A 144,179-nucleotide genomic window follows, 5' to 3' on the forward strand; every position below is an offset into this window, starting at 1 on the left:
GGCCAATAATTGGCTTCTAAAATTGTTTTTTAAAGCAGTGGGTAACATTCGACATAGCCCACAACCTCTGTGCATTCGTTCATGCCCGATAGGATAAGTAAACATAGCACCAGGTGACATACAATTTCCCTGGGCTCCCCGGCACTTGCGAGTGAGTCATTCTCTCTGATCTAGTTGATGCCGTCTCCAGGGCCAGGACTGGTCTGGAGTGATGATTGGACCTGAGGAAGCAGCCTGATGTATCTTGCACTCCCACTGCGTTACATCGGGGGTCCAGTCCAGTCCCCTGAACACTCCTGGGGAGTGGGTGTTACTCCCTGTATTTTACTGGATCACAAGTGCCCATCTTCAGGGTCCTAGTTCCTTCAGAGAGAAGATCCCCTTTTCCTTCAATATTCGGTGGAGCTGTATTTGACCTCCAGCTCAGTTATGGTGGGTGTTGTGGATACTGTTAGCTGTCAACGCAACTCTGGAAAAAAGAAAGAAGAAGGAAGGAAAGAAAGAAAGGAGAGAGAGGGAGAGAGGGAGTGAGCAACTTGTTTGGAGCGGCAACATGCCAGCCCCTAGTGATGGATCATGGCCGCTTGTATTTTTCATACTGCGCTTACAACCCTGTAGTGGGTCATGAAACTAAGTTAGTAGATGATGTGACTAGTATTTAAAAAAATAGAAGAGAAAATAGTGTACAGCATACATAGTAAATGTAAGTTGTGTTTTATGAAACTTTCATTTGCATTGTTTATATTTCAGTTATGTATATTAGGCTGCAATATAAAATGTGTTTCTCACCATGGGCCATGGCTAAAAGAGTTTGAAAGCTACCGTCTAAGTCAATTTTGACAATCTTTTTCATGGCTTTTCCAGCTTCCTTTGAAGCTAGAAATGGCCATATGACCCACTTCTGGGCAAAGACAGGGAAAAGTGTGCTGGGGGAGCAAGGATTTGAAGGAGGGTGAAGACAGCTTTTGCTTTCCTGATAGAAGGAAGAGATACCCCTTTTCTCTGCCTTCCTATCTCAAATATGGATATAATGTGTAATGTCTGGAGCATTGGCAGCTATTTTGAGGTCATGATACAACATGTCTACATGCTAAGGCTGGTGGAGCGTAAAGATAAAAGGAATCTGGGTCTTTATTAACATCATGGAGCTAATGTACCTTGCTTGCATTTCCTAGTCAAGACTTCTTGCCATGGAGAAAAATAAACACATATGTTTTTAAGCCAGAAGTTGGTAAGCCTTTTCTGTAAAGGATCAGATAGTAAGTATTTTAGGCTTTGTGGGCTAAATGGTCTTTGTTGCAACTACTTAACTCTGCCAGTGTAGTTTGAAAGCAGCCATAGAGAATATGTAAACCAAAGGGCATGGCTGCAGTCCCGGTAAAACTATTTACAAAAACAGGTGGCCGGCCATGTGTGACTCATGGGCTATAGCTTGCTAACTCTTTCCCTAGATGATCTTGCCTCCTCTGTTGCCTCTTTAATCTCATCTCCTCGTACTTCCCCTCTTTCTCTTTGCTCTGGTCATACTCTACTTCCCACATACCAGGACCACTCCTGCCTTAGGGTCTTTGTATCTGCTGTTCCCTCCGCCTGGAAGGCTCTTCCTCCAAAATTCTGCAGGACTCATTCCTTCAGCTCCTTCAGGTCTTTTCTCACATATTTCTTTCTTTTTGAGGTCTTCCCTGGCCCCCTATCTAAAATGACCCTCCCTGGCCCACAAGTCCTACTCTCTGGCATGCTATATATTTCACTTCTTATTATGAGCTCCTTTAGGCAGGTAGACTGTGTCTGTTTCCTTAGATATTGATTCTACCTGGAGTGTCATGGTGTTTAGTCAATATCTGGTATATGGTTGATTTTTTTCCCTTTCTGCCAGATTCAGGTAAGAAAACAGATTTGGGGAGGCTCATTCCCCCATTCAAGGGGACAGAGTGAGTAAAGTGGTAGAATCTGGGTTTGCCTCCGGTGTCCCTGGGGGCTCGTGTCTGTGCCACCAGGGAGTGAGGGCAGAACAGCATCTACCTTATTGGAAGATCAGGCCTCAGGGAAGCTGAGGCCACACAGTAGTTTCTGTAAGACTCCTAGCCCTAGGGCATCGCCCCAGTAAAGGAGGCCTCTGGGAGCCCATTCAGGGAACAGGGCATTATCCTGTTCACCGTGGGCCGTCTCACTTTTTATAGCATTCCTGCATCAGAAAGTCTTTAGAAAACTCATTGTTTTGCGAACAATCCAGACTAACTTGTAAGATCTATACAAAACCAAATGGAAACACTCGTGATCCAACATTTTTAGTCAAGAAAGAGCCACAAAGAATGACTGTATTTGACTTGCACATGGGGAAACTTAAGGGAGCCTGAGTCTGACAAAACGCATGTGACTTCCCGCGTCAGGTGAAGCTGCCGTTGGGCAGGGTGCTCTGCTTGGCTTTGGCTCAAGGCTTCTTGGCACCAGGGCTCTGCTCCAAGAAGGCCGAGAAATTACCTTCTGCCCTCTTTGAGAGGCAGGTCGTGAAAATGCCTGCGGAGGATCACATCTCGTTGAGGAACAGTTTAAATTTCTTTGAGTCTTAAAAAATAAGTTTCTATATTTTAACGTAAATGATATTAATAATTAGGACCATTTTCAAAGCCATTCCTTTACAACGGTAAATGGGAGTTTGAATTAAAATTGCTGGTTAATTGCCTAAAGCCTTTTATGGATGACGTATGATTTTTTTCCCTTCATTTTCTCCGACATATGATTCAGAACAAATGACTTTTTAAAGCAATTTTTCAGAAAGTCTGCGTGATGCCAAATGTATATTCTTTAGAAAACAGTTGGATGATTGCCCTTGATTGAGATCCAGAAGATCCAGTTGGAACTAAGCAGCTTTTCTTTGCCTGCAGTGGGCCCAGTTTTATTACACCCGCCAGCAGGAAGAGGCCTGTGGAGGAGGCTTCTCGAACCATTGGCTTCCGCCACATCTTGAGTAGTGAGGTCATCCCACTGTGTGATCTTAGCATACGGAAGGATTTGCCATCAGTTTTCAGATGATTTCTTAAATAATCTGCAAATCGTCTACCCTTCTTTCCTTTGTGAAATGGTTTTCATTAACTCCATCTGTTAGCATATAAATAGTAACTTCAGGTTAATAGATGGAACTTTTCAACCCATACCAGAGGCAGGCTGGAAATGAGAATTTATTCTCCAAATGGACAAAAATGTCAATGATATGTGCCACATAAGTGCCTTCTCATGAAACACACATACACTTTACATATGATTTTTCTTTTATGGTTATGCTTCGGGAAAGCGTTTGGATCCCACCCTACAGAACTAGTAAATGCCTAGGCACATGGTTTCCTAGGAGGGGGAGAGCTTGCTTTGAAAGTGATATAGCTAAAAATTGCTGCTGAAACTTCTTTTTGGGGAAAAATAAGTGCTTAGCTCAAGCCCTTTCTCCACTTGGTCTTGAGAAAAGATATGACTGTCCCCAAGTCTACTCCAAAAACCTATGTGAGAACAATGATGGCTTGACCACCTATAGGCAGAGAGCATAAACAGGTCTGATTTGTTGATGACAAGGGTCTTTCTCTTCCCTCTCTCCTCCCTATCTTCCTGACACTAGAAATAGATAATTTGGTGGGGGGGGGGGTTCACCCATCACAAGACGAGGGAAGGGACGTCTCTCCACCACCTTAGGCTTTCTCTGTCTTCCAGGTCTCCCCCAGACCTGGCTCCCTCCCCACCCAGCCACACTTCATACATCCTTCCACCTTCTGCTTGGGCTGTGCTCCTGGGTGCTAACAGTGTGGGACTGCCAGAGGTTGACTATTATTAGTGGACATTGTAAAGGCCATGAGTGATAACATCTTAAAGATAAGATGAAAATAATTATGGAAATGCAAGACACCAGAGCAAACTGTGTTTTCAATATAATTTTAATAATACCAGAAAATGACTTTATGTTGTTCAATATTTTGATTCATTTAACAAATAGCAAGACTGTTTGCTGGACACAGGGAGCTAGGCATGAAACAGTACGAGGCAGGAGGATTTACAGAAGGACAACACTTCTCAAAGTATAACGTCTTAAGTAAGGATTTACCTCCACAAACAGTCTAGTGTTGCTTGAGTGCCAGAATTCCTATGAATAGCAAGATACTGACTGAGATTCGAGGCTGAGAACCAGGAAGTGATTAGGACATTCTTTCGAGCCAGGATATTAAACAGCCAAAGAAAGTGGTGACCTTCCAGATGGAAAAGAAAGGAACCTTGAGAGAGCACAGAGCATTTGCACAAACAAGGACCGCTTGTCCTGTCCCTGGGCTGTGTGTTTCAAAACAGATCACGCTCAGGGCCCTCTGGGGAGACTCACCAGCTAGAGAATGTGGCTGCTGCTGTGTCCTGGAGGGAAGAGCAGCTCCTCTGCCTCGCCTTCCAAGGAGGGGGCTTCCCCAGGAATGTGAAACACCCCTAACGAGGAAGGGGCGAGCTGACCAGACTTGACCTGCTAACCCCGTGTTTAAAAAGATGTTTCAGCTGAGTTGACCTCCCTCTGGAACCTGCCATCAAAGCCACCACTGTTTAGCCTCTGGTGTAACAGGGTCTGCCCTTCCCAACCTTTGTAACTGTGGACTGAGGACCTAATGTTTAAGAAAGGATGGCTCCATATAACTGCTAAACTTCTTAAATTCTGTGTCCATTTGGGAGTCACCTCTCGCTTTTTCACTTTGAAAACTCTTTCTCAGTGTAACAGATAAGATGTGGACCTGACAGCTGGGACAGAATTAGAAGACCAGTGGATTAGTTAGGGTTTTCAAGAGAAACAGAATAATAGGAGATATGTACATCTCTAATCAGATAGACAGATAGAGATGAGAGCAAGAGAGAGCAAAAGAGAGAGGGAGAGAGAGATTTATTTTAAGGGATTGGCTCATGTGATTGCGAGGGCTGACAGGCCCAAAATCTTTCAGGCAGGCCAGCAGGCTGGAGATTCAGGTAAGAGCTGATGTTGCAGTCTTGAGTCTGAAAGCTGAGGCCAGCAAGCTGGAAACTCAGGCAGGGTTTCGACTGCAGTCTTCAGGCAGAACTGCTGCTTCTTGGGAAACATCAATCTTTTCTCTTAAGGCCTTCAACTGATTAGACGAGGCCTACCCACATTATGGAGGGTCATCTGCTTTACTAAGAGACTAGTGATTTAAATGTTAGTCTCATCTAAAAAATACCTTCACAGAAACATCTAGACTAGTGTTTGACCAAACAACTGGGCACCATGGTTTAAGTAAGTGGACACCTAAATTAAGTATCACAACCAGTCAGTTTGACCAACAGCTTGCACCATCTCATGTCCCACTTAGGACAACTCCATGGCAGAGTGTGGCCTGATACTCGGTGTTCTGAGACTCTTCAGGATGTATCAGTGCCTCTTTTTCCAGGGATTTCATGTTTTAATGTACCTGTATAATCTGTGTCAATTTTTGAGGAACTTTTGCTTCTCTATCAGCCTAATGGGTCTAAATTAGGGGTTGGTCAGAGAGTAAATATTTCCATATTTGTAGACCATACCATCTCTCTTGACAGTACTCAAGCAAAAACAGCCATAGACAATCTGTAAGTGAATGATGTGGCTATGTTCCAATAAAACTTCATTTACAAAAATAGGCTGAGAGCCTAAATTGGTCCATGGGTAAAGAAAGAGTTTGTAGTGATATCAGACCTTTTCTCCCTGCCAAACCTGGCAAAGGGGGTGGGTAAACTACATTCTAGTTTGGGATGCTTTTAGCTAAGAGGAATAAAAAACCCAAACAAAGGGAACTTTATTATCTCTCATAATAAAAAGCCCCAGAAGTGAGTAGTTTCAGGGTTGGTTAAGTAAATGTCTCAAAGCCGTCTTCAAGGACCCAGGTTCTTTCCGTCTTTGCACTCTGTCCTCTTCAGCATCTTGGTTGAGTTCCCGCTGTTTGCAAATGGTTCCTATATTTCCTGGTGGACGTGACCACATTCAGTAGAAGAAGAGGAAGGGTATGTTTCAGTGAGGCTCATTTTAGTAGCAAGAAAACCTTTCTCAGAAGATACCAGGCCATCTCCTCCACTTCTCATTGACAGGACTAGGGTGTGGGCAGGCTGCTGAGGATGGACCTACTGCGACCTGCTGGGGAAAGAGCATGGCCGGCCAAGGGGAGGAAGGTACATTAGCCATGAAAATTCAGGTTCGACCAGCAAGCTGGGGCTCCCCGGTGCCCCTGGGAAGAAGTCCAGCAGTGCCTGCTCTGACTGCAGAGTCCTAGCAGACAAGGTGGGTCCATTCCCAGGGGCAAAGTCACCACCTGGTGATGAGTGAGCAGCATCTGAAGGGGGAGAAGAGGGGAAACAGGCTGGAGAGAAGCTGAGGAGAGCAGCTTCCCCTGTCCAGCGCCATGTAGGAGGGGAGGAGGCTCTGAGTAGCTGGGAGAGGATGCTGGCTAGAGAAAAGTAGCCTGGCCACGAGCACAGGGAGCTACCCTATCAGGAGAAACAGGCACTGAAAAAGCCCATGGAGAATTGAAGAGCGGCTGCCAGGACCGAGGCCAGAAGGGCCTCCACCAGCCACTGGGGGCCCTTAGCCAGTGAGCTCTGGGGTCAGGGGAGCAAGAGGCCTTGGGGAGGCTGTGCTGGCTGGTCTGTCTGCTAACCTTCTTTGTAAGCCCTAGGAAATGGAGCTGGCAAGCAGGAGCAGCAGGGGATCTGGGCCTCTGGAAGGAAACCAGAGTGGGTGCCCAGGTGTTTTAGCTGTGTTCCTAAGTGTCAGTGACGTTTACTCGGCCACATCTTATCTGCCTGGGGCAGGGAAGACCTTGCTGAGGCTGGGACTTTTGTCCTGGGCTTAGAGGAGGGTGTACAGGAGGCCTTGGCACAGCTCCCAGGCTCTGCCCAGGGCCATCAGCTGCCCAGGGGCAATCCAAGAGGCGCCAGGCCTCCGGCAGTGTGAGTAGCGCAATGCTGATGATCGATCACGCTGGAATCGGGAGAGCCACCAGGCACAGCTCCAGCTCTGAGTGTTGGGGTGGGGGTGCTTAGCACTCAGTTTGGAAACAGTCCCTGAGCATGCGAGAGCACAAGAGTGAAAAATGAGGTAGATGTGGTCACAACTAAAGTGAGGAGCTGGTCTTCTAGGAGCGCCACCTAAGCTTACTCTCCCCACTCTCTTGCTTGCTTTATCTCTCCCTGTCCCCTCCTCCTCTCCATCCACCCCCAAGAAAAGGAGTCTCAGGTGACTCAGTTGGAAGGAACCTTAGGGTCACCTGGTCAACACGCTTCTCCATCAAAAGATGAGGGGAGAGAGGCCCAGAGGGAGGAGGAGGGTGTGGCCCAGGCTGTGGTCTGGGGAGGTCTGTGGCCAGTCTCAGGCTTTGTTCTGATGGCATTAAGAATCCTGGCTCCGGAGCCTCAAATGAATACTGGCTCTACTGCTTTTTAGCTGTGTACCAGTGTGCAAGTTACTAAATTCTCCAGGCTGTGGTTTCCCATCTGTGAATGTGATCATAACAAATTCTGTCTCATAGGCTGTGAGGATTAGAGGAGACGGAACCTGCAAAGCACTGAATGCCCGGCACACTCAGCTCTCAATTCTGTCAGTTGTTATTATCATTGTTGTTGATATGGCTCTTTGCTTCTACTCTTTCCACAAAAATCTTCTTTGTTATGTATGGAAAACATATCTGCTGACTTCAGACTGATGGACTTGGCCGTGCTTTCCTGGTCCAAGAATAGACAATTATGTGCCTAATAATATTCTAGTCCTACTTTTGAAACCAACACAAATCTACCCTCCTAGATTTCCTTTTGAATTCACTCTCATGGCACATTGTTTGCGATTTCACTGTAATGCTTATATCTGTCTCATATCAGTCACACTTATGGTCCATCTATGGGGTCAGATTTGACTCACCCCTCCAGCCAGCACCTGGTATGGTGCCTACGCCACCAGTAGGTGCTTGATCAATATTTATGGAGTTACATTGGCTCTCATCCCTAGCAACCTGTTCTCTAAGTTTATAGTGGTGCTGCTGGTTTAAAAGAAAGGAACGTGTTCCACTCTGGAAAGAGGAACCCAAGACTTGGGGTCTGCAAACATCATACTGAGTTTCCTGGAAACTGGAAACTGAAGCAATAGTGGGCTGGTGGCACCCTCACCCCACTCTGGGCCATGTGCAGCCTCAGACAGAAGCAGGTGTCTAGGGACAAACAAATCATCACAGGTGTCACCCATTTACTTTATTTGTTATCTACTCTTTAAAGGGGAATTCGATTTGAGACTCATGGAGGCTTTCGATATCCATTAGGTGGTAAACATTTCATTGGCTTGGCTCTTGCACCTGCCCCAGTATATTCCCAGTATGCCTCTCTGGTTCTAATGCTCCCGGCTTTCCCGGATCACTGTTCTAAGATACTATGCAAATTTCTCAGAAGCTCAAGCTGTAAAAACCATCGCACAACCTAACTTTAGACCCAGTACTGGATTTTCCTTGGGCCTGCTCTGAAGTCTGGGCAAATGCTCCCTGTTAATGTGCATAGCGGGGCATCCCTGAGGCTCAGAGCTGGCAGGACCTTTAGAGATGACCTAATTCCGTTTAGTTATGTAGAAGGAATGACTCAAGGCCCCAGATTTCAGCAAAGCCAAGTGGGACCATACTCCTGTTCTCCTGGAAGCTTCCTTCTAGGAAGATGTTTTCACTGTTGTCATAGTGTGAAGCTAGGAGCATAATGTTCCACTTAAATGAAACTTGGCTTCTCTGAATGTCACATCTCTTCTGTGCAAAGGCCTTGACTTACCAGTTCTTCCTTCTTCTCAGGACAATGATAAGATAACCAGTCAGGCAGATCCCATGGGAGCAGCCCCTATACAGCCAGTGGGGACAGTCCCTCTTTGTCTCCCAGGAGCATTATGTTTTCTCCCGTCTCCAGGAGGTCAAACAGCTGCTATCCACCTGCAGGCCAGCAGCTCTGGACTCCAGCTGAGCCCAGGGCTTTGAGGGGAAGATTTAGGCTGGATGACTGATCAGTTTACAGAGAGACCTTGAAATTTTGTGCAGGTGGGGGATGGGGCAAGAGGTTTTCCCACTTGGACATCCCAAAGTATGTTTCCTTTGAGAGATTAGTGAGGTGTGGGGTGGCATAAGAGGCTCCAGTTTGTTCCTAGGACAAACATGCAAAATATTGGTTACAGGCTAAGCTAAAAGGAGCAGGTGAGACTTGGCAAGAGGAACGTGCAGCCTGCAGAGAGAGGTGAATCCCAGCAGAGCTGACCAAGGAGGGACAAAAGATGCCAGAGCGGCTGTAGGCACCCATGCCCCAGGCAAGGAGCACTCAAGGACCAGGAGTACCAGGGGGCTGGTGTGTCCTGAGTCCCTGCCAGCTGCTGTACTTCACACATAGCATCAACTTTAACCCTCAGTCAATTCTTGGAAGTACCTACTATTATTATCCTCACTTTACAAATGGAGAAGTTGGGGCTCAGAGGGGTTACATGAGCTCAGGCCATACAGCTGGTGCAGAACAGATCTAGGGCTCAAGCCTAGGCTTTGTGCACTTCATGGTCAAAATTCTCATTGGCGTGCTCCATTTCTTGATGGTCATGACAAAAAAAAAATTAGGAACAAGACTTCTGGACTGGCAGTGCAAGGAGCTTGAGGGACCCTCTCCCCAACAAAACAGCTATTTAAGTGGAGAAAATTGTAAATATCAATTATTTAAAACCTCTGGAAATTGTCCTAAGAGCATATAACAAATGGAGAAACATTCGTTCAAGAAAATCTACTAAATTGTGGTAGGAATAGTGAGGTCTATGGCATTTGAACCACTACACATTCCCTTATTCCTTCTCAGCTCCATCTCTTGGGAATCACCTTACTCTGGGCAAGTATGGCCAATAACACAGGGGCTCCCTCTCCCTTCAGATTCCAGTTTTTTACCCTGAGAGGGGCAAGATGCTAGTATTTCTCACCCCTCATGGCCCTGTGTTGCAGAAGTTCTATTCTAGGGGGGGCATATCCAAGATGACTGAGGCCCGCTTCTCCCACTGAGCCCTCACTCATACAGCAGAAGCTCTGCTCCAGGTGCAGCAGGCTGAGAATTCTGGGGCCTCAATTGCCCCATCTCAGCTGACTTTTAGGATAGAGGTTCTATGCTGGAAGTGGTGAGCTGAGAATACCAGGGCCTGTCCCCCGATCCCACTACCTACTTGTAGAGCAGGGATGTCACTCCAGGGAAGCAGATATCTGTCCCCATCTCTGGCTCCTGTGCAGTGCTGCAGAGGTTCTGCCCAGGGAGAAAGCAGATAGAAGGATGAAGAGCTCATAGTTCTGCCTGAGAGGACTGACTTTACTTAGAACAGAATGTGGAGAATTCCATTTATCAGCAAGTTATTGAGAACAATGGAGGTCTTGGTGGCGAGCAATTAAAAGAGTGTTCACAACTCCATGGCTCTGGTGGCAACAAGCAAAAGGGCAGAACAACCAGAAGTTTACTAGAAAACTGGGTAAAGAGATGGCCAAGAAGAGCCCTCCTGGGATCACAGTCAACTCTGGGGGTTGGGAAGGCTGGGTGCAAGTGCTAGGCTGTAATCACTCAAGAGGAATCGTCAGGATGTGGGGAAGACTTGAAAAGATCCCCCAAGCCCACACAGAGATCCACAGACAGAGGGTGATGCCTCACTGGCACAAGGGGCTTATGCACACTCTCTGACCAAATACTGGGCCAGGGGCAATTCCTAGAAAGTCAGGATTTCAAATAGAGTCACATACATCCCTGACAGTCTGGCAAACAGTTTTGTGTGCCCAAGTGTGTGCCCTCTCAGGAGTGAACAGAGAAGAAACATCTAAGCTACTAGTCCCCAACAGACTTTAGGAAAAAAATGTAAATTCCTCAAACTATGATAGAAGTTTTCAGGTGACACACAGACACACACACACAATGGTAAAGAGGAAGTGTCTAACTAGTCAAAGGCCCTTAATCATAACTTTTGACCAATAAGTGGCTTATGCTGATCCAGAGGAAACTCTTAGAGAACCAGGCTAAAAGATTAAACACAAAGAAAAAAAATATGAGCAGGACATAAGAGGCCGACACTGGGGAAAAACTGATTAACTTCATAGAATTAGTCCAGCCAAGTCAGTAAAAAAATAAATGAATAAACAAACAACAACAAGAGACCTAGGCAGGGATGGGAGGAGGACCACTATCCAGAGTAGCTACCATATATTATCTCAAATGTCCAGCTGTTATAAAAAATTTTTGAGATATACAAAGAAAGAACATGTGATACATAGGGGAAAAAGCAGGCAATAGACACAGTGTTTGAGAGAGCCCAGAAGTAGGACTTAGCTGACAAAGACTTTAAGGAAGCTACTATAAATATGTTCAAAGAAGTAAAGGAAACCATGTTCAAAAAATTAAAGGAAAGTATGACAACGTGTTACCAAATAGGGAATAAAAATAAATATGCAAATAAATAAATAAAACAAGTAAAGAGAGAGAAATTATTAAAAAAATAAATGAATGAAAATTCTCTAGCTGAAAAGTACAATTAAGTAAAATGGAAATTTCACTACACTCCACAGTAGATTTGAGACAGCAGAGAAAACAATCAGCAAACTTAAAGATACATTGACAGAGATTATGCAATCTGAAGAATGGAGAAGAAAAAGAGAGAAAAAAAATGAACAGCGCCTCAGACTGATGTGGGACACCAGTAAACATAATGGGAGGAGAGAGAAAAGGGGCAGAATAAATATTCTAAGAAATAATGTCTGAAAAATTCACAAGTTTGATGAAAAACGTTAATGTACACACCCAGGAAGCTCAATGAATTCTAAGTAGGATAAACTCAGAGACTTACATTCAGGGAGATCATGGTCAAAATGTTGAAAGCCAAAGAGAAAATCTGGAAAGCAGTAAGAGAAAATGATTCATCAGGTACAAGATAAGCATAATAAGTATGACAGCTGACTTCCTGCCCGAGACCATGGAGGTCAGAAGGCAATGTGGAGACATATTCAAAGTGCTGAAAGTTAACCCAAAAAACAAAAGACAAAACTGTCAAGCAAGAATCCTATACCAAGAAAAACTATCTTTCCAAAACTAAGACAAAATAAAGATATTCCCAGACAGACAGAATCTGAGAGAATTTGTTGCCAGCAGATCTGCCTAACAAGAAATACTAAAGGAAGTTCTTCAGGCAATGATGATAACAGCACAAAGGAGGCAGGTGGAAACAAAACTGTGTTGCAGTAAGGAAATGACACGGGATGGTAATTTGAACTCAAATGAGCAAATGAAGAGAACCAGAAATGGTAAATAAGAAGGTTCATATAACAAATGATAAATATATACTTGCTCTCCTTTCTTCTCTCAGCTTCTTTAAGACTTAGATCGTAAAAAGTAATAGTTACAACAATGTATTACTGGGTTTGTAATATTTATAGACCCAGTTTACATAACAATAATCCACGAAAACGTCAGGACAGGATGATGGAGCAATATAGAAGTAAAATTTCTATATTTCAATGGAATTAAGTCAGTATGAATCTGAACTAAATTTTGATATGTTAAAATCGATATTGTAATCCCCAGAACAACCACTAAGAAAATAATTGAAAAATATAATTTAAGAAATCATTAAAGGGGGGCTGGCCTGGTGGTGCAGTGGTTAAGTTCATGCGCTCTGCTTTGGTGGCCCAGGGTTCACTGGTTTGGATCCTGGGTGTAGACCTATGCACTGCTCATCAGGCCATGCTGTAGCAGGTGTCCCACATATAAAGTGGAGGAAGATGGGCACAGATGTTAGCTCAGGGCAATCCTCCTCAGCAAAAAGAGGAGGATTGGCAGTGGATGTTAGCTCAGGGCTAATCTTCCTCACCAAAAAAAGAAAAAAAATCATTAAAGGAATTAAATTTTTACACTAGAAAATATATACTCAATAAAAAGAAGGTGGAGAGAAAAATACATGAGACATATAGAAAGCAAAAAGCAAAATGGAATATATAAATCCTACTACATCAATAACATTAAATGTAAATGAATTCAACAATAAAATCAAAAGGCAGAGGTTAACAGATTGAATGAGAAAACAAGATTTAACTGTATCCTGTAAATAAGAAAAATACTTTAATTTCAAAGACACAAATAGGTTGAAAGTAAAAGATAAAAAATTTATACCAGGCAAATAGCAATCATGAGAGCTAAAGTGGATACAATAATATCAGACAAAATCCACTTAAAACAAAAATGCTACTAAGGGTAAAGAGAGACATTTCATAATGATGAAGAGTCAATGCCTCAAGGATATATACTATTATAAACATACGTATCTAACATCAGAGCCTCAAACACATGGAGCAAAAATGGATAGAATTGAACCACACTTCAAATAATGGACAGAACAACTATCCAATGATCAACAAGGATTTAGAAGACATCAATAACACTACAAACCACTTATACCTCCATGGAACACCCCATCCAACAATGGGAAAATTACACACTCTTCCTAAGAGCATGGGAAACATTCTCCAAGGTAGACCACAGTAGATGATAGACTATAGGACAAGCTCAATATATTTAAAAGGTTTGAAATCATACCAAGGGTGTTCTCCAACCACAATGGAATTGAATTAGAACATGCGTAAATTAAATCACACACTCCTAAATGGCCAATGAGTCAAAGAAGAAATTACAAACAAAACTAGAAAATACTTTTCAGATAAATGAAAACAAAAACTCAACATGCCAAATTATATGGGAGGCAGCTAGACTAGTTCTCAGAAATTTATAGATGTAAGTGTACACATTAAAAAATATCTCATATCAGAAACCTAAACATTCGCCTGAAGAAACTAGGGAAAGAAGAGTAAACTAAATGCAAAGTAAGCATAAGGAAGGAAAGAATAAAAATTAGAGCAGAAATAAATGAAATAGAGAATATAAAAACAGTAAAGAGAAATCAATGAAACCATAAGTTGATTCTTTGAAAAGATCAATGAAATTGACAATCCCTTAGCTAGATTAACCAAGACAAAAAGAGAGGAGACTCAAATTACTAAAACTGAGAATAAAAAGAGTGGCTATCACTATTGATCTCACAGAAATAAAAGGGACTCTAAGGTGATATTATGAACAACAGTATGCTAACAAATTAGATAACTTAGATGAAATGGACAAATTCCTAGAAAGACACAGACTACTGAAACTGATTCAAGAAGAAATTTTTTGAAAATCTAAAAAGTAAAGAGTTTGAATTAGGCCTAGGCCTAAATGGCTTCACTAGTGAATTCTACAAAAGTGTAAAGAAGAATTGACATCAGTCCTTCACAAACTCTTTCAAAAATAGAAGAGCAGGGAACACTTCCTAACTCATTCTATGAGGTCAGTATTACTCCATTACCAAAACAAGACAAAGACATCACAAGAATAGAAAACTACTGATAAATAGCCCTAGGAATATAGACACAAAAATCCTCAACAAAATACAGCAATTATAAGACATAATCCAGCAACATATAAAAAGGATTGTATACTATGAGCAATTGGGATTTATCCCATGAATACAAGGTTGGTTGAACATTTTAAAATCAATGAATGGAATAAACTGTATCAATAGAATAAAGAACAAAAGACAAATGATCATATCAAAAGATGCAGAAAAAGCATTTAATGAAATCCAATAAACTTTCATTATGAAATCACTCAAAAAACTGGAAATAGAAGGGAACGTCCTTAACCTCATAACAGACATCTACGAAAAATCTTGCCAACATCATACTCAATGGTGAAAGACTGAATGCTTTCCCTGAGGATCAGGGGCAAGAAAAGTTGTTTGCTCTTGTTTTGTTCAATGTTGTACTGGTGGTTCTAGCCAGGGAAATTAGGCAAGAAAGAGAAATATAAGGCTTTCAGGTCAGAGAGGAAGAAGTAAAACTATCTCTATTTGCAGATGACATGATATTATGTGTAGATATTGATAAAGAATCCATTCAAAAACTATTGTAACATAAAGTAGTTCAGAAGCACCACATTTCCTGACTTCAAACTATATTTCAAAGCTATAGAAATCAAAACATATGATATTGGCATAAAAACAGACATATAGATCAATGGAACAGAATAGAGAGCCCAGAAATAAACCCAGGCATATATGGTCAACTAATTTATGACAAAGAAGCCAAGAATATACAATGGGGAAAGGACAGTCTCTTCAATAAATGATGCCGGGAAAACTGGATGTTCACACGCAAACGAACAAACCTGGAGCCCTATCTTAAACCATATGCAAATATCAACTCAAAATGGATTAAAGACCTGAACACAGGACCTGAAACCAGGAAACTCTTAAAAGAAAACATAGCGGGTAAGCTCCTTGACAGTGGTCTTGGCAGTGATTTTTTTGGATTTGACACCAAAGCAAAGGCAATAAACGCAAAAATAAACAAGCAGGACTACATCAAACTAAAAAGCTTCTGCACAGCAAAGGAAACTATCAGCAAAATGAAAAGGCAGCCTACTGAACTGAATAAGATATTTGCAAATCATATATCTGATAGGGTTTAATATACAAAATATATAAAGAACTCATACAATTCAATAGAGAAACAAGTACAATTAAAAAATGGGCAGAGGAATTGAATAAGCATTTTTCCAAAGAAAACATACAAATGGCAGACAGGTACATGAAAAGGTGCTCAACATCACTAATCATCAGGGAAATGCAAATCAAAATCACAAGGAGATATTATCTCACACCTGTTAGAATGGTTATCTTCAAATAGACAAGAGATAGTCTTATTACAAGGAAAAAAATTTTCTTTTTTTTGTCTCTATATCAGATCATGGATGTCAGCTAAACTTATTGTAGTAATCAATTCACAATATATGTAAAGTCAAGTCATTATGCAGTATACCTTAAATTTACACAGTGCTGTATGTCAATTACATCTCAATAAAATTGGAAGAATAAAAAGACAAGAGAGAAGTGTTGGCGAGAATGTGGAGAGAAGGGAATCCTTGTGCACTTTGGTGGGAATGTAAATTGGTGCAGCCACTGTGGAAAACAGTATGGAGTTCCTCAACAAATTAAAGGAAATGAAAGGGATTTTGAGGAGATATCTACATCCCCACATTCATTGCAGCAGTATTCACAGTAGGAAAGACATGAAAACAACTTAAGTGTCCATCGACAGAGGAATGAAAAAAGATGTGCTGTGTGTATGTATGTATGTATATATATATATATATATACACAATGGAATCTTATTCAGCCATGAGGAAGAAGGAAACCGTGCCATTTGTGACAACATGGATGGGCCCTGAGGGCATTATGTTAAGTGAAATAAGTCAGACAGAGGAAGACAAATACTGCATGGTATCACTTATATGTGGAAACTAAAGAAAAAAGATCAAACTATTAAAAACAGAGCAAAAAGTAATTGCCAGTGGCTGAAGGGTGGGAGAAATAGGGAGAGGTTGGTAAAGGGTACAAACTTTCAGTTATGAAATGAATAATTTCTGAGAATAAAATGTAAAACATAGTGACTATAGTTGATAAACTGCATTATATAATTGAAATTTAAAAAATAAGTAAATTATTCAGTAAGTTTGCAAGATATAAGATCAATACACAAAAACCAATCGTATTCTGTCTACTAGCATCTGAAAATGAAATTTAAAAAAGGTAACTATGGGGACTGGCCCGGTGGTGCAGCGGTTAAGTGCGCATGGCCTGCTTTGGCGGCCCAGGGTTCAACGGTTTGGATCCCAGGTGTGGACATGGCACCGCTTGGCAAGCCATGCTGTGATAGGTGTCCCACATATAAAGTAGAGGAAGATGGGCATGGATGTTAGCTGAGGGCCAGTCTTCCTCAGCAAAAAGAGGAGGATTGGCAGCAGATGTTAGCTCAGGGCTAACCTTCCTCAAAAAAATAAAAAGAAAGGTAACTATGTGAGGTGGTGGATAAGTTAATCAACTTGACTGTGGAAATCATTTCACAATGTATATGTATATCAAATCATCACATTGTACACTTAAACATATGCAATTTTATTTGTCAATTATACTTAATAAAGCCCTGAAAATAGGAAAATAATTCCATTTACAAAAGTCATGAAAAAGAATAAAATACTTATGAATAATTTTAACAAAAGAAGTGTAAGACTTGCACATTGGAAACTACAAAACATTACTGAAAGAAATTACAGCACATCTAAATAAATGGAAAGACACCCCACATTCATGGATTGGAAGACTTCATACTGTGAGGATGGGGATACTCCCAAATTGATCTACAGAGTGAATGAAATCCCTATCAGAATCCCAGCTTGCTTTTTTGCAGAAATTGATAAGATCCTAAGATTCATATGGAAGTAGGAGGGACCTTGAATAACCAAGACAATCCTGAAAAAGAACAAAGTTGGGGGCTCATATTTCCAGGTTTTGAAACATACTTAATACAAAGCTACAGTAATCAAAACAGTGTTGTAATGTTACAACGATAGACATACAAATATATGAAAGAGAGTTGCAATTCCAGAAATAAATGCTTAGATTTATGATTTATAAAGTTTGATAAACGTGCCAAGAAAATTCAATTCAGCACATGGTGCTGGAACAACTGAATATCTGCATGGAAGGGAATTAATTTAGAGTCTATCTCACACCATACGCAAAAACTACTTCAAAACTGATCATATTTCTAAATTTAAGAGCTAAAACTATAAAACCCTTAGAAGAAAATACAGGAATGAATCTTCGTGACCTTTGGTTAGGCAATGGTTTCTTAGATTTGACCCCCAAAAATTAAGCAAGAAAAGAAAAAAACAGATAAATTGGACTTCACCAAATTAAATCTTTTGTGTTTCAAAGGACAGTTCAAGAAAGTGTAAAGACAACCCACAGAATTGGAGAAAATATTTGAAAATCATATATCTAGTATCCAGACTATATAAAGAACTTTTGCAACTCAAAATAAAAAGACAAATAACCCACGCAAAAAAAAAAAAAACAAGCAAAGCGTTCACATAGATATTTCTCAATGAAGATAGGTAAATGGTCAATAATTACACGAAAAGATGCTCAAAACTACTAGCCACTAGGGAAATGCATACCAAAACCATAATGGATGGAGGACTATAATAAAAAAGACAGACAATAGCAAATGTTGGCAAGAATGTGGAGAAATCAGAACCCTCATACACTACTGGTGGGAATGTAAAATGGTGCAGCTCCTTTGGAAAACAGTTTGGCAGTTTCTCAAGAAGTTAAACATTGAGTTACCATTTGACCTAGCAATTCTACCCCTAGGTATATAGCTAAGAGAAATGAATACATATGTCCACCCCAAAACTTGTACATGAATGTTCATAGCAGCATTATTCATAACAGACACAAAGTGGAAACAATTCAAATGTCCATCAACAAAAGAACAGATAAACACAAGTAGTATAACCATATATTGGAATACTATTCAGCCACAAAAAAGAATGAAATAAAGACACATGTTTCAAGGATGAACCTTGAAAAATTGTGCTAAGTGAACAAAGCAAGTCGTGACAGACCACATTTTATATGATTCCATTTATATGAAATGTATAGAAAAGGAAAATCTAAAAAGACAGAGAATAGACTAGCGGTTGCTTAGTGTGGGTGTGGGATGGAGTGGGGAGTGATTGCTAATGGGTTTTTTGGGGGGTTGATGAAAAATAATGTGAACTTTGTGGTGAACTTGATTATGAATACACTAAAAACCGTTTAAATTGTTCAATTTTATATTTGAGCTATATCTCAATAAAGACATTTTAAAAACTAAAATAAAAAATCCCTTAGGATTGGTGGGAGAGAGATTGGACACCCTGGGTGACCTCCAGGGCATGGCTCCTCATGATTGGGGTCCACTACGGCTCTCTCTCTAAGCTGGAGGGTGGTGGCTGCACCCTTCCCACTGGAATCTGGAGTTGAGAAAGGAGCTCTTGGACCAACATTGGCTTTGCCCCACAGACAAGTCTTGGTAGCGTTTCCTCAGTGCTTCCTTGCTTTGGGGCGTCCTCACCATGAGACCCCCATGGTCATAGGAACATTCAGTCACAATGATGTGGGTGATTTGTAATCTGAAGAGCACTTTCCCCATCTCTCTTGGTTGAGGTCATTGTACCAGTCCTGAGAGAAGTGCTGTTATTCGCACTTACTAGGGGAACCTGAGACCAGAGAGGTGAAAGGGTTTCCCCAAGATCACTCAACATGTTAGTGGCACGTTTAATGATTCGTCTTTCTACTTCCAATCGCTTTTTTCTACATCTGCAAAGTATCTGCTCTGCTTTCTGCTGAGAAAGGGAGGCGGGCCACAACGGGTCAGCCCTTCTGGCTTTTGTTTCTTGGCAAGAATGAGGGCTCTTACAGCTTCTTTGCAGGGACAGCAGTGGATAAGGATGCAGCTATAGAGTGTCTCGGGCTACGAATCACGTGGAGACGCATGGTGTTCATCTGCTTAATGGGAGGTGCCTCTTTTTGCCTGGTCCACTGTCAGAGGTGAGGGTTCTGGTCTAGTCAACGATCTCATCCCAGTTGTTTTTGGGGTAAGGGGCAGCAATAAGAGTGTTTGAGGGCTTTCCTTTGCTAAGCTAGGTAAGATCGTAATTGTCTGAGCCTCTGACGCTGCATACATAACCAGCAGGTGCCCTGAACTTAGTTCAGGCACCAGGAAGCCCAGATGTCTCAGGATCACATGCACTTCATATCACCTGGAGCTCCCAATGCCCACCTCACCTCTAAGATGCATCCAAGACGATGCTCTAACAGTTGGGTTTACAGAAGTGTGTATTAAATGGGATCTGACAGCTTTGACGTTACACTTTTGGGTTTGCTTCTTGCGATCTGGTCATCCAACCAGCTCTGCTGGCTTGGGCTCTGAGAGCAGAGCCGCAGTGTCGGGTTCCCCAGAGGCCTGCCTCACCTGTGCCATGAGGGTGTCTGTGCCCATCACATTCCCCTCCCACTCATGACAGGTACAGGACCCCTGGCTCCTCCCCACTTGGGCTCCTGTGTGCAGGGGGCCTGCCTGGGCACCTGGCCCATAAGGAATTGGACGCGATCAGCGCCTACCCATACCCACTTTCTGTATTATTCACTCTCCCTCGACTGTGACTCTCAGATCCTGAAGTCCCTCCTTGGTGGCAGCTAAAGAAACAGTTCTATTGCTTCCACCATGGAGGGCTTATGGGAATGCATTCATTTGTCTTTTCTCACTTGGTTTCAGAGAAGAACTAGGTTATTTCAGGAAGAAGTCTGTTTATTTGGGACACCTGCTGCATTTAGCCACCAAACTGATACTAGCTTCGGGTTGGCTGTTATTTTCATACCTTTGCAAAATAACTGGTAGGGGATGTTGAAAAGTGTGCAAGACGAACGCACATTTCTTATCTAGACCTTAAATCATGTCTTTTCAGCCTTGCTCTACAGAACCCAGGGGTTTGCTCACACACACGAGCTGGGGAGCAACATAACTGTTTCTTCAGACTGCTCAGTAATTAAGATTGCCTATGAAAAATGATGTGTCTGATCTTCCGTGCAACAATCCTGTGGAACAAAGGACACTTTTTAGAAATAAAAACCATATTGTAAATTTTTTAGCTAAGAACTATATGATTCATATTTCTTTGTTTATTCTAGGTTAACTGTCACTTCCATAGCCCTGTGGGAGAAAGCTAGCCTGCCTGCCCATTTTCCTCCAATCCTCCCTCTTTTTCTCCTCTTCCCTCCCTCCCACTCATTTTGAACAAACATGTATTTATCACTCATTCTGCTACCAGGCACCAAAGTGTGGCAGAGCCACTTCTCTGTGCTGTGTGTCTCAGGGCACCGCCTCCATGGTTCCTGCACACAGCAGGCACTGTGTGCTGTGCCATGGCATTCACTGCTGAAGATTGTCATCGGCTTTCAGGATCTTTTAGTTTACATCGTCTACTTGGAATCTTAGAAAAGTCCATGTGGTGGGGTTCAGGGAGCCCTCAGCAATGCTTCTGGAATGAGCATCACTCATTTGGCCCGGCTTTCCTGAAGTGAGCACAGAGCAGCATTGTTTCCCTGAGCGACTCTGTAACTCCTGCTGCTCAGCGCCAGCCCCAGAGCATGCAAAGAATGCAGCCTGCTGCTCGCTCACTGGGCGCTGCTCCACCCTGAGGGCTTCAGCTTTGCCTTTCCTCCCTATCCTGGGCAATCTCGCTTGGGGGTTGGGACCCCGCGCCACTGTTGACACCTGCCTTTGAGATGCTTAAGTTACCAACGCATCCCTTCAGAGCTGGAATGTTGCATCAGAGATGGGCTGGCCATGAGTCCTTGCTGAGTGCTGGACCCTGTGTCAGGAGCCAGAGGCCTGATGGCTCCTCCTGGGGGTGAGGCAGCCTTGTGTGAAATGGGAGTGATGGCCTCTTTTGGAGAAAGCACAAGGATTTCACCACTCTTTGTCCAGGAAGGAGGAAGCTGTACTGGCTTGAGGCAGCATGAGCTTCATTTGTGTCTCCCTGAAGGCCTCTGCAGGACCTGTCATGCTGCTCAATGGCCCAGAGGTCCAGCCGCCATGGGGATGTCTGGTCATTTCTTAAAGAGCTGACCTGTGAAGACCCTGAGCTCCCTGGAGGGCACTTGGATCTCAGGAAACTCCAGGCAGGATCATCAGTCTATGCAGACCCCTCTCTGAGCATCCCCCAGGCTTGAACTTGAGCTCAGAATAAGTCAGTGCCCGTGAGAGAAGGCAGGAAGAGTGGGGCCTGGGGGGGAGGGATGATGGGGGTGGTGTCAGAGGTGGTCTCCTCTGGCTCGCTGTCCCCATCATCCAGGCCTTCAGCAAGGGACGGGATGATTCTGACCACACTGTCTTCAAAGTGTACCTGCTTTTTCTTGGCCAGCAAGTCAGCTGGCTCCAGAGTCAGCTCCGTCAGGGTGTCTGGGCGCTGGAAGGTGTTGGGCTTCTCGGTCCGCTTCAGGATGCTCTTCATGTGGATGAAGAGGGAGCCAGGCCCCTCTTTGAGGGCCCCGTGGAAGGTATAGGTTTGTTCGGTGTCCCCAGAGCCAGTGGTGCTCGTGGCACTGCTGGAGGGGTCTGTGTACTGCTCTGGGGAGGCCAGCACCTTGGGGGCAGCTTTGCTCTTCTTCCTCTTGCTCAGCAGGAAGTAGGCCAGACCAGTGATGATGAGCATGGAGCCTGGAAGAGATCTGGGAGGTCAGGATGCTGGACGTGTCCTGGAGAAAAGCCAGAGGCTGTCTAAGCCCACGGTTCCAAAGGGCCACTGCAGCATGCCTATGCGGCCACACTTAGGCCCCTGTGCTCCAGCCCTCACCCCTGACTTGTCCTCATACACCCACATCAGACTCAGGGGGCAGGCCTGACATCCAGCCAAGGGATATCAGTAGGGCTGGTGCCATGTTAGGGCCATCACCCTGACTGCTAGTGAGGGGACCCTGTGCCTGAGGCCCTTTTTCTGTTGACAGCCGACCCTGGTGCTGCCCGCCCAGCCTCCCATCTCCATGCTCAGCCTCCCTCTCGGGATGGCTTCTTGGGGCTGGAGCTGAAACTCCTCCCATGGGCCTGGACTCTGTTTTGGATATCGGGCCCTCCGTGCTAAACTGGGCTGCCTTCTGTTCCCAGAAGTAGAGAGGTCCCCCGTCACTTCAGCCTCCCAATAAACACAGAGGAAAGTGCAGTTTGGGTGGGGCTAGCATAGCACTGGTGCCCCTCCTGGCCCCTCACCCAGCCTCCAGGCCAGAGGCCCCTCGGTCCCAGGCTGAGACCTGCTGCTCTGCCTTGTCTGTCAGGATTCCACCCCGTCCAGAGGAAATGGGAAAGGTGGCTGTCCTGCCTGCCAGGACCCGAGCCTCCTGAGTGTCTCTCACTCTCCAAGGAGTGGGAGGTTGTGGCTGGCTCTGGCCTCGGCAGTGCTGAGTCCAGCTCAGGAGTCCACTGGAGGCCATGTAGAGTGGTCTTGAGAGGCTGTGACAGGCACGTTAAGAGAACCTGCGGGAAGGAATAGGTGGCTCTGCCTTTCCACCTCGTCTCCCTGGCGGCTGGTGGCCCCGGCATTGTAGACGAGTCACAAGGAGGGGCACAGTTTTACAGCTAGGGAGGAAAGAGGAAGAGGGCACTAGCAGAAAAGGCCAGGGACAAACACAGGAGGTGGGAGCACTGAGTCCTGGCTTCTGCGATCAGAAACCAGGCTGACCAGTAGGGTCTATGAGGTAGAGTGGGAGAAGACAATGAGGCTGTGAGGGTCTTTTGGGGTCCCATCTTGGCACGACTTCTGAACCAGACCGAGGAGCTTAGACCTGAATTGGTAGCTGCTGGGGAGACACAGAAGGGTTTGGGCAGAGAAGTGACCATCTTGTGCTCTCTGAAAGCTCCAACCACACACAGGCATCAGAGGAAAGGCCAGGTCCCTTTTGTGAGTGCAGCCTTTGGATACCTACATGAAGGATGCACTTCTCGGGACATCCTTGCCACTTAATCAGCATGGAGGACGTCTGACAGCTCCTCATCCCCACAACCTAGGCCAGAGAGGGCAGTGGGGCCGCCAGTGGAGGCCCTGCAGCCAGCATCACTGCAGGCCTCTGTAAGGGGCATTCAGCCCCTTCTGCTCAGAGCCCGTCTGCAGTGGGGGCTGCGTGCCTCTACTACCTCCCGGAGCTCCTACCTGGGATGGTCACATGCCAGACCAGAACAGGGTGGAGAAAGCAGGCCACGGACAGCAGTATGTAGGCCAGGAACTTCTGGAAGCAGCCCAGCCAGCAGGCCTTCTCCCTTGCTCTGTAGGCCAGGGACCCTGGCTGACACCTGGCGGGAGCGAGTTCAGGGTTAGCAGGAAGCAGGACACAACCCGGGAAAGTCCCAGCAACACACAAGGCTGTTGGAGGCTGGAATAAGGTCCTGCTGTGGTCATGTTGTCTGCAGTGGCCTCTGGCTGAACCTCCCAGGGGCTGGAGTTCTCACTATGGGATCCACAGTTAGAGGTCTTGCCCATGCCCCTCCAGAGGACCCACAATTTATTTGAAAGGTTGCCCAGCCCTGCCTTTCTGCTCAAGGAGGAAGGAAGGTTAATGCTCTCAGGATGCTGCAAAGGCAGTGGGAAGGAGAGTAGGGGACTCAGGGGCCTGCTTGGAAGCCCACAGTGGAATGGAGAAGGCGAGCAGCACAGGAGACACCTGGCTGGGATGGTTGTGTGGATTGTGTACTGCACAAGGGGCCCGGCCATGGGGGTGAGTGGGCTGGAATCCAGCTGCACCCTGCTCACGGAGCCTTGCCTAGGCATGGGATGGCATCAGCCCAAAGGGGCTTCTCTCTTAACTGGCACGCAGGGACCACACATGGGCCTGGCAGCAGCCTGATACCCAGCAGGTTTCCTCAGGGGTGCTGCCTTTCTCCAAGTTTCAAATGAGGAAAACGCTTGCCTTAGGTGCATCTTCTTATCCTCTGAACTGGTCTGGAGCTGGGCCCTGTACAGCTGCATCCTGCCCAGGCTAACTTTGGGAAGTGATTGGGGCTGGCAGAAGGTGTGTTGGCCTAGAGCAAGGCTCGCCTCCCACACCCAGCTGCCATGGCTCTTTGGTGCCCTCTGGTGGTCATTATTTTGTGACCAGATCCTGGCTGGGCGTGGAGAGGTCCAGGGCAGGTAAAACACCCAGGGGTCCTCCATCCCCTGATGCTGGAGAAGTTGCAAGCACCCCTTGTCAGTGGAATTCAGCAGAAAGGGGGGATGCATGCTGCCTCAGAGCTGGTAACCTTGGGAAGCAGCTGGTTGTCTTGCAAGGTAGCAGGACAGCTGGGTTTGAGACTTGGCTCTTAAACTGACCACCTAGAGACCCAACTGTCTAGGTCCTGAGAGCCGTGGTCCAGAGACAGCCCTTGGCCACGCTGATGACAGCTTCCACGAACTGGGCACTGCTGGACAGCAGGTATGGGCCTCCGTGGCCACATGGCTTCCCAAGATCCTGCAAGGTCTGTGCTCCTGTTCCGGCAATCAGGCGTGGAGGCTTGTGACCCCTGGCTTGTCCCTGGGTCCTGGCAGGAGGCAGAGCCAGTTCTCAAACTCAGCTCTGCTCACTCCATGCTGAGCCTTCTGCAGGGTTCTCACCCTGCAATGGACGGCTCAGACGGTAAGGTGCAGAGACTGGCTCTTCCTGGAGGTCAGAGATGGACTCTGCAGGGGGATTCTGGGTGGGAGCAGGCCCTGAATGAATGTGTTAGTCCACTCCCCTGTCAGGATCAGGGAAAAGGGGATGATTGAGCTCTTCAGGCCTGAGCCCATGGCCAGGCCAGGGCTCACTGCACTGTGGGGAGGGAACCTGTCCATGGCTGCTTCGAGAATAAATATCGCCTAGGCTGTGTTCTTACAGCTGGAGGTGTCTGGGGGTGTCTAGGCCTTGGGAGTAGTGGAGGGGCGACTCTGGAAGCTACTTACTGGAAGCAGATGGCCAGCAGCTGAGCCACAAAGTAGGCCCCTTCGCACACGGAGATGGCAGCTCCTATCGACCTGTGGTGGAGACAGAAGAGTGAGGCTGGGCACCCTCTGATTCCCCCTTTGCTTTCCTACAGGCTGTCATCACACAGCACCTGGCCCTCCTGGGCACCTACAGCTGACCAACTGGCCAGGAACTTCTTGACCTAATCCTGTCACCCAGCCAACATCTACCAGGAGTGGCCTCGATGCCAGGGCCTGTGCTGGGCCCAGGGCCCAGAGACAAGTGAGGAAGGAGCTGCAGGCCAGCAGGGGAGACCACCTTGACCCCAGCATCCTGTGTGGACACTGACAGGCATGTCCTTCTACCTACTGTCACCAGGATGGACACCCACTGCTTGACTGTGCAAGCCTTAAATTTGGATCCATTCCTGACCCCTTTCCCTCTTTCTCTTCTGCAATCATCCAGTCACCAGGAGTGGTCCTTTGCGTTCCTCAAATAGCCTTAGAATCGCGCCCATTCTCTCTGGCCTCACCTGTATCGCCTGAGTTTGGGCACTGCCCACTGAGCCCCTTGTGCCAGCTTCCCCCTTTTGGTCTCGCTGACTCCCTGGCGCTTACCTCCCTGCCTCCTGCTCCTCTGCTTTCTCACCGCCAGGCTGCCCTGATGGCTCCTTCTGACACCTGGATCTGACCACATTCCTCTCAGTGCAGAACGATTCAGAGGCTCCTCAGGCTCCAAGTGTGGTCCAGGGACCCTCCAACAGAATCTTCTGGGGAATATGTAAAACCATAGATTCCTGGGCCAGCCCCAGACTTTATATATCAGTCTTTGAGGTGGAACTTACATTTTTATTGGAGGGTCTCACTGTCCTATAGAACTGAAATTTCTTAGCATTCCTTTTAAAGCCCTATATGAACTTTCATATTCCTCTAACTACACAGGAAGCTATCAGGTGCCACAGGGCCTTTAAACAGTCTAGTCCCTCTTAGAAGGACTCTGCCTTCCTCCTCTTGTCTATCTGGTCACCTCTTGCTTCTCTATATTGTATTGTGTGGCTATAGCCACCAGTCTGAACTCCCTGTTGGAGCTCCCTCTCTAATTCTGCCACACAGTCCAGGCTACTGGGAAAGGTCTATTGTGAAGTGCTCCATGGACATGCATTGGAGCGAACAAGTGAGAGGAGATGCTACCTTGCAGGGGAAAGTGGGTCAGGGCCAGGGTTCCTCAGGGCCCTGGGCCTTGCCCCTGCTATTGATCAGTTGACTTCTCCATGCCTCAGTTTCCTCATCTGTAAACTGAGAGTAATTATAGTGCTTCAACAATGAAATTGTTATAAGGACTAAATGAGTTAATATTTGTAAAGCCCTTCGGATGTCCTTGGCACACAGAGCTTATTATGTAAATGTTAGTTATCATCAATTCTCTCTCTCTCTCTGTGACCATTTAGTGCTTAATCTCCATTTTCTCCCGCTTTCTTTATGCCTCCTAGGGTCTCCCCAACTCCTACTGCTCAGCTTTTAAATGGAAATAGCTAATATTTATGTAAGGATGACTATGCGCCAAACATGTTCTAAGGGCTTTACAAATATCAATTCATTTAGTCCTTGTAACAATTTCATTGTTGAAGCACTATAATTACCCTCAGTTTAAAGATGAGGAAACTGAGGCACAGAGAGGTCAAGTCCCTTGCTATGGTCACACAGCCAATCAGTATGATGGGCAAGATTCGAACCCAGCACTCAGACTCCAAAGCCTGTGTGCCTAACAAGTACACCAAAGCACGTGCTTCGCAAAACAAGTAGCATTGACTTTTCCTACATCCTGGGACAGAGGGAAACTGAGCCTTGGGGAATAAAGTGACTTATTCAGACTTGCCATCTGGTGCTTCAGAGGCTGTGCCTTTTGAGTCCAGGGAAGCCTGGTCACTCAGGCAGGGCAGGAATCCAAGCCAAGAGCCCTGCCATGGCAGCAAAACCCTACACTCCAACATCTCTGCCCAGGGCTCCACGTGGGCCACATGGGTCCTTCGGCCACCATTGGTGGGTGAGGAAGGCAGTGAGGGCCTCACAGAAGGAGGAAGACAGGAGAGGAAGCACATGTGGAGAGGAGAAGTGGAAAAAAACGAGGAGACAGCCAGTGACAGCTCAGTTCCTACTGATGCTTGCTCTCAGCCACAACCCCTGCTGGGTCCTGGGGACACAGAGAGGGAGTGATGTCCTACGGGGGATCTGTTACCCTTGGTGACCGCTCAGAGATGAGGGAACACACTTAGGAGTCCGCGATCTGCAGGGGAGACCGCACGTGTGTGCAGGCGCAGGGGCAGCGGGTGCCACAAAGAGCAGGGTACGGGTGGAGAACGTAGACTCGTTCACAGTGAGGGGCAGGGGCACCCGAGGCTGGAAGTGACAGTTCCTAGGACTGGACCACAGAGTGACCAGATGGGCAGTGTGTCCCCTCAAGACAGGTAAAGAGCAGTCAGGAAGAGGCAGTGTCCTGGGGAGAAAGCAGTCTGCATGAGCCAGCCTCGGCCCTGACCTGTTACAGTTGGATCATAACCTCTACCTCTTTCCCAAAGTGATGTTTGTGGGTGAAATGGGCAACCATGGGGAGAAGGGAAGATGGTGCACGCGGCCAAGAACAGGCTCAGTAAGACGTGGAGGGAATTCCGAGTGAGGAGAAGTCACTTCCAGCCAGCGGGCTCCAGGCTCGGGGCAGGCTTCCCAGGGCAGAAAGCCAGGGAGAATGTAGGGCTTTAGGAATGCTGAAGTGGGTGGAAAGGGCCCCAGGGGTGCTCAATGGGATGAGCAATAGCTTAGAGGTGAGGTGATGCTGGTGAGTTTGAGAAAGAGTCAGAAGCTCCCGGGATATAAATTGGGTGGCAAGAAATAAGGTGGAGGACAGAAGATAGAAAGCGAGTGTGGACTGGAGGCTGTGGCAGCTCTTGAAGGTTGTCAGAGTGACCTGTGTGTCTAGGTGGCTAATTTTGTGGCGGTGTGGAAATGGCCTGGAAGGGTAGAACATGATTGGGAGATAGTGGATGCAATTCATCCAGCAAACCAAAGAGCCTGCCCTGAGACAGGAGGGCTCCTTAGGATGCAGACCAGGCCACCGTGATGAGGGTGGATGTGGAGGGTGGAGGATGGAAAGCACAGGCTCCCAATGTCCTTCAAATGTGGCTGCTGAGAAACTGGGCGGTCAGAGCCAGCAGGGACCCCAGGCTCTCCTCCCTCTCTGGGACACAGTCATCTCCTTCCTGCCAGGGAGTGTTTGCAGAGACAGCTGGCAGAGAGGAAAGGACAGAGGTTGGGAAACTAAGTGGACCTGGGCCTGAGTCTGTGCCCTAATGCTCATGAGCTTGGTGATGTGGGCTGAGCTGCTTACTCCCTGAGTTTTCTCATCTGCAAAACTAGGACAATATGCACTCCTATGGTGCTGTCAGAGTTAAAGGACATAATGTAAATAAAACATTTAACTGTGCTCGGCATGTAGAAGGGCTCATATATATAGTCCTTTGAGCTGATTCCCCTCTCTTTAAAACAAGAGCTCGTTAATGTTTGCTGAATAAAGAAAAGACTCAAGATGGATGGGTGGATAGACGGCTGGGTGTGTGGATGGATAGATGGATGGATGAGTGGATGGGTGGATGGGTGGGTAGATGGATGGGTGGATAAGTGGGTGGATGGATAGATGGATGGATGGATGGGTGGATGGGTGGGTGAGTGGATGGAAGGATAATTGGTTGATACGTGGTATGGTCTGACCAAAGCCCTGCCCAAACCGGGGAATATCTTGGAAGCCCCCTTGACTCCTTCCATCTCTGGGATAGGGTAGAGTTAGCACAGGAAAGGGAGGGCTGCTCTAGGTTAGTCTGATCAGATAGACTAAAGTGAACTTGAGGAGAACATGCAGGCAGGGAGGGGCACATGCACACATACTCACAGTAGATAGAAAGCCAGGCTTTTGAATTGCCCCTGGATGAAGGTCTCAGTGCCCACGCCGATCAACACTATGGGGGGAAGAGGAGAGAGGAGAGTAGGCCCAGGTGATTTGTGCCACAGCACTGACCAGTGGAAGGCTCCTGGGCCATGCATTGACCCTTCTTCCTGGAGATGGGGAGCCAGGGTAGGCTCTTCTCTACGTGCACAGGGAGCTGTGTCTGGGAAGATACAAGACAGCAAGGAGCCTTCTGGACTGGTCTCTGGAAACCAGGAGGATTTCAGGTAGAAGCCCAGATGTCTTTTAGTCCAGCCTCGCCAGAGCACCAATGCTGGCCTTTCTTTCCCCAGATTGGTCATGCACCCAGAGACAGCCCACATTGATGGGCCACCAACACCCCTGCTTCACAGCTGTCTTGCACATGTCATGGCTTCAAGGGCCCTCACCTCCTGGATGCCCCCACCAGAGTATGCTGTATGTCTGGGTTCAGTGCTTGGCTGTGGGACCTGCCCCACCCTCCTTCCCTTGCCTGGATCTCTGTTCTTACTGTTTCTGTGACCTCATTTTCACTTGCTGTTTTGGCAGCTGCATCACACACTCTTGGCTCATGGCTTTGGACCCAGAGCTGGCTAAGCCCCTGGGGTTTTGCTCTGACATGAGATGCTACTCAGCCTCGTCTCTCCTGCTCTTTCTTGGCAGTGGTCTATGCTTAAAAACCTCACCTTCCATTTGTCCAGAGTGAATTTTATCTTGGCCTCACCATTCCAGACTTGCTGGCTCCCAGTCATCTACTTAGGGAGATTCCCTCCCTCTTCTGGTTTTACTCAACCAGCCGTGGCTCTGACCCCAACCACTCACTGATGGAACATTCTAGACAGCACTGAGGTGCCCAAGATCTTCCTCCAGGACCATGTCGGCCCACTAATCAGACTTCTTTCTGGCCTTAGTTGATTATATCCCATGCACCCTGCATTTCTCTCTCTGGACTCTGATGACACACCCAGATATTTGCTGAATTGCGGCTTCACCTTGTCTCACTCCCAGAAAGTCAAAGATGGCAGGGCTGAGCTGTGGTACTGGCTGCCCATGTGTGTCCTTTGTCTCTGCCGCTCAGGGGGCTGCTTCCCTGGGCCCAGTGCCTCCTATCTTCCCTGGCAGACACGCTGTGTAAGCTTCCATCCTCGGGCATCCCTAGCCCTTTGTCCACTGCAGAAATGCTGCCTCCTGAAACACGGGACAGAGCCCCTCACTGAGGCTACCAATATCTCCACCCACTTCTAGAGGGCATTGTGGGAGTACTTCATGGAGAAGGGGACAGAGAACTTCCATCTAGGAAGGGAAGGGGGATGTGGCTGTGTTTTCTTTGTGATGGAGGGTTGCAGTGCTCCCCTGTGTTTCAGCTCCAGAGCGGAGGATGACACAGTGCCTCCACCCTCTCCAGCTGCTAGCTGCTCACTGGCTCCTCCCAGGTGAGGGGCCGGGGATGGTAGTCAGCCACACACCCCTCTGCAGGCTCAGCATAACTTGCAAAGCTTAAGAGTTTATATGCAATGGTCACACACAGGTCCTGGCTCCTCATAGCAGCCTTGTGACACAGGGGAGCTCTATTGTCTCCATTTTACTGGGAGGAAAAAGAGGCTCAGTGACCTTGTGTAGTTCTCTCAAGGACACATGCCAGAAAGTAAGGGACTGACAGACTAAACTTGAGACTTCTGGCTCCAGGTTGTGGGCATTTTCCTGGTTTCTACTGTCTGCCAGTGTGTGTGTATGTGTGTGTGTGTGTGCGCGCGCGAGTTGTGCAAGCAAATGTCTATTTATTTAGTTTTCACATTTAGGTTTCACTGTGTATCCTGTCCTGTTCTCAGCACTTAGCCTTTATTAACCTATTTAAGCATCACAACAGTCCAAGGTGAAAGTCATATGTTATGCTCATTTTACAGAAGAGGAAATTGAGGCACAGAGAATGTAAGCAAAACAAACGAAAAAACAACCATGGGTGCCTGGGTCAGATCCTGCATTTCAGACTCACGTTTGCCGGTTGATAGCTGAGTCACGCAGTCTCTCTGATCCTCAGTTTCCTCATTATGCCTCCTGCACATAATGGTTATGAGGATTCAATAAGCCAACTGATAGCAAGAACATCAAAGTCCATGAAATCACTTGTTAATTTTTGGTGCAAGGATCCAGCCTGGGGAAGGGTCTTTCCACCGAAGTGGGGACGGGCCCTCAGCTCAAGGCTGATGCTTATTACTGTGCACTTCCCTGGCAAGCAGGGGGCTACATTCACGTCCCTGGTCTCTGTGGATCTGCATGGTCTTGTGGTGGACGACCAGCAGGTGGCAGGAAAGGGTCTTGGGAACTCAGCCCCTTTCTCTGACCTGACATACGGAGAGCTATTTTGATGCCTTTTGACTGAAACAAAGGGTCAGTAGTCAAAAGGGCATGCAAGGAATGCTCTAGAGGTAGCACTGGTTTGCAGTTAAAAAACAAATCAAACTAACAACAGAGGAAAGAGAGAGCTGGGGTGGAATCCCAGTTCTGTGTGTTATTATTGGAGTGATAGTGAGAAAGTACTGAACGCCTCTGAGTTGGGTCTTCCCATCTGTGGAACGGGAAGTGTTATTGCTTGGATTGGAGAAAATAAAGAGTCTGAAATGCGTGGCTCTGCCTGGTAGATATCATGTGGCCAGTATGCATGAGCTCCTTCCTCCCCCTGCCTCTGGCATTTCCTAGCCTGAGTTAGCTTTCCCAGCCTCCATCTATCCTATTTGCACTAAGGAGTTACCCTCCCAAAAGTTCTCAACCAACCATTGCCCTGCTGGATTCTGCAAGCCTGGGGATGGAGGGATGCCCTTTGGCTGGAGGAGGAGAGCAGAGGGATGGAGTCAGGAGTGTGGGTCCTCAGGCCAGGAGATTCATAAAGGGATCCAGTGGGATTCTCATGGGAGGCCTAAGGCCTTTTGACACTGGGGCCAAGGGGTCACCACTTTCTGCTTGATCCTTTTAGTTCTGGGGCTCACATTCTAGGAGGCAGACCATGTGAGGTTGAGACAATGCTGACAACATGAATTCCTTCCTTCTGTCCCTCATGTCTGTCTTTTGGCCTGTGACTTCGACCCACGGGCCTGCTTCTGCCTGGGAGCTGCCCGCCCATGCTCCTTGGTGTCTCCTGGCAGCTCTTCCTAGACTATGCTTCCATCTCATCTTCTGTGGTTTCCTCTTGGGGAGATTTGGGATCAGGCCCAACACTGGGCTCGAGTCAGGCATCGGGCTCATCTCTGGGGCATGCTTGGTCCAGGAGGAGTGATATGTATTGAGAAATGTACAGCGACTCAGGCTGTAAGAGAGGCTCGTGGAAGTGCTCTGGGGCCAGAAGAGGGAAGGGCCATTCATGGGGACTATCAGGAAAGACTTTATGAAGAGGTTTCAACCAAGGGGGACTGGAAGTGGCAGGAAATGGACAAGTGCAAATGGAGGGGTGTGGCACTGCAGGAAGACCCCCTCCTCCCCACCACAGCAGCAAGGAGCAGAGGCACAGAAGGGGGCAATGGGCCGTACATGTGGACCGAGGCTGGACTGTGGGTCTTTAAATATCAGACTGCACAGGTTGGGCGGGGGGACTTGAGTGTTTTGGAGCAGCTGAGTGACATGTTCATATTGGCATTTCAGCCGATGGGGTCAGGGGCTTTTCTGATATTTGGCCGAGACTGCCCGTCAGATGTGAGGCGGTGGCAAGGGACAGGGCCGTGTTCTGGGTGTTTGGCCTCTTGCTCTCCTAGGACACTGGTAGCTGCTAGTTACTTTGGTGGCTTGGCTTGAAGCAAAGTTCTGGTTGTGGCTTCTCATGGTGTGGCCAGGTGACCCTGTTCACTTGCCTGCAGGGCAGTGTGCTTGGCATAGGGGCCTGGTTCTGTCTGGGGGCCCCGTCAAGGAGGCTTCCCAGGCACAGAGAAGGGCATGCCCTGCTGTGGCAGCTGGTCTTTTGGCTTTTTTGGGCAGTGGAAGGCAGAGGCGTGGCATGGTTACGGGTGACCAGAAGGTATCTGGGTTTGGAAGTTCCCTGGGAGTGCCAGCCCCACTGCCTCTCAAGGAGGTCCTACTATGGTGTGGGGATGCATCTCATTTAATCGGCACAACATCCCCTGAGGAGGGGGTTGTCAACCCCATGCTAGGTATGGAGAGATCCAAACAAGTTTCCTAGAGGTGCAGCACCTTGCCCAAGGCATGCTGATAGACAAAGGCAGAGGGAGCCAGGAGCAGCTTGATTCCCACTGCTCCCCAGGCCCTGGGCAGGGGTCGAGGAAGGACTCTGGGAGAGCAGTGCAGCGGGGGAGGACATTTCCTGCGGGCCTTCAAGAGCATAGGGGGTTGCCACATGGATGAGACTTATGTTGTTATGGGCAGTGGACCACTGTGTCCCCCAGGCCCAGCTGTGAATGGATTTTTGTAATGTCCGCATCAGAATGAGGCAGGAAACTACCCCTTTACTACTTTAATGACTAGCCTGGTGCCCAAGTTGTGGGTCAGTGTGGTGACTGCCCATTGGTCCCTCACCCCAGGTATCTGGCATGAGCGCCTCAGCCTGGGCAGAGCTCTCTTCTGAGTGTCAGAAGCAGTTGCAGCCTGAATCTTCCCACCCAGGGCAGTTCCATCCAGCAACCCAAGAGTTACCCTAGTCAGTCAGGGTCCAAAGTTCCCAGTGGTCAGCCTGCACCCCCATTCATGGCATGTCCTCTGTGACAGGTCTGGTAAAGCACAGTGGTGCAAAGGAAATGTGCATTGGAGCCCAGGCAGATGGTCCCAGACCCAGGAAACAGAGAGATGTTGAGGTTGGGAACTGGCACAGCACTCTGGGAACAGGACTGTGCAGACTCCATTCTGCCTGGGAACCCAGGACAGCTCCGCAAAGAGGGAAGGCAAGGTGATGCCAGGAGGATGGAGCAGTGTGAGCGAAAGTCTGGAACTGCCACAGCTGTTCCACGTACCAATAATGGACAGGACCTTGTCTCTGGGTGCTTCTCTGTGCAGCTTCCAGGGCTGGGCAAGGCCACAGGGCCACACTAGGGCAGTGACAGTTGGCTTCCTAGGCCCACATCCTCAAGTCCTTCTACACTTTGCGACTTCCTCCCATCCCACCAAGAGAGCCAGGCCCACTGAGAAAGCTGTGCCCTATGGTCCTAGGAAAATCCCTCCCTCCACAGTCCGAGTGCAGCCAGGTTGCCTGGGGACCAGCTCTGCTGCTGCAAGGACTTACTCTAGTCCCTAACACCTATCTTGCCAAAGGTCTCCCAGGCTCTCAAGGTCGTGCTAGTTGCCATCTCTAGGTGAGTGAGCCAGGAATTGTCTTGTGAAGACGTTCCTGCAGATCCCTGGGGTGGCAACACTCCCAGTGAACTTGTGAGGTGATTGTAGGGCTCTGTGGCAGAAAATGGAGATTGAGCCCCATGTGCTTTAGACTGTTAGGTGAGAGACAGAGTCACACAGAGTGTGACCCTAGTCACAGCAATGCAATTTGGTGTTTCTTTATTGCAGCATGTGTTAGATTGAAGCTGGCCACAAATTCTTTTCAATTCTTCTCATTGAGAGAGGGAGTCTAATTTGTTTTCTCTTGAATGTGGGCTGTCCTCAGGACTCACTTCTCCAATAGAATGATGTAGACGTAATGTTTGAGGACTTGCATGGCTAATTCACAAAGAGCATCCACCCAGCCCTCTTAAAATGCTTGATCTGGGGGAAGCCACCCACTGTGTAAGAAGTCTGATGCTCCTGAGATTGCCATGTATGAGGAAGCCCAAGCTTATTATGTAGAGAGATTCCTAGAGAAAGAGAAAGAGAGAGAGAGGTTCAGCCCCCTCAGCCAGGCAAAGGACAGGTGAGTGAAGAAATTATCTTGGACATCCTGGCCCCAGAAGGTACCAAGTGGAGAAGAACTGATGAACCAAGCCAAAAGTCAGAATCAAAGCTGCAGACATATGGCTCTCGAGCCATTCCAGCCACCCCACCTGAGCCCATCATCACGGAGCAGAGAAGAGCCGGCTCCACTGCGCCCTGCCTGGATTCATGAGCCACAACATTTTGAGCATAATAAAGTGGTTGCAATCTTAGCCACTAGGTTTTGGAGTGGTTTTATTATGCACCCACAGATAATTAGAAAAGTGGTTTGTCCTATCCTCTAACTACCTGAGATCTTTGGCTGAGAAGTCCTTGTCCTGGTGTGGTCTATATTCTGACTCTTGCAGCAGTGGGCATCCTTCAAGGCCCCATGGGCCTGTGGCGTGTCTCACTGGGTCCTCAGCTTGGTTGTCAGAAAGCCAACTCCCAGGCTCCTGCAGCTCCTGTCCCCCTCCCCAAGTGTGAGCAGCCTTGGAGATGGAGTCTGCTAGGAGTAGGAGTGGTATCTGGGGACTTCTTTTGCGCCATAAAATCCTACTGGTGATTTTATATCTTAGGATTTCATGGAGGATCTGTGAGCCCTGCCTCATCCAAAGCAGGTTTCTCCTATGGCTTCATGTTGCAAAGATTCCCAGTGGAAAAAGCGAGGAAAACAGAAATTGAGATCCCCCTCCTGCAGGAGAATTCTGTGAACTGTATCCAACATTCACACCAGGCAGCCACATTGGCCGGTGCATGGAAGCCCCTCGCCTGTGTGCTGCATGAGCTGGGCCGGGAACAAGCTATCTTTGGAAGGCACCATAGTTCCACGTGACATAGATATAAGACTCATGTTTTGACTGAGCGCCTGGAGTTTCCTAAATTTTTTCAGGGAACCAGTCTCCAGAACTGGGCATTTCAGAAGCCAGGAAGCGTGGCCTTAAATTGGAAGGTGGGGCGTTGTGTGGAGAACGAGATTGGTGTGAGAATGAGTTTGGCCATCCTGTCTCCTGACTGTCTCCTCAAGACTGCATAGGTGGCCACCTGCTCTCTCAAAGGCCTCCCACCAACCCTGTGGATGAGGACGGGTGTAGTCACTGCTGTGTGGAATTGGACTGAGGAACTCTGCCAGGTTTCCAAATTTAGGCAGGTGGTCTGTAAAACACAGAAGTTAGGGCATCCAACAAAGCCAGGACTAGGAGGGGCGGGCAAGGCCCCTGGGCACAAAATTTAAAGAGGTGCTCACTAGAAATTTAAGGAAGCATTCGCTCCCAGGGCTGTGCAGCAGCAGCGATGGCCCTTGTGTGACCCTGAGAGTGGTGCCTCTAGCCCTGATGTCCAGAGATGTACATGACCCAGGGTTGAGGGCTTCTAGCTCCTCCGGAACTTGGCCTGCACTTGTGGTCCTCTTTCCTCCTCAGGTGGCAGCCTGGCTGGCATCTCTGAAACTCTGCCTTCACAGGGCTCTAGTTCAGTGCAAAATGGGCAACCTGCATCAGCAATTCACCCCAGCAAATGACCCTAAGCTGAGCATGGGGACAGAGGAACTGTCAGTTTGACAATGGAAACAGAGGGATAAATGCCATTCATGTCCCCAGAATCAGGACTTCATTGTAACAAATTCAGTACAAGAAAGAATTGCCCCCAAGAGCAGCCTTGACCCCAGCTGCATTGTTCTTCACGCTGCCAGTGGGAGGGGTGCTGTGGCAGAACCACTCTGTTAAGTGGCCTGTTAACTCCTTCCATCCTTCCCCAATATCTGTCCCTCAGGATCCTGTTACCCCTTGTCCCAGCCCAACAGAACCACGTTACAAGCCCACCTCACTGCAGTACCCCCACCCATCCGTCTCTCTTCCCCACACGGTCTCCAGGGAGGTATCTTGCATGGTGCCAGTTAGAGCCAGCTCTTCTTCCTCAAGCATCTGTGGACAAGCCTGGTCTCCTCATCTTGTCCCCTTCCTTCTAGTCTCTGTCCCTCCTGTCTGGGCTGAGTCCCCTTCCTTCTAGTCTCTGTCCCTCCTGTCTGGGCTGAGTCTAACCCAAGTACAGTATTTTCTTCTTCCAGAGGCCAGGGCTTTCTTCCGAGGTGCCTTCCCAAGCTGTTTATTGTAGATCAGGCTTAGCGGGGATCAGAGATTCTGGACCAAGAGCCTGTCGTTCAGGCCTGGGCTAGGCAGCTACCTTCAGAGCATCTTTCAGGGCATCCTGAAGCTCTGGTCTCAGAGCATGGATGGATGAAATCTCTGAGGGTGCTGTGCTGTAGCAAAGAGAACATGAGGCTTGATCAGAAAAGCCGAGTCCTGGCTCCTCAAGCAAATCATAACTCTCTTGTCTGCTTCCTCTTCTGTAAAATGAGAATAATAGAAATTTGCATAACTCACTATAAGCCTTCAGTCTTAGGAAATTATAAAGTATTGAGCAAATGTAGTTGATGGGTAATGGAATTATTAGGAGAGGCCGGTTGTTCCCATCAGTACTCTCAAGGGGGTGGTGAGGGTTTATTCTCATCCTTTCCTTCCATTAATACACATTTTTATGTGGCTAAAGAGCTCTTCTCCATGCGCTGATGTTGCTCATTGATTTTTCTGTCTTGGGTTTCTTCTACAGGCCCCACTATAGGTCCCAAGCCCCAGCCACCTCAACATCTCTTGTATAACATCCTCTGTGCAATCTGCTAGGGACCTGAAGGGCTCAGGGCCAGTGTGCTCCTGAGGATGGGGCCTGTCTATGGTGCTGACCACTGAGGGGCCATCCCCACCCCAACAGCTTCCATCCTTGTGTTCATTTTGCCTCAGGACGAACCTCATGGTTGGCTGTAGGTTGTCCATTCTGACTCCATCGCTGGGTTGAGTCTTGACACCTCTCTTACATTCAGTGCAGGGCCCGGGTGGCAACATAGGACACTTCACAGAGGCCACCCTAAGTGGCTTTTCATGCCAGGCTGTGATTTTGGCCCTGGATGCCTGGGGAGCCCGATGAGAATGTCATATTCACTGCTGCTGAGGGCAGCCTCACAGCTCACCATGTTGTATTTATCACTCCTCTTCATCCTCAAGTATGGTGCATCTCCTACTGGTCGTAGGGTCTGTAAGGAAATCTTAGGTAAGGACATACTGGTTGATGACAAATGGGGATGGTTTACATTCTGAAGGGGTCACAGCTGGTTGTAGAGATGAAAGCTAGATTTGCAACATTTCTAAGAACATGAAGATGTTGGAACCATCTTCTCGCTAAGAATCCACTGAGACAATAAGGTTGTAGCTGCAGGCTTCTTAACTCAGGAGAAGTTGTGGCAGATTCTAAGCATGGCAGGGAGGTTTACCTGTGCATTGAGAGCCATTCAGCTGACACCTATGAGCCAGGATTCAGAGACACTGTGAGAAAAGGCCAAGATTTCATAGAAGAAGATTCTAGATACTCAGACGTGATTTTAGAGTATAGCATGGCAGTCAGTACACTTCAACACCTCTCACAAGCCTGTTTGGGCAGAATTTCCTGAAGGCGAGAGCATCCACTCATTCTCTACTAGATTCTCTAAATATGAGTCATAGAATAAAACTCCCCAGCCAAGAGGCCTATTTTGTTTGACCTTGTAGGGTCCCTATGGTAGATTACAATGATGCCCCCAAATGTTCCCCACTCAGTATCCGTGCCTTCGTTATGTGACTTTGCAGTCCCTCATGCTGAAGAGAAGTCTGTTTCCCCATCCTGTGAATCTGGGCCCAGTAATGTGACCTGCTTTAGGCAAGAAGATATTATCAGGCACTATGCAAACAGATATGCAATGGGCTCATGAACTGGGCCTGCCCTCTTGTGCCCCTGCCATTATCATGAGCACGTGCCCGGGCCAGCCTGCTGGAGCATGAGGGATGCAGAGAGCTGAGTGGCCCTTATCATCCCAGTCAAGGCCCGTCTTGACAGACCAATGGCCATCTGAGCTGTTGCTCAGGTAGCATACCCAGCCAATGTCAGGAGGACTTCCTGGCCTACTCACCCAGATGTGTGAACAGCAAAAACTTACTGCTGGATGCCACTAAGGTTTTGCAGCTGTTATACAGCATGACTTGGCAATAGAGAGCTGACACATCTACTTTTAAAAAGAGCTTTATTGAGGTATAATTGACATCCAACAAATTGCCCATATGTAAAGTGCGCAATTTGCTAAGTATCGACATATGTACCCACCCAGGAAACCATCACTACAATCAAGATAATGAACATATTTATCACCTCAAAAGTTTCCTCGTACCCTTGTAATCCTACCCTCCTACCTTTTCATCCACCCCCAGGCAACCACTGATCTGCTTTCTGTCACTAGAGATTAGTCCACACTTTCTAGAAGTTGATACAAATAGAATCATACAGCGTGTACATTTTTTTTTGCTATCTACTTTCATTCAGTGTACTTATTTTGAGATTCATCCATGTTGCAGCACGTACAGATGGTTCATGTCTTTCTATTGATGAGGAGTGTGGATGTGCCTCAGTTAGTTTATCACTCATATGTTGATGGGCACTTGGGTTGTTTCTAGTTTTGGTCATTACAAATAAAGATGCTATGAACATTCATGTATAATCTTTATATGGCCATAGGCTTCTTTTCTCTTGGGTAAATACCTAGGAGTGGAACAGCAGGACCATATGGTAAGTGTGTGTTTAATTTTTTAAGAAACTGCCAAACCATTTCCAAAGTAAGTATACTATTTTATATCTTCATCAGTTGTGTATGAGTTCCACGTCTTTGCCAACACTCCAATGTGTGGTATGGTGAGTCTTTTTAATTTCAGCCATTCTAATGGGTGTGCAGTAGAATCTCACTGTGGTTTAATTTGCATTTCCCTAAGGACGATTGATGTGGAACATCTCTTGTGTTTTTCTGCCATCTTATCTCTTTGTTGACTTGTTTTTCATTCTTTTAACGTATTTTGAAGAGGGAAATTTTTAATTTTGATGGTGTGCAGTTTAGCAATTTGTTCTTCTATGTGTTGAACTTTTGGTATTGTATCTAAGAAATCTCTGTCTAACACATTACTAAAGTTTTATACTATTGTCTAGAAGTTTTATAGTTTTAGCTTTCACATTTAGGTCTAGAATCCATTTTGAGTCACTATTTTTTTGTATATGGTACAAAGTATAGATAAAGTTTATTTTTTGGTAAATGGATATTTAATTGTTCAGTACGATTTGTATAAAAAGTTATCCTTTCTACACTAAATTCTCTTTGTACTTTTGTCAAAACCCTGTTGTTCATGTATGTCCAGGTCTATTTCTGGACTCTTCTGTTCCATTAGTCTCTTTGTCTTTCTTTGTGTTAATACTGTACTGTCGATTTCTGTAGCTTTATAATAAGTCTTAAAATCAGTGTTAATCTTCTAATTTTTCTCTTTGTTTACAAAGTTATTTTGGTTAAATTAGGACCTTTGAATTTTCAGATGAATTTTAGAAATGGTCTGTCAATTTTTAGACAAAAAATCCTTCTGATTTTGACTGGGGTTGCATTCAAACTGTAGAGTAATTTTTTTTTTTTTTAAATTTTAGTTTTTTCCTTTTTCTCCCCATAAACCCCCCGGTACATAGTTGTAGGTCCTTCTAGTTGTGGCATGTGGGATGCCGCCTCAGGGTGGTTTGATGAGCAGTGCCATGTCTGCGCCCAGGATTCAAAATGACGAAACACTGGGCTGCCTGCAGCAGAGTGTGTGAACTTAACCACTTGGCTACGGGGCCAGCCCCTGTAGAGTAATTTTGGAGACAAATGACATCTTAACAATATTGAGTCTTCTGACCCACAAATAAAATACAACTATTTATTTAGGTGTTCTTTACTATGCCTCAGCAATATTTTTTAGTTTCCAGTGTACAGGGTTTTTTTTTTTTACATTTTTTGTTAGATTTATCTGTAATTATTTCAAATTTTTGATGTTATGATGAATTGTATTTTGAAAAATTTATTTTCTAATTGTTTGTTGCTAGTATATAGAAATAGAATTGTTTGTTGTATAGTGATCTTATTTGTAGGTGTCTTGCAACCTTGCTAAACCCTTTATTAATTCTGATAGCCTTTCTGGTAGATTCCATCAGATTTTCCACAATCATGCATCTGTTAGTAACAAGTCTTCTTCTTCCTTGTCAACCTGCATGCATTTTCTTTCTTTTTCTTGCCTTATTGCACTGGCTCGAAACTCTAGTGCAATGTTGACTAAAAGTGACGAGAGTGGACATCCTTTTCTTGTTACCAACCTTAGGAGAAAAGCATTCAGTCTTTTACTTTTAAGTAGCTGTATGTTTTTTGTAGATGCTCTTTTTAGGCTGAGAAAGTTTCCCTCTATTACTAGTTTGATAATGGTTTTTATCATGACAAAATGTTGATTTTGTCAAATGCTTTCTCTGTATTTAATTAGATAATAATATAGCTTTTCTTTTTTAGTTTAATATGGTCAGTTACATTCATTGATTTTCAAATATTAAAGTAACCTTAGATCTCTGAGATAAACTTAACTTGCTTATTATGTATTATCCTTTTTATATATTTTTATTGATTTGCTAGAACTTCATTCAGAATTTTTACATCTATGTTGATGAGGGATATTAGTGTATAGTTTTCTTTTCATGTGATATCTTTGTCTAGTTTTGGTATCAGAGTAACGTTAACTTCATAGATTGAGTTAAGAAATATTCCCTCCTTTTCAAATTTCTGGAATGGTTGTGTAGCATAGTATTAATTCTTCCCTCAATGTTGTAGAATTCACCTGTGAAGCCATCAGGGCCAATACACCACTTTTTGGTGATGACATCATGTACACGGAAGGACTCTACAGACCTGCAGTCTTCACTGATACTATTAAGGACATTGCCTCTGATGCAGAATCGAATCCTCCTCATAAGGAATCACAGAGAAAATTTCTTCTAGGTCTTGATTTCAGGTCAAGGTATTTGGCCAAAGTGTTTCTTTCTTATTCTTTCTCACATTCAAAGAGAATGTATGGACTCATTCTTCCACAAGGCAGCTTTCCTGGTGCCAGAAAACAATGACCATGCTTCTAAGTGTTCTATATCCATGCCACACATGCCACATTTCTTCATCTGACCTTTATTTGGCCTATGGCAAGCTAGGAAGGCTCAGAGGGAAGACAGGAGGGCTTCCTTTCCCCAACACAAGCCACTTGTATCTGACTACATTCCTTTTTGATAAGAGCCCTCTTAGATGGTTGTACAGAGCTAAGGAAAAATCTTAAAACAAGAGTCAGCCCATGAAAAATAAAATGAGGCTACCATCTTCCTTCTGGTTTGATCACTATGTGTGGTGTAGAATGACCAAATTCCTGTGGGCCAATTTTAATGACCCAAGCTCAGAATGTGAAGGAAAATGTTACTCAGTGTAAGACCTTTCACAGTCTAGCCCCTTCATCTCGTTCTAGCCTCTAGGGTCATATATTGCCTTGTTCCTTTCCTCTGATCTCTCTTCTTTATCCAACATGCGGGAAGAGCCCATCACTTACGCTGTGCGGTCCCTTTGTCCTGCACTTTCCTGTAAAATTACCCAGTACTGAGTGAGAATCTGGGTGCCAGGCAGTTTTCTGCTTTAGTCATTGTTTCCCTGAATGCTCACAACACCAGAGGGTAGATACACTTGTTATCCCCATTTTATAGGTGAGAAGACTGACGTTTAAGGTGATTAGGTGACATGCCTGAGGTCACACACGTTGTAAGTGGTAGAGAAGGACAAAAGTTCACCCTCCCTAACACTAAACTTCAATGCTTGGTGCTGAGATGTGTATTTACTAGCTTGTATCCCTTGTCAGACCATGCGCTTCTCTAGGGCAGAGGTCATACCACCCTAATCCATATGTCTACACTGAACAAAGTGAGAACTCAGCAAATATTTTCCAAATAAATGACTCCTGAGTGGAGTTCCAGATATCTTGTTCTAAATCTAAGAAGGAGGATACAGGCATAAAGAAGTAAAGAAATAAATGCTTCAACAAAATCATATTATCTTTTAGTGGTACGAAGATGGAACAGAGGTAGGAATATTTCATTTACTCATTGGGACAATCGGATCGGAAAAGGAAAACAGTCAACATCAACTGAGAGATGCTGAAAACAATGTGATCCTGATTGGGTAATAAATCCACCTGTGGACATGTTGGAGCGCATGAAGTGTCCTTAGACGGCAGGAAGTGGTCATGGGGATATACATTTAAGATGGGTGGAAATTAGCATGGAGGGCCAAAGATGACTGCCTCAGAAGCATTAGTTTGTTTTTATTTTGAAGGCTTTGATGGGGCTAAGGTCAAATTATGCATTTACTGTGCTCTTTAAAAAATAATGAGAACATCTGGGTTTAAATGCTTCTTTTCTCTTAGGCTACATTAATAAGCCAGTCTCCATTTTGAATGGAGTGTGGCAAGGAATGAGGCTGTTGGGAGTGGGGCTCTGTCTTTTCTGTAGAGAAGAGGTTAATGGGTCAAAAGCCTCGATCAAACAAAACCCCTAAGTGATCCCAGGTTGATCCAATGTAGTTGATTTGTGAGAAAGAGTACGTTAGCCTGATAAGCAAGCCTTGCTCAAAATGACCTTGTCTCAGTCCCAGGGCATTTCCTTGTTGGCTGTATAGTGCCCTTCTCTTTGGAGGTTTGTGCTGACCGCCCCCAGACATCCCACTGCATCCCTGCCCTGTGAATGGGCAGACTAGAGATCCAGCACCAGTCCTCCTGTCTCCTGGCTGTGTGACCTCTGCCAGGTTACCTAAACATTCTGAGCCTCAGTTTCCTCATTCATAAAATGGGACTAAGCTCTGCATTTGGCCCTCAAAGACACTGGGTGTCTCTGGGGGGGCTTCAGCAAGATAATGATTTTATAGCATGTTGTCAGTAGTGAACCTCTGGACCCATAAATGGAAGGTCCTACTGTGATAGTTCCCTCTGGAAATGTGTGCAGATTTGTCTGTCCCCACATGAGGTCCAGGACTGGGTTTGGCTGGATGGTCGTGGTAGTGCCAGTCAAATTATGCATAGCAATCATTCAGAGACAGAGAATGAGCATCTGGATCAAACAGCAGTGTCTTTAGATTTAGGAAGTGTTTGGTCATCCTTACTATGCTTCAATGTAACTATGCCCATTCTCACCAGGACCCTACCTGCCTGAGCCTGTGCATGGGCAGAACTGACTGATAGCGGGGCCACTAGGGTAGACTGATGGAATGACCTCAATTAGACCTCTTTGGTACACTCTGCGTGTTTTGCGTCCTACATCCTGGGGTCACCAAGACATGCCCTTCAGCCTGGTTAAGGTGGAGAGCACGTTGATTAAGAGTAGGGCCTCAGGAGTCGACTGTCATCAGTCAGAATCTTGCCTCTTTTCTTCCTAGTTGTGAGATGTTGAGCAAAGTGCTTCACCCCCAGGCCTCAGTTTCCCTTGCTTACAATGGTGAGGAGGGTGAGCATGATGGTGCTTCAAAGGGTAGTTATGAGGACGAAATGAAATACTGCATTTAAAACAGGTAGCACAGAGCTTGACTCACAGTAAATGCTCAAATAAGAATGTTCGTTATCCAGCTATTGACCCCAGAGCAGAGGCTGGGAGAGTGAAGAAGAGCCCTTGAGTGTTGGCAGTGAGAAGCCTCAAGCTTGGGCCCCTTTGCTCTGAGGAGAGTTGGGAGGCCTAACCAAAGGGCCCAGAGACATTTCCTCTTTTGGGGAGGCCCATGCCCTTCCGTGTGCAAGGACATAGCTGTGAGGAGACGGCTTTCCCTCCAGCACTCGGGGCCTGGGGAAGCGAGGCTCCCCTCTTCCCTTCACACCCCTACCTGAGTCTGGAGGGCCTTTAAGGTGCATCATCTATCCCAACACAGGGGCCTATTCCCATTCTCCTGCCCCCAGGCTTGGGGCAGGGGCTGATGAGTGGTGAGGAAGTCCCTGGAGATCCACCCTCAGGGATAGAGAGGATGCTGAAGTTTAAAGGGAAGCCAATCCTGCCTTCTAAGAACAGGGATGGGACCAAGCCTGTCAGACAGGTCCTTTTCTTATTTTATAGAGAAGCACCCTGGGCCTCTGTGCTCCCATCTCAGTTAAAACCCATTTTCCCAGCCCCCGTCTTCTGAAAGTTAGTTGGTAGTGAGAACAAATCACAGGGGTGAGCCTCCCCTGGGGCCTGAGCCTCTAACTCAGGATATCATGGCCCTGCCTTCAGGTGGACACAGTGAGAAGCTGCTTTGAGAGATGGACAGGTAGGTGTCAAGGAGAGGCAGGGTGCTCATGACCTTTGTGTGGTCCCCCAGTTGTGCCTGCTTCTTTGGGTGGCTCCTTGGGCCACATCTCAGTAACAGAGGCACTCAGAGGTCACACATGCAGGTGTGCTTGCATGCGCGCGCACACACAAACACACACACACACACACACACACACACACACACACACACACTGCCTTCCTGGGCCAGGGAGGTAATGCAAATGAGTGAAGTTAGCCAAGAGTAAGACAAATGGGGCAGAGTGGGTCTGTAATAGCCTGGAAACCTTATGATTTGTTCTAAGGGAGAGAATTTTCTAATTTTAGAAATACTTCCACTGGGTGCAGTCTTCCCATGCCCTGTCAATCCTGTTTTGGCTTTGGTGGTGGCAATGCCCTGTCTGTGCCAACTCATGGTGTGGGATGGAATGTGGGGGTGGGGCAACAATGGCCCTTGGGATCACTGGATATCCTAATGAAACTTCATCCAAAGGGGCTGGGTGGAGAGGAAGAGATGAACTCAGCCACCCAGCATCTGCACAGGGCATGCTGCAGCCATAGCCACTGGGCCCTACCGTCCTGGTGGAGTCCCCCAGAGCCTTGTGCCTGTGAAACCTCTGACAGCCCCAGATCCTGTCTGCAGAGGGGAAGGGGGTCTAGGGAGGAGGCCGCTGGGTCGGGAGCCACCTGGTCCTTGCAGGTGAAGCTTCAGGCAACCTTGGATCACATGGTTTTCCTAGCTTCTGGAGAACACAAACTCCTTCCCATAGGGGGACCAGGGGCCCCCTTAGGCCTCCTGGGGTTTCTGCAAAGTGATAGCCTCTGTCTCAAGTCTTATTTCCTCTCTAGCAGCAACGCCCCCATGAATGAGGCCTGGACTTCTCAACAGAGATTTCAACAAAAAAGAGGCTTAAAGGAATAAGGAATTTGCAAATCTTACATGCTGGAAACAGGCCAGGAGTTCAGTGACGCTGCAGGAAACTTGAGATTTTCCTAAGAGCACCAAAGCCCCTCTCTCTAGCTTCCTGCTTGCCCCCAGCACTCTAGAAAGCTCAAATAAGATTATTGGAAAGCCTGGCCGTTAGAAGGCAACTCATGGTCTATTTTTAGCCTGGATCCTGTATCAAAACCAAGTGACAAGCATATCCTTAGCATTAACAGCAGCCCTTTGCTCAGAGATAAGGGCTGTGGTTAAGAGTAGTATGCGTGTGCATGTACGTGTGTGTGTGTGTGTGTGTCTGTGGCTGCAGACCCTTCCACTGGCTGAGACTTTTAAACTGTCTTTTGCTAATCTATCAGAAGGATGGACACATCTTTAGAAAGCTTCCCAAGAGGAATAGGCCTCAGCTTTGGGCAGAATGTGGCAGAGGGAAGCATCCCTGTGCTGACAGCTAGAAGGGGTACATTTTACATATTTGGAAACCAAGGCCTAGAGGACGGCAGAGTGGACTCAAGACAACAATGTCAGATCAGGACTTGAACCCCACACATGAAAACCCTATTTAATGTTACCTTCCCCTCCCCAGGACGGATGGTTGGGGGCCTTGGTGGTCATTCCCTTTCATGTAGGTGACAAGGTGGTTCTCAGGGAACCGGCTACCCCCAGCGCATTTACTCAAGGCCCTCAGCAGAGCGATTCCAGACCCTTCCTGCTGTTTTCTGGGGAGAGCTTCCTACCCTGGGAAGCAGGGAGCTCTTTAGCCAGAGTCCTGGCCTTTTCAAAAGTCAAGGGACACAGGCTCCAAGCTGGCTGTCCCTCTGACCTGCAGCGTGACCTTGGAGAAGGTCACTGCCCCTGTTGAGCTCAGGTGCTCCGTCTCATCATGTGAGGGGTGGGATTAGACCTCCAGCAGCCCTTCCCGTGTTCACTCAGGGCCTCGATGGCAGAAGAGCCCACTAGCCCAGCACCCTGGGAATGACACAGGCCCCCACTGGGCTCTGAACTATGTCACGGGGGCTTCTCTCAAGAGATCTATGTCCTCAGTTCCACCTAGCTATGCTCAGTTTGTGCATCCTTGATCCTCCAAAACACCCGGCCAGTATGTCCAGTTATCTCCACTTACAGATCAGAAAGTGGCATCCCAGAGGGGCCAGGTGGCTCTCCCAAGGTCACACATCAGCAAGTGACAGGGCTAGGACTGGAACCAGCACTGTTCAAGTCTGAGCTGGGGGACATTTCCCACTTTCCAAGACCCATGCATAAAACTTGCGGAATTCTATCCCCAGGAAATGGGGCTGTGGTTTGAGTAAAACAAGAGGGGCTCCATTGACCATTTTCATAACTATACAGTGAGACATCCAATTCTCACATTTGCCTGGCACTTTACAACTTCAGCCCCCACCTCCACTTCACAACAGTCCTTGAGGAGGTAGAGCAGACCCCCTCAATTCATGTCACACATGAGGATGCGGAGGGCTCCCCAGGTCACAGGTGGTGGGTGGCCAAGGAGAGATTCATCACCGGGCCCCCTTGCCCCAGCCCCAGGCTCACCCAGGTACACTGCTGCTGCCCTGCAGAGCAGTGCTTCTTGAGGGACTGAGAAGGAAAGCGAGGGGCAGATGTTGACAGATGTGCCCACCTGTCCCTGGCTGGCTTGCTCCCACCCCTTGGGTAGCCCTGTATGCTGTGCCCAGTGTGCAGGGGATTACAGCCAGGAGGTGGGGTCTTACCAGCAGCAGTGGCGATGCCTAGGAGCCGGCAGGTATATTCCAGCCCGGTCCAGAACACCTGCAGTTTCATGGTGCCCAGGTCAAGGAGAGGGTCCCAGCAGGGTGGGCAGTAGAGGCTCTGGCCCGAGATGCTCCTGGAAGCCTATGTGCAGGGGGAGGCTGTGGCTGCCAGCTCCAGGCCCCCGTGCCTGGGGGCCCTGCCTTCCCAAACAGTCCGGGCCACCACAGCCTGGCCGAGGTGTGAATAGGGCTCACCTTCCTTGCTTGGGCGACCGTGCCCTTGCCAGGCGCTCAGCTTAATCATTACCTTGGAAGAATTCCCCTACTGCTCTGCACAGCCCTGGCCTGGCCTGGAGCCGCTGTGGCTCCAGCGCAGCCGCCTGAGATCAGGCCGATTAGGGCTGGGCTGGAGGCAGCCTGGGGCTGGCAATTAACCATTTCCAGCGGGGAGGAGACAGACGCACGCGGACCCAGCCCAGTCCCTTCCTTCCTGGGCAGCTCTGAAAAAGTCACACCTGGACCTCAGGCCTGCGGGGGCGGGGAGAGTATGTCTGGAGGTGATGATGTGCATGCAGGTTCATGTGTGTGCCCCTGTGAGAGAGGGGGATGTGTCTTTAAATCACCAGCAGAAACAACTTTTGAAATGAGTTCCAGGCTTCTATTCTTCCGCATATAGGTGGATTAGAAAGCTTTCCAGTCTGTGGTGGATTTGAACTCTGACCAGACATACTTAGCTCAGGCCCACGCCACACATGGACCTTCCTTTATCCCCAACATGCATCCCAGACATGTGATGTAGGAAATTATCATGATTCTTTGGGAGGAGAGTTGCCACGTCAATAATTAACTGGGTGACTTTGGTGAAACTCAAAGATATCTGGGAGCCTTAGTAACTTCTGCAGAAAATGAATGAGAGGGTTTGGCTGGATGGGTGGTTCTCAAGCTGTGTTCTGAGAGCTCCGCCAAGAAGCCTAGCCTCTAAAATTTGACAATCGTGGGCCTTTATTAATTCTTAATTTACTGACTGATAGAACGCATTGAATGATATCAAGTTTTAATTTTCCTCCCAGGCATTTTTCTGAAATCTTTGACCTGTTTGCTTGTATGGGATAGACAACAAAACAACCAAAAACATTCAGGGGAAAAAGTCCCCCAAACCAAATTACAATAATAATGGGGAACTCAGGCATAGTCTGTCTTGCTTTTTTCTTTGGTGAAGATGAATAGACCCTCATATAATGAATAGATATTTTTTGCTATTAAAATTATTCTAATTTGATTAATTTGATCAAGACTTCATAGCATCCATAAAGACTACCATTTTCTCATCTTGCTTTCTGAATGAGTTTAAGAACCTCTGTGTTCGTGTGATCATCAAGACCAACTTTAAAAATGTTTGATTTGACATACTTATTTCTTGAGTTAGCTGACTGTATTTAATAGCAGACTGTTTATCAACTGCAGACTCCCCAATTTTCCACAGGTCTTGATACCTGTGTACCCCGCCCCCAGATGCTGGCTCCTGGATCTCTGTGGTACACACCGACCTGCACAGATGTTGCTGCTGGGGCCTGGGCATCAGAGCCCCATGACTGGATGCCCTTTAGGAGCCTGTTCTCTCTGAGCTCCTTGGGAAGCTCTGCTGGCCCCACAGCATCCTTGCTTCTTCCTTGAAGTTCTCCATCTCCCCCAAGCTGAGCCTAGTGCACAGGAAAGTGCTTCCTGACGAAAAGGCTGTGGAGAGAACTCAGTTCAGGCACTACCCACCATATCAGGCAAAGTGCTTTTAGCTGTCAGGAGGTTAGGGGTGTTCTTCCATCCCTGAAGGTGTCCCTGCTTCACTGGAGCTGCCTCCTAAGAGGGGTGGAAGAGTTGGGTGTTGGGCTGATGGTGGAAGGAGTGTAGGGCTTGTGGCAAAAGCAAAATGTGGAGGGACCCAAGAGAGAGCCCCTTTTGAAGAAACTGCAAAGAAGCATCCCACAGAGTTTCTGAGTCCTCTTACTACCATTCAGCCATCTATGGAGCTTCATGGGGAAAGGAGAAATCTGGCTGGGCAAGCGAGTCCCTTTGACCTCTCAGAATTCAGAGAAAAGACTGCCAGGAACTAGGGGCCAGAGACTCTAATATGGAAGAGGGCAAAGAAGGTGGTGAAGCTCTCAGACATTCAAGTCTGACTTTGCAGTCACTAATTGCCCAGAGGAAGAAGAGAAGGGACATTTCCCAGAGAACTCAGTGGACCGCCTAGGGAGCTCGTGGAAGGCTGAGAAGGGGGCAGGATAGAGGGAAGGACAAGGAACTGTGGAAGGCTGTGAGGAACCTGCAGAGGGTGGTAAAGTGCTCTGAGCAACAAAAAGGGAGTCTCAGATTACAGCAGCACAGGAAGCAGAGTTCCAGGGACCCTGCTGCTCTGGACAATGGTAGAGAAAGCCCAATTTCAACCTCTATTGCGTCCTAAGGAGTCCAAACTTGCATTAGGGGGTGGAAACTATGGGCGAAGCTTTTAGCTCAGATAGGGGAAGGTGCTCTGACAGTCAATCATCCCCCGACTGCTGAGATGGCTGAGGTCATGAGTTCCCCGGAGCCCACATGAATACTGGGGGGATGCGGAAGGGGTTGGAGCGACGCTGTGTGCAGTTCTCAAGCACTGATTGAGCAATTATGTCCCAGGACTCTGGTTCTGGATGGCTAGGATTCCTGGAAGAATCCAGACAAGCGCTCGGAGGAGTGCAGGGATGCCACCTAGAACACAAAGGAAGAGAGCCGGGGTCTCTTACCTTGTCTGGTTCCTCTTCTGCCCATCTGCCCACCATCTCTGGATGCCCGGCAGGGGCAGAGAGCAGAGTGGGGAGAGAAAAGAAGAGGTGCCAAGCTCAGCTCTGCAGTTACCAGCTGTGCAGCCTAGGGAGTTCCTTACCCCCTCTCAGTCCTAACCTCCTTACCTGTAAAATGGGTCTACAAGGGGTCTTACTGGGTTAGTTGTACTGTGTCAAAAGTACCTATGTAGAGCAGATGCCAGGAGATGGGAGCCAATATGAGTGAACAAAGAAAACTTGACTGTACTGTGGCCAACCCAAGGTATGTTTTATTAACGCAGGATTCCAGCCATTGAATCAACAAGACCCCAAACTGAGGGCACAACCTGGCCCTGACCTCATGTAGAACCAGGGTAAGGGGAGTACCTGATCTTTGGGATGACAGGGCTCGTCCAGAGATTTCTTTACTATGTTGTTTCGTTTCCTTGTATACCAACCAGAGTCCCTGTGTGCTGCAGCCATAGAAAGGCAGGTTGACTCAATTACTTAAATAATCCAAGTCCCTTGGTGATAGAATGTCCTGCCTCCACGGCTATGAAAACTAGTGCTGACATCAGCAACGATTCTAGCAGCTGGTGTTGGCTCAACAGTAACTGCATTCCAGGAGCTGTGCTCACTGCCTTACATGCATGTCTATTCTTCTTCTTATTTACATTTTACAGACGAAGAAGCACAGTCACATTTGGTTAAGTGCATTTGCTCACGCTCACACAAAACAGACATGAAGGGATGATGAGTCCAGTGCTCTCAGCTCGGCCCCTCTGCTGCCCATTGTGGTTTTACAGGTGCCTCTGTCATAAAGTGGCCCAGCCAGAGGAGTCCATCCCAGGAGCCCTGGGGCAGATCATTCAGGTGAGTTTCAGGTGGAAACTGGTGTTGACTTGTTCACTGCTCCTAGAGCTGAGGAGGCAGTGGTGGACTAGCGGAAGCTCTCCAACGTGTTCTCCTGATGGTGGTCCATGGGAATGAATGCCTCCAGCAGTCAGGCTGCAGCTCTCCCCCCACCTTGTCTAGAGCTTCCGTGTGTTGCTATAAATGGATGCTTCACAGATACTCCTCACCCTACTCCTCAACATATGGGATGGCCATAAATTGTGCATCATTAAAAAGAGTACAAAAATTCTGCATGCCCACGATGGCTCTGGGGAATGCGAGAAGTCAGGAAAAGATGAAATGTGAATATGTGCTAATCTTCATCTGTTGAGGATGAGGAAGCTTCCACAAAATAGTAGGAAGCTCATGGGCATAGCTCAAAGCAAATACCTGGCCCTGGAGAAAAATCCCTGGAGGCAGTCTAAGCCTTTGATCTCTTCAGATCCTTTTGTCACCTCACCTCTCCTCTCAGTGTCTGCAGAAGAAAATAGAAACCCTCAGGCCTGCACCCTCCAAACTCCTTGCGTTCCTCCTAATTGCACCCTCTCCCTCACCTGTTCTTTACTTCCAGTGGAGGAAGAGGGGTTAATCCTTGTACTTGTGCTTTCAATTGCTATCCTTGTGTGTCTTCTGGGACCTGGGACCCATGTCTTCCAACTTTTCCCTCCACCTGTCCCCTCTATTCATCTATAGCTAAGAGCAAAGCTTTCCTGCAAGACACTGCTTTCCCCTGCCCACCACATGTGGTCTCTCTTCCCTTCATCACCTAGGTTTTTGAAAGTGGTCTAAATTTACCACTGTCTCCTATGTCTTTGTTTTCCATTCCCTTGTCTATCTACTGAAATGTAGTTTCTACTTGCTTCCACGTCACTATGACCACACTGGCCTGACATCTGACCACCAGATCCAGTGGCCTAATTTCTGTGCTCATTAAGCTCCACCTCTTGGGATTTTTAGCATTTGAAACTGTTAACTGTTTCTTCCTTCTGGAAAAGCTCCCTGTCACATTATCCATGGTAATCATCCATGTGAACTACGTGCATTAGGGCTTGCATTCTTTCTACTTTCTCTGTGTCCTTTAATGAGTCCTTTTTCTTTGCTGTTTTCCTAGTGATGATCTGTGGTGAGCAGCCTCCAGATGGTCTCAATGATCCCCTCTCCTGGTATTCACACTTTGTATGATCTCCTCCCGCATTGTACTAGGGTTGGTCTGTGTGACAGAACACGACAGAAGAGGTAGCATGTCAATCCCAATGTTAGGTTATAAAAGACACTACCTTGGTCACTTTCTCTCTTTTAGGGGAAGCCAGTTGCCAGGTCCTGAGGAACCCTGCCTAGAAGCCTGCATGGCGAGGAAATGACATCTCCTGCCAACAGCAGCCATGTGAGTGTGCTTCAAAGCAAGTGCCCAGCCCCAGTCCAACCTTCAGGTGAGTGCAGCCCCGGCTGCCAGCGTGACTGAACTCTCAGGAGAAACTCTGAGCCAGACCCACACAGTTGTTTGTTCTTTCAAGTTGCTAAGCTTTAGGGTAATCTGTTACTCAGCAAGAGTGAAGTAATATATCATTTGGAAACCTCTTTTCTCTCATCCACTCTCTGCTTGTCCTGATTATTTTCTAATTCCATGGTTCGAGTGTTGTCAGGATAAGGATAATTCCCAGTGAAGGCCTCTGCCCCAGGCCCTCTTCTTAGCTGCAGAGCTAAATTTCCTCCTGTTTATTGGTCATCTCTGTATCAAACTCAGTATGTCCTGAATTGAATCTAATGTTTCCACTCAGTTATTTTCCTTTTTTCTGAGTTTTACACCTTGGCTACTAGCCTCATTATTATTCTAGTTACCAAAGCCAGAAATACACAAATCGGTTTTGACAACTCTTCTTTTTCCCCAGTTCTGCCAATTCTACCTTATAATTACTTTTCATCTGCCTCCCCTTGTCTGCTGCTCTTAGCCCTCTTTGAGCTTAGCCCTCATTATTTCCGTCTTAGTTCACTGACACAGCAGGGTCTTCCCGCCTCCAGTGTCACCGTCTCCAGTCAACCCTCCACCCTGCGCCTGAGTTGTCTGTGGAGACTGCAGCTCTTCACAAGTTACGTCCCTGCTCAATGCTTTCAAAGACTTTCCATTGCCTAAAGAATGACGTCTGAATTCCTTAGTTCAGAACCCAAGCCTTCTGCAAGCTGCCCCACGCCGTCTTTCCGCCTGTCCAGTCTCCATCTCCTCCCTTCTTCTCCAGACCATCTAGGCTGTCACCTCAGCCCCGCCAGACACACGCTTTCACGCTGCCCTTCCCCATGCTGTTCTCTTGCAGTGTCTTGCCTCCTTCTTATGCAATATTCTCTCCTCCTCATCACCACCACACTCACCATTCAAAGTCCAGGCGAATGGCACCTCCTTGAGGAGCTGTTTCCATCTCCTGCAGTCAGAGTTAATTACCTCTCCTCCCAACCCCCCAGCCCCCATCACAATGTATTCAAGTTTCCTAAGTTAATGTTGGCGTCTCCCACCCACTGGGGAGATTTGTGGACTCAGGGATAACAGATGCTTGAATGAATGAAGGCGTCTTGTTCAAGGTGACACTTTATTTACGTTTTTGTTCTTTAGGATCAGTTTAGCTAAAGCAGAGGAAGTAGGCAAAGCCACATGTCTAACAGTGTAACAAGGTGCAATGAATATATTTTCAGGCAAATTCACCTTTGCCCCTCACCTCTCCTTCCTTCTCTGTGTTCCGTGAAATCCACATTTACTCCCTCACAGTGCAGTGGGCACCCAGAATCTGTGCAGGGCCTGTGTTACTGTATAAGGCTGTGTTAATGATTGCCCTGCGAATTTTAGCTCACGGGAGGCAGAGCTGCCCAGGGTCCCTCAGGCGTTGCTCTGTGCAGGGCGGAGTGAGCTACCTGCTCTGGAATGGGGTGGGGAGGGGCTTCTGAGCTGCAGCTCACATAAGGGCCTTGGAAGCTCTTGTTTTGCCATCTCGGTTCCGGCAGAGGGGATGGTGCAGCGGTCTTCCGGCCAGGTTACCTGGGGTGATTTCCACCATGACTCTAAAGGTCAGTGTAAGCTTGAATAAATCATACCTCTTGGGCACCGATTTATCTGTATTTATAATGAGGCAGGTGGACCCTTCAGGTCCTCTGAGTCACTGAGGCTGAGGTCTTTATAGCCTTGAACTCCATTTCTTAAAAGAGAAGACTGACGGGGTGAGGGATTGTCACATCATGTGGGGGTCTGCCACGGGGACCACCTGCTTTGCTGAGCAGACCTCATCAGACACGGTCAGATGGCCTTGCCGGTACAGCCCAGGCTCCTGGGATGAGCTGTCGAGACACAGATTTAAGGTGTGGGGCCATGAGAGGTTTTAAACATTCCTCGGGCTTAGCCCTCTTGATGACCACAGATTTCTGGAAATTAGTCTCTGACATCAGTCCTCCCAGGAGACGCAGGGAGACTAAATACCTGTCTAGGTTTGTAGCATTTAGGAGGTTAAAGCCCCGCACTCCCAGGAGTGGACTCCAACATGTGGAGGAAGCAGTATTTTAGTCAAAGTCGCCGAATTGCCCTGGACAGGATCCGCCTCTGCTGTTGCTGTGAGGAAGGGGTTTCCTCATCAATCAGAGCCTCAAGGGAGGCTCAGGAGAAAGAACACAGACTCCTTCATGAGGGTCCTGGCTGTGCTCTCCCAGAAAGTCACACCGACCCTGGAATGTACGGCTGGAGTGAAATTAGGCAGGGGAAGCTAAAATTTCCCATTCCGTGTCAGTGCTTTTAATGATAGTGTCTCTGAACATTTTGATTTTTTTTGTCTAAATTAATTCTCAAAAGATGTTTAAGTCTTTGTCAGGAAAAATGGGAATTCTGTAGGTGAATTTTGTTTAGAAGTTGTCCAAAGTCATTTGTAACTTCCTTAAGTGCTAAAATTGTGTTTTATTCATTTGGTTCTGTTCGTTCACTCACCATGACCAAATTGCTAATCTACACACCCAAAAATATATATTTTCTGATATAACTGAAAAAAAAGTCTGTTTTTGAAAACACAAGGGCTTTCAGATGAATGTGGCTATTTAGCAATAAGCATTTGGCTCCTCCTACAAAAATGGAGCATGAGAATTTAAAAATAGTTCACTCCAAGCACACAAGATAAGCACAGACAGGAGTTCAAGTGAAGGGGCTGGAGGAGTGGTGACGGACTTTACAGAACATGGGGAGACCTGACTACTTGCCTGCAGTGGGTCTTTCCTGTGAGCAGTGAGAGCTTTACTCCGGAAACTCCTGAGGGGCTTAGCACTCAGGGACACCAAGAACCAAGGAGCAGAGGTCAGACTTGGAGCTAAAAATGAGGGTGGGATAGCTGAAAGTCTGTTAATAGAGCAGTTGGACCCTCAGGTCCTCCCCCTCCCCCATTCCATCTGGGGGCGCCCATCCCCGCTCTCCACCCGGCCCTTCTCTTACTCCCCCATCCAGTGTAGTCCGGAGGTTTACTCTCCAGATGAACTGAGTGGTGATGTGTCAGGACCTGGGAGCCTAGGCAAAGCAGAGGACAGAAGATAGGGACTAAAGTCAGACTTGTGCTGACCTGTGGGCTCTTCAGCCCCTCCCCCGCCCTGTCTCTAGAACAGCAGAGGCTGACCGGTGTCACCAGGCGGGCAGCTGGAGGACTCTTCCTGGAGAGTGTGGCTAGCTCCAGAGAAGACCTGGCTACTAACCTGTGGGGGACCAAAAAGTCTGGTGAACCTCTGGTGAAACCCACAGGTTCTTGAAATCTCCATCAACATTCACACATAACACTTCAAATCAGTTTTTCGGTATCTCATCCTGAGTATAAGGACAGCCCAGGCTCACCAGGTATTTGAGGAAAGGCTCCCTCATGACAGAAAGAGCCCAAAACAAACAGAAAAGGAGGATCCAGGGAGGTGGTATGGACGATGTAGGACATATAGAAAACACAAAATAATAAACCCCATAATTACTACCTCGAAACACATATGAGAAGATGTTACATCTATAAGACAAGGACAGAATAGAATGAATAAATAACCAGAGCAGAAGAATCTCAAAATGAAAAACAAACAAAACCCAAACAAAATAAAGCAAACAAAAACAACAGAACAGTTGGAAGCTAAAGTCAAGTAGAACAAAAGATGAAGAAAGGGAAATAGAACAGAAAGGCCAAGTCCATCTACTGACCTCCAGGAGTGCTAGAAAGACAGACAGAGAGGGAAAAACCGTCAAAGATGTAACACAAGGAAATTTTCCAGATCGAAGAAAACAAGTCTCCAGAATGATTATGTTTAAGGAAGACATGAGGAGAGGTAGTGATAAGGAAGCCAAAAGTTAATGCCTACAGCTGATCAATCAAAAATTGCAACATGAGTATGTTACTAAAATATATGAAAGTGAATATCAGAAGAATTTGCTAGAAGAGTTTACAATACTTGTCTTTGGGGAGTGGAACTGGTGACACAGGGGACAGCTTTTTGTTGTTTTTGTTTGTTGCTTTAAGACTTTTATTATTTCTTGACTTTTTAAGCTTGGTGCATGTATTACTTTGACAAAAATCAAAATGTACTTTGAAAAAGGAAACAGGGATAAAAGTTAAGAAAGCATCCCACTCCTGATGTTAATATGTTAGAGTATATCATTCTAGATATATGTTATACAGAAAAATATATTTTCTTACCACAACAGGATTATAACATCCATGCTGCTAGTTGTTTTTTTTTACCTAAAAATATACCAGAATTGTGCACTTCCCAGTAAAACATGTACTCCCAGTAAAAACATAAGCTATAGAGTGCTTACATATGGAAGACACTGCAGAAGAGAAGGAAGCTGTATAGAGTTAACAACTATAAAAGCTGCATGAACTGAGTGCCATGGGAAAGAAACAACAGGGCTGAGCTGATTTATCTAGGAAGTGGTTTCCAGGAAGTACTCCAAGCCACAAATGTTGAGGCCTCGGTGATGGAGAAGACAAAATGCCCCAGGACCACGCCAGCCCTATGCCATCCACGGCTGTTGAAGTGAATGCCTGGGCCTAGCTGGAAGACTGGGCCCACGTCAGTAACGGCTGTAGCCCATGTAAGGGCCAAGGGACCGGGCCTTGCTTGGTTACAGGAAGCTCTGTCCCTGGCTAGGAAGGAGGGTGGGTAGAACCAGGTGCCTTCTCCATCTTGGTGATGATATTCACCATGTGCCTCACCACACTAGACCTGAATCTTTTTTTCCTTGCTGAGAAGTTTCCAGCAGTTCGAACACTGTAAGCTGTGTAATGATGAGCTGAGCTGCCTTGAGCCTGGCGAGGTCCCATCACTGGAGGATTCTGGGGAGAGGCTGTGTTGGGCCAGTGGGGATGCCTACGTGATCTGCTTGGGATGAAGTAAAAGCGGTCTCACTTTTTCTCTCTTTTGTTTTTTTCCTGTGATGCCTCACCCTTCTACTCCTTCCACCTGCAGTTTCTGCCTGTATAATTCCAACCTGTTTTAACTGGTCCAAAAGACTACCTTGAAGTGGGGTTCTGGAAGCTTTGGGATGGAGGCGACTGCACCAGGGCACAAACAGGACAGGGGCAAGGGGCAGCATGTGGAATACAGAACCACAGAGTTCTGGGGCTGCAACAGGAGCCTGATTACTGTGTACATGGGGGGAACTCAGGTACACTGTTCTCCTTACTGAACCCAGTGGGAGCCATTGTTGTGACTAAAACACGTGTAAAAAATGTTAGTTCCATTTATTGCTCCCATCCTTTCTGTATGTTTCCTATTTCTGCTGTAACAAATTCCCACATTTAGTGGATTAAAATGACACAGATTCATTATCTCACAGTTTTGGTGGTCAGAACTCACTGGGCTCAAATCAAGCTGCCACCAGGCTGCATTCCTCTCTGGAGCTGCTGTGTGAGGACCCCTTTCCTTGTTCATTCAGGTTGTTGGCAGAGTTCAGTTCCTTATGGCTGTTGGACTGAAAGCCTGGTTTCCCTGCTGGCTGTCAGCTGAGGGGTGTTCCCAACTTCTAGAGGGCACTTACATTCCTTAGTTTGTGGCCCCCTTTTTCATCTTCACAGCCATCAAATGTGGTTGAGTCCCTCTCACCTTCAAATCTCTCTTTTACATCCTCTCTCTGCAAGATGGGAAAGTGGCTCCGCTGTGATTGCGTTGGACCCACCTGGATAACTCTGCATAGTCTCCCTATTGTAAGGTCAGCTCATTAGCAACTTAATTCCATCTGCAACTTTACTTCCCTTTTCCATGTAATGACACTCACAAGTCCCAGGGATTAGGACACGGACATTGTGGGGGGGCATTAATACACCTGCTACACCCTCCATCCTTCCTCTGCAGATCTCACAGAAGATTAGGGTGGAGAACCTAAGCACTAGAAGTTGGGGTATTTTATTTAGCCTTGCAGAGAATCCTTGCACTGGAGGAAAAGCTTCAATTGAGGGAAAGGTAGAAACCAGCAGCTTTTGGACCAGTGGTTGTCAAAGGATGCTCTCTGGACCAGCAGAATCAGCATCACCTGGGAACTTGTTAGAGATGAAAATTCTGGGGCCACACCCAGACCTACTGAATTAGAAAGTCTAGGGTTGGGGCCCAGCAACGTGGGGTTTAATAAGCCCTGCAGGTGACTCTGATGGGATCCCTTGCTCTGGAACAGTCATCCTTCCGTGCCTCACTGTGGTCCTGTGCTGGCCTGTCAGGGTGGCCTTAGGCTGGGCTTTCTTCTCTGCACTGCACTCAGCCACTGAGGGCTTCTTCTTAGGCTGCCAGTGCCTCCCAGCCGCTCTGGGCCTCCCTGGGGAACTGGGCACTCAATTTCCTCAAAAGTCAGGATGCTAATGTTCTGCAAAGGTAACATGACCCAGAAAATTGACCAGGAGGAACTGAAAAGCCTCTGGCAGGGTTTTCTGGGAAGCCAGCTGGCCTCATAGCTCAGACAGGGCTGTGAGAAGTCAGGACTGCAGGGCAGAGCCTCAGAGATGCCTCCAGCATAGGATGCAGGCTGGCCTGAGCTCTGCAGTGTTGCTGCAGGCGTTCTTTGTGTGCTGGTGTTTGAGGACCAGGTGAAACCAGAGATCTTGACCCTAAAGAATGATCAACCTCAGGGTTCACCCTGCAGGGTTAACAAGCACCCAGGTGATGGGGTCCTTCGACTTTTCTGAGAAACCTAGACTCACTCTTTCCCTAGGAGTCACCTAAGACATTGGGCCTCATTCTTGACTGCTCATAGGAATCATCTAGGGAGGTTTTCAAAATCCTGATGCCCAGGTAGCACCTCAGACTAATTCAGTCAGAATGTCTAGGGGTAGGACCCAGGTTCAGCATCCTTTTTAAAGCTCCCAGATAACTTTAATGTGCAGGTAATGTTGAGAACCACTAGTCCAACACAATGGCTCTTCATCCTGACTGTACATTAAAATAAACTGGGAAACAAACGAAAATCAGCAGGTGCTCAGTGCTATGTACCAGTCTCCGGGGAGGCCAGCCTGGGCGTTGCAGGTGTTAGAACTCCTCAGGTGCTGCTAGTAAGGTGCAGCTAGGATGAAACCCCCGGTCTAATGGGAGTAGTGCTGTCTCTTGTTGGCTGTGTGAGGTCTTGAGGTTCAGCTCCATCCATCAACTGTGGGGCGGGGTCCTCATCATTTAATTTCAAGATGTGAAGCACCTCACCTAGCCTTGGCCCATGGCAGTGCTCCGAGAATTTTCCTTTGTCCTCGGTTAAACTGGCTTTTATCTGTGTCCAGCAAGGAAAACTGTGGTAGAAGAGAGGATTGGGCCAACATATGGGACCTGAGTGGTATCCCTGAAGTGACCATGGAGATTGAAGCCTAGCTTTAGTCAGAGCTCTTTTTTTTCTTAATGAAGACCCAGTACTCATATTTTGATGGATTGTAAAACAATTTCCCTCATCTTCCCTCTCTGCCTTTCTCCTCTGGCAGTTCTGTATAATGCACAGAGAAGCCAGACAAAGGAACAGAAAAGCTGACGACTCCTCAGCGCTTGCAGGTATGACAACATGGCAACCACACGAACCTTCCAGATCCCCGTTTGGGGAAGGAGGGTGAAGCAGCAGTGTCTGGAAGCCCAGCTCTCAGCCTTCCTCTCTTTCTGACAGGCAGGTAGGACGTCTCACGAGCTATCCTCTCTGCAGCTCTTAGCCTTCAGGGTTCACTTTATAGCTGCCAAAATCGGTGGGCCATTTCCCTTCAGCTACAGGCCCCCAGAGTATCGCGTAGTGTGGTTGATAACAGCAGGGTCTGTGGGCTGCTCAGGTTCAGCTGTTTACCAGATGTGTCACCCTAGGCAAGTTACTTACTCTCTGAGCCTCGGTCACTCCATCTGTTCTTAGTGGGTACAGATTTTAGTTCGTGGCACTCAAGTATGAGAATCATCACATTTCTCCAAAGTAGATAATCTGCCCCAGCTTTTAATGACTAAGCCGGTGGGTGACGTGTTCTGTCCAGTTAGAGGACCTCCTTCTCCATTGGATTGAGCAAGAGTCTCAGGGGATTTAAATGGCCCAGACACTCAGAAGAGGCCCTCTGGTATTCATTCCACGTTTATCACCACTGAAATTTTCTTTGTTCAAATCCACATGTTTACTGAAGACACGCGGTCCTAAATCATCTGTATCAGGTCATGGGATGGTGGCAGAGTGCACGAATGGCCACGATCCTTCACTCTTTCGTGTATCCTCACTCTTGGCAATGTGACATTGCAGCTCCTCCCCTTGCCTTTGAACCAGGGCTGGCCTGTGTCTTTCTTTAGTCAATGGAAGGCAGTGGAAATGAAGGTGGGCCAGCTCTGAGCCTCAAGGCCTCATGTGCTTCCGTGTTCTCTCTTTCTCTAAACTCACCCAGGTGCCAGTGGAACAAGTCCAGGCCAGTCTTCTGGAAGATAGGCTGTCCCAGACCAGCCAGGCCTGAGCGGAGTCAGCAACAGGAGACAAAACTGTAGTTGAACCTGGCTCAAGTTGCCAAGCTGCAGGATTGTGGGATGAGAAGTGCTTGTATTCTAAGTCACTTTGACATAGGATGTTTGTTAGTCGAAGCTGACATGGGGGCCTCCACCACTTTGGGACTGCACAGACATAGCTGCTGCTACTTGTTGAAAGAAATCCAACTCGTGCCCAGACTCATGAGGAATTCCCCTCCCCACTCTCTCCGCAAGTTCCCCAGTGTTCCCTCTCAGCTCAGCCACCTTCAGCAAACTAGAGTCTGTGAGGGTGATGTCTTTCTTTTGAGCACTGTGCAGCTTTGGCTCTGGTTTCTGGAACACGAACACTAGGCACAACTCACTGGGGAAGGGCTCCTAGGTTAGAAGACACAGAGTGGCCTTTATCTCACAATGAAGGGCATCATTTCATTTCATTCTCTGTAGCAAGGAAAACAAAGTACAACTCTATAGAGAAAATGGCACTGGAGCCTGCCAGGACCTAATAAATGAGGGTGAACTAATGTGTGTGGGGTCCATAGCACAGATCTGGGTACACAGTTTCTGTGAGATGGTGGGGGAAGGGGCTGTCATTAGTATCACTGTTGCTCTGTCCACACTGCACTGAGGTTGTGCTGGCCTCCTGCCTGGGGCCTGCCCATTGTTGCAGCCATAGAGAGAGGCAGGATTGTCTCTCGCGGGTGCCTGGCAATGAATGAGCTGGGACGAGGGATTCCTGCTCTCCCCAGCCTGAAGGGCTGTGCCCAAACTTGCTTCCTTCAGAAAAGGCCCCGAACTCTCTGGATGTGGGGCAGCTCCCACTTGCTAGTACTCCTCTAAGCAGTTGGCTTGTGTGCTCAAAATAGTTATTCTCCCCATGCAAAGCTACTCTCCCACTCGTCCTGTCAAAGGGAGAGCAACGAGGGCTGGGTGGGTCTTGGTGCCTCCCAGCCTGTTGTTCTATAGGATGCCCTGGGATAATGAGTGACTTTTGACCCTGCTGACCTTTCTGCTTATGAGTTTCAGCCTGTACTAAGTGACAGCCCTGGTGATACTGAGCCTGTGGGATTCAGAAGTCCTCCTAGGGCCTCTCTTGGTCTTTGTTCCCTGGGTGTTGGGAGGGACTTGGAGGAACACAGTAGACTCAGGGAGCAGAGTGGAGCTGCCATTCAGTATGGCCATGGGCCCTCCCCATGGGGTTGTTCCATTTTTCTTGTCCCAGGAGCTTGGGGTGTATGTGCACTCCTGGGGAGCCGGCCTTGCCTTCTTCCAAGGAAGTTTCTCATGCCTCACAGGGGGAGATTTGGTTTCTAGTCCTGCCTGATGTCCCTTTCCGATCAGCGTATTTGGCTTCCCTTCTTTTGGGACTGCCATGGCATAATGATGTATTTCATGCTTCTTCTGAAGGGGATCTTATGTCTGAGTTCACCTATTGACATGTAAACCTTTTGTTCTTGCTGAATGACTCAGCTGGGATGCAAAGGTCAGTTTCTTTGAACAGATTTGTTAACGATGATCTCAAAATAATGTCACCCATTTGAGGAACAGCAGGTACTGCCCTTAATAGACCTTGATGGGCTTGTCTGGGCCAAGGGCTGGCCTGGGAGTGATAGGCTTGGGGCCTGCTTACCTTGTATAAACCCTGGGCCTTGCTGATCTCATCTGTACAATGAAGTGAGAGGGTCTGAGGATCACAAACATCCTCCAGCTCTGAAACCCTGAGACTGTAAAACGAGGTGAAACTTATTAAGTAGGGGAGATGATCTCTAGCCAAGAACACAGATATCTTTCCTTCAATCTCCACTTAGCTCCTGCTGACGTCCCCAAGGTGCCCCTCCCTAAGAGTTCAAGATCTGACCTTGTGTAACTCTTAGGCAAGAGAGCACCTTCTTGCTCCCTGTTTTTTCAGACCGTGGAATGCCAGCATACGAGCCAGCTGGGATTTATATCTCTAGCATTGGTCACTGTTTGGTGCTTGTTGGATTTTGAGATATAAATTATGCCTGTGAATGTGGCCTGCTCCAGAACACGTGTTACTTATTGTTTGAGGTTGAGAGGTATAAAGGATCAGATGTGGGAGACCGAGCGAGTCTGGGTAGGGACAGTTTACAGGACCTGTATTCTTGTCCCCTGTTCTTCATTCACTCACGTTGGTTCCAGGCATTTTGAAAATGAGCAATGGCCCATACACTTGAATGCAAAGCTTGGGTGAGCTGCCTTTGGCCTTGCCATCCTCTCCAGCCCTGGTCTGTGCCACACACAGGAGTGGCGGGGTAGAAGGGGAAGGAAGTGCTGGGACTGACCCTCAGATTCCCTAGGTCTGACAGTGACACATTACCAAGCTTGCTAGACAGGCTGCCAGTGCCCTGTCACCTCTCTTTCTATGGAAAGAAACGTAGAGACAGTTATAAATTTGTTGAGATTACCTTTGACGATGCCTTAAACTGCCTGTAAGGTATAGAATAAATAGGCTGGTGTCTACAGCCCTGGACAAAAATGTGTGCTATAGATGAATAACGCACAGAGCAATGGAAGCATGCAATAAACATATCTGCAGGATGCAATCTGACACTATTTCATTGTGATTACTTAAAAGAGAGCAAAAGACTACTTCACACCCATTCGCGTGACTTTACTAGAAAAATGGAAAATAATGGGTGTTGGTGAGGATCTGGAGAAATTGGAACCCTTCTGCATTGCTGGTGGGAAAGGAAAATGGAGCAGTCACTTTGGAAAACAGCTTGGCAGTGCCTCAAAGAGGTCAACATAGAATTAGCATATGATCTAGCAATTCTACTTCTAGGTGAAGCTAAGTGAAATGTCAGACACAAAAGGACAAATACTGTGAGATCCCACTTAAACGAGGTACTTAAAACAGGCAAATTCAGGGAGTAAAATGGAAGTTCCTCGGGGCTGGGGGAATGTGGGCAGTGGGGAGTTGTTGTTTAACAGGTACAGAGTTTCAGTTTGGGAAGATGGAAAAGTTCTGGAGATGGACGGTGGTGATGGTTGCACAACATTGCGAATGTTCTTAATGCCACTTAAAAATGGTTAGGATGGTAAGTTTTGTGTCTATTTTACCACAATAAAAAAAAGAGAGCAAAAGCACCTGTGGCTGAAGTCAGCTCGTTGGCCCTACCCTGCAGTGGACGCCAGCACGTCCCATCTGCGCTTCACCATGGTCCTGTTTCGGGGCAGAGCTGGGACACTGGTCCCATGGTATAGATGAGTAAACAAGGGGACAGGGAATTTCCCAAGGGCCTGTTATTCTCTTTTAGTTTCTTCATAGCACATCCGTACGTATTCTCGTTTGTTTGTCTCTCTTCCATTGGAATATGCATTTTCTCAGCACAGGGACTTCATGGAGTTGCACACCTCAGTATTCCCAGGGCCTGCTACATGAAAGACATTTCTATTGAAGGAAGAAGCAAATGACACTATTCGTCTGAGGCTGACGCCTGGGCTGGCAGGGAGCACACACAGAACATGAGCATCGTCCTTCTGGTTCCAGCTCCCTGTGTTCTCCTCCTCAGGATGCTGGATGGGCAACTGGGGACCCCATAAACATGAAGGCCCTTCACGTTCCAAACCAGGATAAAGGGCCTCCAAAGAGCTGCACTCTGAGCAATAGGGGCCTCTCTTGATGGCTGTGGGGCCTCTCCACTGGAACTGCCCCATTTTCTGGGCTGGAACTCTTCCTGGCCTCCCTCCCCACCCTACCTTGCCCCATCCCAGCATACCCCAGCACTTGGACAGGTGTGCTCTCTTCTCTTCCTTTGCTCCCACTGGACCCAGGCTGTTCTGCCTCCCTAGTCCTGTGCCAGAGTGAGAGCTCGCCCTGCCCCTCTCAGGGTAGCCGAGAGCCAGGGCCTGGGCACATTTGGGGAGAAGGTGAAAGCTGACTCCAGGCTGAGCCCTCAGCAGCCTTCTCCACCCTTTAGCACTTCCTCTCCATTCCCAGAGCTCCCTGGGGCTGCCATTTCACCTTTGCTTCTCACCCTCATCTCCTGCACAACGTGCCTGCCCTGTCAATGCTGACCATAAATCAAGTTGCCCCTTGTTGAACGAGCAAGTGCTGCCTCTACCAGACCTGGGTCCCACTCCTGTTTTTGGATACATCAGGGATGTGGTGCCAGCCTGGGAGTGACAGGCTTGGGGCCTGCTTACCTCATATGAACCTCTGGGCTGTGATGATCTCATCTGTATGATGAGGTGATAGGATCTGAAGATCACAAACATCCTTCCAGTTCTGACACCCTGAGATTGTAAAAAGAGGTGAAAGCTTGCTGAGCAGTGTTGATGATCTGCCAGCCAAGGACATGGACATATTTCCTTCAGTCCCTGCTTGGCTGATATCCTGTGTTCAGGGTCATGGGGCACCACCAGTTACTTCTGCTTCAAAATAGCTCAAAGCTTTCATCTTTTCTCAGTCCTGATCCTCAGTTTAAGCCTCCTTCTGAGGCTTCTAACTTGGCCGATGACATCAGCCTCTACCCATCACTTGGGCTTAAAACCTCAGAGTCAGCTTCTGCTTCTAGTTTTCCTTCAGCCCTTCCCAGTTCAGCATAAGCCCTGCTCTTCCCACTTCCCTAGCATTGAGCTCATCTGCCTCCTTATTTCCACCCCAGGGCCTGCCTGTTTATCCTCTGATGTGTGCCGTTGACTGCTAGCTGATTTCCCCACCTCTCATACCTCCTCTCACCGTTCCAGATGCTGCACTACAGCTAGAGGGGTCATTCAGAGACACAGAATGAACCATGTCACTCCTCATTGTAAAATGTCAACAGTTCCTGCAGGGTACACATGCAGCCCTCACTAGGCTCTGGGACGAGTGTGCTGGCTGGTAAATGTTTAACAGGCGGCCATGAAAAAAGCCCTTATTTATAGTGTCTGCCAATTTGTGTGGGGTAAATACTCCCATTGTGGCTGATTTCAAGCTACCAACCTGATGTTACTGAATGCAGAGCTGTGAAGACACACAGTAGCACACAGTTATATATATTTCCTTCATGCAGATACAATGGGTGCTAAATGACTTTATGAGCAGAGATACGAGTGGAATGTAATAAATTAATTGGACCATGATGAGTTTTGAATATTTATTAGATTTTACTATATAATTTATTTATTCGAATACAATTTAACTTTTAATGATGACTTTGTTTAACAACAAGCTCTTAAAATACCTGAAAATTTAACAATCATCTCTCACAAAACAACATGCGTCGACTCCAGCACGTAACTGCCTATGACCCAGTTGGTCTCTGTCTTGACTGGGCTGTAGCAAAGGACCGTTGGCTTGGGAGTTGAACTTCATCAGCTTGTACAGGGATTCTTGCCTGGTTTCTGATGAGCAAGTCCTGATGAGGTCTTGTCCTACTCTGGTCTCCTCCTCAGAATCTCAGGTCCTCCAAAAAGTGGTCCCATCTTGTGGTTCTCCAGTTCCTTCCACCTTCAACAATCTACTCTCAGTTGTGTTTGTGATGTATTAGCAGCAGCCAATGCCAGCCCCCTGCATGGACCAGTGCAGAGGCATGCTCTCTGTGGGGTTCTGTGTTGCCAGACCACCGATTTCCTTTTCACCATCATTCTCGCAGAGTCTGAAGGCAGGAACTCTGTTCTGTTTTCTGTGTGGTGGAGTGGCTTGGATAGCCTGTGACCTGGGCTGTGTGTCTGACAGTCTTCTTGCTGTGAAGCATGCACATCATTAGACTTCACTTTACTGCTTCCCACAAGGAAACGGGGGGCTCCAGATTTCTTACTGCAAGAGGAAGTGTATTAAAAATAAAGCAAAACCAAATGAAAGATATCCTCAGCACATCTGGGCGATGTACACATCAGGGTCCATTGTCTTTTGGGGGTCCAGGAAGTTGGAAGAGGCCAGGGAGATTAATAAGTAGAAAAAAAGGAAGAGGGAGAGAGAGGTCTGTCCCTACTCCCCCCATCCTCTCATGAAGTCAGCCTCTTGGAGGATTGCTGTGCTGTTCTCAGAGTCAGAATAGGCCCCAGTGACCTTCACACCCACTTAAGGAGCTCTAGTGAAATAGACTCTCTGAATAGAAATCACCTCCTTATCTTACAAGGAGAGGCTTGTGCACACTTGGGAAAACTGTGCTCTAATTTGGATCCAGACAGAATTAAGTGCCAGAGGCATATTCCAGAGTCTGAGAACCTGAAGGACAACCATCCCGAAACGTCAGAATGGAGAAAACTATCTGTGGAATTGAAATAGAAAGCATTGCATATTCAATATTCAATCCTTAATCCATGCATCCTTTTCACTTATGGAAAACAAAGCACAGATGGCTTTGGAAAGCTCCTGGAATCTGATAAAATGCCATTTGAAATCATTCTGTGGTTTTCCATTATGAGAAGTCCGAGAGATTGGTAAGATTTATGGTTGGTGTTGTAAGATCCCTGTAGAAGAATTTTTCTTTGTAATCAGTCATCCTTCATCTCTGATACTCATTTTCAAATACGCAGAGTAAATGGGAAGGAAACCCTTCCTGGGAGGGGACAAAACCAACGTAGCTTTCCTTGAAGACTGCTCATAGCAATGGTGCCAGTGCAAGCTTAAATGTGAGCCAGCCTGATCCTTGGGCCAGGATTCTGGGTTGTTGGCCCAGCCCCTCAGTCCTCCATAAGGGACTCTGCACCCCAGGACTCTTTGTAGGCCCTTTGCAGTTGGCCCAGACATTTTTCTGACCCTCTGTGTCTTGTCTCTTCCTCTGTCCACCAGCTTGAGCACGTTTCATCCTGTGGGCTCTTTGCCCATTGTGACAGACTTGGTCATTTGTGTTCTATGCTGCCAGAAAACCTTATCCACACCTTTAAGGTTGTCCTTATCTCACTGTAATCATCATCATCATCACCATAATCGTCACAGCCACTGCTAGTTCTGAAGACTTACAAGGTGCTGAGCACTGAGCTGAGCAGTTTGAGTGGTTTACGTGTCTATGTCCCCTACCCCTTGTTCTCGGAGCTCTGGGAGGCAGGGACCAAGTTTAGTACACCTTAGTCCCTTTGCTCCGGTGGCTAACATAATGCAGAATTTACAGTGGGTAGCCTATATGTAAATATTTATTAAAGGAACTTGGGAGTATTGATTTGTAACCGTGTCCTTTATAAAATCAAACTCATTTCTATTTAACATTTTAATAAAATGGCTTTAGTCATTTGTCTTTTGCAAGAAAGTCCTTCCTCCTCTTAATGTCCCTCCTCCCATATTAGATGTACTACATCCACAGGACACTTACTCAGTCCACAAGCTCAGCCCAGCTTCTCCTCCCTTCCCACTGAGGCCGAGATTGGAGGACTCCATTGCTGGGACGAGGAGCTGTTTCCTGTGATGTGGCTACAGGGCGGTCACATTGATCTTGTTCCTGCCATGAAACATGCCTCATCATTGGGTGTTTCTGCAGCCCCCTAGGGGTCTCCTTCACGTGGTTGAGGGATTAAACTTGGACAATCAAAATTCAGTGTATGTCTACCACATGGGTGAATGTCACGAGAGTGTCATTGATACTCCAAACTGCTGAGCTCAAACTTCAATATTAGATTTATAAATAGTTGCTTCTGTACGTCTCCATAACCCTAGTGGTGGATGACCTCTTACATCTTAATTAAAATCATCCCTTTATCACTCGTCTTCCAACTCTAAATAACTCTGTCTTGTTTTTAAAATTTAGTTCCCTGTACACTAGCAATTTTTATTGTTTCCCAGAGGTGGAGATGTTCTCACAGTGATGCTGGCAAAGGTGCAGGTACTTCAATCTGACCTACCAGGGACTTGTGGGGTCTGTGTTGGGGCCAATGGATCCGAAGCAGAAGTTATAAACCCCCTTTCTATCTCCTGTCTGCACTCCAGTGCAAAAGAAAGTCGGGGAAAGCAGAAGTGAGGTGGATGAAGGAGAAGGACCTCATGTGGCTTTTTCCCCTTAATAAATCTCTTCACAAAATACATACATGATTGTTCCCATCAGCATGGCGACATGCTGGGATTTCTTGGAGAGAGAGAGAGACAGAGCAAGAATATCACTGTTTAGTTGCCGCCCCATTTCTCTGCTCCCCTGAGAACATGGCTTCTGAGCGAGTGGTCTGCATTTGCTGTCTGTTTGGTGTGTGGCATGAGGAGAAAGCTATCCCACCCCACACTGTTGGGTTGTAGAAATTGTATAATTATATGGTTGGTCAATGCATGTTGACAAATTGGATACTTTAACGTCTGAGTCTGGGTTTTCTGAGTCATCCATAGTTGACCTTGGTATTTAGCAATTTAGAACAATTCAGTATTTATAGAGCACCTATGGACTGCTTGCCCCTGCCAGGCAGAGGGGATACAGACAGGAATGACACACTTCACTGTGTCGCACGAGTTTCTGGTTTGGGAGCTCAGAACTGGGGGAAGCAGGCAAGGATTGTGACTCAGGAATGCATTTCATAGACTCTGCCTCTGTAGGACTCAGGGAGAGGCGAGGTTAGGTCTGTATCCACGTGGGCATCGGAACCCTTCCTGGCAAGTCCCCAGCAACTAATTCAACTTGGGAATTCAAGGTGGGGCCTGTAGCAGTAGACACGATTTGTCCTTTATAACCCAGGGCATCTCATCCCACCCAGAGATCTCCATACAGTTCTTAGGCCCATGATCTTCACTGAGCTTTTTAAAATTGCTTTAATTGAAGTACAACCAATATACAGTAAAATGGAAGATTTTAAGCCTTCGGTTTGGAGGATTTTGATAATCATGTCTACCTGTGTAACCACCACTCAAAACAAAATGTAGAGCATCTTTAACCCCGAGAGAGCTGCCTCACACCCCTCTCCAACCAACCACCCAACATTGGTGTTCTTACTTTCGTCTCTCCAGATTAGTTTTGACTATTCCAGATTTAATATAAATGGAATTGTAAGTATGTACCCTCCTGTATTTGGCTTCTAAATATTTTAAGATTCATCCATTCAGTTTTTATATTGGTAGTTCCTTCCTCGCTATTATGCCACAGTTCGTTTAACAATTCGCCTGCTGTTTCCAGGGGTTTTTTTTGACTATTTGAAGCAAGCTGCTATGAACATTCAAGTACGATGTTCTTTTGTAGACATAGGTTTTTATTTCTTGTGGTAAATACTTGTGAGGGGAATTGCTGAGTCAGAGGGTAGATGTATGTTTAACTTCATAGAAACTAACCAGTCTCTTTCGGGGTGTGCTGATCTACACGCCCAGCAGCCATGAAGGAGAGCTCTGGCTGGCTCCGATTTTAGCAACACTAGTGGGTGTGAAATAGGATCTCATCGTGGAGTTTTAACTCACACTTGTTTGGCACATTTCACACCATCCTCCTGGATGTGCACAGCTTACCTGTTAGGTAGTTTGAGGATGTCTTGGGGTGTTTATAGATAAGGAACCCGATGCTCATGGAGAGTGTGTGCCTTGCCCAATCAGCCAGATGAAGCCGGCAGAGCCAGCATTCCAGCCTGGCTCTGGCTGTGTGGTAAAATGAAAAATAGACATTCGATCTTTGACCCTGGTTCCTGGCACAGAGCTCCTAAAACCCTCGGAACTTCCTGATAGGAGTTCTTTTATTATTCATAATGAGCCCCTTTAGACCACACCTGAGTTTATGCTATTGCAGCGACTATGCTAATACAGGTGCCTAGAGAGCTTCAGGAAGGGGGCTGGTTGCCAGAGGAACCAACTACATGATCAGAGGATTAGAACTTTCAGCCCCAAACCCCTGACCTCCGGAGAGGAAAGAGGGGCTGGAGATGGACTTTAATCAGAAATGGTCATGGTTTAATCAATTGTGCTTACATTAAAAATAACCAACAATAAAAAACCAATAAAAGCAAACTTGGATAAAAATTCTGAAAGAGTGAATCAGAGCTTCTGAGTTGGTGAACACATCCAGCTGCTGGGAGGGTGGTGCACCTGGAGAGGGCACGGAAGCTCCCTGCACCCCCACCCCCATACCTTACCTCTCTCTCATTTGGCTATTCATTTATATCCTTTATAATAAAACTATAATTGTAAGTACAGTTATTTTCCTGAGTTTTGTGAATCTTTTTAGCAAATTAACCTGAGGGGCAGTCATGGGAACCCTGAATTTAGTTGGCCAGGCAGATGTGCAGATTGTCTGGGGACTCCGTTTGCAGCTGCATGTGAAGTGGGGACAGTTTTGTGGGACTGAGCCTTTCACCTGTGGGGTCTGCACTAGCTCCAGGTGGTTAGTGTCAGAATCTAATTGAATTGTTGGACCTCCACACGGTGTCGGAGAAACAGAGAACTGGTGTTAAAATGATTTATGTGACGTCAGCAAAAACCACACTGGCTGACTCTTAGCTACTTCCTCCCGCTGCCCCTGTATTTTCTGTGGGCACATAATACTAAGTTGCCTGCCAGTGTTGGAACCTAAGAGTGACAAGAGAGCCCTCTGAGCCGTGTGAAATATGCTGACGTTCGTGTTAAAACAGCAGCCTCATTATGTGAGCGGAAGTCTCCAGGGATTTGCCAGACACTATCTATCAAGCTTCTTGAGACAGACTCTTACAAACACTGAATTCCAGAACGTGTCACAGAGCCACGGAGGGGAAGCAGACAACATAAATTGTCAACTGTGAGTTGAGGGAGGTGACATGGCAAAGTCTTGGAAGAATACTTTAATGGAAACGTAAATATCATCAATGAGCAAGACTAAATGGCAGTAGAGTGATACTTAGGGATGTTTTATGAGTTTTGTTATGTTTTGTGCATTTTAAAGGACTAATAATAGGAAAAGAGGGATACATAATTTTAATCTCTCATTAATATTTTTACATAATAAACATATACATTAATGGTCTTTGGACTACTTATTAGTTTCAATTTTTCCAGAAATGTTGCTTTCCAGAGTATTTAGGACTTCCCTGCTCGTACTGAATTGTTGAGCCCGGAGCCTGTTGCAGTTCAGAATCTGAAGCCGACTTTTTCACGAGGATATCTGGGTGATAACACTAAACTGCTCAGGCAAGCTTTCCCACAATCTGTCTATGAATTCCTGGTGCATTGAGACTGCACAGGCACATGAGCATGTATTGAGGAGAACCACAATGTTGGACTTTCAGTTCTGTAGAATTTTGCAAGAAGTGGCCCTACACATCATCTGTTTTTACCACTTGTTGGAAGACGAAAAGCTCAATCCTGGAGTGGGAAAGTGCTTGTCCAAGTCCAGCTGGTCACTGACAGCAGTGGGAGGAGAACTCCATCTCCTTTGGCTTTTGTGCTGTGCGGGATTCAGGTCCTGGGACAATACCTCACCTCTAGAGAGAAAGGAAAGGGAGAGAGTAGTCGTGTCTTAGGAAAATAAAGGCCATGGTTTTCGAGCACTTACCACGTGTCAGCATTTTGTCAATGCTTTACAGGCATCCACAGCCCTAAGGAGATAAGGACATTAGCCCAGGAAAGGTGAAGTCAGTTCTCCAAGGTCAAGCAAGTGGGTGTCTGCCATGGGGACCAGGCTCCGACTGTGCAGTAGCCCAGTGTAGTAAACGTTGCCTTCCCTCTTGTTTAGACAGTCTGTCTCACTTATCCTCATTGTCCAGATGATGATGTAATTTGGGGTTTTCCCAGCCTCAGTTTTCCAGAATCCATTGGTGGTTATTTTTTTAGGCTGGTCCCTGATCGCCCAAGGACCATGTCCCTGTTGTCCTCATGGGGAATGCTCAGGCTGGCTCTGAATCACCCACCTCCATTTTCTCGGGTCTTCCCTGTAGCTCTGAAAAGGCAATCCCACACACGGAACACTACTGGTCCAGCATTCAGTTATGCCTTTTACTCATCTAGAGTGAATTGGTCTAGTCAATGGCTCTGTTTTCTAGTGGCTGAAGGAACAAGTGCCTTCCGTTTTAGCTCATGTTCTGTGTCTTCCACAGAGTCCCCTGTGCGGCAGGTAGACCTGGGGACTGTTCTAAAGTTGCCTATCCTCACTCACCATCTGCCTTGCTTGCTGTACCAAGCTCCCATGGCCCATAAGTGCTCTCAACACTCATCATTCTCCATGATGCAAGTGTGAGGAAGGTGTTCTCTCCCCATTCTACAGGGGGCAGACTGATGCTCACAAGCTGTAAGTGGCTTGCCTTTGAGGACACAGGGTGTTGCGGAGCTGACTTGAGGCCAGGCTTTCAGACTTCTCCTCTGGGGTTTCTGTCATCTCACTCCAACTCCTCATCCAGCCTCAGGCCTGAATTTCCCCACTAGGTACCTGCTCTGCATGAGAGACCAGGCAGGGGTGTCTTCTTAACATCCTTGGGGAATAATCTGTTCTTGGAGTGATTTCCAGAACTATACAATCCACCACCTCCTAGATGTCCCCATCTGGGTCTTCCACAGGTCTATCAGTCCTTCTGTTCCTAGAACAGATCGTGTCCTTCCCCCTCCCACACCTACTCTCTTTGCAAGAGCTGCACCTTTTAGCCAACAACCCACTAGGAGCCCGGGGCTGAGCTCATCTTCCACATTCAATTCTAGTGTCCTTGTCTTCTTAATAGCTATTTAATCCATCCCCTTCTCTGCACACTCACTGCTCCTGTTTCAGCTTAGGCACTATTCATTTCTCATTGTGGCAGCTGGAATAGTCTAAGACAGGGTTCCCCTGCAACTGGTGTCCCCTGCTCCCTGTGGTCCTGCGTGCCTTGCCTGCTCACACTGAGTTGGAGGGATGCAAGTTTGCCCATGGGACTGAAGGGAGGGCTGGTGAACCAGGCCTGGAGCAGGCAGATGTTGAGGGTCTCACCAGAGAGAATAAACCCACCTCCCTCACCTTTACTCTTATAAATCAAATGTCCACAACAGCTTCCAACTGTGCGATAGTGTCCAGAGATAAGGGAGCCAGAGGCTGGCTGAGGGCATGGCTTCCCAGGGCCCTGCGTGAAGAATTTGGGAATCAGTGAATGAGGCAATGGGCAGTGTCTTTGGGAGGAAAATGAAATCAAAGCTTGGAAGGCCACGTAACTAATCATCAACTGGAAGAAGCAAGGCAAGGAGAGCTGGGGGTGGGGGGGGGGAGGAAGGAAGTGGGAGAAAGAGAGAGAGGGAGATAGGGAGGGAGGGAGGGAGAGAGGGAAGGAGAGACGGAGGAAGAGAGGAGACAAAGAAGGAAGAAAGGAAGATAAATGCAGAAGGAAGGAAAGAAGGAAGGAGGGATGGAGGGCGGAAAGAGGAGATTCGAGATCTGAGATAGTGGCTAGAACCCAGGAAACCCAGACAGGTGTTGAAAGGTTTGAAGCAGAGTGTAGATGGGGAAGTGCCTTGGGCTGTAGGCTGCAGCCTCTGGAGCTTCTTGTGGGATTTGAGGCCTCAGGTGTGTACAGAAGAAAGTCTTGAAGGCCACTTACCCAGAGCCATGCTAGGCACAAGAAGAGCAAGAGGAATGAGCCACAGACCTGTCCTCAGTGCCCACGGGGTAGCAGGGGCCCTGAGACTGCCTGGGAGATTTGAGTGGAACCAGGGATGGGAGAGGATGCAAATAGCTAAGGCTGTTGAGCACGAGGTTGTTCCAGGTCCTCTAGGTGTTCTAGGTGATGTCACTGTCCCCCTCACAGATGAGGACAGTCAGACTCAGAGATTGAGAGACCTCATCAAGATCACAGCTAAAAAGTGGCACCACTGGGGTCTGAACACAGGGCTGTCTGCTTCCAAAGCACATGTGCTTACCTTCATACCACATCTGCAGCCTCTGTGTGTGGCTACAGGATCTGAGGCTCAGGGAGGCTAGAGGAGGCTGGGGAGCACAAGGGGGTATTTGTATCAGGCGAAGGTGCCGCTGCATCAAGGCCACTTCTCCACCTGGCCCAGGCACACCAGGGTCCCTCTGCAGACATCCATCTCTGCAGCTGGGTGGGCAGCGTTGGGGGGGCCTTTCCCACCTCCTCCAAGCTGGCCTTTCAATGTCACCAAGCTGCTCTTTCCCAGGTTTCTAGCATATTCCCAGCTGTTGATTGCTCCAGGGCCTGCAGGAATGCGTCCTGTGACCTGGCTGTTTTCTCAACCCAGCACAGTCACAGGGCTTGTTTTGTTTTCCGCCACTGCTATTAACTCAACATTTGCAGTGCAGCATTGAATTGTGGACTTCGAGCATCCTTGTTATATCTCATTTCCAGGCCTGCCTCCATTTGTCATGCCTTTCAGTACACCATCTGGAAATCCAGTGACCATTCTGAAAGACAAGGGACCTTGTTACTTGGAATTCTCTGTCTCCTAATGAGGAGTCAGTGGATCGAATACCAACAAGCCATTAGGTAAACTGAAAATACCACACTTGGACGGATCTGAGTTGGCATTAGGTATTTTCTAGATCTTGGCCCAGCATACGAATAAATAAACATTTGAAAATTGTCCAGTTACAGTGTTTGATGTGGTCAGGTAGAACGCCGGTCTCTCACAAATGATAATTCAGGTCTCAGTGTGGTTTTAGTGAATTCGCTGATTTGTCTATTGCTGTGATTAATAAGAGAATTGCTGGCTTTTCCTTCCTTTTGGAAGGAGCCTGGGAAATGCCAACTTCCCCTGTGCCCTTGAATGTAAAAATGAAGCTGGACTTGGTGACACAGAGCATCCTCACTGCCACTGCTGGTGAGGGACACTTCTCCTGTGGTCCCTGCTCCATGCAGGAGTGCTGTAGCTCTGGGGACTAGAGTGAGGAGTAGTGAACCTCATGGTCATATGCTCACTGGGGGTAGCAATTTGGAGCAGACCTTTTCCACTTGGAAGACGACTGCAAGCTGTTGTGGGTGGAGCTGAGCCTGGGTTCTTGGACCCTGTGCTGCACTGGTGGGACGGGGGACACAGAGGGGAGCAGAAGGAAGCAGCACCCTGCAGGCCTGGGGAGCCGGGGTTACCCTGACCCAGTAGGGTTGCTTGCTTGCTCCACTGGTCCACACTGGTGGCATCTTTGCAGACACAGAGGTCGTGCTTGTATTTTATACTAATCCACATTTTATACATGTTTCCACTCAGTGGGTGTGGGGTGAGTTCTGTCCAGCCTATTCTCTTGCCCTTATTTCACAATCCCCTTACTTTCTGAGAGTGACAAGAACAGAGCACAAAGGATGGGTGTATTTCAGGTGCTGTCCTGGCTGGGAGGACAGGCCCCCTTTCACATAGGTGTGGTTTAGGGTTCCATTTCCAGGCCAGAGCCTTGGCCTATCATGCACTGCTTCCGTCTTCCCCTTTCTGGCTCATTGTTGGGGACCATGACTTTCCTCTATGTTCTAAGGGCTCACACCTTGCAGCTGGTTTCCAACTCCCTCTCACACCCCAAATCTTTCCCTCTCTCACCTTATGGTAACCATACTGTCTCTACACTGGCCCCTGCTGTTGTGCTTTCTGAAGTCATGTTAAGAAATCAAAGGGCAATCTGTAGATAAATTGGGCTGATGGTGGATGGAATGAGGTCCAGAGCTGAGATGCAGACACATCATAAGTATGCCTGTGTGGGAATAGGGAGTAGCACCGTTAGGTAATGAGAAGAACTTCCTTTCCCGGAGAGGGGGGCGGGACATGCTGGCAAGAGCCCAGTTATGGAGGCCCAGACATGTCTGGGGAGCAGGGGTGGGGCCATGCCTTGTCTTTAAAGCTGGATGAAAGCTCTGATTATCTGCAATCTACCCTTCCTCCCCCAAGTCGCTCGCCTCATTATGAAGATACAGCTAACCTGATGATGACTCTTGTTTGAATCTAATAGTTTAGGAACACAGCAGAAGTCCGTCATTCTTCTGAGTGCCATTCTCTTCATTAATTGGCATTTACTGATCATCCCTGGATGCTGGAAGAGCAGAGCCCGTAAGAGACAAACCACTCACTCTAGCAAGACAGGGCTGCATCTAGTTAACTGAAATTGGTGGCGTGTATAAGATAAACATACATTTATATCTATATGGGACCATGTTACCACACACGTATGACCATGGTGCAGGCTCTGAAGTCCGAATTCATTCTTACCTCATATAGACAGGAGGATCCAGCATTTTCCCATCAGTAAAACACCTCACAGCTTCGCTTATCCACTCTAATCGGACAGGGAATTCTTATAGTTACTCTGCTTAGGAAAAGTGACCTCTATGTTCAATATCCAACTCGGAGGAGGGAACAAAGGCTCCACCTTGCTTAACACATAGAATGAAAGGGTATTGAACATGTGAAAATGTTTTGGAAATCATAGAATATACAGAAATGTCAGGAATTATTTTTATTATTATCACTGTGCCTTCATATATGCATATAGGAACTCTGCCTTTGCTCTAAACTCACTGACTCTTAATTTAAGTATATGTAACCCCAAATTACATGGGCCTGCTTGACTTGATCTTAAGGTCCAGTCTTAACACTGTAGTAAATCAAAAGAAATGGAGTTTCAACTCTAAAAGCATTTCAGAGTAACATAAAATTTTAATTAAGTCTTTGGAGGGCTAGCATACAGGGACCATAACACGCAGCCAAGGGTCTCACAAAACCTTTAGGAACGATTCATTGCAGTTCCCGTCATTAAGGCCTTCTCCCTCACCCCCTTTCACAGGCCACAGGCCTCTTCTGGTGCCTCCTGAAAGCTCTGGCCAGCCGCCCTTTCACAACCACTTCCCACCTCTTATACTCTCCTCTTGGTCCCCTGGCTGAACCCACAAGCAATTCAGGATCCTGCTTCCACTCGTGCTCCCAAGGTGAGGTAGGGGGAAGCTTAGGAATACTTTAGGCCATATTTTTATCTTTGTGACATACTATAAAACCCATCCAGGATGGGTCTAAAGCATTCTTTGACTACATATTCTGTAGGTATTGAGCAGTGTGAGAAGCTGCACCTTCATAACAACTCACGAAGCATCCCCTGTGGGATCCACAGGGATGGGAATTTCAGCCTCATTTACTGATGAGGACACAAAGGTTCAGAGGGGTGATTTGACTTGCCCAAATCACAGAGCCTTAAAGAGCAGAGCCTGGTCTTAAACCCAGGTCTCTGGCTCCCATTTTAAGGGTATGTCCATTAACTTCCAGAAAGCGGGAGCTGAGTAGCAGAGTCGATCTTTGGGTCATGCACGGTACAGTGGGAGTCACAGCTTCACAGGGAATGAGTGTAATTTTGCTTTGCTGCACAAGCTTGTGGCACTTCTAGCAGTAACATTGGCTGAGGGATGAGTGGGGCTTGGTGGAGAGTGGGGGTAGGGAGCTGCCTTTGGGACTCAGACTGGGTGACCCTCATGTCACTTGTGCTACATGAGCCCACCCAGAGAAACACTGTGGTCTAGCCATCCTGGTGGGGCTGCACTAAGACTACTGGTTCCTCAGCAGCCAAAGCTGCTTTTCTTGATGGAATGCAAACCATTCCTTGACTGGGGCTCTGCCAAGCCTTGGCAGGATCAAATGTGACATTCAGTTCCAGATTAATTCAAATTGGAACAGTTTTGCTGAAGGTGTAGAGACCTGTGATTTATTTATTTATATATTTGGTTGGTTTTTTATTTATTATTTTCTGAAACCCCGAAATGACTTTAACAACATGGTTTTAGATTTCTGCATGTGAGATGCGTAAGTACATAGAAGCATTTTTGTAATAGATACTATTGTAATTATAATAACAATGGCACCTTATTATATTTCTTTAAGGTTTGTTTCCTTCTTTTAAGCTTCATCCTAGGAATTTGGGCTGGAATTTAGGGATTTCTAGAACTGCACAGTGTGAGAGGAATGGACGTGTCCTATCTGCTTTCTGAATCCTCTCTATGAAATTTCCACCAAGTGTCCTCTAGTTGCACTCCCCCAGCCATGGGGAACTTCCTACCTTACTGAACAGCCCATTTACCCTCTGACAGCCTGGTTGTCTATATCAAACTGAATCAATATTAATTTTTTTAATTAATCAAAATTAAACAGATTAAATTATTAATTACTAAATTATTAAAGGTATGCGATTAGAACTTTTTAATGTAACCTTGTGGGGGGCTCAGGACTGGGTGGGCATTTTTCTGGGGCTTAAAAAGCAAATCCTTCTTGTTGAAAATGTAAACGTTGGAAAAATTGTCAAATTGTTATTATGCAGAGTATACAGATCAGAAACACATATTTCTGTGATGGTTGTTCATGATGCTCAGTGTCGTCACTTAGAGCCAAGCAGTGATCACACTATGCAGCAGGGGTTCTCAAAGTGTGGTCCCTGGAGCAGCACCACCAGCATCACAGGGAACTTGTTACAAAGGCCACCCCACCCTACTGAGTCAGAAGCTAGGGGGATGGGGCCCCACAAAGTGTTTGCACAAGTCCTCCGCAGGATTCCCATACATGCTAACTTTGAAGCCCACTGCTCTACAGAATATTGTCTTCCTGCTCTATGACTGTGTGATGGTGAATTTTTTATGTCAGCTTGGCCAGGCCATGGTGCCCAGTTGATTGGTCAAATACGAGTCTAGATGTTGGTATGAGGAATTTTTTAGATTTAAATCAGTAGACTTTGGGTAAAACAGATTACCCTTCATAACATGGGTGGACCTCATCCAATCAGATGAAAGGCTTAAGAGAAAAGACTGAGGTCCCCTGGGGAGGAAGGAATTCTGCCTCTAGACTGCTCTGGAACTCAAGACCGCAAAACCAACTCTATCAGAAGTTCCAGTTTGCCAGCCTGCTCTACAAATTTTGGACTTGCCAGCCCCCATAACTGAATGAACCAATTCCTTAAAATCTCTCTCTCTCTTTCCATATTTCCATCTTTTTATCTTTCTATCCATCCATCCATCCTATTGACTTTTTCTCTGGAGAACTCTGACTAATACAAACAGCATTAGAACCTAGTCTTGGCAATCCTTCTCACTAAGCCCAAACTCAGCTACGTGATCTTTCTTAGCACAAGACTCTAGACAGCTACTTTCCTTAGGCAAGGGTTGGTACAGGCATGAAACTTAGCTATTCAGGACTTAAAATACTAACTAAGAGCTTAAAATTTTATAGGTATACCTGGTTTAGCAGAAACCATTTGATTTTAGGTCATCCTTTGAAAGCTTCTTTATTTAAAAAAAAATTCCAGCTTTCAGTGAGCAGTTTAAAACCCGATGGATCTCAGTTTGAATCCCTACTCTTACTTTCCAAATGACCTCAGACAAGTCACTTAACACATGTGAGCCACATTTTCCTCATCAGTGAAACAAGGTTACTAAGATTTTTTCCTTTTATGGCTTTAATAAAGCTTCTAGGTAGCATATCCGAAGTGCTTATACTAGGCATTCAATGAATGGTAGCTGTTATTTCAGCTTGTTGTTTCTAAAAGTGGGGTGTACTAGAAAGATATTACTGTCAATTGGGAGTTCTAGGTAACTGTTCTCTGGTTAACCTTGGATTTATTGTGATGTAGCAGAGACAGCACTTTCAATTGTAATCAATACTATGATTATTTGGGCAACACACTAGGCACTGAGTGGGAAGGGATAAATCTTATGAACATGGAAGATGCAATATCAGCCCTTAGCAGAATGAAATACCAAAGGGAGGAAGAAGAGAGTGAAGGATTCACCTACAGTTTATTGTAGAAAGAACCCAGGCAAGCCATAAGTTCTTGAAATTTCTATTAAAGCAAAACAGACTTTCAAAGGAGGACATAGAGTACACAGTCTCTTGGAGACATTATTGGTTGTACACAATTCTAGAGATATGTATGAACATCATCAAACGAAACAATTTTCTGTTTTCAACTGGGAGGAAGCCTGACTTATATAAATAAGCACAGATTGGTAAGTGAACTCAGCATAGCCCAAATGGGCCAAACCCTCTTGTTCCTGGAAATGCTCATATATATTATGTTTAATTTTATGTTAATAACTTCAAAAAAACAGATGCAGTGGATAGAATTTTAGAAAAATAAGGGTCAAAATTAGTTCATGAAGAAATTAGAAAACTTATATAAACCAATAATTATTAAGACTAGGTATTCAGAGACTTCCTGTCTTCAAAGCCTTGAGTCCAGGTGAGTTATAGGTGAATTTTACAAAACTTTAAGGAATACTTAATTCCTGATTTTTATAAGTGATTCCATCAAATAGAAAAAGGGAAAGTTTTCTGGCTCATTTAACAAGTCTAATGTAATTTTTAATTCAAGATTCAAATAAGAACAATAAATGTAAAGAAAACAGTACTCTAACTTCACTTAATGTAGCAGGAAAAACCTAAATCTGAGCTAAGTGAATGAAACAATATGTTAAAAAATATATCATGATCAAGTAGAGTATAACCTACAAATGTGCCTCACCATTAGAAAAGTTATCACAAAGCCCTTTGGTAAAAAAATTTACCGTGTTAAAAGCCTAGCAAAGAAAAATTACATGACAATGTAAATTAATACAGAAACGTATTTCATGGAGTTCAACAACTTTTATGATTTAAGAAAAAAATAGAAAACTAGGAACTGGAGCAATTTTCCTTAACTTGGCAAAAGTTATGCTCAAAAATCCAATAGCAAACTTACTATTTAATGGAGAAACATTAGTCCCATATTCTTTTAAATTAGCAACAAGATAAGGATGCACACTGGTACTGTTTGCTTGACATGGCATTTGGGGTTCTGGCCAATGCTGTAAGAAAAGGAAAAAGAGATGTAAGAGTTGAGTGGGAGAGAGATTCTAGCTGCTTTATTGACAGTTCAGTGAAGGGAAAGGTGGAAGGAAGGAGATCTCAGAAGAGACTAAATAATCCAGGTGAGAGGTAATGGTGGCCAGGGTGGTAGCAGTATAGGTGGTGAGAAGTGGTTGGATTCTGGGTAAATTCTGAAGTTAGAGTTGACAAATTTCCTAAAGGATTTGGAACTGGGGTGTGAGAAACAAAGAGGAGTTAAGGGTAACCCAAAGGTTTTTTGTTTTATTTTGTTTTGTTTGACCTGAGCAATGACAATTACTAAAATGGGGGAGAAAGCAGTAAGAACCGTTGGTGGGGAAGATCCAGAGTCAACTCTGAAAATGCGAAGTTTGAAATTTCTATTGGATATTCAACTGATAGAGAGGAGCCTAGGGTTCAAGGAGGAAGTCTGAGCTATAGAGATAAATTTGAGAGCTGCTGGTGTATAGATGGTATTCAAAGCTATGAAATTAGGTGACATCACCAAGGGCGATGACTGAGAGACAGGAAGAGGTGAAAGGACTGAGCTTCAGGGCAGTGCAAGCTGAGAGGTTGGGGTAACGTTGGGGTAAGGAGAGAGAGTAGCCAGGAAAGTATGGAGAAAATCGCAGGAGTGTAGTGTCCCAAAAGTCAAGTGGAAAGTTCTTGTGAAAGAAACTGTGCATTGATTGTTTACTGATAATCTGTACAAGTGACACAAGTGAGTGAATAATGATGATCACAAATTACTTAGTTGCTGTTCCAAGATTCATTTCCTCCCTCCCTCCCTCTCTTGCTTTTCTTCCTTACCTATGTATTTTAACAGCTTTATTGAGGTATAAATGATGTAAAATAAATTGCACGTATTTAAAGTGTACAATTGATAAGTTCTGACATATGCATACACCTATAAAATCACCACCACAGTCAAGAAAGTCAACATCTCCATCACTCCAAAAATTTCCTTCTGCCCTTTTGTAATCCTCCCCTCCTGCCCCTCCTCGTTCCCTCCCTCAACATGTGCAATACTTATGACACAGGATCTACTTTCCATCAGTGTAAATTATTTCTAGGATTTTATGTGAATAGAATCTTAAACATTCTTACAAAGACTTTTTCATCTGGCTGCTTTCACTCAGCATAATTCGAGTTTTGTCTATGTTGTTGCTTGCATCAATAGTTTATTACTTTTTACTGCTGAGTAATACTCCATTGAATGGATGTATAACAGTTAGCTTATCCATTCATCTGTTGATGAACATTTGGGTTGTTTCCAGTTTTTGACAATTAGAAATAGAGCTGCTAGGAGCATTTATACACAAATCTTTGTATAAACATGTGCTTTCATTTCTTTTGGTAAATACCTACATATGGAATGGCTGGATCACATAACAGGCATATGTTTAACTTTTCAAGAAACTGCCAAACTATTTCCAATGTGATTGTATCATTTTACATTTGTGCTAGCAGTGAATGAGGGTTCCAGTTCTTGCACACGGCCTCTGACATTTGGAAAGATCAGGTTTTTCCATTTTAGCAGTTCCAATGAGTGTGTAGTGGTGTCTCATTATGGTTTTAATTTGCATTTCCATAATGACATCTTTTTATGTGCTTATTTATCACCGATATCTTTTTGGTGATGTGTCTTACACATCTTTTGCCCATTTTTTAAATTGGCTTCTTTGCTTTCTCATTATTGAGTTTTGACAATTCCTCATATATTCTGGATACAAGCCCTTATTGGATATATAATTTGAAAGTATTTTTTCCCATTCCGTGGCTTGTGTTTTCATTCTTATCATAGTATTTTTTGAGGGACAGAAGCTTTACTTTGTCCTTTTACTTTACTTTGATGAAGTCTAATTTATCCTTTTGTTCTTTTGGTAAATCATGCTTTTGTTGTCATACCTAAGAAATTTTTGCCTAAGCCAAAGATCACACATAATTTCTTCTATGTTTTCTTTTAAAAGTTTCATAGTTTGATTTCGAGTTAATTTTGGTAGATGATGTAAAGTACGGTTTGGAACTTATTTTTATCCATATGGATATCAAATTGTTTCAGCATCATTTGTGGATAGCCTATTCTTCTGACATTGAATTGTCTTTGCACATTTGTCAGGTCTTAGGTGTTCTTATGTGTGGGTCTATTTTTGGACTCTCCATTCTTTCCATTAAGCAGCTATTTGTATATTTTTGCCCCAATACCATATTATTTTGATTACTGTAGTTTATAATAATTCTTGAAATCGGATAGTGTTAGTCATCTTTGTTCTTGAGAATCAGTGTCTCAATTTCAACAAAATAAATCCAGCTTTTTGGGTTTCCAATGGGATTTGGATTACAGAGTTTATAGATCAATTTGTAAAAAATTGACATCTTGGTGGTATTACATCTTTTGTTCCATGGATGCAATGTATCTCTCTATTTTTTGACGTTTTTTAAATTTTCCTCAGCAATATTTTTTGGTTTTTAGTATATAGACCTTGAACATATACTGTCAGATTTATCCCTAAGTATTTTATATTTTTGATGGTATTGTAAATGTTATTGTGTTTAAATTTCTGTTGTTCATTGATAGTATATATATGAAACACAGTTGATTTTTGCATGTTGATTCTCCAACCTGAAACCTTTGCTAAACTCATTTATTAATTCTGGTATCTTTTTTGTACAGTCCATTGGATTTTCAACATGGCGTGCTATCTCGGAGTAAAGATAAACATGTCACCTGGCAATCTTAATGCCTTTTATTTCTTTCTCTTGCCTTGTTGTGCTTGCTAGAACCTACAGAAAAATGTTGAATAGAAATTCAAAGAATGGACATCCATGTCTTGATCTTGATCTGAGGGTGAAAACATTAATCTTTCCCCATTAATTGTAATGTGAACAGTAGGTTTTTTGTAGAGGTACTTTATCAATTTGAAGAGGTTCTTTGTATTTCTGGTTTTCTGAGAGTTATTATGATGGATGGATGTTGGATTTTTAAAAATGTTTTTACCGTCTATTGAGATACTTATATGGTTTTCCTTTTTTTAATTTACAAATACGGCGAATTACATTGATTGATTTTCAAGTCATAAACCAACCTTGCATTCCTGGGATATGCCTCACTTGGTAGTGATGTATTATCTTTTGATTTTGTTGGATTTGATTTGCTAGATTTTCTTCGACTTTTTCTTTTTGCATCTGTGTTTGTAGGGATATTGGTCTGTACTTTTCTTAGTTTGTAATGTCTTTGTCTGGTTTTGGTATCAGGGTAATACTGGCTTCTTAGAGTGGGTTGAGAAGTATTTCTCTTTTTTACAGTTTTCTGAAAGAGTTTATATAGAATTGGTATTAGTTCTTCCTTAATTGTCAGGTAATGAAGCCATCTAGACCCGGAATTTTCTTGTGGGAAGATTTTAAAGTAAAAATCCAATTAAAAAAATAGACACAGGTTCTTTCAGATTATGTTTACTCTTAACTGAGCATTGATAATGTTTTTCAAGGAATTTGTCCAATTTATCTAACTTGTTGAATATATTGGCCTCAAGTTTTTCATAATTTTCTCTTATTTTATTTTTTAACATCTGTAGAGTCTACAATAATATCATTATCTCATTCCTGATATTAGTAATTCAAATCTTCTCCCTTTTTTTGTGATCAATATGACCTAGAGGTTTATCAATTTCATTGATCATCTAAAAAGAACACCTCCAGCCTTTAATTTCATTGATGTTTCTCTCACATTTTTAAAATTTTGTATTCCATTGATTTATTCTTTGATTATTTCCTTGTTTTCCTCTTTACTTTGGGCTTAATTTGCTTTTCTTTTCTAATTTTTTTAAGGTGGAAGCTGAGATCATAGATTTGATAGTTTTCTTCTTTTCTAACCTAGTTTAGCACTATAAATTTCCCTCCAAGTAAAGTTTTATCCACAACCCACCTATGCTGATATGTCACATTTTGGCACTCAATCCATTGATTGAGTTTTCTCCTCATTATGGGTCATTTTCCCTGCCTCTTTGCATGTGTGGTCATTTTTCATCAGATACCAGACATTTTACTTTTTTTTTTTGCTGTGTGCTGAATAGTTTTGTTCTTCTGTATATATTTTTGGGCGTTGCTCTGGGACATAGTGAAGTTACTTAGAAACAGTTCAATTCTTTTAGATCATGTCTTAAAACTTTCTTAAGGGGAATTATTCCTCACTCCTGTAGCAAGCCACTACCTAATGCCTCAGGGTCTGTGAGGTTTTCAGTCTGGTTGGTGGAAAGAGACACTATTCTGGTCCTGTGTGGATGCCAGATATTCTTGCCTCCTATCCCTTCAGGTGGCTCTTTTTCAGGCTCTGCTAACTTCCTCGCACACTCTAGAGATGAACAGCACCCTGCTGCACGCTTAAAGGTCCCTGTGCGGTTCTCTGGAGCTGTCTCTCTCTGCTGCTCTCTTCCTCCAGGTGCTCTCTGCCTGCCTTGGTTTCTCTTAACTCTCCGTTTTATCTCCTTAACTCATGGAATCTGCGCACGGTGCCAGGGTCCTCTCTCTGTGCTGTGGCCAGAAACTCTGAGCAGGGAGGTGGGAAATCACAGGGATCACTGTCCTTCGTGTCTTATGTGCTGTGTCTTGAAAACTGTTATTTCAGATATTTTGTCAGATTTTTCTCTCTGGTTCTTTCAGGTGGGAGGATAAATCTGGTCCCTGTTACTTCTTCTTGGCCATTTAAACCTCATACCATGCTTACAGGTAAGGACTATTACATCCCCACCTTACAAATGAGAAAACTTCTGCACAGTTGTTTTAAATAACCTCCCAAGGTCCCCCACTAGAGAGTGGCAGCAGTGGACCCAGCCTCAGAGGAACCCCTGGTCTCTGGGCTCCCACAGCAGAGGAGGAGTTGCGGGCAGGGTCTGCTAGGGGGTGCCAGAGGTCCAGTGTTTGGATAAACCGGGTTGCTTTTTTTCCTTGTGGCTTCTTCCAGTTGGTTCTCGTTGTTGGTTCTTAGCCTGTCACCGCTTTAGTGTCCACTTCTGGCAATTTCTTAGCTTTAAGCTTATTGCCTCACAGCTTTGTTTCTTGGATGGTGGACTGAGCTGAAGCCCCAGAGACACTCCCCGAGGACAACAGCTTACAGAACCCCCAGGGAGGGAGCTGAGAGGCCGCGGTACTGGGCCAAGCACAGACTGACACACGTGGGAAAGCTGGATTTCCTTTCACTCTCCAGCGTAACTTATACAAAATTGTATCACATTTAAAAATATGTTTACAGACTTTGACAAGCTAAAACCTGGTTCCAGATTCCATTGGGCTTGGCAGTCTAGCAATTCTGGGCTCCCTCGACATTGCATCAGTTTACTCTGCTTATTTAAAAAATTTTCTTTTTGCTTTCCTAGACCTTGAGGAAATACATAAACAAGGTTAAATGCCATAAATTTATTCTTTAAGTAGGCGGTTCAGGGAACTGATATCAATTGATTACTCTTGTTGAAAGTTCTTGGACTAAAACAGGCCGTCTGCTCAGTGCAGAGGCAGCCTTTCCGACAGACATCTGGGCGTGGTCTCCTTCCTGGCACTGCCTTTCCTCCAGGCTCAAATACAGACCTCCGAGGGGCAAAGGGAGGCAGAAGTCACCAGAAACCTTAACGGAATGCAGCTGCATGGAGACCGCTCCCATACATGTGTGTTCACATCTCCTGGGTCTGGGCTCCTGGCTGGCTTACCTTTGTACTCATGGAGCCCACCCAGCTCAGAGTCAGTGCCAATATTCATTTTTTTTTTTAAAGATTTTACTTTTTCCTTTTTCTCCCCAAAGCCCCCCGGTACATAGTTGTGTATTCTTCATTGTGGGTCCTTCCAGTTGTGGCATGTGGGACGCCGCCTCAGTGTGACTTGATGAGCAGCGCCTGTCTGCGCCCAGGACTTGAACCAACGAAACACTGGGCCGCCTGCAGCGGAGCACGCGAACTTAACCACTTGGCCAAGGGGCCAGCACCCTAATATTCATTCTTAATCAAACAATGGATTCCAGCTGCATATATTATATTCTCTTTCCTTATACCCATGGCATCATGATCTCAAAGACTTGTCAACGTTTTTTTCATTTATTTATTCACTAGTTAAAAATATGTTCATAGATCCTGTGAGGGTTTTGGTGTGCAAAACAGACATGATCACTTGTTCGTAGAGCTTGACATCAAGCAGGAGGATCGATGCGGAGGGTGCAGGCGACATGAAGCCAGGAGACCTAACTGGGTCCTGGGGTCGAGGAAGACTTCATGGAGAAGCGAGCTTTAAGGTGGGAAGGGTAGGACCAGCCGGGCAGCAGGGAGGAGCTGGGGAGGGCGTGGACGGCCTTGGAGCCAGCAGTGCCTGGGACACTGTGGCTGTAGCTGCGGGGCTTTGCTCAGGGTTTGGAGGGAAGCGGAGCTGCCCTGGGTATTTCGAATAGAGAGAGATTTCATATGGGGAACTGGGGCTTTTTCAACTGTGGAGAGACTGGGGGAGTGGCAGTCAGGAAGCCTCTCTCAGGACTTCCAGGACAGAAATTGAAGGGAAGTCTTCACTAGTGACCTTGGGGCCTGCTGTCCCAAAGCTGGTGTTGTCAGGAAGGCACCTGGAGACCCGAGAGCCACCTGTCTGCCGTGTCACCTCCCCGCAGCACCCAGAGGGGGATTTTCAGGAGAAGCCCTGGAGGCCAGAGAGAGCATGGCTGATGACCACAGCTGCGGGACAGAGAAACGCGCAATTTCTCCACTTCCTGCTCCAGATCCAGCACCTGTGCTCACGGACTGAGTGTAAGCTCGACCCAGAGGTGACAGTGATTTTGTGGCTCCAGGTGTATCCTTGAGAAGCAGAGGACAGTGTAGCAAGGACAAAGAGACACTGACGACAACAGACAGTCCAGAAAAAGCAGTTTTGGAGAAAGAACTGGGTTCATGTCCTGACTCTATCACTTCCTGGCTACGTGCCTATCTCCCGTCCTCAGTTTCCTCCTCTGTAAAGTGGGATGACAATACTATCTATCATAGGATCTATCATAAAACATTTGACCCATCGTAAAACACTAGACAAGGTAACATAGGTAAAGTTCTTAGCACAGTACCTGGCGTGGAGGTTTCAATGATTTCTGTTTATTATGATTGTTAGTAATGTTTTTGTCATTATATATTGAAAATAAAGGTGTAAGCCATTAAAGGATTTTAAAACAGAAGAGAAATATGCTCATCTTTTTAAAACATAAACACAGTGGATACCTTCTGACAAAACTGATTCTTTCTGTTTATTCCTTTGTTCTTTATCATTTTAATGGAGGCGACACTGGTCCCAAGGGAAGAAGTTTAGAAATCGAGCCTCTGTGTTTTACTAGCATTTGGTAACCTAGCAACCACTGTTCCCATCTCCATCCCCAGACACACACGCTCTGTTCAGACAACAACAGACAAACGGAGTCTCAGGATCTCAAACTCGCAAAGGCCCTGCACAACCTATCTTTCTGAGGAGCTCAAATGTCTCTTCCTGAATCGTCCACTTATTAATCCTGGCTCCTGGCTCCAAGACTTTGTTTCCTCATCTTAAAACCTGCTTCTCAGGGCGTTCTGGGGGGTAAGTGAAGGAGCACATGGAGAACATTAGTTGGACTCGACATGCCCTTGGCAGCCCTCAGATGTTGACTCACTTTACGCTCTTCAGTTTTCATCCCGGGGCCCGACAGCATGCGTGCTACTCTCCCTGGGCCCTGTAAGAAGTCCGACAAAAGGTGAATGATCTAGCAATGTGGGGTGTTGCTCTTCTTAGGGAGGTGACATGCTCCCCGAGGCTTCAGAAGAGGGCCTTGGCGTGATCACCAGGCTCTTCCTCTTCTTCACCATCCCTGCCCTGGGATGCCTACTCAGAAGTGGGATGGTGGAAGCCCAGCCATCAGGAGAAGGATCTGTCCCCTCCCTTCTTTCCTCTCTATCCCAGACTCCACCCCTTGTCAGTGGTCCTGACATGGCAGGGGCCCCACAGAAGGGGAAGGAAGGGCAGGTTGGGATGACCTGTGTCCAATCATGCAGGGGCTGCCAGGGCAAGGTGGGGGAGGGCTTGTCATCCTGTCAGTCCCTCAGCACCTCCTTCCCTGGACTCCCAAATTCCAGTAAGCTTTCCATGCTTCCTTTTCCAAGGATAACCCAATCCCATGTTTGTACAGGCACCTGGATGTTTTTCCCCCAGTTCAGAGTGGTTCATGCCTTCTCCTCTCTCTTATCAACAGGGATCTTGTTCTGAGGAAAGATCTATTTGGCCTGAATTTATACCTTATTCCAGAATGTTTCCAAGGGCTTCTGAGCAGATGGTGAACCAGGGGAATGCAAGGCAGCCCGTCACCTTCTCTCCATCCCAGCCACTGGGAAGGAACAGCACAGAGAGAGGTTTGAAGGCCTTGCCACTGTGGTTGCCTAAAGTCCAGCCAATACCTGGACTGGGACTTGAATTCCTGTCATATGAACAAGGCTCCTGACCCAAGAAGGGCTATGGACAGGAAAGTTCTCTTTGGGGTGTCCATGCGGCAGGTACCGGACAGCTCAAGCTGAACATGGCATAGCCAGATCACTGAGTTTAATTTTCCAGCTGAACAAACTGGGACCCAACCACTGCGACTTCCACTCTGCTTTGGAGTTGATAAAATGTTGCTGCAAAGTAACAGAGAAGAAGGTCATTGCTGTCCAGTCCCACCAAGTTCCGGGGCTGGGCCCTTTCCATTATAGCTGCCCTCTGGGTGTCAGGGGTGGCAGCCTCTGTCTCAGGGGACTTGTGAGAGTTGGAAGAGATGATCCATGGATGGACCAGTCTGGATGGGGAGCTGTGAAGCCTCAGCTTTGGAGGGAATCACTTCTGCGTGCAGCATGTGGACAGCTGCGGTGGGATGACCCCAGTCCACAGCAGTGGAAGGAACCGCTCGCTTGGTTCTCAACACGGGCCCCTCAGAAGGTGACCATCCAGTCAGTGGCCCTCTGGTGCTGGATGGAAGGCTCTTTCAATGCTGACCCTTCTTTATTTATGGTCCCCCAGGCCCCAGCCTCCCTCCTTCCCTCAGTCCAGGTGCCAGTACTCATCCTTTCTCCCAGGCCCGGGCCTAGCTCTTTTCTCTCCCTAATCTGTTGTTGTGGGTAGAAAGTTATTCCTGCTCTCCGGGAAGTCTTCCCTTTAGAGTCCCAAATTGTCTTAACACAACTTGCCTATTGCAAATCAAAAGTTTTGGCTTTTCTCACTATTGTCTCCTATGTGAGCTTTAAGACCTAGCCGAGGAGTTCAAAAAACTGAATATTGAATATTTTCTTCCCTTGTGTTCCTGCTACATCAGTCCTGATTCTCCTTCCAGCAAGACAGACTGAAGGAAGGGTGGTATACGGGAAATGGTGGGGAGTAAATGCACAAAAGTAGCATTTCTATCATCACCTTACTCCTCCTTCTAGACAGAAGATGCCTGTGTTCATTCGGTGGGCTGGCCCACACCTTGAAGTCGTGGGTTTGCGCCATCTCCTGGCAGACAATGGAGGCCCAGGGACCGCATTCAGAAGTCCAGACACCCTGTCTTTCAGCTCTCAGTCTCCTGCCCTTTGGCCTTCAGTGTGAGCTCAGAGCAATTACCACCACCTCAAGACTCATGTGTCTCTCCCGTTTGCTTCCAGGGATGTTTATAAAACAACTTAGACTAATGATAGTTTTTTAAAAACCTCATGAAGAATTCCCCAAATCTTCCCATGACCTCTACTGCAGAGTTAATAATGTCCCCAGAAGGCAGTGTGGTGTAGTGGGGACAGCACCTGCCTGGGGAGCTGCAGACCTCCTCAGCTACCCGTCCCTCCCTCCACCCCACTCTGCAGCCATGCAAACTGCATGCCCTGTTTGAGCCTCCATGATATGCAATGCAATGTAGCACAATCTTGCCCTGCTGGATTCACGGGATTGTTTTAAGAATCCAACCATTGTAGATGGGAAGGTCTTTGTAAACCGAACAATGCTGGACCACTTGTGCTTTTATTCACCATCTCCTGGTCACAGCTGAAAGACTGGGAGCCCTCCCTTCCTTATCCTCGGCACTTGTCCCACACAGGTCACTCTCCTGACCACAGGGGGCAGTCCTGCCTCCGTCCTGGGGGTGCCCTGGCTGGAGGTCTGCTCTGGACTGAGGCTGAGTTCAGAGTGCAGTCTAATTAGCTGAACAATTCACAGTCTTGCTCAGCAAAGAAACCCTTAGGGGAGCGCGTGGAGTGTGAGTCACATTCCAACTTCCTGATGAAGGAGAGTGTTTTGAAAGTCATTCTAGCGCTGCAGCCTGGGGTCACACGATCCATACACTTGGCTTCTCTTCCTTCCCCAGCATTCCTAAGACCTTTCTTTTTATCCCTCCCCCCAACCCCCACACCATGCACCAATGGGCTTAGTCAGAGTAAGGGATCAAGAGTCCGCTGGAATAAAGACTCTCTGTGTCCATGCTGCCCAACATTGGGCTCCTTTTCCACACCAGGTCCTGGCCAGACCCAAGGTCTTTTTTACAGACGTGTGAACACAGAATCAAAGGGCCTGGACAGAGCATGCAGTCTAATGGAATCGGTAAAGTGTAAACTGTACCTGACAAAGGAAGGAGGTGGAAGGAGGTTGGACATTGCTTGATGACCTACTGTGTGCAAGCCCTGTGTGGAGCTCACTTCATCTCCACAGCAGTCCTACGTAGAGCCTTGGGAACTTGATTGTCTGATGGGAAAGCAGGGAACTGAAGAAGGTACAAGAAGCCTGAGAGGAAGTGCTGGACCACTCAAGGCCTTCTGGGCCATGGGAAAGATTTGGGTCTTTTGCTCAAAAGCAACTGGAAGTTTTTGAAGGGATTTAGAGGGTGAGTAATACAATCAGGTTTGCTTTTTTTTTTTTTTTTTTTAAAGTGAATCAATTGCAGAGAGTCAGTACTGCAGTCCAGGAGGAGAATATTGCAGTGGTCCAGGTAGGCAGGGAGGATGGCAGCAGGGATTAAGGTGGTGAGGGTGGAGATGAAAAGAGTGGATAGGGGCTGGCCCCGTGGCCAAGAGGTTAAGTTTGTGAGCTCTGCTTTGGTGGCCCAGGGTTTTGCCCGTCAGATCCTGGGCACGGACCTAGCACCACTCATCAAGCCATGCTGAGGCAGTGTCCTGCATAGCAGAGACAGAAGGACCTACAACTAGAATATACAACTGTATACTGGGGTGCTTTGGGGAGAAGAAGGAAAAAAACAAAAAAAGGAAGATTGGCAACAGATGATAGCTCAGAGCCAATCTTTAAAAAAACAAAGTGGACAGATTTGAGGGATGTTTAGTAGCTAAAAACACAAACCTGCTCCTGCCAGAGCAACTGTTCAACCAATTGCTAGCAATCAACTCAAAGAAGTGAATCCCAGTCCTAGGACATAGATCCGTAGGTCCAAGGGCAGGGGGACTTGCATGAGGCACACAGCAAATTGGATGCAGAGCCTGATGCAAATTCATGGGAACCACACTGGGGCCTCACAACATCGCCCATCTGTGGACCAGGCACCTCCTCAGGGGCTGCTGGACTTGTTTCAGGGAAAGGAGATGAGAGGAACCTGGTCCCCAGCCTCCAGGGGCATTGAAAACCTGGTGTTCTAATTATGAGGGGACCTGGGGAGGCGAGAAAGACTAGAGGAGGGGAACAGGGCACTGGGGTCTCCGTTTAGTCCCTCTCCCAGTTTCACTGTACCTACAACACATGTTTCAGCCAAGGACTCGAAAGGCAGCAGGGTAGAGAATCCGAGAACAACTGGGCATTTGATGCCTCTGGGGGCAGGGCAGATAATGAGATGCAGGCATGAGCCCAGGGGGACTGTTTGCAGTCTGACTGGCCCCCTTCCTGGCACTGAGGGCAAACTTAAAGGTCAAGAGGCCCCTTCCCCTAGTGCAGTTCCTTCCTTCCAGCTCCTCGGACGTGGGATCCTCTCATGGGGGGCTGTCCTGGAGGCCCCCTTCCTCTGTGCTCGTCTTCCTTGCCCCTGCATGCTTGTGCCCTCATCAGCTTCAATGCCTCCATTGTGGCAGCAGCTGCAGCACTGTGGGCTCTGGCTCTCTCTCTCTCTCTCTCTTCTCCCTTCCTGCAACCCCCGGGAGAAGCTCGGTCCTATGGGTGGAAAGCGGAGCAGCTTTGTTGTGTTCTGTACCCCCAGGACCCTATTGCATGGTTTCTGGTTCCCCTTCTCCAGTCTGGGCAGGTGGCTGCCAGTGGCCCTGTTCCTTCTCCTGAGTTTTCTGGGAGGATGCTGTGAGTGAGGCAGGAAAGCTATTCCTCTCGCAGGTGGACTTGGGGCGACCAGGATCCACCTTCTCCACCTCCACAGAAGCATCTTACTGGTGCAAATCTTGGCTTTTTTGCAGGATCCACATTGGAAGGAAGATGACAGACCCTGAAGAAGAGGGCCGTGCTTTTGGTTATAACTTTTTGAATCAAAGCTAGAGATAGAGAGAGAGGAGGAGAAAAGCATTTTTAAGATACCACCTTTATTCTTTTATTCTGTAGGTGCACTACACCAATCCTGGTAAAATAGAATTTTGGAGTCACCTGGTTTGAGTGGATAAGCCGTTCACTTTGATATGGAACTTAAACAAGTCTTTTCTCTTTTCTGGCTTTGGTTTCCTTATCTGCTATCAGGGTCTCAGAGCTCTAACACCTCTGTGGGTTGTGTGATTCCAGGAGATCAGGGAGCAAATGCCTGAATGAATGACAAGGGCCACACAGGAAATATTCGGTACAGGTTGCTCCATCCTGCAACCCCTGCCTTTCATTAGAGTGCCATTAAGTGCAAGCGCATGTGATAAGCGACAAAGCAGGATTTTTTTTAAAAAGGTGAAGATTTCATGAAGAACTGGGCATTTGAGCTGGATGGGGGAGGTTGTCTCAAGTTCTGGCAGCCCCATAAGCCCAACCAGCTGGCCTCCCAGACAGGCTCCGTGTGCCGGAGAGAGGGTTTGCTCTTTGCTCCCTGCTCCAAGCTGCCAGCAAACTCCTGCAGGCAGTGGGCATGTAGGGGAGGGTTGGGGGCCTCACTGGGCAGTCTGGAGCCCCAGGCCATGGCACACAACTGAGCAAGGCTGGGATCCCCCAAGGCTCCTGTTGGGCATGCGAACAAGCTCTTGCAGAGGCCTAGAGAGGGAGCCCATGTTGGCCAAGTCCGGCTCTTGGATGCCCCACCGTGAGGCCACTTCTTACCAGTTGGTGACTGTGCACTTCTTCGTAGGGAGACAGCTGCCTGGGAAGGCACCACCTTGACTCAATTGTTACCCAGAGGCATTAAGGCTGCTAGCCTCCTGGAGAAGCAGGCGGCACCCTTGCTCCCTGTGGTCGGGGTAGCCTCTGCTCCCTGTGATGAGAGACTGTAGCTCAGAGACCACACTGACCCACAGTGTCCCTGGTCTCAGAGTCCTACTGGAGCCACGGGGAGCCAGTGAGCCTGTCTAGCTCTATGAACAAAAACCCCTCGTGAGGAAGGGACTAGGGAAGCATGACACCGCCTCGTCCCAGTCCATCCACCAACAGGAGTCATTGGGAGCCCTTTGTGCTGCGGAAGAGAAACCTACGAGTAGGCCCTCCTGCCCGCTCTGTCCTCACTCTCTATGAGTTCCAGCGACAAGTTTAGCGTGACTGAGGCCCATGTGCCCGGCATTCACCGGTGATGAGCAGTCAGTGAGGAGCTGTTCATGGCTGGGGTCCCGGCCCCATTTTAGCCCCTGGCTCTGGAGGAAGTGCTGACACAGGGTACAGGGTTGGGGTAACGAGGTGAATGCCTGCTTGATAACTGTGTATGGACACATAGAAGCAGGGTGGTCTCACTGTGAACCAAGTACTCCCTGGCTTTGGTAGCTGCTGGGCAAATTGGGCAGATTGCTTCCTCTCTCTCAGGCTGTCCCTGCACTGGAGGCCCTCTGTGAGGCTGGGGTTGAAGGTAGAAGCAGAGATGACCTGCTAGCCCAGCAGAATTGGCCTGGAAAGGAAGCAGCGGCCAAACATGTGGTGCTGTCTCAGGATCTCTGGGAAGGCTTGGGTCCATAAACATCCCCCCAGGTTCACAGATACCTTTAATTTCATGTTGTAGTTGCTTTCCTTCTCCTTAAGGTACCACCTCTTAAAGGAGATTCTACCAAAGGCTGTCCCCTCCTTTCACTTTTGTTAATTGAGCTATAATTTTTCTTTAAGCACAGGGAACTCAGCTCCCAACGTTCTGGGGGCATGGTAGGCCCCTCCAAGGCTCCAGGGCTGACGCTAGAAAAATAATCATGGTAATTCCATTTTTATGGCCAGTGATTTGTTTACTAATGGGCAGAAATATAACCCTGGTCATTGAGGTGTGAGGAGAGGTTTAGTTGAGGTGCTCTCAAAAGGGTGAGAATTCTCATTTCTGACTTTGCTGAATCTTGTCAAGTGTGCATGTGATGCCTGGGACAATGGCAGCTGTTTTGTGATCATGAGGCAACAAGTTTAAGGACTAAGTCAACAGGCTGCAAATGTCAGAGTGGAAAGATGGAAAGAACCTGAATGGTCCATGACATCTTTGAGTCAACCATACAGCCACCATACCTCAGAATTCTTGCTGTGTAGAATAATAAGTGCCTGTGTTTTTGAAGCCACTGTGGTTGGGTTTTCTGTTTCATGCTGTGAAAGCACTCATACAGATATAGCCTCTCTTCAGGTATGTAGCAGACAGTCTTGGTGCTTGGCCTAGATCCCCTCATATCTCTTATTCCCATTTCTTTCCACCCACCACCCACCTCCACTCTCACCCTAGTGTAATCTCAGCATCCAGGGCCTGGGGATCTTCCTTGGAGGACTCTGAGGCAATTGGACCTGCTTTAACACTGGAGAGCAGAAAGTGCCTGGGAGACTCTGTGTCCTAGTCTCTGCCCAGCTCCCTGCCAATCCCTCATCTCCCTGGGGCACATCCTTGGTAATTCACATGTGTGGATCCTCATCTTGGGGTCTGCTTCCAGGAACCCAACTAAGACAAGGTGTAGCTTCTCCCAGGCAGCTGGCTGGCCATCACAGTGCAGGTGGGAGGCAGGGCCAGGCCCAGGACAACGCCCTCCCAGAACTTCCCACACCATTGCAGTCCCTGCCCATGGTTCCTGGTGCTCAAAGGTGCCCTTCTGAGGGACACCCTACTGACCTTCTCACCCCTGTTTGGCATGTGTACCAGGCTGGGCCCAGCTGCATTCTCCATGCTCTGGATCGCTCCTTCTCCAGGCCCCTGTGATCCTCCCAGCCGACTGTGGGGGGCATCATGGCAGCATAAACCCTCTCTTCCCGCCCACTAAGGAAGCCTGGTCTTCCCTGACTTAGTTGTGGTGTCTCTTATTGCTGAGCCTTTCTTAGAACTGTTCTCTTGGCCTCGATTTCCACCCTTCTATCTCCTCTCATATATTGACTCTTCGATCTTATAGATCCTTCAGGGAACTTGTCACATGCTTCTTCCTGCAGGAAGTCTTCCAGGAACCTCCTAAGAACTGACCTCTCCTTTTGTTGGGCTCACACAGCATGTGCATGTGGCCTTCGTTTGTGGCCTGATTACGCTGAGCCTTGCATTGCTGTGGACTGTGGGTGTGGCTTACTTCATCAGACCACGAGCTCCCTGTGGGTCTCTGAGCCTTTCAGTCACCCAGGGTTTCCAGAGAACTTACCATGTGCCGGGCCTGAACAAGCACTGCAGCTGCCAAAGGGACAGGAGGAAGTCCCACAAAGAGCGGGAGAGACAGTCCCAGAATTCCACCAATAAGCAAGGGCGATGGAGAGGGGCACCCAGTGGGTGGGAGCCAGGGCAGGGTGGTGGGGTGGACAGAGCGTGGGCTGGAGAGCTGGCGGGGTCCGATCAGGAAGTCTTTTCAGGTGAAGAGCGTTGCATTTGTGGGAGAGTAGTGGTCTAGCCCAGGGCTACGTGAAGCAGAGGATGCTTTATAACTTGTGGCTGAGTTCCTGAGGCCCCGCCTTTGGGCCTTCACCCCTCATCGCCCACAGGCCCTGCCTCTCCTCTCCACCTCTGCAAAGCTCAGGCCGCCCTGCGAGCTCTGCCCGCTTCCCCTGCCCTGTGTGTGCAGCACCCGCTCAGCATTCACCACCCTGCATGAGCCGTCAGCTGTCCTGCGGGGCATCCTGCAGGGGCAGGGTTGCGGCTCTTCAAGGACAGGGCTGTCCAACCTTCTTGTACTCTAGGGTGCCCGGGGGTGTCCTGGGCTCACAGGAATTATCCAGCTTATTGTTGCTGACTGATTGGCTGATGCCAGGTCTGCCAGCCGAGAGCTGTCACCTGGTCTGAGGGCCTTTCTCCTGGCTCTTAGTGGTCCCACCCCTTTGCTGTGAGATGCTCCTGCCCCGTCCCTCCAGCCCATGAGTTCCATCTGCATTCACCAAGAAGCACAGCACTTTTATCCTCCGATGACAGGTCAGACCCTGTAAGATGCCTTGTTCTTTCTTTGTGGGGAACTGGATGCTACTTTCACGCCTGGGCAGAGAGCATGTGGATGATGCTGCACTGCTGTTTCTCCACTGTGAACTCATGACTCCGGGCTCTAACAAAGAGCCCCTGCCCTTGGCTTCCCCCACCTCAGATGAGGCTCTGGGGTGTCCGGGGAGCCACTCTAGGGCTGGGACAGCTTCACCCTCCCCACTTCTGTGTGGGGGTTGCCTCGTGGTGTGCAGTGACCTGGTAAAAGTCAAAACTTTTGTCTCCCCAGCCCATGTTGGGTGTCCAGGGCCCTTTATACAAATAGGACCAGGTGGCATGAGAGGAGGTCCCATTCCTGGGAGCCTGGGTGGTGGGACCCTGATCCCAAGCAGCAGCTCCATCCTATCTTAGGGCAGGCTTCACCAAGCATTGCCCACTGGGGCAGTTTCCATACACAAACCTGAGAAGTTTGAGAGAGGAGCTTTCTGGTCTAGTTATCTATTGATGTATAATAAAGAACTCCTAAATTTAGCAGCTTAAACGAACAACATTTAATTTGCTCAGGAATCTGCAATTTGGGCCACTTAGCACCATCTGGGGCAACTCGACAGCCTGGACATGCAATTGTCAGAGGCCTCAAACAGTCACACCCACATGGATTTCCATGTGGCTGCCTGGCTTCCTAACAAGATGGTGACTGGGTGCCAAGTGCCAGCTTCCTGAGAGAGAGAGAGAAAGGGAAAGGGAGATTAGAGATGGAGAGAGAGGGAGAAGGAGAGAGGGAGAGAGAGAGAGTCAGGTAGAAGCTGCATCATCCCCTTTTATGATCTAGCTTTGCAAGTTACTTCTGGTACATTCTATTTGTTAGGAGTAAGTCACTAAGACCGGCCCATATTCAAGGGGAGGGAGAATAGACTCCACTATTTGATAGGAGGAATGTCAAAGAACTTGTGGGTTTGTGGACATGCTTCAGTACCACCACACTTTTCAGGCCCCTTCCACTTCTAAAGAGGCTGTGGGTATGACATGGTGAGTGACAGCAGTGTGAGGGCCAGGCTTTCTCCTATTGCCCCACTCTGCCAGTGCTGCTTCCTAAATCTCACTCCTCTACCCAACGGAATCTACACGCTCCCAGGGACAGGACATCACAGCCGTCCAGAGGCGGCAGCATAGCCAGCATCTCTTTTTGGGCAACTTTAGCAAGAAAGTAGCTCAGTGCATAAAGAGGTGAGTTGGGGAGTATCTGAAAAGCGCATTTCTGGAAATCTCCAATCGGAAGAAAGAAACCTTCTTACTTTTCTTTGAAGACTCCCCAGAGTGGTTCTAGCCCAGATGCAAGGTGCCTCACCCAGTTGTCCTCCAGCTGGCTCCTCTAGCTCAGTTGGCGGTCACCCTGAGCTGAGAGCACTTGCCCAGCCTGGGATCAGGGGCTGGACACCTCCACGTTGTTCACGTGTCTTTCTTCTCCTTTGTATCGGCTTCTCTGTCAAGAAGGCTTTCATTATTTCCAATGGTCTGAGCCCTCAAGTTCCCCTTCCTTAGGAGAAGTGCATTTCTAAAGATGGGTTTTCAGTCAAGCACTGTATAATTGTGATGGATGCTACCTGGGGAGGGGGTCTGGGGTCCAGGTGTTGGTGGTCACCAGCCATGCTCAGAAGGGAGTCAGTTAAAGGGGCCTCACTCAGCCCATGCTGCTTTGATGACAGAAGCTTCATTTTCTGTCCTCGGCTTATATCCTGGGAAGTCTCCATCCTGTGCGTTTCCCGTCCCATGGCCTCTAGGTGGCAGCAGCAGAGAACTGGAGGGCAGAGAAGTGGGAGTGGGAGGTGGTTGGTAGAGCAGGAAGGGAAACAGCAGTCATCTCTGATCCCTCTCCCTGCCCAGCTCATTTCTGTTGCTGAAGAAGACGCTGTTCTCGTCCCCTGACACTGGGAACTTTCCTTCCCTGAGGCAGGAGGGCTCTGGTGCGACTCTCAGCCATTTCTGCTCATCATCACGAACCCCCAACGTGGCAGGCACGGAGAGCAGAAAGAAGCTGCTGTAAGTCCACCGCTGGTGTTTGCAGCCCCTTGTGTGGCATAGTGCAGCAAGCATGCCACACGACTCTGAGGGGCACCTGGGGACCCGTCCACAGAGAACAAGGTGAGCAAGTTGTGCAAAGCAGCTGCTAACCCGTGAACACAGGATTAGCCATTATGAGACCTAGATGCAGATTTCAACTTCACCCTTATCTAGATGTGTGACAAGTGACAGGTCATTTCCCTTCTCTGGCTTTCAATTTCCCCCTCTGCACAAGGACAATTTTGGACTAAGCTATCGCTAAGCCACTTTCAGTTTGAATGTTCTGTTATCCTAGCTGTGATGAAAGATTATGAATGCCCAGTTCATGACAAAGAAAATGAGACACTCTTTTGGTTGTGGTTCTGGGGTAGTTCCTAAAAAGGAGACAGAGGGCCAGAGTGCACCACACAAACATGCTGCAAGGTATCAGAGACTGGTTGCAATTAGAAACTAGGGAACCATAGCGGGCCAGGCCTAAGGGGACTGTGAGCCTGGACTCAGAGGCACATCTGCTGGTGCCCCTCTGCTGAGCTTTTACTCCAGCCCCCCGCCTCCCACATGGTTCCCTTCACTTGGTCCCCTCTTCCTCCTCATTACCTGACTACCTCCAACCCACTCTTCAAGACTCAGTTTATGCATCAGCTTCTCCATGAAGATTCCTCTGGACTCCGCATCTCTGTCAGGCACCCTCCTTTGTGTTTCTTCTGGGCTCTGTGCTTATCATCACTGAGTTTTCATCTTTTACACACAAAACGGTTGCAGTGCTTTGTTTCTGTAAAATCAGTCATGACCAGCTTGAAGCCCCACTTCTGCTAGGGCTGACCGAAAGAGCCGTCATCTCTGCAGTTGAGGTTCCTTCCACCCACCTCAAAATTCTGTGAAGGCTCGGGGGTCTTACTTCCAACAAGACATCTGGGGGACTCTGCTGGCTGCCTTGGATTTACTCCTTGTCCAATCCACCTGGGCTCCTGCCTGCCTCCCTGTGGGCAGACAGTACAGTAGTAGGCTTCCATCCCAGCCTTTGGTGTTTGGCTCCTTGCTGAGACTGAGAACGCTGGGGCCTGGGTCCAGTCTCCCTGAGGTTCCCACATGGGCAGTCCTCTCTGAGGTCCTCCCACCTCCCTAGGGTGCTCTACGTGGGTTAGTGCAGGTGCCTGCTGATGACACAGTCCCATCTGATGTGCTCTTTCTAGTGTCGGGGAATCTCTCTCTCCCTTTTTTTGCCCTTGCTGTTTCTCTTCCTCCCTGTACTCACCTTCTCTTCTCCTCCAGGAGGATTCATGCGCTACTCTCAATGAGCCACAAATTCACATCTTAGTAAATCGTTTACCATATGAGATTGAAAAGCTGTGTATATATGTATGTTTTCGTAATTAGCAACAAACTTCGGGAGGGCAAGAGCTGTGTCGTATTAATCTTTATAATTCCAACAGCTGGAAAAGTGCCAGACACATGAGAACTAAAGACGTTTTTATTAAATTAAATTGAATTGAACGTCCCAGTTGTCCAAAGTTGTTCAAGATGAGTCTGAATCAGGATAATTCTCTCTCTTTTTTTGGTGGATCTGGTTATGTGAGTGCAGAAAAATCAACAATAATTTCTGTTTCATGGCATTCTGGAAACATTTTTGAATCTTTGAGAACTGGCAAAACTCAAAGTCAGATGAGTGATAACATCTTGAGTTGTCAGTAGCTGGGAGGTAAAGGACTCAGGTTTCAGCCCTTAAAGAAAGGGAAGCCTGTCCAGGCCAGAAAAATTTGGGTCACAGCCAAATAGGAACTAAAATACAAATTTAGAGACAGAGGAGAAAGCCAGTCTCAGAGACTGCACATATTTGGTGGTGATTGGAGCAAGGCAGTGGTGGGTGGGGGTGCTGAGGGGAGCATGTGATGCTAAGGCATAGAGTAAGGTGTGGTAATCTGGAGCTTTAAGCATTGGTTTTATCAGCTGGCTAGCCCCCGTTGAATTTCTGATTTTGTCTCTGCCTGAGATTGACAGGCTATATGGACTACAAAATGTACTCCAAATTTAAGTAATGGAGCCCACTGACTCATTGAATAGAATGGTGTGGAATGTCTGCCAAGAGCAAAAGTGACACTTTAGCCAAGTTAACGTTCTACTCTTCTTTCCAAGCGCAATTAGCCCACAGGGTCGGCTGTTTCTAAAGGTCTCTTCTGGCTCACAATAGTAAATCTTGCCACTAGCAGAGGTGGTGGAGGGGGGTGCTCATTTTCCTGTTTGTTGTGGCACACAGGCATTCATAAAGTTTGTTTAAAAATCCCGAATCAAGGTATCTAGACATAAGTGAAAGCAAAGGGTGCTAGTCCTGAGTTTAGGTTTGGAAACTGAGCTGTTAAGAGATTTCCTTCCCACCTTCATTTGGCAATAACTTTGTGGTAGAGGTTCTCAACAAGCATTTCCAGTCAACCTGGTTTCCAATTAACTTTCTAGGGAGCTTAATCAGGTTGTTTTAGTGATTGGTCATGGAACGGCTCTGTCTAAAGCCTCATTTAAGCCTCCGTAGAGCTTGTGAGATAACAGACTGATTGGACTTTATCACAGGCAGAGGCGATCGGGAGGAGATGTGCAGTGCACTGAGATAATAATGGTGATGACTCCCCCTCGATTCCATCTTCAGGATTAGGAGTAGATTATTTGGCTAGAATTAGAGGTCCTATTCAGGAATGGCCCTGAGGAATTTGTGAAAGACAGTTTGTAGTGGAAAGAATTAACAGAGTCATTTATTCATTAATCCATTTTTTTCCTGTTTCCATTTGCCTACAGGATTGATTTTTTCCTTTTTAAAAAAATCAAACTTTTTATTTTGAGATAACTGTAGGTTCACATGAAATTGTAAAGAATAATGCACAGTGCAGACTTTACTCAGTTTCCCCAATGAATAAACAATTTGTGGTACGTCCATACTACGGAACTATAGTACAATATCACAACCAGGATATTAATATTAAAGTAGTCAAGATACAGAATATTTCCACCCCACAGACCCCTCAAGTTGCCCTTTAATAATCATGCCCACTTTCTGTTCCCATCACTCCTTAACCCCTGGAAACCACTATTCTGTTCTCTATGACTATCATTTTTTATTTTAAGAATGTTATATAAATGGAATCAGAAAGTACGTTATCTTTTGGGGATTGGCATTTTTCACTCAGCATAATTCTCTAGAGATGTATTCCGGTTGTTGTATAAATAGTTTGCCTCTTTTCACTGCTGAGCAGTGTTCCGTGGTACGGATATACCTAGTGTGTTTAACCATTTACCTGTTGAATGACCTCTGGGTTGTTTTCAGCTTTTAATTGTTATAAATAAAGCTCCTATAAATATTTGTGAAACAGTTTTTATGGGAACACGTCTTCATGGATCTAAGTTTCAGTCCTTTATTAATTAGTTTAACTCCAGGTTTAATGCCCGTAATTATTGGTTCATATGGAAGTTGCTTGTTTAGTTTTGTAGAAATTGCGAAATTGTTCTTCAGAGTGGCTGTACCATTTTACATCCCTAACAGCATTGTACGAGGGATCCAGTTTCTTTGCCTCCATGACAGCACTTGGTGGTGTTACTATTTTTTAGTTTGGCCATTCTGATAGGTGTATAGTGATATCTCACTGTGGTTTTAACTTCATTTCCCTAAAGGCTAACGCTGAATATCATTTCATGTGCATATTTGCCATCTGTGTATCTGCTTTGTTAAAATGCCTCTTTGTGTCTTTTATGCATTTTCTAATTTGATTGTTAGTATTATTTTTCCTATCGAGTTTTGAGGCTTCTTTGTATATTCTAGGTGTCAGTCTTTTGTTGGATGTGCGGTTTGCTAGTGTTCTCTCACACTCTGTAGCTCGTCTTATTATCCTCTTAACAAAAGCTTTCAACTTGGGTAAAGTGTTCCTTTCTCTCCTAATTTCTGGAAAAGATGTGTAGAATTAGTCTTACTTCTTTAAACATTTGGTAAAATTCTCCAGTGAAGCCATCTGGGCCTGAAGATTTCTTTGTGGGGTTTTTAAAATTACAAATTCAATGTCCTTAATTATGGGCTATTCAAATTATTTATTTATACTGGATAAGGTGTGTTAATTTGCCCTGTTCAAGGAATTGGTCCAGTTAATCTAATTTTCAAATTTATGTATGTTAAGTTGTTCATAGTATTCCTTTATTATCCTTTTGATGTCTAAAGTGTCTGTAGTGATAGCTCCTGTTACATTTCTGATATTGGTAATTTGTGTCTTCTCTCTTTTTAGTTTGTCCATCTTGCTAGAGGTTTGTCATTTTCACTGATCTTTTCAAAGATGTTTGTTTCATTGATTTTCTGTTTTCAACTTCACTGATTTCTGCTGTTACTTTAATTATTTCCAGAAGCTTGCTTTGAATTTATTTTGCTCTTCTTTTTCCAGCTTCTTGGGGAGGGTGGAGGAAGATTAAATTGTTGAGACTTGTCTTTTTTCCTAATGTGTGCATTTAGTGATAGAAGATTCCCTCTCAGCACTGCTTTTAACCGTGCCCCACAAATTTTGATGTTATATTTTTGTTTTCATTTTCTTCAATGTCTTTTGATTTCCATTAGATGCTCTCTTTGATTCATAGGTTATATAGAAGTGTGCTGTTTAATTTCCAAGTATTTGGAAATTTTCCTGTCACCTTTCTATTACTGATTTCTAGTTTAATTTTATTGTGGTCAGAGAATACAGTCTCTGTGATTTCAATTCTTTTACCCTTGTTTAAGCTAGTTTTATAGTGTAAGATAGTGTGTATCTTGGCGTTTATTCTGTGGGCTCTTGAAAAGAATGTGTATTCTGCTGTTGAGTGGAGTTTTCCATAAATGATTAGTTCCTGTTGGCTGTTGGTATCCTTGCCCATTTTCTATCTAGTTAGTATATCAATTGTTAAGATGGGTTTTGAAGTTTCCAATTATAATTGATAATTTGTCTATTTATCCTTTCAGTTCTGTCACCTTCTCCTTTACACATGTTGTAGCTCTGTTGTTTGGTGCATACACATTTAGCATTGCTATGTCTTCTTGGTAGATTGACTCTTTAATCATTGTATAATGTCTTTGTCTCTGGTAATTATTTTTGCTCTGAAATCTTCTTTATTTGATATTAATATAGTTACTCCTGCTTTATTTGATTAATGTTGGCATGATATATCTTTTTCCATCCTTTTACTTTAAATCTGCCTATATTATTATAAATGAAATGAGTTTCTTGTAGACAACATATATTGGGTCATGTTTTTTAATGTAGTCTGCCAATCTCTGTCTTTTAATTGGTGTATTTAGTCTGTTTATAGAATGCTTAATTGTATTCCAAATTAAGGTGTTGTGAAAGCTTATCTGATTGGCAGAAAATAAATAAACAAGAATCCTAGCTGCTAGGGAGTTTAGGAAAGCTGCTTTTAACTTTCCAAACTCTGTGTTCCAGTCACACACGTAAGAAGTTAAACCAGAAGCTGAGTGAAGTGTCAACTCACTTCTCAGAGACGGCCCACTACTTGCTGAGGGACTCCGGAACGCCTCAGTTCCCGGAACTGCTATTCTCCTTCTCAGGTTCTAGTCACAACCTACCTCCTGGGAATCAGTGGGGTGTGGTGAATTCATGATGAACCTCCTTACTTAAAGGCGGCTTTCCTTATGGTGCTCTCTTTATGTGATCTTTGCTACTGGTAAAAACATTGGAGCTATTCTGTTAAGTGTCTGCAGACGTGGGTTGATGGGCTAATATGTTAGGCTTCTTCAAGTTCTTAACTTATTAAGGGAACGTCTTCTCTCTGAGGTAAAGGAAAAGAAGCACAGGAAGCATCTATCTATCAGGTCACACTTAATGCTGCAAAGTTCTGAGGGAGTTTGGCTTTGTATGCTAATGGAAGATTTAAATGGAACTGATGCACATGGACCTGAAGGTCCAATCATCTCTTTCAGAAGGACAGTGATGTTAACATGCATCTGTAGAGGCATCATCTGTCCTCACCGCTGGGAAGACCTGGACAAGACATCTAAAGCAGCACTAGATGGCACAGCCAAGAAAACCACGGGAAGGCTGGAGAATTAACTGGTGGAGTCTAAAGCTCTATCGAATGGCCAGAGTGAAGTGTAAGAAACAGAGTTAGAATTCAGTTACCAATGTGCAAGAGGTGCCCGAGTCCAAGAGAGCAAATGCTAAAGGTCGAGCCCAACTGCCCGTACAGGTAAAACCAAAGGGACCTGAAGAAAGACACAAGGCTGCAGTGTGCCTTCCTGCAAGGGCAGTTTGGTTCAAGGCTTTTATTCCAGTCAAGAGGCCCAGAAGTCTAAGGTGTCAATCTAGAGAAAAAAGGAAGGTGTGAAAAAGATAAGGGAGACTCTCAGGGCTCTGGGCTTAGGTGGAAGGAAGAGAGAGGTGGTATGTGCTGAAAGCCCATCGGGAATGCCCTCTCACCTGGAGTGAGGGCCCGTCTGTGCTCTGCTGTGTGGGTCCCAGCATCTTCTGCACCAGGACCCAACCTGGTCCCTTCATGCACCAATCATCATCGTCTCCTTTCTCTCCCATCTCCACATTTTCTTACATGCCATGTGTCAAAAACTGTCCTTCTTTTTAAATATCAATTTCAACACTCCCTTCTATGAGATTTTCACATTCCCCCACTGTTCTCAGAGAAGATTGCTTGAACCTTTACTCGAGTTCTTATTTATTTTGTAGTTAATGTGATAGAATATCAGAATGTATTATTATGAGGGCAATAAAAGACTCAGGAACAGGTGAGTGACGTGGAAATGAGAAAACTCTGACAGGGAATTAAAAAAAAACCAAGCAATAAAAAATGTACATCTGTCCATGCTACCTAAAGCAATCGACAGATTCAGTGCTATCCCAATCAGAATTCCAATGTCATTCTTTACAGAAATTGAACAAAGAATCCTAAAATTCATACGGGGCAACAGAAGACCCCGAATTGCTAAAGCAATCCTGAGAAAGAAGAACAAAGCCGGAGGCATCACAATCCCTGACTTCAAAACATACTACAAAGCTACAGTAATCAAAACAGCATGGTACTGGTACAAAAACAGATGCACAGACCAATGGAACAGAATTGAAAGCCCAGAAATAAAACCACACATCTATGGACAGCTAATCTTTGACAAAGGAGCTGAGGGCATACAATGGAGGAAAGAAAGTCTCTTCAACAAATGGTGCTGGGAAAACTGGACAGCCACATGTAAAAGAATGAAAATCAACCATTCTTTTTCACCATTTACTGAAATAAACTCAAAATGGATCAAAGACCTAAAGATTAGGCCTGAAACAATAAGTCTTCTAGAAGAGAATATCGGCAGTACACTCTTTGACATCAGCTTCAAAAGAATCTTTTCGGACACCATAACCCCTCACATGAGGGAAACAATAGAAAGAATAAACAAATGGGACTTCATCAGACTAAAGAGCTTCTTCAAGGCAAGGGAAAACAGGATTGAAACAAAAAAACAGCCCATTAATTGGGAAAAAATATTCACAAGTTATTTATCCGACAAAGGGTTAATCTCCATACTATACAAAGAACTCACACAACTCAACAATAGAAAATCAAACAACCCAGTTACAAAATGGGCAGGGGACATGAACAGACATTTCTCCAAAGAAGATATACGGATGGCCAATAGACACATGAAAAGATGCTCATCATCACTAATCATCAGGGAAATTCAAATCAAAATTACACTAAGATATCACCTTACACCTGTTAGAATGGCAAAAATATCCAAAACCAAGAGTGACAAATGTTGGAGAGGCTGTGGAGAAAAGGGAACCCTCATACACTGTTTGTGGGAATGCAAACTGGTGCAGCCACTATGGAAAACAGTATGGAGATTCCTCAAAAAGTTAAGAATAGAAATACCTTCTGACCCAGCCATCCCACTACTGGGTATGTATCCCAAGAACCTGAAATCAGCAATTCCAAAAGTTCCATGCACCCCTATGTTCATCACAGCATTATTCACAATAGCCAAGTCATGGAACCAACCTAAGTGCCCAGCAACTGATGATTGGATAAAGAAGATGTGGTATATATATATACAATGGAATACTACTCAGCCATAAAAAAGGACAAAGTCGTCCCATTCACAACAACGTGGATAGACCTTGAGGGTATTATGTTGAGTGAAATAAACCAGACAGAGAAAGACGAACTGTGTATGACTCCACTCATAGGTGGTAGTTAACATATGGACAAAGAGAACTGATCAGTGGTTACCAGGGGAAAGGGGGGTCGGGGGAGGGCACTAGGGGTGAAGTGGTGTACCTACAACATGACTAATAATGATGTACAACTGTAATTTCACAAGGATGTTAACTTTCATAACCTTAATAAAAAATAAAATGTACATCTGTATAAGGGGCCAGCCCAGTGGCACAGTGGTTAAGTTCACACGTTCCACTTCAGCGGCCCGGGGTTTGCTGGTTTGGATCCTGGGTGTGGACTTACACCACACTGCTCGTCAAGCCATGCTGTGACAGGCGTCCCACATATAAAGTGGAGGAAGATGGGCATGGATGTTAGCTCAGGGCCAAGCTTCCTCAGCAAAAAGAGGAGGACTGGCAGCAGATGTTAGCTCAGGACAAAAAAAAAAAGTACCTCTGTATAAATGAAGCAATTAGATTTACTGAAGGACATAGCAAGACCTGAATAAATGGAGAGACCAGTTGTGTCCCTGAACAGGAAGACTTGATACTAAGGGCACCAATTTTCCTTAAATCAGAGGATGCTTCTTTGTCTCAGTTTTAATCCAGTTCTTCTCTTGATTTCTGCCTCCACATCATTATTTTAAAATTTACTCAACTACTGCCTCTTTCATGTTTATTGGCTATTAATACCTTTTGCTATGAATCTCATATTCATATACTTTGACTATGTTACATGTTACATTGTATGTCTTTTTAAATTTTTGTAGGAATTCCATATGGAATTCCATTAGGAATCTTATTGGCATGTGGATTTTTTTAAAGAGAACTTTTTCTATTATTTTTTTTTAAAGTTACTGGTGTTCTTATTTTTAATCACCCACCTCATTGGATTCTATTATAATTTTAATATTTAGTTATTTCTTTTGTTATTCTAGGTACATGACCCTTTTAATCTGCGAATATAAAATTTTATGTTTTGTTTTCAAAATTACAGGTTTGATTGATTTTTATTGTCATTGCATTAGCTGAAACCTCTGTGCAATGCCACATAATAGCAATAATTATAGGCTTGTCTGATTCCTGATTTTGTTATATTTTCTAATACCTAGAAAATGAACCAATATTCAAGAATTTTAGTTCTATTTCCATCTCAGTTGCTACCCCTTGTTTGTTTTCAACCTTTTTAAAAATAAGGGGCTTGAATTCATTGACATCTTATTTCCTTTCCAGTTCATATATTCTTTTAATATGTAATTTAATGGATGAGCACTAGAACAAAGATCAGCTTTTGAAAACAAAATGTAAAATGAAATGAAATCTCAATGATTTATAGTGAAATGGAGTCTAACTGATAACTAGACTATAATTTCCCTAACAAGATTTGAGAAGTCAAGTGAACCTGCCAGTTGGAGATGCTGAGGCCCAGAGATGTCTCTCACAATAATGGACAAAGTGGGAGGAGAAACTGGAGGGAATTAGATGGTTGTGTTAACAAAACGTAGGACAGTGAGGGATGCAGCACTGGTTTAGCCTCTAACCCATGCCTTCTGAAAGTCAGCCATAATTCTTTGGTCAAATTGTCTGAACAAGGATCCTAAGGGGTGTCAGAGAAAATGGAGTAGATCAGAGAGTTATGGGGCCTCTGTCCACTCAGGAGAAAGCTAAGGGGCCTCGTGGAAGACAGTGATGGATTCAAGCCATGTGAAAAAGCATATATCAGGTGCCTCAATTTCATCCCTATCTTTGGAGGATGTATGTAATTTATAGAGTGTTTAAATTAGACAAATGGCCCAATCAATTTAGAATAAGGAACAGGAAACATATGTTTCTTTTGCATTAAACTGAACTTCACCAGAGTAGAAATGCTTATGATTTCCTGAGTTATAGAGCTTGGGTTCTTCATCAAAGGGCTCCTAATTACAGGGATTGTGCTTTTCCACAAAGGTGATCCATTATGGAGCATGCTGTCTCCATAAAGACAAGAATACGCTAAGCAGCTCAAGCTAAGTGGTAATTTATATTATTGTTTATAAGAAGAAAGAGCAGGAGCTAGCAGGAGAGTGAGGGTGAGAGCAACAGAACAAGAGAGAAAGTAACCTGAAGAATGGACGTTTGAGTGAAGACGGAAAAGGACAGTAAAAACGACTGAAACACACCGTGGAAAATGACACTAGCCTTCTGTTCAGAGGAATTGAGCTGTGAGCTGAGGAAAAGAGGAGCTGCAGAGAGTTAAGTTTATGTTTCTTTAAATTTCTTACTTACTCCTGGGTAGGTGATCAACGTGAATTCTCTGGAAGCCACAGGTGCAAGACCCTGCTTAGAGCCTTTTCCTGGGAAGCAAAGTCACTGAAAACCAATTTGCCAATAGCTAGTTCATTGAGAATCAAGTGACCAAATTCCAAAGCACAGAGTGACCTGCTCCTTGATATGTTGAGGGATTTGCTCCTCTGCGTTTGCATATACCATTTTATAGGTGAATGGGTCGGCTTTCCCTTAAATGCAATTTACTGTGGTGCCCCCTTTGTTAATCTATGCTCTGACTCTGTATGCGGCACTGCCTTGGCCCAGGTTTCCGCTCCTGCCTCTGCTTCTGTCAGCAGGCTGCTGCAATAACCCTGCAATACCCCGGATATTCATCTGGTGTACACTGTGAATTGGCTTTTGGAAAATTGATTTTCAGTAAATTGAACTATAGTTCTTCTATAGGTTAATCAGAGTCCCTCTACATCTGAGCCATCAGGCTTTGCCGTATTCCTACATGCTATTTATCACCTTCCTGAACCCAGCTGAGAATTAGTGGGGAGATGGTGGAATTACATCTGAAATGACATTGGCCACCCCAGTCACTCTCCAGTGTGTGCCAATTACCAGGTGGCTTTAGACCCAGAATGCAGCTTCCAAAATGTGAATGCACATGCAAAGGCAACACATCCTATTTTCTATACAAAGCACACATTTCTTAGCATGCATTTGAGGCCCTGCACAGCCTGGCATCAGTCTCCTTTTCTATCTCATTGTTGTGACTCCTCAGATTTCACTGTCCTCAGAGCAAACTGAGCTCGCCAAAGTCACTGCTTGTGTCTGAAATGCCTCTGCTTTCCTTCACCTTTTGCCAGGGCCTCTTTACCTGCCTAGAGCAGTTTAAATGCCATCTTTCCATGTGTCCTTCCCAAACACCTTCGGGCGGACATGTTTCCTGTTCGTCTGTCTTTCCATAGCTCCTCAGAGATTCTTCTATTACAGGGCCCAGCACCACCTTGTAGTGAACCTCCCAATGGAATGTGAGCTCCACGAAGGAAGAGGCTGTGTCTTATTTTCCTTGGTGTCTCCATGGTCCGGCACTGGGTCTGCACTGAGTAACTTCTCCATGTTGGGGGGTGATGATCAGTGGAAAGAAAACTAAGCAGTGATGGACCTGAGAGAAGAGGACCCCAGGCCAAGGGTGGTTCCTTGGCATACCGAACTTTAATGTGCTGAGTGACAAGAAGAATGCCAGGGGAGCTCGAGGAAGGCTGGGAAGGAGTAGAGGGTCTCCATGGGTTGAGAGTCCCTTCTAATCCCATACATCCAGAGTAGGAAGTGAATCTTTGAAAGTTCAGAGCCCTCTGTCTGTACTATGCAATCACTTACACTCCAGGACCAGTTGACAAGGTGGTAAAACCCTTAGTGAATTCAAGCAGGTATCTCCGATTTATTTTTAGTTGGAATATTATTTAGTGATTCACAGCAATGCTCTACACCAGCACTGTCCAATCATATTTTCTGCAGTGACAGAAATGTTCTATATTCACACTCTCCAATATGGTAGCCATTTGCTACACTGAGCACTTGAAACATAACTAGCGCAACTGAGAAACTGAACCTTTCATTTTTTCAGTTTTTAAGTTAATTTTGGCTACTGTGTTGGATAGAGCAGTGAGATGCAAACCATATGGACTCAAACCATATGGCTCTGCCAAATGTATACTGGCTGTTTGCCCCTATTTCCTCATTTATTAAATAAAGATAATAGTATACTTACTCCTTATGTTGTTGTAAAGATTAAATCAGTTATTAATGTGCATTAGTTATCTATTACTGCATAAAAATTACTCCAAATTTAGTGGCTTAAAATACCAATAATTTATGATCCTCCTTGGTTTCTGTAGGTCAGGACTTTGGGTAAGGCTTATGTGCAGTTTTTCCACGTAGGTCTCATGTAGTTGCTGTCATGTTGGCCTGGGCTGCGATCATCTGAAGGTTCCACTGAGTGATCCTCTTCCACGGTGGCTCTTTCACATGGCGTTGTTTAGGGGCTTCTCCATGGGCTGCTTGAGTGTGTGCCCCAGCATAGCAGCTGCTTCCCCCAGAGTAAGTGACCCAAGAGAACAAGGGGCAGCTGCAATGTCTTTTCTAGTGTAGCCTCAGAAGCCACACACACAGTCTGACGACCAGTGCCAACTATCTTGAAGGTAGCTCCAGAATCTGTAAAGTGTTTTGAAGGGTGCTTGGCACATAGTAAATGTGGATATTAGTGTTTCTTATCTGATGCTTCCCAAAGGCAGCAAAACCTTGTGGCTCCCAGCTTACACTCATAATACTGGAAGCAGCTGCCCTGGAGCAGAGCAGGGGAGCTGGGGACGTGGTTACACCCTCTGAAGTGCTCACAGCCTGGCACGGACTCCTTGCATTGTCTTCCTCCCAGTGCAGCCCCAGAAGATGACTTCATGGGAATTTTGGTGTGGGCCAATCAAAAATGGCAAAGTCAGTCCTTCCTAACTTAGGATCTGACTTAACTTTGAGAATACAGCATGTGAAAGAAACAGAATCAGAAGCTCTGGGACCAGCTTCCAACTCCTAGACTTAGAGTTAGGAAAAGAAAAAATCATAGCCTCAGTTTATTTGTCCAAAAATGGGAATGCTGTTCTTGTCCTATAATGATGACTGTTTAGATCAGTCAACTCAGCCTGAATGCACTGGGGACTTCCTGTGTTCCAGGCGCTGTGCTAGTGAAGACGGCATAAATGTCTCTGCTTTATGCATCAAACAGACAAGTGAGAGAGATGGATGTGAAATCACTGCAGGGGTGGGAAGCACGGGCTGTGCTGGAGCCTAGTCTGAAGACTCCGTGAAGGAAGGAGCTTGGCTCATCAGAAATGTTGAGAGATGCCCATGCAGCTGAAGCACGTGGAGCCAGGACGGAAGTATCAGAGCACTGACGCGTGTGAAAGGGTTTGTAAACTGCTCTTACTGCTTTGGGTCAGACATCCTTACTTTCTCTACTGCTCCCAAGGATCCCTTTTTACTGCTGCCCCCTCTTCTTAATGATGTTTCCAAATGAGTAGTGCCAACCCGGGTCCCGGGGGCAGTGTAATGGACTGAGGCTTTTGGTTTCTCTTCACCCTCACACAGCCCGGAGATGTCCTCCTTCCCAGCAGTTCAATGGCTCAACACCACCATGCTGGCCTCTGAACGGAGGGCATGTCCCCTTTGCAGAACACAGCAAGAACTTGGGTTGCAGCTCATTCTTCAATGGCTCTTGTTTTGCCACCCGTTCCCAAAGTGCAAGTATCTTAGAGGACAATGACACAGGTATCTGACAAAGCTATTTGGCCATCGCTGTATATCAATATATCATCTTGACCCTTCCCTTCACAGCTCCTCTCCCTAGCAGACAGCCAGGAGCCAAGAGAGATGTGGTGTTGCCTCCACTGCTGAGACATCACTCTCCCCTGAAATGTGCCTGTCTCGCCCCCATGGCTGTGTGTGCACATTAATAACAGAGCCAGGCACTGGCCTCTCTGTGGCCTCTCCTGAGAGCATCTTAGGGTCTCCACCATGGATCTTCTGCCTCCCCCTCCACCGTTTTCCAGGATCCAGCCAGCTGTGAGCAAACACTTCTTCTTGGCAAAAGAGAATCTCCGGGCTTCCAGCGGTTTTAGCACAGCGAGGAATGGTGATTTGGGATACTTTACAGGGGTGATCATCTTTTGTCCTCCATGGCCCTCCTCCCCCAAACCCTGAAATGTGAGGCGGCCCCTCAGCTGCCCGGTGTGGCTGTCCGTCGAAGGGAAGCTTCTCTTGGCTGTGGAAGCCGGCAAGGGTCTCCGCCTCAGGGACTTAGTTTATTTATCTAGCTGGACTCCATCTCTTAGTATTCAGCTCATGGAGGAAGAGGCTTTTACAGCTAAGGTAGCCCCATCCCCCCTGTGGAGACAGTGAGCAGAGAAAGAACAGATATTCACTGAGGCCTGAACTCCCCTTGGTGTTGTCTGCAAGGCTGTGGACAGGTGGGGCTACAGGGTCATAGTCAGAAAGCGCAGAATCACAGCACTGGAGGCCCTAAGGTCATGGCAGCCAGCACTCTTTTCTTCCGGAGGGACTGAAGGCCTTTGTTGGTCTGATTATGGAAGCAAAACTCTTATTTCGACCCATCCTCCCAATCCCAGAACCACTGTTAACAATTTAGTGTGTGCATTTCCAGATCTTTAAATATTAACTCAGCCATTTAATTGAGATATTTTTTACATACATGTAAGATGGACTGCAATTTCAAAGGAACACTATCTATTTCATATTATATAATCAGTATATTCAGCAAGAAGTACAAACAAATAATCTCTTATTTTATAATAATCTCATTTGTTTAATGAGATGAGAAATGGAAGTTCAAATAGTGAGTTGTCCAGGCTGGCAAATGATGGAACTGGAAATTCATTCAACCACATCCAGAAGGTTCTACTTGCTTTGCAAAAGAATCATTTGACCAGTGACAAAGAGGCTGACACATGAGCCAGGCAGCAGGGAGAGAGCCTGTGCCCTGGCAGGGATGGCATCGTGCTCTCCTGCTCCCCGTACCTGGAGGATCCTCCAAGTTTGAGCTGACACTGTCTTGTCAGGATGGGGGTCCTCCGGTTTCCTGCTTACCTTGTCTTGTTCTTATGCCAATGGGCTGCTTCCTGGTTGTGCTGATGGGCCACTTCCTGGATGGCTTTCTCTGGTCTCATTGGCCCCTGGCCAGAGAGCTATGCTCTGTCAGGCACATGGAACTGTGGAAGGATGAAGGAATTGCCATTGCTCTTGCACAGCACAGACCCTGGAGGGGACTGCCACATGGACCCAGTGACCTCTGCGCCTGCACACGTGTGGGAGGCTACAGCTCTGTCTGGAAAGGAGAAGGTACCATGTTTGTACAAGCAGTTCTACGTGGTGCGGTGTGTTCAGTGCCTGCTGCTCACCTTCGTGACGTCACCATGGGTCAGGCCTTCTCCTCTCCCACTCAGGCTTCAGGTATCAAATGAAGGATTGCATGGACTGGCTGTACCATTCTTTTTACCTCTGACATTCTGTAACTTATACAGTTTTAAACTTGCAACACAGCTGTTAAAATAAAACAGTCAACCTTTATAGTTATGTTTTCGCTGCCTTTGGGAGGAAATAGGTCTATTGAGTCTTCCTTTTTTTTTTTTTAATTCACATAAAAGAAAAGCTTTGGATACTCCAATAGAGGAAGTTTTATTTTGTTTTGTTTTGTTTTCCTTTTCCTTAAAGATCAAAGTTTGTCCAATTTTCTCTTTCCTCGGAGGAACTGGTCTTCTGGAGATGCAGGCCTGTGTCCTCGTCCCTTCCTGCACATTTCCTCCCTTCTCCTCTCAGGGGAAGAGGCCAGATGCTCTCCTTGAACTCAGTGCTCAGCACAGGTACTTTCTCCAGAAGAGGCAGGCAGGGGGATATGCACGTTAATAGCTCAGCTGGCGGGCTGTCACCGACCTGTGCTAGGGGAGAAGATCAGACACTGATCAGAAGTCCCTGAGGAGATCTCAGGACCTGCCACCTGCCCTCTGGTCATCTTGTAATGAGTTGGAGTCTGAGGCACCCTGTGGCCTATTCTTGCCAAGGAGAGAGATAGCTTCTGCTTCCACATACACATCTTCTCTCTCCACTTGTCTAAGCATAAGAGCTGCTGAAGTATGGATCATTTAGAGAAAGAACTTTCTGAGGAGAGCTGGGCAAAGATGGGCCAAGCTGCTTCTGAGGTGGTGAGTTCAGCATCACTAAGACATGTAATGCCACCCAGACATTATGATGTATGAGGTAGGTCTCAGAACTCCATTCAGAGAAGACTTCATGTGAGGCATCAGGTAGGTGAGACCTCCAGCTCAGAGAAGACTAATTATTTTATTATCTTCTTATTACATTTCATTCTCATTTAACTAGCTTCTGTATTATCTTCATGAATTCCTTCCTCAGCTTTTTTTTTTCTTTTTACTTTGCAGAGCTACCGAAATAGAATGTTTATTTCAGTATTTTCAGAAAAATTTTAAGGGAAATACATTTTTAAGGCTATAAATGTTCCTCAGAGTACTACTTTGGCCATATCTTACAGATGTTGATATATATAACATTCTCAATTACATTCTCTCTTAAATAGCTTTAAATTTTTACCTTGGATTTCTTTCTTAGTACAAATATTATTTTGAAGTTGTTTTATCTTTTTAAATGTTAACCTTATTTTGGAGGATAAATGCTATCCTTTATTCTTAGTATCTGGATTTATTTTACATATGGACTCATTATGATTAAAAATCTTTCAAATTAAGATTTTATTGGGAATAAAATACACAGTAGATTTTTATAAAATTTCCATGCATTTTTAAAACATTATATTGTTTTTGGTGAAACAATATCTTTATCTATATTTTATATCTCTAGCTATATAATCAAGATTGCTAATTTTATTATTTAAGTCCTTGGCCTTTTGTGTTTTTATTTTATCAATTTATTAAATAAGTTTAAGTTCCACCTGTTTTTGACAATTAGGGAGAGATAAATACTTATACATCTTCTGTGGTTTCCTAAACAACAGGGAATAGAGCTGGATAAGTGCCAAGAACAGTAATGGCTTTATTACGGAAAACTAATTCTGTGCCCAAGGGCAAAATGGAATTTTCTTTTCCTTCTACCTTGAATTGAGGAAACTTGGTACTGTAGACTGAGATGACCAAGTTACCTAATCAGCTAAAGTCTGGAAATCTAGGAACAAATGAGCAGGGTGCCAACTTGGCCTCCCAGATACAATGATAAAGCTCAGACAGGTCCTAGAAACAGCAAGATAAAGCAGAATATGCCCTCTCTGCTGAATTTTTAATGTGAAGTATGTGAATGTGGTCACTGAATCCGTTAGAAGTCACTTTCTCTGCATTCCTCTGGTCAGATAATTCCTTCTCAGATAGAGACTTGCACATGAGGGAGTGGAAAGGGAAACAAGCCAGGGGCTGGAACAACTTCCTTACCTCTCTAGAAATGTGAGAAACAAGGAGATAAGCAGGATTGTATTACAACTTTGATACTCTTGTCTATCTTAGTTTTAATCTTATGTATATATGTGTTTGTGTGTGAGAGAGAGTTTGTATTAAGTAAACAACACATTTGGTTTGACATAATGTGATAGTCTTTATCTTTCAAAAGAGAAATTTAACCCAGTAATAGTCATTATAATCAGTGATATATTTGGTTTTATTTATTCAATCTAATTTTATGATTTCTATTCAATAGACTATATCAAGAAAGCAGCAGAGTATAGTTGTTAAGAGTGTGGGCTCTGGGTTTGAATTCCAGCTCTTCAAGCTACTAGAAGGGCCACCATAAGAAAGCCATTTATTATGTGTATAAGGTTTCTCTTCTTTAAAATTCATGTCACAGAATTGTGAAAAAAACAAGTGATTTCATATTTATAAAATGTTTAGAATAGTACTTGGCACAGAGTAAATCCTCCAGCTGTTACTGTTGTTTTACTCTCATCTCAAATTTTGCAACATTTCTTGAATTTTGACTGGTTCTTTTTTCCTCTCAGAATAGTTTGGCTTGAAAGTTCCACCTTTTATTAAGGGTGCACATTTTTAATTAATATACATCTGTTTTATATTAAGTATACTATGAATTTTCCTGTTAATTAAAGAACAATTAATCTTAAGGCACTGAGATTTATGGTTTAAAGATGCTTTGAATACTGCTGAAAACAACAATAAAACCTAAAATGGAACGGAGAGAAAATGAACAACTTAAACGGAACAACAAATTGCCACAATTTCAAACCAGAAATGAGGTAAAACATCTGCCAAATACCACGCCTTTGGGCAAACACGAGATGAATACTGTGCATGCCGAGGGGCTGCACACCTCCTGGGACCATGGGCCACACACAAAACCTCCCAATTGTTATTACCACCTAGAAGATGCCTTCAATGAACCTTAGATTAACCACAGTCTAATCCACGATGGTTTAACTATGGAACCACTTGGCCACAGCTGACCCCACTCATCTGCATGGACACTGAAATCTATGGAATCCCGCATGAGGTCAAGGTTCCCCTGTGTTCATTGTTGCTGATGTATTTGCTAATAAAATCCTAGTGCTTCATTTTATTGACTTCCTTTATGTAATGAAAGAAAATCCAACACATTGCCTTTCTTTTTGACAGTTCACTGCAACAGAACTAACCCCAGTTGAGATGTGTTTGTGAGGCACCAATTTAACGCGTTCTTTGTCTTTGCAGGAAGCGTTTTCTTGGTCTGCTTTCCTAAGCGGGGTTTCTTCTTGCAGACTGCAGCTTGCGGTTCCAGAGCAGAGAAGATGTTCTTGTCTTCCATTGAAGTGAATTGATGCTCCTCCGGGAGTCTGGAGATTATCAAGATGATAAACGTTGAGGATTTTTTTCAGGAGCAGTAAATCAGATTCTCTGTGAGGTGTACATTCAATCTCCTTGCTCCTCTTTCTTCTAGAAGTGGCTAAGCCAGAGTGATGCCTTTGTCTTAGCTACTGTAGATGGAGGTGGGGAAGGATGTCTAGTCACCCAGGCCCCTGCTCCGGACCCAGAGACCTGCTGGCTTCCATTTGACTTCCAAATGTTCACGCATCCAGGGCAGCTCGTTGTATCCAAAGTCCCCCACATTCCCTCATTGGAACCGACTGGCTTCCCATTGCCTCATCTACACATTCCAATACTTTGGGGTCTTCCCTGTGCATTTACTAGGAATACACGAGGCCTTATCAGGTGAGCTGGGCCCGACTGATGCTTTGTCTTCTTGCATGTTTTCCCATCTCAGGCGAGGTGCCTGGGTCCACCCGGTGCTTTGCTTTAGGAGTGCCTTCCAAAGCCCTCAGAGGCACAGGAGAAGGAGTTAAATTTGTCTTAATTGCAGACAGAATTAGGAGTGATTAACATAAAATATTTATTTTTCATTCAGAAGTTAATTGCACCAATGTTAGGTAGTGAATGTTTTGGAGTTTAGGTGTCTTGTAGCTTCAGTGGGAGCCAACATCAACACACATTGCTAAAAAGGCAATCCTGGGCTGCATTAATAGAGAAATGGAGTGTGGATCAGAGGAGGAGATAGCCCCACTGTCCTCTGTGCTGTCTACTTTGTCTGGAACTGCATATGTTGAGTGTCCATTGCATTATAGAAAGTACTTTGAAAATGAATATAGGAGACAGTGACTTACATCTTGAGGAATCTAGAAACCATTCTATATGGAGAGAAGTGAAAGAATGGTCTAATCCAAAAGGGCTGTCTACTGGAAGATAAAAAAGAGGACTGGAGGGAGAAAGACTGCTGTCTCCAGATGTTTAGAGAACTACAGTGTGGTAGAGAAAACAAGCCGATTCCGTATAGACACCGCAGGGTAGAACTTTGATCTGTAGGCGTAAATTCCAGGGACAGATTTCATTTCATTCTATCTTAACCCAGGGGCAGTTGCGTGGGAGAGCGGTTGCCGTGTCACCGGAATGCCAGAGCCAAGGCTTCTTTCTCCAGGAGCTCGGGTGGTGAGCTCCGGGACTCTTGCCTCTGAGCACAAGTGACTCTACATTTGCAGGAACAAGAGGCGATGGCGTCTCTCCCGGGGCTCCGGAAATGTGGAAGGAGAGCAGCAGGGCCGAGCTGTGCTCACGGGGAGGGCCTCGCTGCCGCCTGTGGGGGATGTTTGTTCAGCTTTAAGACTCGAGTTGATGCAGCAGGCCTGGAGCTTCACCTGCAGCCTCTATTGCACTCCTCCCATCTGAAGGGACGGCTCCAACCCCGAATCAGACAGATCCATCCGCACCCTAAGGACAAGGCCAGCGGTGAGCAGCGTTGGCCTAAGGATGAAAGGCAGAGACTGAAGTTCTGGGTCGGAGGCTGGGCTGCAAACATGCTGCAAGGCTTTCTCTTTCCTGGGGCTCTTCCCAGCTGTGAAACCCATTCCCATGAACATTTCAGGCGCTGTCAGTCTGGTTAAGGTGAAAAGCTAAGACGGCTCCGCAGGAAGCAGCTCCAATGTTTATCCAAATCCAGTGGAGTCCTTTGTCCCGCTCCGTCCAGCTGAAGGGCGCTAGGGCCCATGGGCTTGAGTTGCCACTTGTCCCTCTTGACTGACGGGAAGCGTATCAGTAAATTGGCAGACTAGTCCGACGGCGCCGAGCAGGGTTTCTAAGGCTGATACACCACGGCATTGCAAGTGCCTACAGCCTTCTCATGGGCACCGTCGGAAATAAGAGTCCTTCCCGACGCCTTAACACGCAGATTCCATCTTTCATAGGAAAGAGAAAAGCAGAAGGAAAGGAAAACTGGTGTTGAATTTACTAAAAAAATCAAGTTCCAAGGGAATCCTGAAGTTATTCTCATTCTTTCCAATTAATCTACACCTTTCTTTCACTTCCATTTTTAACTTACGTTTTAATATAATTTTATACTTACATAAAAGTGCACAAAAATGTACAAAGAATTCCCATATACCTTTTGCCCAACTTTACCAGATGTTAGTGTTTTATGTAACACAAGTACGATGATCAAAATCAGGAAATTAGCATTGATATGACACTAATCTGTAGGTCTTACACAGATTACACCAATTGTTCCATAAATGTCCCTTTTCTGGTCCAGGTTCCAAACCAGGTTCATACATTGGATTCAGTTGTCCTATCTCCTCAGTCTCCTCTAATCTAGAATAGTTTTACCTACACCTTTGGCAAATTCAAATCTAGAGAGGGAGAACATATTCATTCGAGAAATACTAAGTGTTGGCTTCACTGTGCTATGCCCTGCTGGGAATGAGGGAATACCACATGGAAGAGGACAGACACTGTCTCTGCAATCCGAGGGCTCTCAGTCCAGTGTTAAACATAGACAAGAAAACCAACAATTTCCATGTGGTATGGCAATTACTGTAAGAGGAACAAAGGGGACATACAGGTTGGGACATAAACCAAGGTGGGAAGAGGCAGGGAAGGATTCTTGGAAGAGATATTGCAGGAGGTGAAGCCCATGGGATAAGCAGGAGTTAGGCTGGGAGAAGGATGTTGCTGATGAGATCATACGGACAGTGGTAATGGCATTGCTGAAAGCCCCGTGGCCCATGGCACCTGCTCTGTTCACTGAACTGAAATGCATTCTAGAGTCTGGACATGAGATGTGAAGTAGAGAGGCATGTGGGGGGCTGGAGAGGCAGGGAATGGCTGGATCGTGCAAAGGCTTGGAAGTCGTAATAAGCGATTATTGTCGACCATAGTGCAATGGAAACACGTTGAAAGATGTTTTGTACAGGAGTGTGATGATCTGATTTGTGTTTTAAAAAGACTACAAAAGATGATGTCGGCCTGCAGTAAGGTGAAGCAGCGGGGGTAGAGAGACGCGAACAAACCTGAGATATGGAGGAAGTAGAAAAGACAGGACGTGGCGATTGGTTGGATGGAGAGGGTGAGGGAGAGGCAGTGGTGAAAGATGAAGCCCAGGCTTCTGCCTTTGACACTGAGCAGAAGTTGGTGCCATTCTCTGTTAGAAGACACCGTGGGAGCAGGAGTTTTGAGGATGTTTTATGCTGAAGAGTTTGGCGAACTTGTATAAAGTTGGAATGTGAGGCTGAGGTCCTCTCGACTCCCAGTCCAGGGCTGTTGATGCTACAGCATGTCTCCTAGCTCTTTTCAATCCAGCAAGCCATTAGGTGTGAAAGACACAGACAGGCAGCCCTGAGAAGCAGGCTGCATGCCCTGGTCCCTGCCCCCAGGGAGACCACGGCCAGGGGATGCCCCAGGATTGGGCAGACACTGTAATAAAGGCAGTGCAAGGAGGCCCAGGCCCGGGCAAGAATTTCTGTTGTGTACTGTCCAGCTGGGAGAGGCAGAGGCAAGTCAGGCTGGCTCGATCTGGTGTGAGGCTCTGCCTGATGCTCCTTCCTCGTCCTTCATTCAGGATCTTGTTCTTGATCCACTGCAAGGCTAGTCTTGGATAAAAGCTGGTCTAAAAGTGGCCATGTCCAGTTCTGGCTTCAGCTCCAGGGGCTTTTGTTGATATTTATAGAGGCTGTCTCTTCCTTTCTGACCCATAGTCACCCCTGTTTGCAGACCTGCTCTGTCCCACCTGGTTGGGCTGGAAGCACTTAAGAAGACAAGGTCTCAGCTGGACTCTTCCTCTCCGTCCAGCATCGGAGAGATGGAAGTCTGCTCCCACCCAACAGTCAGTCAGCCACTTGGCAGTTCAGCTGGAGGGGGAAGTCCAGTCAGCTGGGGGCAGTTTGGCTCAACTAAATCCTCCAAGGTGGGGTGCTAAGAACAGAGGAGAGAGAACACGACTGGAATGTGAAGGACTCAGGGGAAATAACTTGCCATGCCCCAGTTTCTCATCTGCCAGGATTGTAACTGAGGAAGTGGCTGCTGTCAGGTAGCATTAATTGACATTCAAGGTCACCTGCCCATCTTCTTAGCACTGTGTCCCCTCTTCATGTCTGGGCAAACCCACCACCCACAGATCGGTACCGAGTCTGCACTCACAGGCTGATTTCAGACCTGAGAGGCAGGAATGATGGCTAGTCTAGAATGGGACATACTCCTGGCTCAGTGCGGGGTTTTTCCTACTATCAGGATGTCCTGGGAATCCAGCTCCAAGGAACTTTTGGACCACGTAGGAAGGACACAAACAAGCAGAAAAAACTTGCGATGTATTTATGGACCGAGTCAGGCTGCCACAAATGGCTGGGCAGCATCCCTGAAAAACGAGTCAGGGGTCTCCCATGCAGAATCTTGGAGCAGAAGTGAGCAGTGTGAAGACTTTTTGTGCTAAAATTTGCTTTATGTCTTGGGAAAAGAACCTCAAGCTTCTTCGATCCCCCTCTATCATGTATCCTTGGCAGCTCTGGGAGATATTTTCCCTATTAAGCAAACCAACAGCTGCTGATTTTGGCTACAGTTTGCCTTGCTTAGTTCTTGGGAGGAAAGAAGATGCTCAGCTATCCTCAAAAGCCACCAGTGGAAATCAAAATAAAAACACAGAACAGATGGGCCTGGAGGATGGAAACCTGGAGGGGGGCCGTGGCTTCCCATCCTCAGCAAAGCCGCAAACCCCCAGCGGTTGTAGAGTTCTCCTCCTGCCCAGGCCTGGCCTCCTGTGGGGCTGTGCGGTGTTCCTCAGGGCTCCTCCCATCTGACCTTTCAGGAGATGATACATAGGTAGACAAGAGACATGGCAGATTTCTATGAGGGGACAGTGAAGAAGGCACAGGGAAATTTCCTGGATCAAAATACTTCGCCCATCATCACATTACCAATTCTACCATAAGTGATTCATTCTTTTGCGTGTCAACTTCTTCATTACTGGGTTCTGATTTGAACCAACTAAAACAGCAGTTAACCTTTGTATTGTTGTTTCCTATGTGCCAGGCCCTCACTAGTATACAGATTTGCAAGGTCACACTTAATCCTCACCTTATTCTTGTGCTGTACCCATTTTACTGATTAAAAGTTAAGGCTAAGAGAAGTCAAACAATTTAGTCAAATTCAGAGAGTTAGTAAGTGCCATTGCTGGTTAGTCCACCACCAAAAATACTAAAAATGCTTAAATACCAGGATAGATTGCCTCCCTGAGAAGACTGACACCATTCATTCAATACATAGAAATATAAGTAGAAGCATATGTGTATGGCAGACTTAACCCCCAGCAGAAATATACATCCATCTACTCCTCAGTCAAGGAGACAAATGCAAAGATGGCCACACAGCCAAGAATTTCTAAACATTGGAGGAAAATCAGCATCATCAGAGGGACATGTCAAATTACATTAAAATTACATTGAAATTACAAATTACATGAAGAAGATATTGCTGTAGGAAACAAAATTTAGAGCATCAGGAAATTCTTCAGAATAAGTATAGTTATAATTAACATATAACATTGCAAAAATGGATGAGAGTATTTCATATATAAATGAAAACAAAACCTTAGAGATCTGGAGAAAAAATAAGATCAATGAAATAAAAAAGTGAGTTAAAGAACAGAATTAACACAGCTGAAAATTGAATTTGTAAGATGGAAGATAGCAACAAAAAATAATTTCAACGTGAAGCCTCAAAGACAAAGAAATGGAACGTACAAACGGAGACAGAGTGGATTTATCCCAAAGACTTCCAAATTCTGCCTAATTGAACTTGCAAAAGGAAAAACATAAACAAAACAGAGAAGGGAAGGGAGGAAATAAAAAACAGAAGACACAGTTTTCAGGAATGAGGACGAGCTCTCAAATTGAGACAGTCCACTGGGTGCTAGTTATGACAAATGTAACAGACAAGCCATATGCACACAAGGTGGTGACAGTTCAGAAAACCAATGACAAGAAAAGTGTTCTAAATGCTAACAAGGAAAAACTAAAGAGACTGTAGATTCTCTATGAAGGCAGGAGCATCAGTTTGGAATCAGATTTCTCAAAAGCAAGAGAGGATTTCTGAAAGCAATAGAGCAATATCTTCAAAGTGTTGAACTAGAATTCTATTCCAAGCAAAAACAAGGAAATTAAATATAAGGTAAAAAATATTTTTAAAGCCCTTTAAGGACTCAGAAAATTTACCAATCAGAAGCTCTATCGGAAATTTCTGGAGAATCTATTACAGCAAAATAAACTAAAAAATATTGGTAATTGAGTTGAGGAAGACTTGGGATATGGGGAGTAGTACTTAGCCAAAAAAAATAGTTATTATTTCTAAATAACTATTGATTTTAGAAATAATTAATGTTAATAAAAAATGAAATCCATTTTCCTTAAATGATTTCAGAATAGTTCAGATCACAGAAGAAAGGAAAACATTTATATTTTACAATCTCTATTAGAGCTTTTATTCCAGCCTTTTGAACAAGGGGGCTCATGTTTTCATTTTGTACTTGGCGCCATAATCTATGTAGACACATCTGTCACCCACACAGGAGACTTGAGATTTTTTTTGTTGAAGAAACTGAAACAAAGAGGCTCCATATTTGGAGACATCAGGCACATAGGAAAATTGGGTGAAAAGAGGAGAATTAAGTGAGTTGCTAACAACTGATTTAGAGATACCTCCAGACCCCCACTGCCAAGGTGGGAGATTGCAGGGTCTTTCGCTGGAACAACCAAATCATTCAGGGCAAAAGACCTGCGCATCCTGACATTTGAAGGTCACTAACATCGTTGTTGGTTGGCTGTCCCCTCAAGCTGCTGTGGAACTCTCCAGTATATAATCTCTTCCATGCACCTATGGCTAGTTCCAAGCCATTTTCATCTCCGCCAAAGGAGATGCTATATCCAGGGGTTAATGAAGCATTTCTATTTCCCCTCCTGCCTTTTAATTGGGGAATTGTATCCATTTGCATTTAAGGTAATTATTAATTAACATGTTGTGCCTCAGGTTCTGTTGGTTTTCTTCCCAACATTTGTCACAATGTACAATTACTTCACTGTCATTGACTTATGAACTTTTTTCACACCTATCTTCCCATAGGCCACAAGCTCCCTGAGGACAGGAGCCATCCCTGTCTTGTTCATTGCTAGATCCTCAGAATCTCATGCTGTGCCTCTCCAGGATGTCTCTGAGTAAACTGATTTGAGTGAACAAATGTGAAAGGACTTAGTAACCTGTATACTGATGTGAGCAAAATGGCAGCTTCTTATTACAGGATGGATAGAGAGCAGATTCCAAGGAGGCCTGTGATTATAAGATGCTGATTCTAAGACAGTATGAATGACAGATATGCTACCTAGGTCCCCATACCCTCATCAGCATCCTGGGAACTGTGAGGAGTCAGACAGGATGAGAACTGGGTGATTTCTTAGCTGGAGTGGGGCAGAAGCAAAGGCCGATATATCCTTCTTTTCTCTTCTCCCCTGCCCGACCCAAGCACAGTGGGACCTATGAAGTTCAGCTTGATTTTGAAGATTCTTATTCTCCATTGCACTCCCAGACCTTTCCTTTATCTCTGGCTCCATCCCTAGGAATAAATTTCTTGGTCACACTCTTCAATCAGGTTCTCGTAGAGAAAGGACCCAGCTGCAGGAACGATAAGAACCAGACTTCAAATGGTTTTCCAGGAGCTGAGGGAAGTAAAGTCTTTTCCTACAGTTTCTCCAGCCATGGAATTAAGGAAAGGAAGTGGGTCATAGAGCTATAGCAGTGTAAGGCAGAAATCCAAGACTTCTCTGGGACTCCTGGGAAGGCCTCTTTCCCTTCACACAGAAGCTTCCCTCTGCTTTCCATGCGGAGCCTGGCTCACCTCATGAGAGGCTCTGTGTGGAGACACCAGTGGCATTTTTCACTTGAGTGGATTATTCTGAGGAAAGATATAGAGGAAGAAAATTTAGCCCTTTATTTCTCTTGTCTCTTTGGGCAATGGCAAGAAATACTGCCTTTAGACCCTTATTTCATCCATGAGAGTTGCCTTTTCCATTCAGGAGTGATTCCTGCCTCTCCAAGCAGCTGTCGCCCTAAGTAGCCACTTGATTCCCAATCACCTGAGCCTGAAGGTGTCCTGTGGCATCAGCATGCCTATCTGCATTGTCCCTGGTCACCATCAGTGCAGCATGAAAGAGCACGGGCAGCGGGAACACGCTCCCTGTGTCACAGCCTGCCTTCCACATTATAAAGTTTGAGGACAGCTTCCTACCGCCCAAGGGGGAAGCAGCATAGTCCGCCAGAACAAGGCAGAGCACGGATCATCATTGTACCCAGGATCACCTACACAAAGTTGAAAAGAGAAACTCTGTGTCCTGCAACAGTGCAGACAACTCAAATTCATATTCAAGATAAAAGCTAAAACAAAAGCCATGGGAGACCTACTACTCTCCAGGTAGATGGTGCCTTTCCGGCAGACTTCAACCTCCACTGGACACTTCGCAGGACCTACTCCTGCCGATCAGCTCGGCCTGGACCACCACGAATTCAGGACAAGCTGGAGCAAGGAGACTTCCAGGCTTCCTCTGCAAATGACGTCACTGCTCAGGAACTAAATGGAGCCACCTCCCTCTGGTTTCTCAAAGCAGTTTCTCTGGGTCCCTCACCTGCCGCTTTGTACTACTTTAACTGGATTTTTTTTACGTTCTATTACCTGATAAAAACTTTCCTATATCTTATTAATATCCTTCCTACAGACTCCACGTGGAATTTTAAAAATTATATCTTGACTACGTTTAAACAAGGCTTGGCTCATGGGAGGCATGAAATACATCCACGTAAATAAATGAGAGGCTCAGCACTCCAGGCTTCTGTGTCCAGCGCCACCTCTGACTGTTCCAGGCCACCGAAGAGATTGCCCAAATTCCTTTTTCTGAGGAGAAATGATGCCCAAGTACATATTCAGACTCCTCTAGGGGGCCTCACTGGATAGAGGGGTAGAACAAGGCTGAGTCTTGGTTTAAAAATCAAAACTTTAAAGACTCTGGAAGGAAGTGGACTATAAAGCAATTCAGTTTTCTGCAAAATTACTGTATTGAATTTATACTGATCAACTTAGTGAGCAGGAGGAAGAAACTAATATTCATTCTAAAGTTACAGAAACAAGCTTATGTTCACCTCGCTTATTTTGCACTACTTCTTCTAACCAATCTAAAGGGTTACTTTTATTTATTTTAATTTAAAATGCCTTTATGCATTTATATGGCAAATAATACTGCCTAACAATGGTATTTGACTTTCAGTCTGGTGAGTGTAGCTAAGAAATTCATGTCTCTTTTGTATAACACGTATTGAAAGATAGGAAAAGTCAACTTAATAGATGTTATTAACTAATTCACACATATGCCACAGCTGGATAAATGGTTCAGGTACAGATGAGCAGTCAGTGTGGGTACGTGATGGGCAGGTGACATTCTGGGTGCTCTGCAGGGTTTAACACAGAAGATTTATTTCCACTGATTTATGCTAACAACTTGCTCTCTGTGAATCTTTAAAGTAACCAATTCCAAATCTTCTAGCTCTTGGAGAAGGGTAATGTCTTTTAAAATTTTTCCCAACTTGTTGCTTTTCTAGCTGCGTTTTTCAGTTGCTGCTTGTTCGGTCAAGGTTCAGTTGCTTTCAGGTCTTCTTTAAGCTTCTTGAACTTTTCCTCTGCCTCCACACTCACTGAGACACAGGACTCCCTGATCTGCGCTGTGGGGCAGGCATAGGTGCCGAATCTTGGTTCCTGTCACTTCTTGCTTCCTGTTTTGCAGCTTTCTTAGCCTCATATTTCCTTTGATTTTCAAGGGCTGCTTTTGATAATGGCTTATCATTTCCTGGTTGTGATTTCTTATTCTGGGGTGATTTCTCCTCAGGCAGCTTGGAATTGGTGATTGGTTTATTTCTTAAAGCTGAGAGTCTATCAACCATTGCAAACTTAGGTTCCTCACGGGGCGCTTCACTTGTAACTGCTTGGGAAGCTATTGTTTTTGCTGGAAATAGTCCATCCAAAAATGGTTGCCAGGATAGGGCTGGCATAAGGCCAAAGCTTGTACCCATTATTAGTGCCCAGCCTGGAAACATGCATGGCAGTTAAAATGTGCTCCCCCTCTGGTCATTGAGCAAAATATGTAGGATCAGAGGCTAATGGTTGACAAACAGGTTTGTATTTTTTAACATCCCATGATTGCATTTGTCCCTTATATTTCTAAATCCAGCTGCCATTAATGTATGGCCACGAGGACCAAATAAGCTGCATTAGAGCACCAGTTCCAAATTCAAACACAGGACCACACTTCAAGTTGAAAATCGTTGCTTTGACAGGCATAAAACTCTAAACGGTATAAAACTCAGTAGAATTAGAAGTCTAACTCACATTATAAATGGGACTATGTTTTGGTAATTGAACGAATTACAGAACTTTCTCCATTTGTTGGTGTGGCATTGCTCACTGTAGTAGGAAGTTCCTGTCTTTTCAAATCTGTTGTAGCTATGACAACACAGCAGTAGCTTTTTCACTCCATATTGTCAGAAGCTTATCAACCTTAGAGGAATAGTTGTTGACTAAAGCTGTGTGAGGTCCTCTAAAGTTGAGTAGAGGTGGAACCTAACAAACGAAGGTGCACCTTTGCTCCTTGGAACATAGACAGTCCCCATGTGCTTAAGTGATAACACACAAGAATTAATATTTTGGAAATGCAAACTACTTGCAATTTTATTAAAATTGTTTTTTAAAGAAGTGAACTTCCTTGTTAGCATTTCAGGCACAAATAGTTTCATCATCTGACTAGGATGGATACCAATTTTGCATTGTTTCTGGATGAAAGACTTTAGGAGGTCCCAGTTTTAACATCATGGAGTTGCAAGTTGGGTCTCCCACAGGGGCACATGTGTAGGGGGAGTGTAAGGCTTCTATGTTGCCAGAACATGGTTTTGTTTTGGAGATAATTCAAGTCAAACTGCCTTTGGAGGTTAAAGGAGTGTAGTAATCCTGTGTTAGTGACATTGATAATGTTTACTGTTTTTTCCCTTGCCTCAGCAAATAAAGTGTCACCCTCACTAAAGGCGTAGACTTTGCAATTTTCCTGTGGTTCCCTGTGCTTTATGTAAAATATGGTGGTACATTCACTATAGAGGGTCCTTCTGACCCTTGGATGGGTTCCTTTATCGAATGTGGGACCTTGAAAACATCGCTACCTCTGAATCCATGCCCAAATCTGCCAGAGGTGGCTGGATGGCCCCATCTTCCCCTGGAAAACAGTTACATTCATTTTCAATGCCCCATATTGTCGTAAATCATTCTACTGCTGCTGGGCTTCTTATCTAACTTGGAAGAAGTCAGTATTTGGGTCCTCTTCTCACTGCTGAAAATACATAATTCCTCAAGGAGTGCAGACTTTTCTTCTCCAGTTTCTCTTTGGTCATGCTAATAAGTCCAGGATGAATATCTGAGCAGCAGGATCTTGGAGCCCCATCCAGTGCTTTCTGTCACTGCTTTATTGACAGATGGCTGCAGAAAGCACCACTCAGTCTTTAGTGGGGGTCTGAATGAACAGAGTGGGAGTAAAGACGTAAGCTGTGTGGACCAGTGCACAACACCCCCTGTGCATGTAGAGCTCACATCGAATTCACGCTCACCTACAGAGGAGGCCTGTCACCATGACTTACATTTCGGCTCCTTCAGGGCAAGGAATAACATCTAACCTTCCTTCCCCACCTTCCAGCCTGAGTCTTCCTCTGGTATCCTCATCTCAGGCTCAGGAAGGGTCACTGCCATGCGTGATTTGCTCAGTTCAAAGTCCTAAGAGTTTGGCTAGATTCTCTTCTTTCACTTCCCTTCCACAAAGAACCCATGATTGGATCCAAATATGCCTCACACTCCTCCACATGTCTCCACTTGTACTGCCACCCTCTGTGTAAAAGCTCCATCTTCTCGTCCTGTCTCCACGATGGCCGCCAAGCTGTTCTCTATGCTGCCCCTCTTCCAATCACACACCACACAACAGCAGAGCAACCTTGCAGACATGACTCTGACCCACTCTCTCACTGTTTACAGCTCTAGAGCACTGCCCATCACATCTACAATAGCTCCAGAAGCCTCTTACTCCCTTTTCCTCCAGCCTCACGCCAAGCACCTCTCTGCCTTGCTCAGTACCCCAGCCAGCCTCCCTCCAGTGCTGTGAACACACATGGCCTTTCCCACCTCTGAGCTTTGCACTCTTCTCTAAGCTTGAAATGCTCATTGTGGCTTTTTATGTGACTACTTCCTCTTTACCTTGCAGATTTTAGTGGAAATATCATCCTTTCCAAAGTAGCCTCTCCCAGATAATGTCTACCTCAATGTCCTATTACTTCCCTCTCAGTCATTATCCTTCTTAGTTGTGTGTTTGTTTGTCCACTTTCTCTTCCCTAGCAAAATGTAGTCTCCATGAGGGAAAGAAGCTTGTTGGTCTGACTTACCACTGATCCCGGTCCATAACACAGAACCTGGAACCCAGTAAGTACTCAATAGTTGCTTGCTATATGAATTAATTTCTGTCTCTTCCCTAGCCCTCAGTGCCCAACATGCTCAGTCAATAGCTATTGAATGAAGAAAAATAGATGAATGAATTGATAAATGCGTATTTCTACTGTTAATCCCACTTCACATGCCCTCCAAGCATGGTGTAGCTGAACCTGAGCACGATAATACTTCCCCATCTTTCTTCCTGGTCCTGTTCATGCAGCAGCATTGTTTATAACCTCGTCTCCTTTGATCACTTCCAGGACAAGAATGAATCATATGTAGGTGGAAGACATCATGATTGTGGAATCCCGAATATCTTCCAGCTCGACTCTTTCACTGGAAAAAAGGAGCCTGAGGATGGGGGGCCCTGGATGAGAGAGAAAGTTCTGAGTTTCCTTGTCTGTGGTTTAGACTGAAACGAAAGTGAGTCCCTGACCTGGTATTCCCCCTGACTAGGTCTCCTGTTCTTGCGCATTTTCTCCAGGGAGAAGTGCAAAAGAGGAGACCACAACAGGAAGGGCACAGCAGTTGGAAAACTCTGAATCCACTGGTCTCAGGCTCTGGTCTCAGAGTCTAGGACCAGAGCCACCTGGAAGTGGTCAAGTAGTTAATCAGAGAAGCCATAGTGGCAATGGAGATGGTGCGAAGATGTAGAGAAGAGATTTGCCTCAACAAGCCACCAAGACCTGCCTCCAGATTTGCCTTTTGTCTTCTGTTCCAGGGCCTTAGTCTCTAACCCTGGCCATCCTCAGCATCTTTTGGAGAAGGCTTCTCCTAAGACTGACTGTAAAGTAGGACATGTGCCTTCAGATTTGACTCCCACCCCTCAGGTCCCAAAGACAAGCCTGGATGAGAAACAAAGAATATTCCCCTGGCTTTCTTTTTTTTGAGGAAGTTCAGCTCTGAGCTAACTACTGCCAATCATCCTCTTTGTGCTGAGGGAGACTGTCCCTGAGCTAACATCCGTGCCCGTCTTCCTCTACTTTATATGTGGGACGCCTACCACAGCGTGGCTTGCCAAGCGGTGCCATGTCCATACATGGGATCCGAAACAGCCAACCCCGGGCTGCTGAAGTGCAATGTGCACACATAATTGCTGCACCACCAGGCCAGCCCTCCCCTGGCTTTCTAGAACCTCTTCTCCCCTCTGCTAAGCGCTTGGCCCTGCCCATGGAAAGAGCTGTGTGGGCACTCTAGGAAAGGTCGATATTCATAATCCTGCATCCAGGTGCTCTGTCCAATGAGTGAAGCAAGGCTCCTTGGGAACCCTCTCTCGCATGCCTGTCCTCCAAGGCTCTGGTTCTGGGGGTGGACTCGCTCCCTTCCACTCAGGGTCAGAGACCCGGTTTGCTTCACATGTTTATGCTTTTAGTTCCTTTGGTGTAACGCATTGCTGGTGAAAACTTGGCGCACTCAACATCTCTATCCAGTAACTCATTTGTTTTAAATTTTGGAACCATCTGAAAAATACATGATGGTGTTAAAATGTGTGTGTGTGTGCGCGCGTGTGTTGTGTGTGTGTGTGTGTGTGTGTGTGTTTGAAAGAGCATGTGGGAAAATCCCTTTCCCTTGGCTATTTATAACCCTTCCCAGGCACTAAAAGCTCAATGGCCATAACTCTCACCCTTCCAAAAAGTGCCGAGTGCAGCACTTTCTTATTTTATGCACCTCCTTGCTCTTAAGTGCTCACTGTTTGGATTTCTGGTGTGATAACTTTATTTAAAAATTGAGGTTTCCTGGAATTGTGCGCTTGTCTGAGCTCTTTTTTCTGGCCAAGCACTTCTTCCTTCCACTCTGCAGAGCCTGACCAGCATGGCGCCTGCTCTCAGTGGTGCTGCAGGCTCCAGTCAGAGACACTGATTGTCATTCAACTAGGGGCACCTGAATATGGTTCTCCAGAAGACCCTAACACTGCAGAAGAAATGTCATGCAGACCATGCAAAGTACTGCACCTTGTGGCACCAGGCTGTCCCTCTCACTTCATCCCCTGACACTTGGCAGAAGCCTGGGACCCAGAAGGTGCTCTGTAAATTCTTGTTCAATGAACATTCCCAACTCTATCCTCTGCTACCCAAGTTCCTGAGATTCTCTGGTTACATCATGCTCTTTCATGAATCTGGGCCTTTGAACAAACTCTTCTATCTTCCCATTTGCTTTCAGAAGGCACCTTTTCCAGTTTCCCAAATGGTAAATTAGGTCCATGTGTTTATCTTTGAAATGAAGAAATTGAAAGAAGTTTGCAAAGCATTTGGAAGATGGAAAATGGTGCTATAAATAATCTCTAGACATAAAGGAATTTTTGAGAGACAGGGGGCTAATGGCATTGGAACCAGCCGTTTCCAGATTTCCAGGATTCAGCATTGCAAGAGAAAGGGCCCAAAGAGCCCAAAAACCACTCAGCTTGAGTGGTGGGGCTGGAAGTACTGGGGGGCCATACAGAACGTAGGCTCAGAGAATAGGATTTTGGGGACCCCACTAATGCCCTGCTGAGCTTCCCTTTGCTCAGCCAGCATGCAGAGGAGAAGAAAGATGTGCCTGCAGGCTCTGAGATTGCTTAGGCAGGGGCATAGGGAATCTTGGCTGACTCTGGAGTGTACCATGAACCGGGACACACTAGCCAACAACCCAGCCCTGCAGCGAACCCCTAATTCTCCTGATGATTGAGGCAAGATAAGCTAAGTCTATCTCTATGCAGAAGGGAGGATGATCAGAATCTACCATTGAGTGAAAAAATGTCACAAAAATTACATGTTTATACATACAGCACGTGTGTGCGTGTGCAGGCATGCACGCACACACACACACACAAGCTCCTCGAAGAGTAACCAGCAGCACACTAATGCAGGGTTCAGGATTTGAATGGATGCTCTCTTATAGGTGCTGTCACCTCATCAGTTTCAACCCCAGTTTCCACAGAGACAGTTCTCAGAATTTGTGTGCTCCCTCCAGACCTTCGCATACGGATGCAGGATGTTATTTTGTGGTTGGTTCTATTATATGTTAGTTGGCCTTTCATAGCTATAAAAATGTTCAAAGCTGAACGTTGCCCTTGAATATGATTTTCGCTGTAGGATGTAGATATTGATATGCAAGAGTCTCCTTTTCATTGAATTATAGGTAACCTTCCATATGTAATTTCCTCTTTATTCCAGGGGATAGTTTAGAGACTATTTTTGAATTTTCAAATGGATATTTTAGTCATCTTTTGGTTGTAATTGATTTTACTGAGTAATGATTGTAAACACAACTTGTACAACCCCTTCTTCTGGAAATTCATTGAGATTTTCTTTATGAATAATTGCATGGTTTGCTTTTGGAAATATTTCATGGGCTAGGAGAAGAAAACCTTCTCTGGAGAGCTGGAGCAGAAACCTTGTCAGGTATCCACGAAATCAAGTTCCCTGATTATGGTTATTGAAATCTTGTAGACCTGAACTGAAGGAAATGCATGAAAGTCTTCTGCTATGATTGAGCTACTTTTTAAAGGTTTTAAAAGTATTTCCATAAAGTGTTATTTTATTTATTCATTTTACTCCTGGGTTGTTTTATGAAAAAGTTAATGACTATTATATATTTTTATGGATCATATCTTTTATTATTGCTGGTATATCATTAATTATCCCAATTTAACATTTTAATTGATTTTAATATTTAATATTGATTAACATTGTTTATTTTGTCTTATAGTCTACTTACTACATTTTTCCCAATCCTCTCATTTTCAAGCCATCATTTTTACTTATTTATTTTTGCATTTTTAACTTTTTATTTCAAAATAGTTACATAGTCATTTCCACCAGCAATGTATGAGAGAGAATTTCTCCACGTCCTTGCCACCATTTGGTATTGTTACTATTTTTTGTTTTAGCTGTTCTCATAGGTGTGCAGTATATTTCATTATGGTATTGATTTGCATTTCCCTAGTGGCTAGTGATGTTGAATATCTTTTCATATACCTGTTTGCCCATCATATATCTTCTTTGATGAAATATATTGTCTTGTCTTTTGCCTATTTTCTAATTGGAATGCTAGTTTTTTTATTACTGTTGTGTTTTGAGAGGTCTTTATAAATTCTAGATATGAGGACTTTGTCAGATGCATAGTTTGCAAATATTTCTTCAAGTCTGTAGCTTGTCTTTTCATCTTCTTAAAACGGTCTTTCACAGAGCAAAATGATTTAATTTTGATGAAGTCCAGTTTATTGATTTTTTTCCTTTTAAGGCTCATGGTTTTGCTATCATGTCTAAGAATTCTTCACTGAGCTGTAGACAATTATTTTTTTCCTATACTAACTTCTAAAAGTTGTATAGTTTACATTTCCCATTAAATCTATGATACATTTTGAGTTAATTTTGCTTAAAGTGTGAGGTTTAAGCTGAGGTTAACTTTTTTGCCTGTGGATGGATACCTAATTGCTCCAGTGGCATTTGTGGCAAAAACTCTCGTTCCTCCACTGAATTGCTTTTCAGTTTTGTCAAAAATGTGTTTGCTGTACTTTGTCAGCCTGTTTTTTGCCTTTTTATCCTGTTCCATTGATCTATGTGTCTATTCCTCTGAAAATACAGCATATTCTTGAGTAATAAAGCTGTATCATATGTAGAGTACTCCCTCCCACTTGATTCTTCTTTTTCAAAATTCTTTTAGCTATACCAGTTCCTTTGTATTTCATATAAATTTTTGAATATGTTTGCGTATATCTACAAAAATTCTTGCTGGAATTTTCGTAGGAATTTTATTAACCTTGTTTATCTATTTGGGGAGAACTGACATCTTTACTCTACTGAGCCTTTCAATCCATGAACACAGTGTATCTCGCCATTTATTTAGATCATTTTTTATTTCATTCATTAGGGTTTTGTAGTTTTCAGCATGCGAGTCCTATACATGATTTATTAGATTTAAATCTAAGTATTTCATTTTGGGGGTACCTGTTGTAAATTGTATTATATTTGTAATTTTGGGTTCCATGTGTTCATTGCTAGCATATAGAAATAACGGTTATTTTTGTGTGTTGATCTTTTGTCCCGTGACCTTGCTGAACTCACTTATTCTAGAGTGTTGTTTGTTTTGTTTGACTCATGGATTATTTAGATCTTCATTTAATTTCCAAGTGTTTGGAGATTGTCCTGTTATCTTTTATTGAATTCTAGTTTGACTCCATTGGAGTCAGGGAATAATCTCTGCATAATTTAAATTCTTTTAAATTTGTTGGTTAAATTCCTTTTCTGGGCCAGTCTGTGGTCTGTCTTGGCAAACGTTCTGCAGATTATTGAAAAGAATGTGTATTCTGCTGTTTTGGGCTGGAGTGTTCTATATATGTCAATTAGATCCTGTTGATTGATCATGCTGTTGAGTTCTTCTATATTGCTGCTGGTTTTTTGTCCAATTGTTCCATCATTGTTGAGAGAGGAGTGTTGAAGCCTGCAACTGTAATTGCAGACTTGTCTATTTCTCCTTTCAGTTGTATCAGCCTTCGCTTCATGTATTTTTCACCTCTGTTGCTTGGTATGTACACTTTGGGATTGCTATGTCTTCTTGGTGGATTTACTCTTTTATTATTACATAATGTGTCTCTCTGCCCCTGGTAATTTTCTTTCTCTGAAGTCTACTTTGTCTGATATTAATGTACTCACTCCTGATTGCTTTTGATTAATATATGCATGGTACATTTTTCTGTTCTTTACTTCCAGCCTACTTGTGTCATTATAACTGAAGTGAGTTGTTTTGTAGATGGTATGTAGTTAGATCATGCAATTTGTTTAATCCACCCTGAAAATCTGTTTTTAACTGGTGCATTTAGACCACTTACATTTACAATAATTATTGCTATGTTAGGACTTAAGCCTACTGTTTTATTTTTTGTTTTCTGATTGTTCTACTGTCTGTTTTATTTTTATTCTCTTCCTGTGAGTTACTTGACATTTTTTAGAATTCCATTTTGACTTATCTATAGTGTTTTTCAGTGTATCTTCTCATATACAGCTTTTCCAGTAATTGCTTAGGTTTATATTATATATGTGCCACTTCCTTCTGGCCTTAATGGTTTCTGATGAAAATCTGTCGTCATTTGAACTGTTTTTCCTCTACAGCTAACTTATCCTTCCTCTCTAGCTACTTTTAAGACTTTATCTTTAGTTTTCATAAACTTGCCTATTATATATCTTGGTATGAATTTCTTTGGTTTTATTCTGTTTGGTGCTTGCTTGGCTTCTTGAATATATAAATTTATATATTTTTCCATATTTGGGAAATTTTCTTTTTTTTTTCTTAAAGTTTGTCACCTGAACTAACAACTTGCCAATCTTCTTTTTTTTTTTTGCTTTTTCTCCCCAAATCCCCCCAGTATATATGTGTATATATATATATATATATATATATATATATATATATATATATATATTTTTTTTTTTTTTTTTTTTAGTTGTGGATCCTGCTAGTTGTGGCATATGGGACGCGGCCTCATCATGGCCTGATGAGCAGTGCCATTGTCTGCGCCCAGGATCTGAACCAGCAAAACCCTGGGCTGCTGAAGCAGAGCATGCGAGCATAACTGCTTGGCCATGGGCCCAGCCCCAGCTTTGGGAAATTTTCTGCCATTATTCTTTGAATACTTTTTCAGCTCCAATCCTTTTCTCCTCTCCTTCTGGGACTCTATTAACATAAATATTAGGTCTCTAGTTATAGTCTCACATGTCTCTGAGTCTCTTTTCTTATTTTTTTCAATGTATTTTCTGTCTATTGTTCAGATTGAGAAATTTGTATTTTAACTTCAAGTTCACTTATTCTCTCCTCTGTTTTTTCCATTCTGCTGTTGAGCCCATTTTTTGTATCTTTGTTTTTGTTTTTGTATTTTTCAGTTTTAAAATTTCCATTTTGTTTTTCTTTTGTGCTTTTATCCTGAGACTATATATATATATATATGTATATGGAGTAGAATGGTTATTGTCAAAAACTTTTCTGTCTTGTGAGGCTGCTCCAATTCTGGTCTTTGGTTAGAGAAAGCAGGCTTTTCTTGTGGAGCTATGTTTTTCTATGTCTCTTGGCAGTTCCATGTTGCTATCACCATCAATGAGGTGGACCCACATTGACTCTAGGGATGTTTGAACACAGCTGTCCTCTCTGGGCATGATGATAATCACTACAAGTTAAGGCAATGACCTAAAACCTCACACTGTCATCATCTGATTCTGCTCCATATTAAATGAACTTGCTGGTCACAGCCCAGTGGGAGCCTTTTGGGCAAACATATATATATATATTTTCAAGCATCTTTATAATTGTTCCTTGAAGAATTTTTATCATGGCTGCTATGAAATCCTTGTCAGACTATTCCAACATCTGTGACATCTTTATGTTGGTGTTTGTTGATTGTCTTTTCTCATTCAAGTTGAGATCTTCCTAGATCTTGGTATATTTAATTGAGTCCTGGACATTTTAGCTATTATGTTATGAGATTCTGGATATTCATTAAATCTTGTGTTTTTGCAAGCTTCCTCTGACACCATCCTAGCCATGAGTGGGAAAGGTGCCTCATTAGTGCTGGGAGGGCATTAAAGTTCAGGGTCTCACATGGTGTCTACTGAGACTGGGGAGTGGGGAGGAGCTCATTGTTTCTCAGCAAAGATGAAATTCCAGGCTCCCCACTTAGTTTACCTTACCACCATCTTACAGAGGAGTGGGAGAGGGGCCTTTTTAACACCCTAGTGAGAGTGGAAGTGTTGGCTTTCCATTCAACCTTTACTGGTGGAGACGAAGGTGGAGCAGCAGTTTTTTCTGTGATGTTTGGCTGGAGTAGAATGGTTATTGTCAAAAACTTTTCTGTCTTGTGAGGCTGCTCCAATTCTGGTCCTTTGGCTAGAGACAGCAGGATTTTCTTGTGGGGCTATTTATTTCTATGCCTCTTGGCATTTCGAGGTTGCTGTCTTCTCTAGTACCCAGTCTGGCATTTGTGAAGGTAAAATAAAACCCTGGAAATTCACCACTATATTATTCTTTGGCTCTGAGGTCCCTCAACAGTCTGGTTTTTTCCTCTCTACTTTTCACTCTTCTTATATTTGTTTCATAATGCCCAGATTTTTGGCTGTACTCAGCAGGAGGAATAGAAGTAAGTATATTTACTCCATCATTGTGAAATTGGAAGTCCTCCACCATTTGTTTTCAGTGTGTTTCTTTTAGACAGTTTACTTCTCAATTTTAGTTTTACCTATCTGTCTTTATATTTGGATAAGGAAATTCAGCCCATTCACATTGTTTTCAAGTACTGATACAGAGCAAATAATTTCTTCCATTTTGTTTACTATCTCTGTACTTTGTAGTGATCTTTTTCTTCCCTTAGTTTGTTGATTTAATCAGTTAAAGTTTTATTTCTTTTCTCTGTGTCTCAGTTTCTCTAATTTGGATGTTCTGTTATGCATCTCCATTGCGCTCTGAGTGACTTCTTATCCTGAGTGGTCCATAGCTAATAAATAGAGAGTTATTGATCCTCTGTGAGTATTTTGAGATCCTGGGGCAGTTTTCATCTAGGAACACATAAGTTGTGACTTCTCAATCAGTCTTTTGGAGTAAGTACACACACTTATGCCTCTATGAAAGAACATCAGAAAGCTAAATCATGGAGGCAGGAAGCAGAGGAGGTGGACCACATTGACTCTAGGGGTGTTTGAATATAGCTGTCTTCTCTGGGCATGATGATAATCCCTATAAGCTAAGGCAATGACCTAAAACCTCACACTGTCATCATATGATTCTGCTCCATATTAAACAAACTTACTGGTCACAGCCCAGCAGGAGCCTTTTGGGCAAAGAACTTTGGGTAGGGAACATAATTTCAAAGAAGGCCTTCTGGTCTTAAGCTGGTTTTTCTTAAAAGGTGACATGAGGTCATGACCTAGAATCTCAGAGAATCTCAAATATCTGTCTTTTGGGAGCAGGCCTTCCTTATCCATCATAATGGTTTGATAGATGGAGATGGAGTGCCTGGGCCTGGAGTCACCTGGGCTAATAGGACATTGGGTTAATTGTTTCCACCCAGTACTTCTCATTCCTGTTGCCTTCTAACAGCCCCTTGTCTTAGGCCACAGTTAGTGAAGAAAAGCAAAGAGTGGTGGTGATTTTTTATTTTATTTTTTCCTGATGCAGCACCACCTCCCAAAAGGCTGTGCCTCACAAGTCCAGGTATTCACTCAAGTTAGGTCAGGACGCAAGTTGAATATTAGCCATGTGTCTACCTCATCTGACGCAGAACACTTGCTTAGCCTTTCTATGTCTCAATGTCCCCCTAGAGAGTTTGTTGTTAGCAGTCCCAAGTTAATAAGAAATCACTCAGAAATGTATCTCAGTGTGGAGAAGGGATTTATGAATCTGTCCTGCCAGTCCGACATGGCGGATATTTTCCTGTTGTGTGCTAGTAGGCAAGAGAATGCTACCAAAGTGTGTCTTAAATGTAGTGAAACTGCTTCGTCTCCATGGGATTCATTTTCCAAATAGAAATATCTAACTTGTACATGTAAAATTCAGTTCCTGAAGAATTTTAGAATATTGATGTCTTAAGGTACCAGTCCTCCTCTGGAGCCTGTGTTGTGTTCTTGCCACGAATCAGCCTTGGCACATCTGGAAGGTGACTGAAAAGGACTCTCAGGGACTATCTGCATAAAGGACCAAGGAGCTTCCTGGGATGGGCCTCATCCTAAGGAAAAGGCAGTGGAAATGGGCTTGGAGTGATTCAGGGCAGAGACTTGCAATAAGGCCGTGTACTGACTGAATGGGACGAAGCGGTGTGAGCACCAGGCATGAGCAACACTGATTCCAGGTGTTCAACGTGACAGGGCGTATCACGTATTTTACACTGTGAAAAACTCAGACTGGCTATGACTGGCCAAGGGTCTTTCAGCCCCCATCCCAGAGTGCTTTCCTCCATACCCAGGAGATCACTGGTCTTTTGGTACCACTAGGCTGCTCACAGAGCTGTGACGAGGGACAATCACATGGTGGGATGTGAACAAGGCAGTTTCACCCGGACAAAATTGTCCTTTTCCCTCTGTCTGATCCTTCCCCTCTGAGCTCAGACTCACACTGTGCTTTGCCCATGGCCTGAACTTTATCCTATGTTCCATTTTACGGGTTCTCATTCAGTGATTCAGTGCATCTTTGTTAAATATTTGCTCATTTATTCTCCTCCCTCTCTTCCTTCCACAAATATATATATATTGGGGGTGGAGTGGCAAAGGGCTAGACCCTATAAGAAATTGTAAGCACTTTGTGCTTTCCTCTGTGTATAATAAGGAGCCACTGAAGCCTTCTAAATGAGGAGTGACATGACCTGGTCTTTGTTTTAACAAGTTCACTCTGGCTGCTGTGTGGAGTGTAGAGTGTAGGGGTTCGAGGGCAGAAGCAGGGATGTCAGTTAGGAGGCTACTGCAGAAGGCCAGGGAGTGGTGGTAGTATCTGGACACGCTAGAGGTGATGACAAGTGGTCAGATGCCAGAGATATTTTGGAAAGAGACGTGAGAGGCTATACTGATGAATTATGTGGAGTGTGAAACAGAGAAGTAATAGATGATTCTGAGAGTTTGGCTGAGCAAGTGGGAACTCATATTGGAAATATGAAATTCAGAGTGCAACTGGCCACAGATACATCTTATTTTAAATTTTGTACTTCTGGCTTCTCTTGAACAATTGGAAGACCTGACATTAATGAGTCCAAAGTCTTGCATAGCAACAATTTGCTAGACATGCTAGACGTGAGTTGATACTCTCTTTTAGAGTGGGGCAAGGGCCCTCCAATTTGTCACAGTCCCCACTGCCCCTTGTTGTTATATCTACCTGCTTCACTCAGGATATTGCCATATTGCCTGCCTGATCCCTGCAGTTATTTGATTTTGTAGGTTTTGTGTTCTAAGTGCTGTATTCGATACTTCCATATGTCCTTACATATATACTTATTGTTGAGAACTCTGACTCTCACTTGCGTTTCTAGGGCCACACCAGCAGAAGTGGCCATGGTGATGAAAAGGTCTGCCCCTTCCCATTTTGCAGAAGCTCCAATCCCCTCCATCTCCTTCCTTACAGTTCTAGGAGACCAAGAGTGTGACTCATGCGTTTTCTGGACCACCATGCAGTATCTGCCGTTTCCTGTCTCTGTTGAGCCTGCTCATCTTTCCTGATGCCTGTGATACGTCCTGTCACGTTGAACACCTGGAATCAGTGTTGCTCATGCCTGGTGCTCACACCGCTTCGTCCCATTCAGTCAGTACACGGCCTTATTGCAAGTCTCTGCCCTGAATCACTCCAAGCCCATTTCCACTGCCTTTTCCTTAGGATGAGGCCCATCCCAGGATGCTCCTTGGTCCTTTATGCAGATAGTCCCTGAGAGTCCTTTTCAGTCACCTTCCAGATGTGCCAAGGCTGATTCGTGGAAAGAACACAACACAGGCTCCAGCTGAGACTCTGATACTTGACCTTTGTTCTACAAATGGAAACAATGGAAAATTAACAATGAAAAAATAACAAAATCTTACAAACTTAATATATTAAAGTTCCATATACATTTAATTTCAGTATCTCAGTAAATGAGATACATTTTTCCATAGTGTTTATCAGAGCTCTAGTTCCATAAGATGTTTCTAGAAAAAGTGTTCCTTCGACAGGTAATTATATCTGCTACTCGGGGCCTTAGGAAACACGTTAGTGTGTTCAGAGCTCAATAGGTCCTGCAGTAAAGAAGTCCGCTTATTCTGATTTAATCTAGCTGGTCCCTGGATTATGGAATGCCTTTATCAGTGAATACTTTCAGCATACATTTTGGAAACATTGTTTTGTATATTCATGACAACCATGGAGGAAACACTTAGGCTTTGAGAGGTGAGGTTCCCTCTCCCAGAAGTCAGAATATACTGGAAAGAGTGGAAAATACCCCACATCTTCCAACTCCAAACCTGGTTCTTTTGATGGATACCCTATTATCAGTTCACTC

General features: G+C 45.4%; 1 protein-coding gene, 1 long non-coding RNA gene and 1 pseudogene across 3 annotated transcripts; 1 reads left to right on the plus strand and 2 right to left on the minus strand.

The window, feature by feature from the left end:
* Positions 1 to 16,283: 16,283 nt before the first annotated feature.
* Positions 16,284 to 48,525, minus strand: TMEM72 (transmembrane protein 72). Of its 2 annotated transcripts, XM_070491523.1 has the most exons (6): positions 48,152 to 48,525; positions 31,416 to 31,477; positions 29,390 to 29,456; positions 25,450 to 25,521; positions 23,686 to 23,825; positions 16,284 to 22,202 (listed from the first exon to the last, which is right to left on the minus strand). In XM_070491523.1, exon 6 carries the CDS (start codon positions 22,195 to 22,197, stop codon positions 21,724 to 21,726), a length of 474 nt encoding a protein of 157 aa, XP_070347624.1. In that variant the 5' UTR covers positions 22,198 to 22,202; positions 23,686 to 23,825; positions 25,450 to 25,521; positions 29,390 to 29,456; positions 31,416 to 31,477; positions 48,152 to 48,525; the 3' UTR covers positions 16,284 to 21,723. The 2 variants fall into 2 exon arrangements, with proteins under 2 accessions (XP_070347624.1, XP_014715189.2); XM_014859703.3 differs by lacking the exon at positions 31,416 to 31,477 and having other exon boundaries at positions 48,152 to 48,524.
* A 6,269-nt stretch (positions 48,526 to 54,794) lies between these two features.
* On the plus strand, positions 54,795 to 89,540 carry LOC139046216 (uncharacterized). The gene is made up of 4 exons (XR_011505975.1): positions 54,795 to 54,888; positions 60,774 to 60,840; positions 87,020 to 87,085; positions 88,152 to 89,540. It is a non-coding gene; the product is annotated as an uncharacterized lncRNA (long non-coding RNA).
* A 39,627-nt stretch (positions 89,541 to 129,167) lies between these two features.
* On the minus strand, positions 129,168 to 131,479 carry LOC106842904 (eukaryotic translation initiation factor 2A-like; annotated as a pseudogene).
* Between the last annotated feature and the right edge of the window lie 12,700 nt (positions 131,480 to 144,179).

This window comes from Equus asinus, chromosome 2, assembly GCF_041296235.1.
Source record: "Equus asinus isolate D_3611 breed Donkey chromosome 2, EquAss-T2T_v2, whole genome shotgun sequence".
NCBI classification, from domain to species: domain Eukaryota; kingdom Metazoa; phylum Chordata; class Mammalia; order Perissodactyla; family Equidae; genus Equus; species Equus asinus.

What these genes read in the sequence shown, in the direction of transcription:
- TMEM72 (XM_014859703.3), bottom strand. Translation starts at nt 48,221, where the DNA reads ATGAAACTGCAGGTGTTCTGGACCGGGCTGGAATATACCTGCCGGCTC. An exon ending in AGGCATCGCCACTGCTGCTG is followed by an intron (nt 29,457 to 48,151) that starts GTAAGACCCCAC and finishes TTCCCCCCATAG; the next exon opens with TGTTGATCGGCGTGGGCACT. An exon ending in AGCCTGGCTTTCTATCTACT is followed by an intron (nt 25,522 to 29,389) that starts GTGAGTATGTGT and finishes TCTCCACCACAG; the next exon opens with GTCGATAGGAGCTGCCATCT.